At 42.9% G+C, this 144,179-nt stretch overlaps 1 long non-coding RNA gene and 1 other non-coding gene across 2 annotated transcripts; one reads left to right on the top strand and one right to left on the bottom strand.

Moving 5' to 3' along the window:
* The first annotated feature begins 19,657 nt into the window (after positions 1-19,657).
* LOC116470108 (small nucleolar RNA U13) lies at positions 19,658-19,759 on the top strand. The gene has a single exon (XR_004248534.1). It is a non-coding gene; the product is annotated as a small nucleolar RNA U13 (small nucleolar RNA).
* Positions 19,760-70,807: 51,048 nt separating this feature from the next.
* LOC131383605 (uncharacterized) lies at positions 70,808-116,120 on the bottom strand. Its single transcript, XR_009213761.1, has 6 exons — positions 115,848-116,120; positions 98,989-99,593; positions 91,757-91,848; positions 88,011-88,212; positions 72,075-72,210; positions 70,808-70,984 (listed from the first exon to the last, which is right to left on the bottom strand). It is a non-coding gene; the product is annotated as an uncharacterized LOC131383605 (long non-coding RNA).
* Positions 116,121-144,179: the final 28,059 nt, after the last annotated feature.

Below are 144,179 nucleotides of genomic sequence, written 5' to 3'. Positions count from 1 at the left end.
TTACTTTGAGTTCCCTAAAGGGTACTATTTTTTTGGGTGAAAGTAGATAGTTCCAGTGAGTAAAGATGCTCCTTGACAAGATGCACATTAAACTTTTTTTTAATTTTTAAATTATTTTGTAGAGATGGAGGCTCTCACTATGTGGCCCAGGCTGGCCTCAAACTCCTGACCTCAAGTAATCTTCTTGCCTCAGCCTTCCAAAGCATTGGGATTATATGCAGGAGCCAACACGCTCAGCAATTTAATTACCTTCTTTTTTGGAAAAAAATTACCTGCATGAAGGTATGTATACCTTGGATGACTTGAGTTCTCCAACAATAGATAAGAAATTTTGCAAATGACACATCAATTCCAAGTTAATATTCCCGTGGAATATGAGAAATGTAAAATAGAAAACAAGAAAAACCAGTGCAACTAATCAGTAATAGCAGAACCATTAAACTCATGTCCATGAGGTCAAAGTTTCCATGCAAACATTTAGTTAAGATGAACATATGTACATTTAATAGGAACTAAGGGCAAATAATCACTGAACCCTCTTTTCATCAGTTCCGTTTTACTTCTTACTTTTATCATTGCCCAGCCATGTATTTTTCTATGCTACATCGTATATTTTAATGGTGCTTCTTTAAGTAATGCTATTTCATGTTCACAAGCCATTGCATGTCTCATTGCAATCCACTGAGGTGTGACTAAAGAACACAGATTCTGCATCATAAAATTTGGAGTCAAGTATGGGATCTGCTTCTTAACAGCTGCGATCTTTTTAAGCTGGTAACTTAACAGCTCTGGGCTCCCTTTTCCTGAGCAGTAAATATCCAATTTAGAGCTGTGAATGTCAAATCCAGTGTGGATGTAATGTATCTCAAGCCTCGCGAAGTGGTAAGAGGTCTGCGAACTCTCCTGCCTCTCAGAAGCTTGCAAATACATCAAATAGGGCCAGAATAATTTTAGCCCAACAACTGCAGCTAGGCTGCACCAGGGCAGTGTTGCATGTGTTTCCATAGCTGCCACTGCTGCCGAGAGATTCTGGGGACTCGCCTTAGAACAAAGACTCTCCTAGTCCTTCGGAGAGTCCTCATGCAGGGCGGAAGCACGCGCTCTTCTATTCAGGTACAGTCTTAGCCTCCTGCTCGCTGGTGGGCAGCCTCTTTCATCCAGCATGTTGGATAAATTCAGCCAGCCTCTCCAGATCCTCAAAGAGGGGTGCATGCCCTCTAGGGAGGTGGCTGAGATGACAAGTCTTGTTATGGCCTGGCACTCACCACTGCTTATCTTCATCAGATTTGAACCCTTCTTTATCCCTGGACCTGTCTGCCCAGCCTCGGGCACAGCTCAGCCACTCATCCCAAGGAGCTGACATAAGACAATGAACAGACCCCAGAGTCTGAAGCAGCACTGCCCTGATGAGCCCCATTGCTCCTGACCCTGACATTCCATACTCTTTCCGTCCACTTAAAATCCCTCCACTCATCAGCCATCACCTCAGCTGTTAGCGGTGTTTTCCCCATTGACTTAGATGTCTTCTTCAATCTGGGGCAATAAACTTTCTGTTCTACCGCTGGCTCCTAGGGTATACCCTTCTCCTCCCACTCTAGCTAGGGGAGAATTAGAAAAGGTACAGTTTGTGTACCTTAATATTGTTTATTTATTACATAAACATTTCTAACAAGCACATCGTATAAGCTCGGCAATTTTTTAGGACCTTCACCAAGGTTAACTCATTTAATCCTCACAAGACGTTAGAAGATGGGGACTATTATTATTCCTGCTTCTCAGATGAGAAAAACCTAGGCACAAAGAAGTTGAGTTCCTTCCCATGGTCACACAGCAAAGAAGTGAAGGCCACATTCAAAGGCAGGTATCCTGGCTGCCATGTCCATGCCCTTAGCCGCCACACCACACTACCTGGCACTGCCTGGATTCTCCTTCTGGGTGGGTGAGTCCTTCCTACTTTGGGCATTGGAGAGTTAGACATTATCTGAGAGGTTTGGTGCGGGTAGGCACAGCTTCCTTCACAAATAGACACCTCCCCTGATTCAGTTCATTATTTCACTCAGACACACCATCATCTAACCACGTCCTGATTCTTAAACTTTCGTTCTCTCACGACTCTGAAAACTCTAAAATATTACCTTCAGGCAAATAATTTGGGGGACATTTAAGCTGATCTCCATTTTCCTCTATCTTTGCACAAGGCGTTTAATTTTTTTTTTGTAGATTAGCTTTTTGTTGAAGGTATTCGGGATGATGAGCTGTAAGTCTGAGCAGTGAGCTTATGGCACCAGAAATATTGAACCAATTCACATTGCCACATAATATTGAATGGCTTACTCATAATCCCAGTGAAACTGGCTCTTATAATTTCTATTATTTTATTAGGTTTGTAGTGATACTTAGATATGCTTAATTCACATTTCCTTTACTGTAATATTGTTAGTATGCACTTCTATAGGTGACAGTTTTACTTTTTGAATTCATGTCTTTCCATGCTGATTTAAATTGCATGATGGAATTTTAAATATCCAGATCAATCTGAAGGGCACGATGCACTTTATCTTTAAATAGGCCATGCTATCCTGTTCCACAAAACAGAGTTTTGGACTTTAGGCTACAAGAAAGCTGAAATATGAGAGGTAATAATTGGTATTATGTGTATTTTGTGAGCACTTAACATGTGCTTGTTAATCAATTGACTTACAAGGTGTTTTCTAACCTTAGTTCTGTGTGTAACAATTGTTCCTCACACCCTTTGAAAAGGACACGTCTCAACCCTTATGATGGAGGAGGCAGGAGGGAGGACGGAGCACAGGTGGGAATGTTGAAATGGGAATATTCCAGAGCTGCTGGAGTTCAGAGGTGCTTGAGGAGTTCCTCCTTTCCTCTGCATGTTTAAACTTGGAATCCAGTTGACTTCACAAACCATGGACCCCAGGCTCATGAACATCCTGGCTGAAAGTGCTGTGAGTCAAAAGAAAGCCCCCAGCTGGGGTGTTTCTAACGAAAGCCCTTGATGTCAGGACTGCGTGGGGCGCCTCCCCCAACTTGGAGGAGGTTTCCTGTTGCTGGAGGAGGTGAAATTCTGATGATGGGGGCTTTGGGGCTGCTGCTGAGCTGGAGATTCAGCGGGCACGCTCATGGGGAGAGGGAGGAAGCAGCAAGCATGCCTCTCAAACCGGACTCAGGCTGATGGGCACTTCTCGCTTGAATAAGGTCGAGGTAATTATGGGGGTCACTCTTGCTGTGACAGACATTTACACAGGTGCCAGACGTTGGCCAGGACTTCTCGGCTCCTTTGTCGGGATCTCAGCCAGCATTTCCTGGCCACATCAACAGATGGTTCTCTGAAGCTGCCTGGGGAGGAAAGACCTCTTGATAATGAGCTCTCTCTCCCTCTCATGGAGGGAACTTGCATTCCCCACAGTGAAGGATGGAAGCCCTTTGGCCTTGCCCTCCTGCCCAGCTGATGTGATGTGAGGCAGGTAAATGGGTGATATGGGAAGAGGGGGCTATACTCCCAGCACAGAAATAGTCTCATTGCCCAAAGTAGGACTACACATTCTAAGCGCCAGTTTCTGAGGCTCAGGTTTCCAAAAACCAGTTTTGGATTCACAAAGAAAATAACTATCTTGTCAAAGGTTGCTACCCATCCCCAGTTGGTGGCAGATTGGAAGGCAGGCCTTCTCTGTTCACAATGGGGTCTCAGCCCTTAGATCACATGATTTATAAGGGAGGAGGGCGTCCCCTGGATGATGGAAGCCCCTCCCCTGTATGAATCTTTTGATTTAAGGGCTGAAACCCCTTAAAAATCATTTGATCTAAGCCATACTGCTTTGGGAGTTCCATTCTCAGATAGGTTGTTCTGGTTGTTTATATTTTCCCTTTACAGATAGCAATACTCCTAAAGTCTGGCTTTTCCACATAAACCTTCCAGTGCCATTGAAGATATACAACTGAGACTTGGCCTTACTTCTTACATACAATGGAGCGAAATTTCTTATCTTTCACTGATTTAAAAAGTATTGCAAATGCCATTCAATTTAAAGAAACACAGGGTGGCTGCAGCATTCAACTCCATGTCCTAACCCCAGGAGGGCTCACCTTTCCTTCTAGATCCTACTCTTCATCATTAATTACTTCCTCTTCATTTTGATTTCAAACATTCTTCACAGTCAGTTGATAATTGATAATGAATTTGAAGAGCATAATGAATCCACATAAAGGATGAGGTTATTTAATGTTTTCCAGATGCAGGCAGTTGTCAGGAGAGCGAAGGGAAGGGAGATGCTGGGTCCGGAAACCCTGCTGCTCCTGCGACAAGTGCCCCAGGTCCAGGCTGTGATTTCCACAATCTGCATCCAAACCACAGAGTGAAGCCGAAATTGGGTGACTGATCGGGAGTGTTTGTGGAGTTCAACCACGGTGTTATCATGTTTTATTCAAATCTCCTAGTCCGAAAAAGAATACCACGCCCTGTTTCTATCTCAGTAGAGAGTGTTTCATTTTGATCAAAATTACGGTTGCATAATTGACAAATGAGAGTGAGTGTTTGCAGATGTGAAGGCTGGGGTGAAATAACACAGGAACAACACCCACAAGACTGGGTTAATATCAATACAAATTCAGTCCGCTTTCGTTTCCCAATTCATTTTTCCTTAAGAGATGATAAATTGTCTTGAATTCCAAATTCATTTCTGAACCAGAGATGTAGAAAGACCACAAATCCCATGTATAAAGTTTTAGTTCAATTGCAGATTCTAATTTTGCAATATTGTAGAGTTTAACTTTGTTTCCAGGCTTAAAAAGGGCCATTTGAAAATTGATCGTACCTACAAATATAAATCTATTTTAAGATACTTTTGAAGGATGCCAAGTTTTTAAACTGTTTTTTCTAGTCACCACATTTGTGAGCAACAGGAGAAGTTAGGAGATTCTGGGAACCCTGTACAATTTAACAACTAGAGTTAAAACTCGGCACCTTCGATTTTCCTAGTTTGCCACTAGAGTTGGCGATGAGACAAAGTAACAAAAGCCTGCAGCCTTCACAATAGGTGAATCCTCAGTACAATTTTCCTCTCCTCTGCTTGTTTTCGGCATCACCATCTCTCCGCCCTGGGTGTTTAATCCTCTTAGGGTCCCATTCTCTCGGGTTGCCCTGAATCTCTGAGAATAGAGGAAGGAATTGGCTCTGATTGAACCATTTGGCAGGAAGAGCAGACTGGGCTTGTGATCCACTCAGGACTTCTGTGCTCAGCACAGTGGCATGGAGAGAGAATGGTGGGCTTGTAGGCACCAAGCTGGTGGGAGAGAGCTGTAGGCTGGGCCCTCCCTGTCCCTGCAGGGACACATGCCCCGCCCCTGTTGCCTATGTGCCAGGCTGGCCCTAGGGCTGGCGAGTTCAGAGCCTTACCATCAAAGCTGCTTTGAATGTTAGAATAAGATGATATTCTTAAAAGCCTTATCAGAAACTTTCATTGGAGTCAATGGGTTTTAGGCAATAAGGATCTCTCTGCGTATTCCTTTTATTTACTTTACTTCTGATAAGCCAAAGGCTCTTGAGTCCCTCCAGTTTTCAAAAGGCAGGCATTGGGAGCATTTCCAGGACATGCAGCCTTATTATCATGGTGGACAGCAGCTCCCGCCTTCAGACCGTCAGCGAAGGAAACCCCCTCAGTAAATCAGCCACAGACTCAGTGCTGGCGCGGCACAGCTATTCACACCCTGTCACGTGTCACGTGTTTCAGCTGCTCTTTCTCTGCCCGCCATGTAATCTCTGAAAAAAAAAAGAAGCCTTTTTGTGTGCCTGGGGTGGGGGTGGGGACCAGCCTTGCAAATCCTCCTGCATGGATGCAAAGCTGGACCACAGTTGCCAGGGAGTTGTTTCAGCCTCTGCGGAAATTAAGGAGCTCATGGAAGGAGCTTATTCCCCATTTATAGTGAGTTCAAGAGGGACAATGGGTCTGTGTGGCCGAGGATTACCCAGCCAGCCACAAAAGCATCAGGGCCTTTTAATCCGAAAATCAAAATTGTGCATCTAGTGACCCCATCTCAGAGGGAGACAGAATGCCAGAATGAAGGAATTTTTTTTCTACTCTCATGATGGCAAAACTTTCTCAAGATGCAAATATCACTGTTAAGCTTCAGCCAGGCCTTTTCACAATCTATGCTACAGAATAACCTTCCCTCGGGATCCACCAAGGAACGGTGAGGGCTGCCCTCAGTGGTGACTCAGGCCCATGGTGCAGAGGTGACAGAGGGGTGAACTGGGCTTGGAGGCAGGAAGGATGCCCTGCAGAGGGCTCCAGGTGGGGCCAGACAGTCCTTCTTTCTAGGAACACTGGTCCCTTTGAAGATGGTGACAGGGATTAATTTTTCCCACCAGTTCACTTCTGGCCAGTTTTGTTTCTTTCAACTCAAAGGGATTGTACTCTGAGGAAGCCAACATATCAAAGTACAAGTAGAAACAATAATAATAAATTATAGTGTTTCTCAGATGTATTCTAACACCAAGTGTCCATTCTTGCTAACTACTTTGTTGGCTAGCAGCCAGCTGTCCCTAGGTTCCTTTGTATGGGCAAGAGTGCAGTTTCCTATGTCAGGGTGGTGTTAAATCTTACCAATGGCACTTGCACCAGAGAGATATTCAGAAAGTCTTGAACTTATTTGGAGACACATTTGCTTTAATGTGTATGTCCTTTAGTGAGCAGGACACGAGGATGCCCCCTCTATGTGCTTGGCTAAATGTGCTTTGCTACCCTAGAAGTCTCCGAGGCCATCTCCCTGGGGTTGGAGAACTAGCACCAAGAAAACAGAAACACACTTGTGGGCCTGATCATGTGTTTTCAGAAGTTTATTTTTACAGGATATAAAGTGTCTGCTGCCTGCCTTAAGAATAAATGTTTGCTAAAAAAAGATAACAAAAATTTAAAAACACAAGTTTACCTATGTAACAAACCTGCACATGTACCTCTGAACTTAAAAGAAAAGTAAAAGAATAGGTGTCTGCCAAAAAGACCAAGGCTGTGATCTAAGGGCCACCACGGAGGACCCAGAGCAACATGGCAGATGAGTCTTTGTGTGCAAACTCTACTGTAACATCCTTGGGGGAAGAGATTCTTCTTATAAAATGATGGGTGGGCTCTGAGCTCCCCCACACTCGTTTCACTTCAAGAACGACCCCAGGAACTATTATATAATTTGTGCACTAAAGTCATCAGCCTATGCTTCTGCTGTCATCTGGAGGACCCACTAAAAACTGACCATTACCAGGAACAGCTCAAAGATAGGACTACCACCCTCTGGCACCCACGTGGCTCTGACTGCCACATTTTGCGGGACCTCAGAGAGCACCTAGGCTGCTGCTGCCTGGTAGGGAACGGCAGGGACAAGGGCATTATTCCAGCTGACTGTCATGTCCTGTTCTACAGGAACAAAGCCCGCGCATTGTCTTCACTGAATCTGACGACATTCTGAGAGAAAGAGCAAGATAGATATAGCTGACTCCATTTTTCATAAAAGGATATAAAAATGGTCTCAGTGACTTCCAACATGACAGAAGCTCCCCACAGTGGTGGCAGAATTATTCCAACCTTCCTCCTTCAGTTCTGTGGATCTTTTCATTATATTTTGAATGGAATGGATTGAGGCGTACTTGTTTCTCAAATCACAGAACACTACAATTAAGTAGTATCATTGTGTCCCAAGAAATAAGTCATTTTTGTTAAAATAAAAGGAAAAACAGATGGTAATAAACTTACCCTACTTATTCCAAGAGCTGTTTCAGCCTAGAAGCAGCCGGCACCACAAAGGCAAAGCTGAGGTCTCCTTCCTTCCCCTCCCCCTCCCCTTTCTCCTCCCCTCTCCTCTCCTCTGGCTCACCACCCCGCCCCCACCGTGCAGATAATTAATCATGACAACTTCCCAATGAGCCCAGGGGAAGGCTCAGCATTCTCAGCGCAGCACCTTAAGCAGCTAGTCTCAGTGCTTGGAGTTAGCCCAGGAAATGACAAATCCACTTTCATAGTCTAAACATTTTGACCAGGTAACACATTAACAAGGTTACAAATCAGAAAATGTAAAAAATTATGATCAAAATCTTCCTCCTACCACATTCTCCATCTACTCAGATTCCTTCATCTCCAAATTCAAATACAATTAACAAGTCACCATAATTATGGTTTCTTGTATATCCTCTCAGAGATTTTCTTTGTGCTTGTACAAGCAAATACAGATATCTATTTCCCACACTTGATTATTGCCTATACTGTCTCTAGCTAGCATCACGATAAATCTTAGAGATTTCCCCATTGGTACACACAGAAGCCTTGTTTTTTTTGTAGTTGCATTGTGTGACTGCACTATGATATATTCAATCAATCCCTACAAATGGATATGGGTTGTTTACATACTTTTGCAGTTACAATGAAGTCTCATTAGATCATTTTGAGCATATGTTATTTCCCACGTGTACTGCTTGCTATATGTAGGATATTCTTAGAAGTGGAATTTCTAGGTCAAAGGATAGGTGTATTTATAATTTACTAGGTATTTCTAGAGAGTCATCTTCAGTGGTTTTACATATTTACAAACCTTCCGATTCTATATGAAAATGCCCTTTTCCTGACAGCCTGACCACAGTTGTTTCATCCAACTTCTTTTCTTTCCACCAAACTGCTGGATTAGAAATTGTATCTTCGTGAAATTTTTACTTAACATTTTTCTTACTATGAGTGAGACTGTGCACTTCCTCTTATGTTTAAGATGCACTTTTATTTCCTTGTTTCTGTCATCTCCACTTTTGAACTCATAAATAGATGACAGATAATGTGCTGCTAAGGAGAAGTGGGCTGTTTTGAGGTCACACCCCAGCCCTGTCTGAGTTTGATGTTAGAAGGACTTGCATCACTGTGCCAGCACCAGCGCTTAGTACACAGCTGTGGACCCTGAGCTTCAGCCACAGAAGAGAGGAATGAGCTTCTCGGCCAAAGGAGCAGCTCAGCACAGATGCAGAGCTCTGCGTGGCTTATTTGGAAATGGAACATGTCTGTATGACAGGACCCCAGGGCCTGTGACTGGAACATGGCAGTAGGCAGTTAGGATGGAGTCAGATAATAGAGGGTCTTGAGTGCTGCGGTGCAGAGTTTGGGCTTTGCTCTGCAGGTTGTGGATGACAATGTGAGTTACCAAGTAGAAAATTAATACCTCAATTGCCCCTACTGCTAGTGCTGTGTGCACTGCTGTGTGCCCTGGACATAACATTTAAATTCATATTCACAAGCAGTACATATTAAAGAGTCAGTCACTAAAAGTAACATTAGTTGCTAGGGATCCTGGAGAGAGAGACACTAATAGTTGATGGTATTGTGGTACAAAGTCTGGTGTCTGAGTTGTCCCGCCAGGCGCCAGCTTTGGTCCTAGGTCACAGATCCTACTTCACTCCCCAACATAAGCTGAAAGATGCTGCTTGCTAGAATTGAGACTGGAGAGAAGGGAGACAGAATCTGCCGTCATCCCCAACCTGGGTCCGGTTAGACGGCAGAGAGGTTGACTCTAGGGCCCACTTCTTCCCAAAATGGATTCACTAGATTAGTAGAAAAAGGAAAGAAGAGAAAATGAGAGAGAAATTAGGCAAACTGAAGCCTAGAAAAATGAGGGGTTTTCAAATCTCAAGATTTTCTGGTCATTCTTCCTTGAGGTGGTAAGGTCCAAAATTCATCAATATTTCCTGTTTTCATAGATATTTACAGCATGTCACTAAGAAAAGAAATGGGTATCTTTTAACAGACAGTCATGCCTCACTTAACCATGGGGATACGTTTTGAGAAATGCATTATTTGGTGATTTTTGTCATTGTGCAAACATCACAGCATGTACTTACATAAACCTAGGTGGTAGAGCTGACACACCCAGGCTATATTATATGGCCTATTGCTCCTAGGCTACAAACCTGTGCAGTGTGTGACTGTACTGGATACTATAAGCAGTTCTAACACAATGGTAAGTATTTGTGTATCTAAACGTAGAACAGGTACAGTAAAAATATGGCAATATAATCTTATGGGACCACTGTCATATACGTGGTCAGTTATTGACCAAAAACGTCATTATACAGGGTATGATTGTATTTTAAACCTACATATAACTTGCTTTTGAATTAAATAATTTTAAAAATATTTCTATGTTACATGATTCTTGAATAGCCCAAGTTGATAAATGTATTCTGATTTCATTCTATGAACAGGAAGTGGGGGAGGATAGGCGGTTCTTTAATATTTTTGAACCCGTGTATTTGTTTGTTGTGCCTCTGACAAAAGTGGGGAAAATCCTATGGTCTCTGTTTCAGGGGATTTCATGTAGAAATATTTTATAAGCTTGACTTTTTCATGTAAAATACCAGCTTTGCGACATTTAAATCTACTAGTGAAAATGAACAGGTTTCATTTACTAAGAGTCTAAGATCATAGAAGTCGATTTTATTGTTGAAGATTATAAAAAGAAATCATAAGAAGAAATGTGCCAGCAGAGACACACAAGACCATTTGAACAACCACCCACATTTGAACAACCTGATGTGTGTGGACAGATGTGCGTGTGTGTCTGTGTCAAGACCCACAGAGCAGAGAGCTGCTGCTCAGTGACTTCTCTGTCCCAGAGTTTTCCTTCACTTAGCATTCTTTATTACTCTTTCTCGCCCTAAGGAGACAGATGGGCTCCACACTTGTGCTTTGCCAGAGATCATTACATCAATTCTCAGCAATTCTCAGAGCTCCAAGTCCTGTGCCTTTCACAGCTGATGGTGAGGACTCCCTGGGTGGATGAGTTTGTGAGAAGTTGGCCTTCAATATTAAAATAATGAATAGGCTTTAATGTGATTCTTCAGAACCATTCAACCAGGAAATATTGGCTTAGATGCAAGAAGCAGTTTTCAGTGAGTTCTCATTTACATACGACTTTCTAACTGTATTTTCTTAGGAATACGGAAATCCAGCGGCTTGCCCAATCATTGAATTTAAATAGTTGAATGAAAAACTTTTTCCCCTTGTTAATGTTAGGTACTCTGTACCAGGCAAACAAATACCACTCTTCCTGTGCCTTATAATTTTCTTCAAGGCCATAACCTCAAGTTATCAGATGAAAAGGAAATCAATGAACTCAGGGACAGGATTGGGCCATCGCAGTGTATTCCTTAAAGCTTGGCAATCATAGTCAGTATAGTAACCTAAACATGTGTTAGCTTATAGAATGCAGACTGAAAACATGTCACTCCATCCTCATGTAACCCAAAAACTATTGATAATGCTCTTTTTTCAGATGCCAATACAATCTTATTGAGTTTCTCAGGATTCCACAGCAGCCACTAGTGCCTGTTGTAGGAACCACACCACCCCTATTGTAGTGTGTGTTACACACAGTACCAAAGTTTAAGCCAGACAGAAACACTGTCCCCTCATTTTTCTTGCATACGTTTAATTCCCATTCAAGCACAGTACGGTTTTATACACGTACACTGTTTTATTAATGTCCAGAGCAATAAAAGTGCAAAGTTATGCCCATTTTCAGATGAGAATCTACTAAGGTCTTCGTTCCCATGGAGCCTTGCACCTGCTTTCCCCTGGCAGTGAGTCCATTGGTGCCGTCTGCTTTCATTCCAAAGATCTTTCTCCTTTATTTGATTTTTTTAAGCAAAAGCATATGCAAACACGCAAATACAATAAAATACAGAAAAAGTTAACATGTAGTCATTTTTTTGTTCTGAGTTTTATTAAAATGGGATATGTAGAAGACAAAGCTGCATCCTTCTTTGACACCCAAGTGCAAACTTGCTCACCTCTTTAGAGAACCAGTGTCATGAATTTGGTGAGTGTCCTTCTAGTTATTTTTTCACATTGTAATTGCATATGTATCCATAAACTATATGTAGGACAACTCTCTGTGTTTTTGGATTCTATAAAAATAGTATCATCCAGGAAAAACCACTTCATTTCTTAAAACTCAATATTATATTTTCAAAATTGATTTATTTTCATTCATATGATCAGCATGTAGCTGAATTTTTAAAATTTAACCTCTATTTTTTTAACCTGAGCTAAATTATTTTATAGTTAATTTGACTACTGGATATATTTTTACTTATTTCTGCAATTGTGTATCTGTTTTCCACTTATCAGGCTTTTCTTTGAAACAACTTCTTACTTTTATTTATTACATTTGTATGAAGTTAAAGTTCATGAAAAGTATATTCCTGAGCTTGTTTTCATTTCATCCTCGAAGCGACCATTCTAGTCCCATTTTTGTCATTATCCTGAGAACCTAACTCATGTGTGATCCTGGGCAAATTTCTCCTTCCCCGCCTCTCTTTCCTCATCCAGTTGGCCTCGCTCTATGGCCAGGGGTTTAATTCCACATGCCAGTCATCTTTAATAATAACACTAACTACAGCAGTAATGACACATCCATTTACTGAAAGACTGCTATATTTTAGACAGCATTCCTGAAAAATAAGAGGCTGTGGATAAACACTAATTTCTAAACCAACTGCAAAATATACCCAAAAGTCAAATTTTTTTTTTTTTTTTGAGACAGACTCTTGCTCTGTTACCCAGGCTGGAGTGCAGTGGCGCAATCTCGGCTCACTGCAAGCTCCACCTCCAGGGTTCACTCCATTCTCCTGCCTCAGCCTCCCAAGTAGCTGGGACTACAGGTGCCCGCCACCATGCCCAACTAATTTTTGTATTTTTAGTAGAGACAGGCTTTCACCTTGTTAGCCAGGATGGTCTCGATCTCCTGACCTCGTGATCTGCCTGCCTCACCCTCCCAAAGTGCTGGGATTACAGGCATGAGCCACTGTGCCTGGCCAAAAGTCAGATATTTTTTATTGCCCTGTTAGCTGGACTAATACTTTGTTATGGCCAGCATCTTGATTGAGATTTCTCATTCCTTTTTTCCAAGTTTAGATGGGAAGTGAAAAAAAAAAAATCCAACCCTACTGAGAATCTCTGGTCTATGAGCTTGGGAATATCCTTGAAACTGTCATCCCTCAGACAGGATAGAGGTGTTACAATAAAGATGTCTTGCTCTTGATTCATGCTCATTCTGTTACTGTGGTGAGTTCTTGAATTAATCACTTTCAGATTCTTACCATTGGCAAGGTTCAGCTGTGGATATGATACTCTGAGCTGATAACTCATTAAATGTCCAAACAAACCCCCAAATGCACATCAAATCATAATCATTCTTTCCATCTTTGTTTGCTTAGGATCCAGAACATTCTAGTAAAACCAACCTATTGCTTGTTCAGCTTTGATAAAAACAAAGAGAAAAAATTTTTCTAAATTCAAGCAAAGAAATGTTTGAGCAGGTTCATTTGATATAATAATATTTCTTGAATGTGTGGAACTTGAAAGAATTAGAAATTCACAAGCTTGAAATAGTAACTAGTTCTCAGTTTTTGAAGATTTTCCCAGAACTACTGGTAAATTGTTCTCTTCTAACATAAACATTTAGTGCCATAAATTTCCTCCTCAACATTGCTCCAGCTGTGTCCCACAAATTTTATGTTGTATTTTCATTTTCTTTCAGCTCAACGTGTTATTTGAATTTTTTTCCTTGATACTTCCTCTTTAACCCATAGATTATTTAGAAATGTGTTATTTAGTCTCTAAGTGCTTGAAGGTATGTCTGTAATTTTTCTGTCATATATTTCTAGTTTGAGTCCATTGTGGTCAGAGAAGACAGTCTGTATTATTTCAGTTCTATTGCATTTGTTAAAATTTATTTTATGGCTCAGGATATGATCTATCTTGCTGTCTTGGTTCATTTTGTGTTGCTATAACAAAATATGGCAGACTGGGTAATATATAATAAACAGAAATGTATTGGCTAACAGTTCTGGATGCTGGAAAGTTCAAGATTGAGGGGCTGGCATGTGGTAAGAGCCTTCTTGCTGCATCTTAACATGGCAGAAATCATCACATGGCAGAAGGGCAAAGAACCGGTGAGAGAGAGAGAGACACAAAAAGGGGCCAAACTAACCCTTTTATAAGAAACCCGTTCCCATGACAATAGCATTAATCCAGTCACGATAATGGTGTCCTCATAATCCAAGTAACTCCCATTAGGACTCACCCCCAACACTACTGCATTGGAGATTAAGTTTATCACATATGGACTTTGGGGAACACATTCCAATCACAGCACATAGTAAATGCTTTGTGAGCATTCGAAAAGAATGTATATTCTACTGTTACTGAGTGAAGTGTTCTATAAACTACCGAGTTGTTCTACATATTTTCTGATTTTCTGTCTAGATGTTCTAGCAGTTGATGAGAGAGAGGTGTTGAAGCCTCCAACTACAGTAGTAGATTTACCTATTTCTTTTTTTGGTTCTATCAGTTTTTGCTTCACATATTGATACAGAAGGGGGCAGAGAAGTGCTGAGAAGGGAAGGGCATGCTCCCAGGTGAGGGCTCCACCCCCAAACCTGTGCCCATGGACCTAGGTGAGGACAGGCATTTCCGTTTTCCTGCCTAAATGTTGCATTTCCCAAGACCATCCTGGCCTGCCATGCCCTCATCCTGTGCCTATAAAGACCCTAAGACCCTAGCAGGCGGGGACACAAGCAGCTGGAGTTGAGAGGAACATATTGGCAGAAGAATATACAAGTGGCTGGACATCAAGAGGATGTCCAAAGGAGCACGCCGGCAGAAGAGCACACAGACAGACACTGGCAGGCCATCGACTGGCAGAACAACGTGGAGTTTGGCTGGGTGGTTGGAGGAGAGCCGGCCCGACTCCAGGGGAAAACCACCTTCCCACTCCATCTCCCTTCTGGCTCCCCCATCTGCTGAGAGCTACTTCCACTCAATAAAACCTTGCATTCATTCTCCAATTGCACGTGTCCTCTGATTCTTTTGGTACACCAAGGCAAGAAACCCTGGGATACAGAAAGCCATCTGTCCTTGTGATAAGGCAGAGGGTCTAATTGAACTGACTAACACAAGCGGCCTACAGATGGCTAAACTAAAAGAGCACCCTGTAACACATGCCAACTGGGGCTTCAGGAACTGTAAACATTCACCCCTAGGCACTTCTGTGGGGTCAGAGCCTCACAACCTGCCCATCTGCATGCTCCCCTTAGGGGTTTGAGCAGCAGGGCACGGAAGAAGTGAGCCACACCCCCATCACACACCCTGCAAGGGGGGACAAGGGAACTTTTCTCATTTTGGTATGTTGCAGCACTGTTGCTTGATGCATAAATGTTTAGGATTGCTATGTTCTCTTGGTGGATTGACCTTCTGTCATTATATAATGTCCTTTTCTGTACCTAGTGATTTTCTATGCTCTGAAGCGTACTTTCTCTGATTTATAAAAAGAATTACTGAAAAGAATTCCTGTTTTCTTTTAATTAATGTTTCCATGGTACATCTTTTTTCAAACTTTCATTTTTAACCTACTTATATTGCTATTAATAAAAGAGAGTTCAGACAGTAGATAGTTGGGACATAGTTTAAATCCACTCTGCCAATCTCTGTCTTATAATTGGTAAATTCACATCATTTACATTTATGGTAATTACTGATACGCTCAAGTATAAGTCTGCCTTTTAATTTTCTTTGTGTTTTTTCTGTTTTTTATTTCTCTTTTTTTCTTTTTCTTGCTCACCTGTGGGTTACTTAATTTTTTTAGAATTCCATTTTTCTATATTTGTAGTATTTTGTCTATATCTATGTGTGTGGATTTTTAATAATTCTTCTAAGTATGATATTGTACATATATAATTCATCAAAGGCTATTGGTATTGACATTTTACCAATTTGAGTGAACTGTAAAAACCTTACTTCCTTTTAAGTCCCTTTGCCCTCCCCCATTTATAATATAATTTACTAAGTATTTCCTCTGCATACATTTGGAACCATACCAGAAACTCTTTGCGTTGTAATTTTGACTTCAAAGTCAAACATAATTTAGAAAACTTAAAAATAGGAAAAAAATCCATTTACAAGTATTTTTTTGCTTTTTCCATGTTCTTTTATCCTTCCTAATGTTACCAAGATTCTGCTTTTGATTTCCTTTCAGTTTTAAGAACTTCTATTAGCTGTTCTTTCAGGATAGGTCTGCTGGTGACAAATTCTCTTCGTTTTTCTATATCTGAGAGTGAGTTAATTTTTTTTTAATAAGTTCATTTCTAAAGGCTATTTTGGCTGAATATAGGACTTCAGTTTCTTTTCTTTTATCACTGGAAAAATTTGTGTCACGTCCTTCTGGCTTCCATTATTTCTGATGAGAAATCTGTCATTTAAATTATGTTTTTTTTTCTCTTGCTGCTTTAAAGATTTTTTTGTTTGCATTTAGTTTTCACAAGTTTGATTATATTGTGTCTTGGCAACTATTGCTTTGGGTTTTTATTGTTTGGGATTCAGTCAGCTTCTTAAATCTTTAGGTTTATGTCTCTTGCTGAATTTGGAAAATGTTTAGTCATTACTTGTTTGAATACGTTTTCAGCCCCATTCTCTTTCCTCTCTTCTCCCCAGACTTTCATTACATCAATATTAGATCTTTTGTTAGAGTACCACAAATCTCTGAGGCTCTGTTTATTTTGTTTTTTTTTTCAAACAAAAGTTTTTTTCTATGTTTTTAGAATTGGGTAGTTTGAATTGTTTTATCTTTGATTCATCTGGTTCTTTCTTCTATCTTCTCCATTCTTCTGCTGAACTCAGTTATCATATATTTCAATTCTAAAATTTCCACTTGTTTCTTCTTCATTTCTTCGTATTTTTTCTGTTTCTTTGTAGAAACTTTGTATTTTTTATTTGTTTAAAACATGTTCATAATTTTCTGTCAAAGCATTTTTATAATGGCTTCTGTAAAATCCTTGTTAGATAATTTCAACATCTGTGTCATCTCAGGGTCTGTATATTTCAATTGTCTTTTTTCATTCAAGTTGATATTTTCCTGGTTCATGATATGATGAGTGATTTTCATTTGTATCCTGGCTAATACATTTTGGGGTATTACGTTATAAAGTTCTCAATCTTATTTAAATCCTCTGTTATAGCAAGTATGTGTGTGTGTGTGTGTGTGTGTGTGTATACACACACACACACACATATATACATGCAAATAATATTGTATTACTTCATGCTATTACTGTCATTTCTTTTCTATGTATGTTATAAGCCCCACAGCACACTGTTAGTGTGTTTGTTTTGTTATTCGGGTCTCTTTTAAAGATAAGAAAAGGGTCTACTTTATTTAACTGTATTTTTATTTGTTCTAGCACATTTTTTTCTTTGTATACATCTAAATTTCCATCTGCTGTCATTTTTTTTTTTTTGAAACAGAGTCTCCACTGTCACCCAGACTGAGGCGCAACGGCATAATCTCAGTTCACTGAAACCTCCACCTCCTGGGTTCAAGCAATTCTCCTGCCCAGTAGCTGGGACTACAGGTGTGCCCCAGCACTCTTGGCTAATTTTTGTATTTTTAGTAGAGATGGGGTTTCCCCATGTTGGCCAGGCTGGTCTTGAATTCCTGACCTCAAGTGATCCACCCACCTCAGCTTCCCAAAATGCTGGGATTACAGTTGTGAGCCACCTCGCCCAGCCTCCATCTGATATCTTATTCTTTCTTTCTAAAAAAAAACTGTCCTCAATATTTTTGGCAGTAAGTTCTCTCAGCTTTTATTTGTCTAAAATCTCTTCATTCTGCCTTCATTTTTCTAAGACATTTTCACTGGATATAGAATCCTTGGTTGACTGAAGTTTATTTTAGTACTTTAAAGATGTCTCTCCATTTTCTTTAGGCTTAGTTAACTTCTGATGAGAAGTTGTCTATAATTCTTATATATTTTTTCTTTGTGTGTAAGTTGTTCCTTTTCAAACTTTCTGGCTATCTTCAAGATTTTCTCTTTCATTTTTGGTTTTCTATAGTTTCATTATGATGTAACAGGTATATATTTTTTTAATCCAGCTTCAGGTTTCCTGAGCTTCTTCAATCTGTAATTAGTTGACTCTCATTAATTAAAAAATAATTATCAGCCAGTCTTTTTAATATTTCTTCTGCCTATTCTCCTCTCCACCTTCTCCAATTTTATGTATTTTATGTTGTCCCATAGCCTTATATCCTTTGCTCTATTTTTTCTCTTTGTTCTTTCTTTGTGTTTCGCTTTGCTTAATTTCTATTTACCTATCTTTAGGTTCACTGATATTTTATTTTGATATGTCCAGTTTGCTGATAAGCCCATTGAAAGAGTTCTTCATCTCTGATACTATGTTTTTCATTTCTAACATTTTCATTTGACTCTTGTTATAGTTTATATCTCTCCACTGACATCCACCATCTGTTCATGCATCATTGTCTACTTGTTGTACTATAGTCTTTAGCATATTTAACATCTGTACTTACATATTTATTTATTAAAATATTTAACATCCTTATGATAGTTCCAATATCAGATCATTTCTGGGCCAAGCTCTGTTGAATGCTTATCAGCACTGCTACAGCAAAATGTGGTGGTGTAAATGCTGGCCATCATTATCAAGAAAGGAAAATGCAGTGTGAAGGTAGAAATGGAAGAAATAAACCTATCATATTTTAAAACACTACGATCATAGAAAATTCAACTAAACCCAACAGAAATAAAAAGAGTTTTTGGCAAGGTCAAATTTCAAAAAATTAATAGCATGTTTCAAAAATTAATTCATAATTCAAAAATTAATCGCATGAACAACAACCAACTGGAAAATATTCTTAAAAAACAAAATGCCATTCAGAATTGTAACAATATCTGTAAAGCATCAGAAATTAGCAAATAATGAATAAAAGCAATTTGGAAAAATGTTAAAATTTAGTTCAACTTTGTACAACAGATTCTGAATAAATAGAGAGTTAATCATGTTCTTGGATGGAATGACTTTTTGAAAATATCAATTCTCCCAACATTGTTTCATAACTTCAAAACATCAATCAAATGCTAGATATATTTTTAAGGCACTTGTTAAACTTATTCTAAAATGGTTTAGGACGTAATATTCTACTATGTAATAGTCTATGAAGGGTTAAGTCAACTTTAAAAAAGAGCAGCACAGAGTGGGATCTTGCTCTATGAGCCACTAAGATAAGCTTCAAAGACACAGTAATAAAAACAGTATGGCACCAGACAAGAATAGACAGACAAGCCAATGAAATGGCATAAAAGGTCTCAGACAAGATCCCTTGTATATGAGAACTTAATATATGATAAAAGTAGCAGTATAGCTCAATAAAGAAAGGAAGATTCAGTAGACATTTCAATGGTGTAGTGGTAAACCAGTCCCCTAAAGGAAAAAATACTTGATTTATTGATAATTCCCATGGTATAAAAACTCCCAGCACGGCCTATTTCAAACTGCCAACAATTTAGCAACCAGCTTGCAAAATTCCTCAATATTTAACAATTGGCTCTTGCCACGTGGCACAAGCTGCTCCAACACATCCCTGGGTGGCTTTCTTTATGGAGGAAAATAAAACCAGATTCTTACCCAACATCATTTAGAAAGAGGTATTGCAGATGGGCAAAAGACCTAAGAAATGGAGATATTAACTATAAAATAATCAAATAATGTAGAAGAATGCAGTACTGACTTCTGGAGGAGGAAAGGCTTTTTAAACATAACCTTAGATCCTTTTGTGTATCATAAGCACGATGATTGGTTTTTCACACTAAGTGTGAAATGTGCCTCCTTCAAGCCTTATTACAGCATTGGCATATTACCCATTGAAGGTGAAAAAAACAAAACATAACATAACCTTAAAAGCAGAAAACCATAAGGCACAGCAATTATATTAAAATTAAAAATTCATGTCCAATGAAGGACACCATGGACAAGACAAGCAGGTATGAAAATATAAGAGAGGATATTTGCAATCAATACACTAAAAAAAGAGGCTAATATCTCTGCTAGCTAGGGATCTATCAAGAATAAGTAAAAGATGACCCAACCAAGAAAATACATAACAAGTAATTCACAGAAGAAAAGTCCAAAAGGCTGACAAACCTACAAAAAGATATTCAAAGTTATTAGTGATTAGGAAACCATAAACTAGAATGATAACATTTCTTTGCACTTAAATGAGAAATGTCAATTGAAAAAGTGAGAAAGTGAAAATATTGGTGAAAATGTAGGAATATAGGAATCTCATGTGCTGTTGGTGAAAATACGGACAGGGCAGCTGCTTTGGAGATTAATCCAGAAGTACTTAGTCAATCTAAGTATATTTATACCAAATGACCCTGCAACTCCATCAGAAATATATTTTCTAGAATATATACCACTTCTGGGTATGTATTCTAGAAAAATTCTAACACACTCCTATAAAATAACAAGCATTAAAACCTGTTATTTGCATAGGCGTAAGAGGCAAAGTAGGTGTTCATTCCTGGATGAATAGTACAGCAATATGGCTATATGTTAAAAACATAACTGAGTGAAAAAAGTAAAAAAATACCATGAGCACAATCCCTTCATGTAAATTAAAAGTGTATGCACACAAAACAACATAGTTTTTATGAGAAGACGTACAAATAATCAGATACACATAAAGCACCTCATAATTGCGGCATAAGGAGGAGGGAGGAATGGAAGAGTGGCATGAGATCCTGCGCAGGCCAACAATACCATGGAATTCAAAGCTCTACACCTGAAGTCCCAAACAGACAAAAGAACCATCATGCGGATGATGGATTACAATTTTTCTATATGGTTCTGGGAGGACATAACTAGAGCAAGAGGCTAAATATCTAAGGGATCATAGATTTTTGCTTAATAAAAGAAAAGAGGTTTCTTGATGAAGCAATGAGGTCCTCCATATTGGAGATGTACATTAGTTGCTGAATGATCACTTAGTAGATGTTTTGGACCTAAATCTTGTGCACCTTCTCAGAGTCCCATAACTGCCTCCTGCTGTCCAAAAACACTTCCCACTTCCTGGGGCCATTTCTGCCATGATCCCTGAGCAGATTGGTGTCTGAGTTGCACCCTGGGCTCCAAGGCTCATGTGCCCAAAGGCCAAGCCCACGTGTGTCAAACCACCACTCCTCTTCTAGATATGAATCAATGTAATCTCACGTGCCTTGGACTTTCACCGAAGAGCCAGTGTTGCTACTGGGAAGTGTGAGGGAAATATCTTGCCTCGTGGTGAACCTTGACTAGTAAGAACTGGGAGAAGAGAGATAGCTTAGCAGACAAACTTGTTTGCTTTCTTTCATCTGTGAAATACCCCCAAAGAAGTCATTAATATCAGCAACCTCTCGGAAAAATGCTCTGTGCCTTGTGGACACACCTGCCACGCCACTGCTGAGTTTCTTCATGGCCGTCGTGGAGCAGCAGGCGGCACACCCCACCACGTGGCTCCTCTCATTCCCTTGTTTTGTTTCCTTGTACACACCTTTGGATTTTTACCTCCCAAGTTAAGGGCTAGTGCTTTAATCCTTGACTCTGGCTCTGCTTTCTAGAAGACCTTGCTAAGGAGCAAAAATGTCTGGTGGACTCAAGCTGGATGTGGTGATCTGTGAGGTCACTGACACCTCCAGGGGTCTAAGGTTCCACAACTGTGGCCTCATCTTCTGAACAGCAAGATTTCCCACAGGGCTCCTAATGCAATAAATCTTTTGCAAAACTGTGAATATAGACTACCCATCTCCACTTTCCTTACCTCACATCAGATCATCAAGCTCTTCTTTATCCTTTAGGTGTCAGGGACCAAGTGAAGCTTTCAATATTTGCCAAGAGTGATGACCAGTATGTTATTACATGTAGTACTCCAAGTTCCTGCAGCCCTCCTGAAGAATGATGAAATATTTAAGGATCAGTTTTTGACAAGAATACTTAAATGAGAGTCAAGACAGTGGATGGCTTTATATCCATTGATGACTAATATGTGTGTTTTTGGATAAGCTATTGAACTCTTTGTTTTTTCTGCCTTTAAAACTAGATAACGTATTTCTTGCCTGAACATATCATAGAATCATAATGTAGGAGCTAGAAGCCTGCTACCTCTGACAGTTGGGGCAGAGGAGAGGATCGGATAACTTCCAGGAGGGACTAGAGAGATGCAAGGAGTGAGAAGACAGGGAACTGGCAAGTCTGAGCTCAAGGTTTTTATCTAGAAAAGAAGCTGAGTTTGCCTACACACAGAGTGGGTGAGACAATGTGTGTTAAAATACCTACAGGATGCTTGACAGATGGCAGGTGTTCACCAAGGAATAGTTAAATTTGATTCTATGCTTTTATTTTTACAATAAGGAAGAGAGATAACGTGCACATGACCTTGTTCAGTGAGTGTTGGAATAAAGACACAGCCGTGCAGAGCCCTAAGAACTGATCATCAGGCCAAGACTCAGAGGACCTCAGCACAACCTTCTGGGGAAATTGTGTGGGGACAGCCCTCGATGATAAAGATGTTAGAAATTACTTGGAGGGATGCTTATGCCATGGTTCTGCTGATAAGAACAAAAGAGTGCATCTGGACCTTTGATTATTTAGCAATGGAGCAAATTATGACTTGCTTTGAAAGAACTTGCTGGTTGAAAGCTGCTGGCTAGACTTCTTAACCATGCCATGAAATGGGACAATGGTCCTGACCTGATGAGGAACTTGAGAGTAAAACAGTTGCTGGGGACAAGATGATTGAAACTTGGGTTTCAGATTCTTATATTTCAGACAACACTAGATAAAATGTAGAGAAACTAGAGAGATCACACAGGAGGCTAATTATTGGATTCTTCGAGAAAATGGTGATTATGAATTCCCAACACAGGGAAAAAGCCTTTTCTGCAGAATGATGAGTTTTTTAAGGATTGGCTTTTGAAAAGAATATTTAAATGGCAGTCAGGAGACTGGATAGTTTCAGATCCATTGATGACTTATATGTGTGTTTCTAAGTCAGTCACTGAACTCTTTGTTTTTCCGTTTTTAAAACCAGACAACATAGTACTTGCCCAAACATATCAGAGAATCATAACACAGGAAGCTACAAGGGTGCCACCTCTCACAGATGGGACAGAGAAAAGAGAGAACAAATCTAAACAGATGCAACTGTTATAATAGAACCTCCAGGGTGTGGGATGTAGGTCAAGCAAGCAGGGCCTGTGTGTTCTACTATCAACCTCGTCTTCCAAAGACAGTGTTTCTGGGAAAAGTGGCGACCCTGTCCAAGCGGCATTGTAGTCCTGACTTTTTGTTTAGTTGCTTTCCTTACAAGCTCATTCCTCAGGGATCAAGTGCTCCTGGGTTCTGGTTGCCTTTATATCCTTCCTTCCCTTTCCTATTCCCCTGCCACCCACCATGCTTTTAAAAGCTGCTCTGGGAACAGGACCTATTTCCAAGCGATTTTGCATACACTCGACCTCTTCTAACATGTTAGATTGTTTTTGTCAGGCTCAGTTTTTGGGAAGCTTTTCAGAATAAAAGAGTCATCTCTCCTGCGTGGTTCTGCTCTCTTGAGAGCAAAGGGAGGCCTTTGCTCTCTAATTATGAGCAATTCCCATTCCAGAGATTTCAGGCCCAGCAGGAGGGAAATAGGAACCCCCTGCTAGATAGCCTGGGCCTGAAGGGCTGAATGGGGCCTGTTCATATTTGTGTCTCCAGTTACCTGCAGAATGTCTGCAGAAGACCTTCAGTAAGATGAGGGGTGTGCACTTTACTACCCACATTTAGAGAAATATGTAGGAATTCTTTATAGGGCTGTGACTAATAATCTGCCAATCATTAAAGTGGGATTGCATTTATTTAAAGCAAAAATTTTAAAAACACACAATAAATAAGAGAAAAAGGCACAATCACCCTCCTAAATAATAAAATTAGCAATATTTAATTACCTATATTCACACTGGCTATATAAAATGAACAGTATTAACATGTTCATTTAAATTAAGACTGGTTCATTTAATTTATATTTATGAGTATATTTAACGGAAGGCAAGGGATACATGGCTAGCTTTCAAGAGAGGAGCCAGGGAATCCTTTGATGCCTGATGCCCCAGGAAGGAGTATAGCAGATGCCTCCCAAACAATGCAGACAAACATTCCCAGCCTAGTGGTCTTTGTTCCATGTGGCCACAGTTCACCCCCTGCTCAGGACCCTGGGTTCGGGCCAGGAGGTGGCCCAGAGGGTGGTGAGATAGCCTGGGTGGGACTGAGCCCAAGGCCCTCACGACCAGAGGCTGAGGCCTGAGCCTAGGGTCACAGTGAACTTTAGCAGACCCCACGCCCAGGGCTCACTAACGTCAGCAAGGACAAGATCAGAGGTGAGGCTGGGCCCCATACAAGGGTGTAGGGTAGTGGCTGATGGCTGCTGAGTCCCCTGGTAACGACCACAGACACTACTTCAGCACTGCTGGCCATTTTTGGGACAAATTTTTTTTTAAGTATAATTAATTAGGATTCATTGCTCCCTCCCTCCCTTTAGTAATTATATTTTATGCTTTCCCTCCCCGCAAGATTCTGGAAGATCCTGAAGTGGATGCCATGAAAAAGCAAGAACACAAAAAAGATGGTCAGACAAAGGCTCCAGTAGGCAGACCTCAGGTCTTCGTCATGCCCAGGGGGTGAAGGCCATCACAGAGAACCAGCAGACAGTGGGCTCCTAGCACAGGTGAATTCCGACTAATGATAACAACGGCTCACACTGGCTGGGGTCTTCTCTGTGCCGGGCACTACTGCGATGGTCCTATGCACAGTCACTCATTTAATACTCCCATCAAAACTTTGAAGTGAGCATTTTTTGTTGACCCTGTTTTATAGGTAAGGAAGCTGGGGTGGAGAGGGTAAGTGAACACACCCAGGGTTACAATTCTTACAAGAAAGGATGAGCTGCGATGGGAACCCAGATCTGACTTGAGAGCTGGATTGCCGACACCACCCAGCACTCCTTCTTGTGCATGTGATAATGTGATATTGGAGTATTATGCCCTTTGCTTGCTCTGTAACCCAAAGCAAGTCACTTACTCCTCCCGTATCTTCACTTTCTCATCACTGAAAGAAGTGTACAGGACATAAGAGAGTGCGTGGGCTGTGGAAAGGGCATGAGCCTGCTGCAGGGCACCTGCCATTCAATAGCTGGGTGGCCTAGAAATTGTCTATACCTCTCTGTGCCATATCTCAGTTAATCTACACAGATCCTGGGGAAGGTGCTAGGAGTATCTCTATTTTATTTATGAAAATAGCAAGGCTCAGAGATGGGAGAGAGGTCCAGCAAGATAAGGCCCCTGTAGTTGTCAGAATTATTCCAAACCCCAACATTTAAATATGACCATCATTTGTCCTCTTCTAATATTCTGTGATTCTTACATCTGTTAAACCTACTTCGAAGAATTAGTAGGAGGATTAAATGAGGCAATACTATTGAAAGAGCTTTGAAACTAAAAACCACCATGCAAATAGGAGGTCTAGCTGGGGCAGAGAAGGTGCATCATAGCTCTCCAGCATGTGATGAATTTGCACATGTTCCAGGGCCAGAAGCACTCAGGTCTAGGTGGGAGAAGTAAAGGAAAACAGGTATTCTGCTCAAGTTAGACTCCAAGTGTTGGGGACCTTCCAAAGGAAAAGAATGCAAAATTATGAATACAAAAATGCTAGGACTCTTCTTTGGGCTTTGAAAGGAGCTCATGGAAGTGAGGGATTGTGAAACTGAAGCTCCATCAGCTTCAAGATGTCTATGTTTGTGGATTGAAAGAATCAATGTTGTTAAAACGTCCACACTACCCAAGGCAATATACAGATTAAATGCCACGCCTATCAAAATTCCAACAGTATTTTCACTGAAATAGAAAAAAACATTCTAAAATTTGTATGGAACCAGAAAAGACCCTTAGTTGCCAAAAAATAAAAAATGTTGAGAAAGTAAAACAAAGTTGGAAGCATCACACTGCCCAGTTTCAAATTATATTGTAAAGCAAGAATAAACAAACAGTATGGTACTGGTATAAAAATGGCACACAGACCAATGAAACAGAATAGAGAGCCCAAAAATAAACTCATGCATATATGATTACCTAATTTTCAACAAGGCTACCAAGAAGACACAATGGGGAAGGATAGTCTCTTCAATAAATGGTGTTGGGAAAAATGAATATCCATGTGCAAAAGCATGAAGGTGCCTTATCTAACACCATACACAAAAATCAAAACTTAAGACCATAAAACTCTTAGGAGAAAACACAGGGGGAAAGCCCCTTGCTATTTTCCTTGCAAGCATTTTTTTTTTTTGATATCTCACCCAAAGCACAGGCAACAAAAGCAAAAATAGACAAGTGAAGTTGCATCAGACCAAAAGGTCTCTGCACAGCAAAGGAAATAATCAACAAAATGAAAAGGCAGCCAATGGATTAGAAGGAATTATTTGAAAACCATATATCAGATGAGGGGTTAATATCTAAAAAATAAAAGCAGCTCAAACAACTCGGAAGTATAAACACAAATAATCCTGTTAAAATATGGGAGAAGGACTGGAATGGGCATTTCTCTAAAGAAGATGTACAAATGGCCAGTGGCTATGTGGAAAGGTGCTCAGCATCACTCATTATCAGGGAAATGCACATCAAAACCGCAAGAACATCTTGCCTCATACCTGTTAGGATGGCTTTTACCAAAAAGACAATAGATGAGTATTGGCAAGCATGTGAAGAAAAGGGATCCCTTGTTCATGTTTGGTGGGGATGTAGATTTGTGCAGCCATTGTGGAAAACATATGGAAGTTCTAAGAAAATTAAAAATACAACTACCATATGACCCACCCATTCATCTTCTAGGTATATACTCAAAAGAAATGAAATCACAACCTTGTAAATGAATCTGCACTGCCATGTTCACTGCTGCATTACTCACAACAGCCAAGATATGAAAGCACAACCTACGGGTCCATCAAGGGATGAACGGATAAAGAAATTATTATACATACACACACAAATGGAATATTATTCAGCCTTAAAAAAGAAGGCTGACACCATAGATGAACTTGGAGGATGTTATGCTAAATGAACGAAGCCACGCACAGAAAGACAAACACTGCATGACCTCTCTTACATGTGGAATCTAAAACAAAACAAAACAAAACAAAAAACCTCAAATATGTAGAAGCACAGAGTACAACAGTGGTAACCAAGGGAAGGGGATGGGGAGATGGAAATCAAAGGATACAAACCTGAAGTTATATAGGATAAATAGGTCTAGAAATCTAATGAGTAGCACAGGGAGCATAGTTAGTAACATTCTATAGCAGACTGGAAATTTGCTAAGAGAATAGATTTTAGGTACGTTTACCACAAAAATAAAATGGTAACTATGTGAGATGATGGATATATCAGTTAGCTTGAATATAGTAACCATTTTACTATGCATATGTATATCCAAACATCATATTGTATACCTTAAATATATACCTTTAAAAAAATCCAATCTGCTAAAGAAAAAAAGCTGATTTCAAGGTTTGCAATGACTCATGCCAAGAGCCAGACGTGGAAAGGAAGAGCAGATGGTTTGTCCCAGAGGTGGGGTCGCTGAAAGCGCCATGTAGGGAAAATAGGAGGCCCTGGGCTGAGAATGTTATGTGTGATTCTAAGAGAATAAATTCGATTTTTGAAACCAAAATCACTTTAGGAAGTTTTTTGCTCAGCCCAGCCTTGCTTCCATGGCTCAAAACTTCCTTTGTGGAGAAACTATAGACCCTAAAGTAGGTTCTGTCAAATGCTAAGCCATGGCCAGCCTGTGAATGGTGTTGAAATTTGTGGTATAAAATAAAATCATTTTGAGTTGAACCTAGTGATAAAAGTAGGTGAACAACCTGAGTAATAACACTTTAGGGTAAAAAAAATGAAAGAAATAAGTATGACGTACTAAACAGATTTTCTTTTGTGGTTAATATACTCATTCTGATAATATTTTCCACAAAGGGACAGAGGTCAACTTTCAGAAGATGTCCAGTAGCTCCTAAAATTGCTCTACACATTTGGATGCTGCATCTCTGGTGTGCTTCCTTAAAAGGGAAATAACAGTGTGACATTTAATGAGTAATAAAACTATCCTAATATTCCATTTCCTCATAAAGATGTAGTGTTAATAATACTACCGACTCCTAAGGTTGTCATGAAGATTAAATGACAGAATGTATGTGAAGCACTAAGCACAGTGCCTGGGATATATTAAGTGCTTAATAAATAAATATTAACTAATTAATATGTTGGTGTTCAGCACCTCCCATTTTCAATTCACTCTGCTGGGACCATTTAAAAATTATCTTATTTAACATGCTCATAACCATCCCAAAAGAGATTATAATCTACGTTTTGCAAATGAAAAACCCCAGTCTTCGAGACGTTGAAAATCTTCCCAGTATCAGGAGTAAGTGGTGAGCAGGAATTCAGCCCTACAGAGGCTCCATGTCCAATGCTCTTTCTATTCCTTCTCGTGCATTGTTTTTGAGCTATGTCCAGCGTAGATCCATGCAACTCTGTAGGTGCAGATGGACAAGGTGTTGCTCTCTCACATGACAGAGGAGGGGTTCCCCTCACCTACCAAATGGGGGAACTAAACTTGAACCTACATCTACTGCTTTCCAGTCAAGAGTTCTTTCTAAAGTGATGTGCACACTCTCTTGGAGCTGAGAATGTTATGTGTGATTCTGAGAGAATAAATCAGATTTTTGAAACCAAAATCACTTTAGGAAGTTTTTTGCTCAGCCCAGCCTTGCTTCCATTGCTCAGAACTTCTTTTGCGGAGAAACTGTAGACCCTAAATTTCTGTCAAATGCTAAGCCATGGCCAGTATGGCCAGACCAGGTCAACAAAGTTCATTGCTGGATTTCCAACCTGAAAGTCATAATTTGCAATCCTCACTTATTTCCTGAGATGTAGTTCCAAAACATTCATGCAATAATAGGAGATGAGCCTGGAAATTTTATTTACTGGGAAATCTTTATGATGAGCAGCAAATCATTTGGCAAGATGTCTTATCATCAGGATCCATTGTAAAGCATTTATGGAAAATGAATTTCTCTTTAGAAAAGATCTGCCAGTATCATATGCATGCTCTGGCTGCAACTTTCCACTTCAGATTTCTATTCTTCTATATTTATTTACAGTCTCTTCTGCTCAGAAGGCAATGACCTTTGTTTGATGATGAACTGTGTGAAATCCTCCCCAAGAAGTAGTCTTCGATGGAGTCACTTCTCTGTTAGGAGGCGCTTCACCATGTCTCTATTACTATACTTAGACAATGTTACCTGGGTAACTCCTGGTAACAGGTCATTTGCAACCCACAGATTATGACATCTCTATCGCCCACAAACCATAGTATATGATTCTTCCATTACCATAGAGGTGAAAAATTTAAAGTCACTGCTCATTTTTAAGTCCCTATATAATGATCCCTGTATGTGGATGCTTCTAGTGTTTAGACTGTTGGATAAATGGTTTTCTACTCTATTTACTTTTGGAGACTGGAGTTCATCTGGTGAAAATGGCCCCCATGGCCACCCTTCACCTCCAGTGGCTGATGTGCCTATTGAATTCACAATGACCTAGCCCTATGCGTATTCTTGTGATTCTTAGAGGGACAAGTGTCAAGGTGCGTGTGTACACTATGGGACAGTGCCACTGGGCGTTTTCCATTAAACAGTGGGCTCTATCGTACAGTGCTCTCATGATGCACTGTTACCTTTCCCACCACATCTCTCTCCCTGCTTACCTGGAAGGTACATGACTTTGTTATCATTAGTTTCTATAGTTAAGAATTAAGACAAATGTGGACTTTGGTTTTTTCTTTTAGTTGATTAACGTTTAAAACAACTGGGCTTAAATATTTGAGCTGAGAAAGGAAGTCGGTTTGGTTAGTCAGTGCTTGGGGTGACTGCATTCATTAGTAAGCACATATTTACATAAGTTTCAGTGGAAACACTTTGTTTGTACAAATATGGAACAGAATAGGAATATGTTTACAGTATTCTCACTTGGCAACTCAGAAAAAGACTCATCCTGCAGACACACATACAGATCAACCCTCTTCCTCCCCTCCCCCAGCGTTCAGCATGGAAAGCTGGCCGCCCTGGTTCTTTACGGCTCATTTCTAAACGTCAAATTCGCCTCTTACATGGAACCTTGGAGGTCATCTCGTTGAACTGATCCAAATCAGAAGTGTCTTCCCTGGGATCCCTGACAGGTGAACTTCCTGAGCAAGTTCAAAGATGGCATCCATTGCTTTTCCGAACAACTGTCAGAATGTTCTTTTCATGTCGATGCAAAGTCTGGGTCTTTAGAACCTCCTCCTGTCTGTTCCAATTTTATCCTCTGGCACCAAACAAAGCAAAGCACTTCCCTCTTGCCCACAATAGTGCTTCAAACATTTGCAGGAAGCTCTGTCATCCATCCTTTGTTTTTTGCTTCTGGCGAGCACCTCATTCTTTAAGGAGTCCTTTTAAGACGTGGTTTCTACACCTATCACCTCCCCAGCCCCACTCTGGCAGCCCGGCCTTGACCTGGGACTTGGCCTGGCATAGAGACGAGGACACCTCCTCATCTTGCAATATCTTTTTGGATTTCCTCTGACAGACTGTAAATACTCAGCCAACAATTAAATTCAGAAAGTAATTATTTTTGAATATAAATGTAACTACTAGGAAGTTATGAAAATGCATCTGATCTGCTGGATATGATGAGTCAGTAGGTTGGGGAGAGCTGTGTCTTCTGAAGTTTTATGTACTTTAGTCACTGCTCCTCCTTTTCTGCAGAGGTGAAGTCTATAACCCCAGCTGGCATTCTGCTAAGCCAGGGGTTCTCAGGGAGGAGTGGGAACAAGCCTGAAAATCTCCATCTCCCCAGAGGGGCAGAGTAGAAGTTTGGAAAAGGCTTCCAGATGACTTTGATATGCACTTATCCCTTTTCTAGAATTGAGAACCATGGCCTCAAGGACCTCTCTGTGCTTTGGGGAAAGAGACCTGATTTGGTCCTCCTGGGTTCCTGAAAAGAAGGCCTCTTTACAGCCCCAGGTGAACCCACTTATGCTCATCCTCCACTTTCTCAGAATCTTAAAAAAAGAAAAGAAAAGAAAAAGTTATCCATACATTTTTACAGCTGATTCTAGACTCTGATGTCCACACACGAACTGTTTGTTAGGAATGCACGTCCCATATGGAGCCCAGTACCCCTGCTGTCTATGTTCCCACTCAGCAGGGACTGCTGTGTCCCCTCCCAGGATGCCCTGCCAACCTATCCTTTGATGCTTTCAGGGGACCCAAATGATGTCCAGATCCAAGTCCAGAAGGGATTACAGTCGGAGATCATTTTGAAGTTTAATGTCTTGGAACATTTTTTATTTCAAATTTGTTATTTTAAGTACACATTGTGATTTAATGGCTCTTTTTGGGATTTCAGTTTGTGGTTGAGGTCTGAGAGCTGAAGAATGCATGTTTAATTTTTTTCATCCTATAACCAGTGTTTCATCTTAGACTAAATAGATGCACATTTTAGAAATCCCACAGAATCACTGAAAAAAAACAAAACTGATGTTTATACAAATGCTTGCATGTTTGAGTGAATTTAACTAAAGGAAACAATCAGATCTGGTTGCAAAGACTTTGTGGGACCCTACTAAATCCTTAATTTCTCCCTCAGCATTAATTTCTCCCTTATTTCTGTCTTCACAGGACTTTACGTGGATGTACAGTGCTGGGCTTTATTTGTGGGCACTAGTGTCTCCTCCGTTGACACTGGTCTTTGTGGCTTCAGCTTGTAGCTCAGGGAACATTTTCTCATTGGAGGGAGGCTGAGCTCTGGCTGAGTTTTGACCAACAGGTGGAATTTTCATCCTTGCTTTGGAAGTGGTGAAGAGAACTGGCTAAAGCTGGATGGATAAGGAGACAGAGAGTATGATGACGGAACTTTGAGAATCCAAAACCACACCCTTCCCCAGGAAGAAAGGGCAGGGGGCAGATTGCCTGTTCAGATTCCACAAAGTGTCTACTCAGGCAAGCCTACAGTTTCACTTGAAGAAATGTCTCTGAACACCAGAAAGGTAAAGAACTATTGGCCACACAGGACAGAATTGTCTAAAAGCTTCTCTTTTTTGGCTGTGCTCAGTTTCTGGAGAACAATCCCAAGTATTATTCATCTCTGGATCAACAGTATAGAGCATGCCAACCACTACATGCACAATAAAGTACATTAAATTTTAATGAATGAAAAAGTGAATGATTGAATGCTCAGGGTGGGTTAGAGACACACAAGGGTAGTTCCCGCGGACTTCTCAGTCACACCAGCAAAATATGTATATATGAAACAATATGCACATGAATTCCCAGTCACATGCACAGAATTCCTAGAACCAATGATTTCTATTCCCACTACTGGGCATGAATATGCAAAAAAGTGGCAATATTCCCCATATGGATGTAGAACATATACAGAAAGTGAGACGTTACTGATAAATAAACACATTTCAGCTGGAACCTTGATTCCCAAAGCCACACAGAGACTGTTTTTAAAAGAATTGGTGAATTGAACGTCTGGAGATTTTTCCAAGTTCAGTGAATTCTATGACAATTGGAGGACAAATGTATTTTTTGGCACAATGAGACTGTGGGAATAGGTGGGGGTGAGGGTCATTCCCAGGCCCAGCAGCTGGCAGGGGAGCGCGAGCCAGTTTAATGATAGCGGAGTGGAGAGCTGTCAGGGTTTCCAAGGGATTTTAATAGTCGTGCGGTCAGAGTTCCCTGAGTAAATAGCTTCCATTTCCACTCCTGCTGCCAGCTGGCCAAGTCGGGGACCACCTAAGTCGTATGCCCCCAAAGGAAATGGAAAGGCAGGTTCTCCAATCCGACAGTTCTCCACCCCCAGCTACTGCTTCTCCGCTGCCTGAAATCCCACCAAGAGAGGGATGTGCCTTTACTCAAGATTTGTTCCCGGTTAAAATTTAAATATTACTTAGAGGAATAATATTTCAAACCTCTGTCACTCCTTTCAAGCCTATTCTTACTTATGAATGGGCTTTAGAAACTGTTTTGAAAATAGGTATTGAGTGAGAGAAGAAAGGCTCTGGGGTGAAGGGGCCTTGAGACTGTTTGTGGCCCTGGTGTCGCCCCCAGCCATGGCCCTTCCCATGTGTCTGTGCAGCGTCCCATCAAGAGATGAAGGGTGTTTTCCAGCTCCTTGATGCTGAGCTTGGCATTGTGACTTGCCTGGGCCAGTGGGACAGGTGATATGCAAGCACAGCCTTGACAGGCACTTAGGGCACCAGGCCCGATGGCTCTCACACCTTTGCAATTGTCACAAGCACATGCCTGCACCAGCCTGCCAGAGACCAAAAGACACCTGGCCCAAGCCGAGGGGCAGAGGCTGTCCTAGGGCAGCCAAAAACTAGCCAAGCCCGGCAAAGGGAGTGAATCCACCCAGATGAGTTGAATCCCTCAGGCTCATGAGCTAAGTAAGTGTATATTTTTGTGTATCACTGAGCTTTGGGGATTGTCTTTGTACAACATTACTGTGGTAATAAACAGATGATATACTGGAGGAAAACAGGGCCTAAGGTGGATAAGCCTGAATGCCATCATGACAAAATGTGCCTCCCTCACAATTACAAATACATGATCCTGCCTCCACATTTGGGCTGTGGGAAAAATAGCAGAAGATGTGAACACGAGAGCAATGCTATAGTTGGCCTGTTCTTGACAGCCAGGGGAGACTGGTGTGTCCTCGCCTAAATACAGACATGTAGCTCTGTTCTTTGTGTCTGCTGTTGAGGGGCCTGAGAGGGCCAGAAGGAAGGGATCAAGACTCATGTCATGGTCAGGGTATACCAGTGATTGTCACATGGGTTGCCTTTATGATCTCAGCCAGTAGGCTTGGGAGTCAGGAGCCTTTTTCTCCATTCTACAGATGAGAAGACTGAGACCTACAGAGATGAAGTAACTTAATTGTGTAAATCAGGGGCTGGCAAACCTCTTCTGTTAAGGAGCAGAGAGCAGGTATCTTAAGCCTATGGTAGTCTCTGCCACAGCAACACGGCTGTGCCATTGTGGCATGAAAGGAACTGTAGACCACACCCCAATGAATGAGTTTCCCCTGGTAGAAATCATTTATGAACACTGATGTTGAATTTCATATACTTTTCACATATCACAAAGTAATATTCTTTTGATTTTTTTCCCATCATTTAAAAAAGTACAAGCCATTCTTAGCTCACATGCTATATACAAAAATAGGCAGCAAGCCAAAGCTTGCCAACCCCTGAGGTAGACATCAGGGCTTAGATTCAAACCTATAAAATTTTGCAACTGACTAGGAGGCCAAAAAAAATCTTTGTAGCATTTGGACGTTTCTTAGATTCCGTTGCCTTCATTACTGCTGCCTAATACCCTTCTGTACAAAACATCAAGTAAATACCCACCTCTCCTCTTTTGTAGAATGGTATTTGATGCAGCGTCCTAAAGTGCTGACACAACTCTGGGAATTAACTGGATTCACTCAGCACGGGTATGAGCGTGCATGTGTGAGTGTGTGCTGAGACAGACTTCAGTGAACTCATGGCACGCTGTGAAAGATCGCCTATGTGAGGTAGGTACGCAGTGCTATTATTGCCTCCACATTGCAGATGAGGAAATGGTGGCTTGAAGGGGATAAGCAGCTTGTTCAAACTGACTGCATAAGGGGAGCCGAAATCCAGACGCCTGCTCTCCCAGCTCCAGCACTAGCACGGTCAGCACCACCCCCTCCTGCTCCCAGCAATCCTGAGAACACAATTAGCTGTCCCATGAAGCCCTTGCCTGCCACCAGCGCCATCTGAATCATGCTTCGCCTGAGGCTGTCCCATCCGAACAAAACAGGAACATAAATAGTCATGACAAGATAAAAGGAGCAGGCTAGACTGTTTAAAATCATGCGTGCAGAGCACGCTTTGCAAAGGCCGTTCAGCTCGCGGGCCTCTGTGCCACGCTGATGAAGTTCTGATGCTTGGCGGACCTCATGGCATTCCGTGGTCATCTGATTTCCAAGAGGAAAGCTGATCCCTCACCATTTTTCCACGTGCTGTCGTGTCCTGAAGCTGGAGTTTCGCCCAGAGACAGGCCAGCAGATACTTCTGACCATAGACAATGCATCTGCAGCCTTCTCTTCAGAAAAAAAACACCAGCTTCCCTGACCTAGATTGTCCAAAGGGCTCTTTCTGCACCTTGAAAGAGTCTATGTCTCCTCCAGGCATCTCACCGCCTGCTGTCAAGGCGCCAGCGCCAGAGCCAAGGCACTCTGGTGCAACTAGCCTCCCCGGTGCCCTTTGCTTCCCATTCACAAAGCATAAAACACACATGGAACAGCCCATTCTGTGGGCTCTTCCTTCTTGTATGTAACACAGGTGCGTTGAACATCCATATGTGTTATAAAGCAGGATTTAGAAACCTGAGTCTGTTGCCACAAGCCTCCACTTCTCAGCCTTGTGAATGTGGATGAGATGTTTCCATTGCTGGGACTCAGTTTCCTTCTCCATAAAATGAGCGGTTATAGTCATATCTGTGAGAGCATTTTAAAAACTCTAAAGGCCCCTACATATAGATAAGCAAAAATTATATTAAACCCACAAAGGGTCAGTAGCTCCAATTGCAGCAGCACTCACCAGTCAAGGAGGCTGTAAGCAAACCGAATCCGATTGGGGTAAAGTCCCAGAACCCCTGGGCCAGCCTTCCAGGTCCCTGGAGGAAGCAGCAAGATAGTGGAGTAGGGTCGCTGCTAGGTACCCCATGCTGCAGGCTCTCCTGTAGCGTGCATTGCATCCCTTCTCCAGATGATTTCAATGCTGGTGCACACAATGTTTTTAAAACTGCGGCCACTACCTCTTTGTGACCAGATTCTACAGCATAGCTGACTCTTTCTGACTGAAAACACAAAGTTGAAGGAGTTATAAAGTCTAGGCCGGGCACGGTGGCTCATGCCTGTAATTCCAGCATTTTAGGAGGCCGAGGTGGGCAGATCACCTGAGGTCAGGAGTTTGAATCTAGCCTGGCCAACATGGCGAAACCCTCTCTCTACTAAAAATACAAAAATTAGCAGAGTGTGATGGCGGGCACCTGTAATCCCAGCTACTAGGGAGACTGAGGCAGGAGAATTGCTTGAAACCAGGAGGCAGAGGTTGCAGTGAGCCGAGATCATGCCGCTGCACTCCAACCTGGGTGACAGAACGAGACACCATCTAAAAAAAAAAAAGAAAAAAAGTCCGATATGCAATCAAAGTGTGATGTTTAAGAGGACATGCATGTTTGCTCCCTGTCTATCAAGAGTATTCAGTTAGTCCTTACACGTGTATGATTTTAATGATTCTATCTCAAGAAATGAAGCAGTAATGAAAAGGACATTTATCTTTTCTTTAGAGTCTTCTTTCCTCCCCAGGCTCTGGAAGCCCCACAGTCTACCTGCGTAGTCTACCTGTGCTACACACCCTCTGCAACCCAGCACTGCCATATCAAAAATAAACATTCTGGCTTCTGCAAAACGGCTTTGCCCTGCTGAGCGGACCTGATGGGGCATTTTCAACATGCTTATCAAGGTATCAAGATTGGACGGCTGGGATGAGGCCAGATAATGACAGAACTTCCCCTCAGAAAATGTCTCAAAGGTCATGGAGCAGTTATTGAAGGGCATGATGGGTTGGATTAATATGGACTTGTTTGCACTTGGAAGGATTACTGAGGCAGTGTGTAAATGATGGGTTTAGGGGAATGAAAACATCAGAAAGATCTGTTAGGAAGCTACTTAAATAACCCAGCACAGGAGAGATGACAGTTTAAACCAAGAGAAGTGGGCTGGAGGCCGGGCGCGGTGGCTCACGCTTGTAATCTCAGCACTTTGGGAGGCCGAGGCGGGCGGATCACGAGGTCAGGACATCGAGACCACGTGTGAAATCCCGTCTCTACTAAAAATACAAAAAATTAGCCAGGCGTGGTGGCAGGCGCCTGTAGTCCCAGCTACTCGGAGAGGCTGAGGCAGGAGAATGGCGTGAACCCGGGAGGCGGAGCTTGCAGTGAGCCGAGATAGCGCCACTGCACTCCAGCCTGGGCGACAGAGCGAGACTCCCTCTCCAAAAAAAAAAAACAAAAAAAACGAAGTGGGCTGAAGATGGAAGAGTAGATTTGATGGCTACTTAGGGAAAAGCAATTGATGGGACCTGCAGCTTGGTTAGATGTTGAGGGGAAAGAAGAGAGAAACCTCTGAGGCTTCTGCATTAGGTAAATGGGGGAAGGCGGTGAGGTTATCCATAAGAGGGAAAATGCATGGAAAGCCAGTTTACGGAGCAAGAGGACTTGTTCCGTTTTGACATGCTTGACTGGAAGTGTTTTGGAGATACCCAAGAAGGGGACCCAGTGAGCATTAGGGGAGGGTCTGTCATGCGCAGAAGGGAGTTATTAGCTCTCAGGTGGTAGCAGAAGCCAGGGGGTTGAACCAAATCACACAGGAAGATTGGATGCTATGAGAAAATAAGGCCACAGATGAAGCCATAATGAATCGAACATTTTATGACATGGACCCAGGAACAGAAGACCACAAAGTAGGCTGGGATCTGTGAGCCCAGAAAAGCAACCTTCCACCAAAGTCAAGGGAGGCTGGAATGTGAAACTGGAGGTGTCTAAGAGTGTCATATATTGCGGAAGGTGTTAAAAAGGACCAAAAACTGTCTGCTGAGATTTGCCATCCAGAAGGTAATTAAAACTTGATGACAGTACTTCCAGTTGAGAATTAATTGCCTCCCAGTGTTGTTCACTAAGATTCTGTGAGGCTGGATGGGCGGTGGCCGTTCATAAGGCTCATCTTTTAAGGAAGTTTAACATTGAAATTCTACATATCTCTGTTTCATAGAAATATATATATATGTATAAAATCTCTAGTAACTTCTTTTTCTAGCCAAGTTATGTTTAAGTTCAATATTATTAAGATGTTATTTCTTTCTTACTTCCCTCCAAATTGAAGTGTGGTTAAAATTGGTGTGACACATGTCAAGCTAGTGCCGATCACGTTTAGGAATTAGGCTCAGCTCTAAATGAGTAATGCTAATGTTTGTTGAAATCTTGAAGCCCTGACTTTCTATTCAGAGGAAGAGCAGTGAACTTGATCTCCTCTTTAACTGTGTGGGCCACTGCCAGGGCGCTGCAGCCAGCAATCCCACAGTCTCTCCTGCTAGATTAAGTGGCCGATGCCTGACACAGCCTGGTATTTGGGGTGGGGAGGTAGGAAATAATAAGCAGTGATTTCATTTGTTCCTACAAGTTACAGCTGGTGTGCTGAGTCCTTCCTTGGGGCCTTGTGTCAAGGGCTCAGGACCCTGCTGGACAGGGGAGGCAGCTCCTGCTCAATTGCCAACAGTGATGAGTGTGACATGTGGAATGTACAAGTCCCCTAAATGTTTACATGCCACGATGAGGCATTTTAATAGGTAAAAAATTAAAATCTATGCTTTTTCTCTCTTTAAAGCACAGCTCAAAATGGCCTCTGTAGAATAAATGAAATGAGCTAGGTGTGGAACTCCAGGCACAGCGGTCAATTAAGGGCTGTTCATTAACATTTCAAGCACTGCAGATAGGTGGGTCTTAGCAGCTGGAGTTAAGTAGTGTGTGTGTTCTGATAGATATTCCTATTGTGAATTCTTCATTGGTTACTATAATCTTTACGGAATCCTAAACCACTTCTCAAATAACTTCACCTTATATTGTTCCAAAAAGAAAGAAAAGCTATCTATTTGAAGCTAGTTTAAAGAGCAATTATTTGCCTGTGACCTGCCCTGGGAGTGTGCCTCTATGTTCAGCTCACGTTCATTTGCAGACACACTCCCATAGGCTACCAGGATCTGAAAACCACAAATGGGTCCTTAAGTCATAACTGACGACAAATGTGTAACTAGATTAAAATCTCGTGACTTTTCTTAAACTGCTTTTACTGTAAGCTCTGGAAACATTGGTTTCAAAAATCAGAAGTGTCACTGTCACTCTTGGAATTTGAGAGCCCGGAATCTAAAAACCAGAAAGGTTGTTCGGAGATTGGTCTCCGGCCTCTAGAGCCTTCCCAACATGGGATGGGCACACGCCTCAGGCACAGATGACTTCACTCCCCAAAGACTGAACCAGAGAACTCCAAGGTTCAACTGATCATCTGGCTTATTTTATCCATAGTCTATTTTCATTTGTTAGAAGAGACACAGTTTCTTTTTATCTCTGTCTTCTCCTGACTAATTCTATTAGATCAGCCCTCAAATACAGTATGTGATTTGTACAGGGATATCATTTTTATTCTTTTTTTTTTTTTCGGTGTCCCTTCACGTACCTCTAATCATTTTTATTTTTGAATGGCATAAATCAAACTTTTGAATTTTCTAATAAAATGCCTTTTATTTTTTTAAATTAAAACTTGCCTTTTGACTCCCTATTTACTTATTTTTATTGTTAGATAAAGCAGATAAAATGTATTGACAATTTAAAATTTTGAAAAACACAGTGCAGAAGTTTGGCCTCATGGACATATATTAAACCTGGGCTTTATTTCACATTTTTCAGCACATATGGAACAATTGAAATGATTTGATCTCAAGAAAAATGTTAAGAAATGTTAAATATTTTAATCATAAAGACTAACTTTGGTATTAATCATATTTTTAAATAGTATATTAGGTGATTTTAGATATTAAGAAATTTAAACTGAGCAGTATTTCTAAATGAATATTTAGAGTTTTTTAGACTCAAAGACAGTGACTTTCAGTAATTTAAAAACGAAAGTGAACATGATAAATAACAGCAACGCACACAGCGCTCTCTGGGCTTTACCACCCACTTCGATGTAAACTGAGCAAAGCTTGTCAGAATCATGCTCAGAAAAGTTGGAAGCTTTGAGATTTTAAAAGTTTGAGAAAAAACTGAAAGCGGGTTTTCTCTTTAGTATTCATGCAAACATTTTTCTGAGGCAATTGTGTTTTCAACTGGAGTTGTCAGGACTCTAGGGCAGGATGCAAACTTTAGGGGCTCCCCGGGGCTGATGGAGGGGGCAGTCCGCATCCTCCCTCCCCACAGGGTTCAGCTCCCATCCCAGCATCTGGGGTCCCAAGAGCTATGGCACAGAATCCTTTTCCCTCTGTGGGGATCATGTGGGACGTGGGTGCTAACAGATCCCTCTGTGGGTTAGGAGTGGAGGTTTGTGGCATGAGCCAGCAGTCTCCCCGGTGCTCACTCACATCTAAAGGGGCGTCAGAACTGGAAGCCAGGCCGCTTTTATGTGATGGTCCTCTGAGGCCTGGAATGAGCTCACAGAAGCCCTGGACCTGCAAGAACAGCTTTGGTTCAAAAACCATTTGGCAGAGCCTTCAGGAAAGACGATCACACAATGCACTAAGCTGGAGGGACACAGGCTTGGGATATGAAGGCGAGAGGTGACAAAAATAATCCCTGAGCAGGCTGGGAGCCGACATCACAAAGGATTCTGTGAGGTTTCTGGAATAGCTTATGCCTTACTTCCCATCAAATTTGGATTAGCTGCGGCAAAGGAGGAAAGAGAACAAATAAAGGAAATCCAGAGATAATCCCCAAACCTCCATTTGAGCTAATAGTCTAAATTCCTGCTATGCCAAGCCAAGCTTTCTGTGTTTACCAGAGTTGATAATGAGAGGCAGAGTAAACCAGCCTCACTTTAACCCCCTTCCTGCAGAGCTCCTGCTCAGCCTGTGACTGTAATCGCTGGGGACATCCTGAGTATGGATAAGTCTGTCCCAGTCCCACTTGGGAGCTGGGTGATGTAGGGGATGTGGGAAGAGGACCCACCCCAACAGGCACCACCAGCCACTGGAGGATGCTGAGGGAGACCACTCCAGGCCAGCAGTGCCTGTCCAGGCAATGCATGGGGCAAGTGGAGCATGCCCAGCTAGCCAGGGAGGGCAGACTCTGCAGAGGCTGCCTAGGGGCATTGCTGAGCAAAGGTGACCAAGGCCCAGCCTAGACACAGCTGGAGGAGGGGGGTGTGTGCAGAGAACAAGGGGGAAGAGCTGAGAAACTGAGACACTGGGGAGCCAGGCAGTGATGAGGCAGGGGTCTCTCTCTCCCCCTCTTTCCCTCCCTCTTTTTCTCTTCCTCCCCCCTGCCAGCTCTTTCTTTCTCTCTCCTCCATCTCTCCCTTTCCCGCTCTCCCTCTCCCTCTTCCTCACTCTCCCTCTCCTTCTTCCTCTCTCCATCTCTCCTTTCTTCTCCCCCCTCTCTACCTCCCTCTATCCTTCTCCCTCTCCCTTCCTCCCTCTCTTTCTCCTCTCTCTCTCTCTTTCCCTTCTCCCTCCCTCTCCCTTCCTCTCTCTCTCTCTCCCTTCTCCCTCCCTCTCCCTTCCTCCCTCTCCTTGTCCTCTCTCTCTCCCTCTCTCTCTCCTGCTTTCCTCTCCATTTCTCTCCCCCTCCCTCTCTCTCTCCCTCCCTCCCTCTCTCCCTCCCTCTCTATGTCCCTCCCCTGGCCCTCACTCTCACTGCCTGGTTCCCACTCCTTTTCTCCTCTGGACACCCATTATCTTAAAACCACAGGCTTGGTCATGGCAAAACTGGCCCCTCACTGGAAGTGGACTCAGGTGTCACTTCAGTTTCTATGGTCCAGAAACCCTAGCCCCAAGCTGATACGCAGTGGCTCAGAAAAGTTGGAAGTCTTCCCATGCAGACACAAAGGCTCTCAGAGCCACCTCTGAGATGTCCTCTCCTTGGTGAGCCCCTTGTGAGATGGCTTCATGGACTTTTACTGACCTTCTCAAATCATTTTTTCTGAGTGGAAACAACTGCTCAGGGTCTAGATCTGGGTTGTAATTCAGCAGTACAGCTAAGGAAATTGCTGACCTTGGACAAGTCACGTGGCTGCCTCCTCTGTAAAATAGAAATAAAGTTAGCCCATCTCACCCAGCTCACAGGTTGACTCCAGCCTGAGCAATGCATCCTTCTGGTCTAAGAAACATGCCAGAGAACTGCTCCCAGGGACTCTCCCTCCCTCCTTCCCTCCCTCTCTTCCTTCCTTCCTTCCTTCCTTCCTTCCTTCCTTCCTTCCTTCCCTTTCCTTTTTCCCCTCTCTTTCTTCCCTTTTTCCTTGCTTTTCTCTTTTCCTTTTCATTCCTCATGGAAGTATCTCTGGCCATATGAACACTGAAGCTTCCAGCATCCCCCACCCCATTGATATTCTGATGCTTTTTAATTCTTTTCCATTTGGTAATAATTTTATAAATGTGCTCTGGGAAAAAAAAATTTAAAGATTAAATGATGTAAATACAATGAAACAGTGTACAGAAAATTCAGACACTTAGAATGCACATATAAACTGGCAAGTTATTATTCAGGAACTGGAATCTTCTGGGGGCACATGAGGTAAAAAGGACAGATTGGGCCTCAAATTTCACATAGTTTCAACAGGATTAACTTTCATACAAATTCCTTCTAGAAAGGGGAAGTCCTGGACAGTCCTGGAAGGACATTTCTAACCACCTCGAGTTCTCTTCTTTTTGGTATCTGAAATGCTCAAAAGGAGCCCCAGTCGGTTCCTTACCAGCTGCCAATAATTTCAGGCTCTTAAATCAGTATTCTCTGTCTTTCTTCCGAAAAAATAACAACCTAGCCTATCAGTGAAGGGCTAAGCCCATAAAGAGGTCTAGTTCAAAGGCACAACTCACCCTACTGTGTTATCCCGAGGACAGAAAATGGTCTCAGCCCTTCCCAAATCTTCCAGAGGCCCTCTCTCTCCTCCCCATACTCCTCACCCCCTCACCTATCAGTCCAATAGCCTTTAGACAATTGGCTTTCCTTGTCCCCTTGGGAGAGGGGTGGAGGAGGAAGAAGATAGCTCTGCCCACCCACAAAGCTTTCAGAAGGATGAGCTCCTGGCTGCAGAAAGCAAGGGGCTTCTCCACTGGGCAGCACGTCTCTTGTCTCACGAGTGCAATGGCACTTCCCCTGGTTGGTGTCCTCAACCTCATTACCCGCTCTCTGAGCCCTGGGCTCACACCCACTTACACAAAGGGTCACAGGCCCGAAATCAGAGCACTGAGCTTCTTCCTAAGGGAGCAGGCAATTGTTGCCAGCAGACATCAGTGCATCAGGGCTTCCTGAATGAGCGCTGCTGTCACTAAAACGTAGACGGAGGTGTCCCATCAAACATATCTCCACGGAGGAGTCCTTGGAGGCAGCTCTCCACCAGGAGAGCTCAAAGCAGCTGTTTGGTAAAAGCAAACAGGATGTGACATCTCTTGTCTTCTCTTTCCTTTTTTGTTTTAGGGCATCAGGTGCAGCATATCCACAGAAGTAAAATGAAATTTTCTCTTATCATTATTATTATTCAAGATCTTTTGAAGAAATACAGTGATGACCCCAGCCCTGAGGACCTCACTAATATTTTATTGTTCTTACACGTCACTAGGAGACTCACGCAAGCCATCTTGCAAAAAGCTATTCATAACAATGGAAACCGCCCCCAGTCACTGAGAAAGGATCTCTTGGGTTTTAAAAGATCTTTTCAGTCTTTGAAGTATTCCCTTGGCCTGGCTAGTTTGGTGTCCCTTGAAGGACTTTTTATAAAACATGAAACTTCCTCCACATTAGGCATTTGAAATCCAACCTTTTTTTTTTTAAGTTGCAAAATACATATTTTTTTGCAGACCATCTGTTATTTAGTAACGTGCAAATTACCAATAAATAATTCCAGATTCTTTTTTTGCAAGCATAGCTATAAACAAACTGATCCACATGCAGAAATGGAAGTCATTTTCTCTTTGAAAATTCATTAACTTCTGCACGATTGGAAGAGCTTGGGAGAGAAGCTTCCCGGCAGATGTCCATGAGTGTTATTACTGTACACAAATAATAACATGAGGCCAAACACTGACATTCTTTGCAAATCTTCCTCTTGTTTAGCATTCACTTCAGTGGCCTCATCATACGGGGTTTGTATGTGTGACTATAAAACCCTTTAAGATGGATTTATGTGTAATAATCTCATTTGTTCTTTTATCCAGCTAAACCATTGGAAAACTGTGATTCTTCTCCTATGAAACAATAGAGAATCACAAATAAAAATTGCATTTAACTTTTTTATTCCCAAGAAGTTATTGGGAAACCAAATTTCCTAAGTAGTTCACCAAACGAGCCACTGCCATTTCATAGGCAGGGGCATTTAAATTTGTGTCCTTGCCGGGACGGTTTAAGAGAGTAGAAGGAAAGTAGTATTTACAAAATCTGCCCAAAATGCTACCTCCAAAATTGCAATTGAAAGCCACTGACGAGCTACCAAAAGCAAACAGAAACTATAGGAAACTTGACCTTTGAAAGATGAGAATTAAACTGAGTAAATGTCTTAGTTTCCTATTGCAGCCTAACAAAGTATTGCAAATGTAATGGCTGAAAAAATATGAATTTATTATTGCATAGTATCTGTGAATCAGGAGTCTGGATATGTGTTAGCTGGGTCCTCTGTTCAGGGTCACACCAGATTGAAATAAAAGTGATAGTCAGGGCAGCCATTTCATCTGAGGCTTGGGTCTCCTTCCAGCTCCCTGGCTATTGGCAGAATTCACATGCTTGCAGCTGTAGAACTAAAGCCCTCAGGTCTTATAGGCTGCTCATGAAGCCCTGGCAGATGGCACTCCTCATATGTGGAGGCTGCTTCTTCAAGGACAGTGGGAGTGCTCCTGCTGCTTCTAATTTCTCTGACTTCTGTTCATGTGATTAGCTCAGACCCACCCAAGATAATCTCCCCTTTGACTAACTCAATGTCAACTGATTAGGACCCTTAATTACATTTGAAAATTCCCTCACTGTTCTCACATAAGCAACCTAATTGCACAAGTGAAGTGCTGTCATAATCAAAAGTCTCACCACACTCAAAGGAAAGAGATTAATCAGCACATGTGTGCTGGTGGCAGGAATCTTAAGGACCATCTTAGAACTTTGTCTACCACAGTGAGATTTAAGGGTTCATGCATTTTGCCTGGTGGTACTTTCTAATTTGCACTGCAAGTACAGAAAGTCTTATAAGTTTAAGGAGCCAGAAGCCACAGTTCAAGTCTGACAAGGTAACTAGACAATTAGAAGGAAAATCCCAAAAGAAAGGAAACTTCAGGAGGGAGTGAGTCCATCAATCTGCATGTAAACTCTTCCCAGATAATAAACTCTCTTAACCATTGGACCATGCATATGCAAGTGAGACTTCAAAAGGCCAGGCAAGTAAAGCAGCTGAAATAATTGAGAGATTTCAGCTGCTGGATATCACAGGAGAGACCATTTGACAACCTGCTACAGCAAGACTTGACATGTTTCAGAGGAACATAATTAAAACCAGAGTCTCTACATATATTTACAATATTCAGTATACAATTAAAAAATTAGTAAAAATACAAAGAAAACAAAAAGTTGTAACCCACACTCAAGAAAAAAGTCAATAAATACCAGCTCCAGGATGACCTAGATATGACATGAGCAAGCAGAGACTTTAAACTGCTCTTACAAACTTTCAAGAACTTAAAAGGAATATTGCAGTTCCACTGTCTTTGTGTTTACATTTGTCTGCTCTTTGCTTATCCCTTTATTTTAAATCCTTCTTGGTTATTTAAAATAGAGGAAAACTTGAAGAGACATTTTGACTAGAATATATGTATATATATATCAGCAAAATTGACAGGAATATATATATACGGAATATATATAAATGGAATATATATATACGGAATATATATACGGAATATATATACGGAATATATATACGGAGCATATATACGGAATATATATATACACGGAACATATATATACGGAATATATATACGGAACATATATATACGGAATATATATATACGGAGCATATATATACGGAATATATATATATGGAACATATATATGGAATATATATACGGAACATATATAGGGAACACATATATATGGAACACATATATAGGGAACACATATATATGGAACGCATATATAGGGAACACATATATATGGAACGCATATATAGGGAACACATATATGGAGCGCATATATAGGGAACACATATATGGAGCACATATATAGGGAACACATATATATGGAACACATATATGGAACACATATATATGGAATATATATATGGAATACGTATATGGAATATATATATGGAATACGTATATGGAATATGTGTATGGAATATAGAAATATGGAATATGTGTATGGAATATAGAAATATGGAATATAGATATATGGAATATAGAAATATGGAATATATAAATGGAATATATATATATGGAATATGTATATATGGAATATATATGGAATATGTATATATGGAATATATATGGAATATGTATATATGGAATATATATGGAATATATATATGGAATATGTATATATGGAATATATATGGAATATATATATGGAATATGTATATATGGAATATATATGGAATATATATATGGAATATGTATATATGGAATATATATGGAATATATATGGAATATGTATATATGGAGAATATATATGGAATATATATGGAATATGTATATATGGAGTATATATATGGAATATATATATGGAATATGTATATATGGAGTATATATATGGAATATATATATGGAATATGTATATATGGAGTATATATATGGAATATATATATGGAATATATATATGGAGTATATATATGGAGTATATATATGGAATATATATATGGAATATATATATGGAGTATATATATGGAGTATATATATGGAGTATATATATGGAATATATATATGGAATATATATATGGAGTATATATATGGAGCATATATATGGAGTATATATATGGAGTATATATATGGAGTATATATGGAGTATATATATGGAGTATATATATGGAATATATATATGGAGTATATATATGGAATATATATATGGAGTATATATATGGAGTATATATATGGAATATATATATTAAAATCTTGATGTTAGGGAGAATAAAGAGGAAAGAAAGGAAGTAAACAAAGATGACTGATATGGTTTGGATCTGTGTCCCCATCCAAATCTCATCTCAAATTGTAATTTCCACGTGTTGAGGGAGAGGTGACTGGATCATGGGGTGGTTTCCCTGTGCTGTTCTCATGATAGTGAGTGAATTCTCATGAGAGCTGATGGCATTAAAGTGTGACACTTCTTCATTCAGTCTCTCTCTCTCCTGCTGCTATGTAAGATGTGCCTTGCTTCCCCTTTACCTTCTGCCATGATTGTAAGTTTCCTGAAGCCTCCCCAGCCACGTGGAACTGTTAGTCAATTAAACCTCTTTTGTTTATAAATTATCCAGTCTCAGGTAGTATTTTTATAGCAGTGTGAGAACAGACTAATGCAACAACCAAATGTCTCATGTGGGAATGAGTGAGGAGTTAAAGAGAGAGGTGAGTGGGAATGTGAAAAGATTATAAAGCTCATGAACACCAGAAAAGGGAAAATAGCCATTAACCATAGAGAAAGGGGGCAGAAAAACAAAACTGGATCATATGAACAAACATAAGAAAAAGAAACAAAATAGAAGAAATAATACTAAATTTTACTTTAAGTAAGTTTCTAATTTTTAGCATTTAGTCGGGTTTTGTTGTTTTTATACAATCTGGAGATACCAGGTTTTCAACAGAATTTAGTCTTTTTATGTTTATTGTAATACTAATTTTTAAAATTAATTTTCTATCTTTTAGGGCAACATCTTTTAATAATTTTAATTTTAATTTACTGGGGACTGTTTAATTTAATTGGGATCATAATAGATAGGGACTATTAATTCCTTCAGTGTCAATCAAACACTCAAAGAATTAATAGTCCCCATCTATTAAAAGATGTTTTAAAGCCAAAATTAGGCACCTGTCGAAATTTAATCTGTTTAAGATTGGACAGAGTTTTGATCACCATTTCAAGTAATTTAATGGTTATTTACCCACTTGAAGTTTTTTTTTTCTCTCTTTCATTTTTCTAGAAATATAGTCATTTCATCTAGGTTTTCAGATTTATTGGGGCATAGCCATTATATTAGTTTGTTCTCGCACTGCTATAAAGAACTGCCAGAGACTGGGTAATTTATTTTAAAAAGAGGTTTAATTGACTCACAGTCCCACAGGCTGTACAGAAAGCAAGCCTGGGGAGGCCTCAGGAAACTTACAATCATGGCAGAAGGCAAAGGGGAAGCAGGCAATTCTTACATGGCAGGAGAAGGAGGAAGAGAACAAGGGGGAAGGTGCTACACACTTTTAAACAACCAGATCTCACGAGATCTTACTCACTACCATGAGAACAGCAAGGGACGTCTGTGCCCATGATCCAATTACCTCCCAACAGGCCCTCCTCCAACACTGGAAATTACAATTTGACGTAAGATTTGGGCAGGGACACAAATCCAAACTGTATCAGCCATCTATACTACCCTTTCATAATTTTTTTAAAGTTTATTGTATCTAAGATTATTTTCCCATAGTCGTTCTGAATTTGGTTTCTTTGCATCTTCTCTCTCTTCTACTTGATCACTTTTGCCAGAAATCTTACTCAGTAGCTTTTTAAATATTCAGCTTTTGGTTTTGTTATGTTTCTCTATGAGATTTTGTTCTAAATTTTAAAATTGCTGAGCCAAACATTTACTCCCACAACTAACGCTGTTCAGTCCCCAGGGAAATACTTGTCCGTATCTCTTATCCTATGCCCTGGCATAAAAGGCAACTATTTCAAAATGCCATGAAGGTGTGTGGCTCATGCTGCTGCTGACTTTAGAAACTGACATTGTGTTGTTGTGTTTGGATAATGTTAGCAATGGGAGAACTTAACTAAGATAAAATAAAAATTAATTGCTTTGTCAAATCCTTCGTCTCAGAGAGCACAAAAGCAGTAGATTTTTTTTTTTTTTTTTTTTTTTTTTGAGACAAGGTCTCACTCTGTCGCCCAGGCTGGAGTGCGGTGGTGTGATCTTAGCTCATTCCAACTTCTGCCTCCCGGGTTCAAGCAATTCTTATGTCTCAGCCTCCCAAGTAGCTGGGGTTAGAGGCGTGTGCCAATACGCCTGGCTAATTTTTTTTTCTGTATTCTTAGTAGAGGTGGGGTTCCACCATGTTGGCCATGCTTGTCTCAAACTCCTGGCCTCAAACAATCTGCCCTCCACGATCTCCCAAAGTGTTGGAACTACAGGCATGAGTGACCGTGCCCAGCCAAAGGCAATAGAGTCTGGCATAACACAATATTGTTATGTAATAGTAGAATTGAACATGATTTTTCTGTGGTTTTGTTTTACTTCTCTTGGTTTTCTAAGCTGTGGTTCCAAAGGTCATCACAAGTTAGTATTTATTTGTAAAAGTTGGACACAAAAATTTAAGGAACATTTTGCAATATGGAAAAAAATTTGTATTACTCTCAAATACATAACTATGTTGATTGAAACATAATGTTAGAAACTAGATAAGATTAAATGTTATAATTATAAAAATATTTAAGAAGATTTATTTACATTTCAAAAAATCACATTTTAATTAGAATACTAATATTTATTAATTGTAATTTGTATTTTGCTTTTGAATATTGATGGATAATTTTTAACATTTTAGAAAAAAATAACTTTTTGGAAACTATATAAAAGAATTTCAAATGTTTTATTTTGTCATTTACTTTATGTACATACAAATATTGATGAAAATACATTTATATTTTAAAACAATGGCATATTAATCCTTTAGATTACTAGCAATGAATATAAGTAGTGATTACAATGGAAATAAAAATGCAAATAGACCTGAGAAAGAAAAAATAGGGAAAAAATGAACATCTTCAAAACAGAGGTATTCTTAAATGGTTAAAAACCAGAAAAAATGGTCTGGGCGCGGTGGCTCACGCCTGTAATCCCGACACTTTGGGAGGCCGACGGGGGCAGATCATGGGGTCAGGAGTTCAAGACAGTCCTGGCTAACACAGTGAAGCCCTGTTTCTACTAAAAATACAAAAAATTAGCTGGGTGTGGTGGCACGCACCTGTAATCCCAGCTACTCAGGAGGCTGAGGTAGGAGAATTGCTTGAACCCAGGAGGCAGAGGTTGCGGTGAGCCAAGATCAGGCCACTGCACTTCAGCCTGGGCAACAGAGCAAGACTCTATCTCAAAAAAAAAAAAAAAACTAGAAAAAATAGAAATAAGCTGATATTTTACTGAACATAACTTGCATTAAATATGAACAAAACATTAGGCATTTTTATTTATAAATATTTAATCATTTATTAAAACAAGGAATATGAGCAATAACATTATTCTCATCAAATCCACAAGTTTATAAGATCATGTGAAATCCTCACAATTTCATAATCTTTACTAAATGAAGATTTAACTACTGGTTTTAAATATAACAATTTGGAAAGTCAACCTGAAGGCAATCATCGCAACTCTGACTTGTCAATTAGAGATGAAATAGGCAAACTGAAGTGGAAAAGACGAAACCTGAGAAACTTGGCTCTGTTTATTGAATAATCATCCTGGAAAATGGCCATGGCATCATCAGACAGTATGAGAATGTTTCCAGCAAAATACAATGTGCTCAAATTAATTATGGTTTATTCATTGGTTGAAAGTGGCAGAAAATTTAGGATTTTATTTTATACCAAAATCTTTTAAATGGAGGGAAAAAATGTAGTTTCTATATGCTAGCCTGAAAGAACACATTTTGTGGCTATAGTCAGAATGTTTTACAGCAAATCATCAACATTATCTTTAATGGCTCAGGAGTCTGAGACCAGCTGGCCCACACAGTGAAAGCCCGTCTCTACTAAAAGTACAAAAATTAGCCAGGCACGGTGGCGGGCGCCTGTAGTCCCAGGTACAAGGGAGGCTGAGGCAGGAGAATCGCTTGAACTTGGGAGGCAGAGGTTGCAGTAAGCCGAGATCGCACCACTACACTTCAGCCTGGGTGACAGAGTGAGACCTTGTCTCAGAAAAAAAAAAGAAGTATTAAAACTTAAAGATATTTAAGGAAATGTGTTTAAAATCAAAGGAAATTTCATAAGATGAAATATTGAGCAGGGAATGTTCTGGTATCTATAACTTAATGATGTATCAAAAAACAAGATGAGTTGACAAATGGATAGGAGATGAATTGATAGATAAATATATAAAACACTATAGTAAAATGTTAAAGGTATTAATAGAATCAAAGTGGTGAGTATAAAGGTGTTTACTAAAAATGCTTTCAACTTTGCTGTGTCTCTGGTAATATTCATGATAAAATGTGGAACAAAAATGAAATTGCATGTGAAGCTTACAAAAAGAGCCATATTCCAATAAAATACAAAGAAATTTAAACAAAAAGGAAATGCTACATGACTAAAAATGAACAGATTTACATACAAAGGGCCCCAAAACTTATTTCTATAGAGACTGTGGTCTGGCTATTAAAGGTCAAAGTACAATATACTCTTACTTAGAGAAAGTTAAACAAATTGTGCAATATTAACTGATATTTTCGATGGTCTTCATAAACTCTCCAAATTCAGACATTAGAAGAAAAACTAAAATATAGATGGTAAAAAAATCACATATTAAATGATATATAATAAAATTAAATTATTTCATAATACTTTTTGAGATAAAATAATTTATCACAAAAACCTAATATAGTATATAAATCATAATATGTCACATTAATGATTCATTTCTGAATCTAAGAATTTCTTTAAATTTTTTATTGAAAATTCCAGTTGCTGCTGCAGAGTAGTTTCTCTAAAGTGGAATTAATTAAAATCAATTTAAATTACAAAGACTCAAGAAAATTGGTTTCATTTGGCATTAGTATCAACAGAAAACAAATTATATATTATAAAATTTTCAATTATGAAAGCACAACTAGTGACTTCACTAGAGTAAAACAAGAAAATAAATTTTATAAAAAATATATATAATTGATGAATAATGTTGGTCTTTATTGTTTTACTCTTTGAAACATTATCTGTCCATTAACAGAACATCTAGACATACGCAATAAACATTACATTCAGTAATCTTTGACACTTTGTCAACTTTTAGTCATATTAAGACATAATTCTATTTTTAAAAAAATTTAGATAAAATTCCTTGAAGAGTACAACTTAACAAAAGCAGATTCTAGAGGTAGATAACCAGCTAATACTGTTTTTAGTAAGTAAAATGTACTGATTAAAATTAAATTAAATTTGTAAATAAACCCATTCCCCCAAACCACAGGTCTAAAAGGATGTACTGGAAAATTCTTCTTATAATCTTACACAAACTTTCCCAGAAAATAGAAAAGGAACTACTTTCCAGCCCATTTTATGAGGCCAGAATAACTTAATAACAAAACCTGGTAAAGGCATTAGAAGGAAAAAAAAATTTAGGCCGTATAACCCTCATTAGCAGATAGTTTAAATTATATACACTTTATGGTCTATAGCTTATAAAGTATATTTTAAAGTATATAGTGAATACTAACAGTATATAAAAAAGGATAATCCATCCAAACAAGTTGGGCTCATTCTAGGAAGCAAGGTGTGACTTATCATTTGAAAAGGAATCAGCGTAACTGATAACACCAACAAAATAAAGTAGAAAAACAAAACTTCTGATTTCAATAAATATATAAAAACATTTAATTTAGTTCAATATCAGTTCAGGAAGATAATAAAAAACTTCTGGCAAATTGGAATTACAAAGATAATGCAGGCATTGTTAGTGCCTCACCATATTCCAACTGTGATTCTCTTTCTAGGGCTTTTTTGTTTGTTTGTTTTTCTATCCTAGAAGAAATGCAAGCCAGAAATGCTGAAAAGTTGGTTTTAAGAAGTAACCGTCAGCCACTGCTGGTCTCATTTTTCTGATGTGGGTAACTCTGAGGTCTGCCCAGGAGATTGAGCTCCAGTTGCCACAGTGGTAGCTGGAGCAATTGCATACCTTCCTCTCGTCTCTTCTGTACAGCTCTCTCCTCTCCTAGATTCTGCTCCATTGACTCCAGTCACCCTGACCTCACCAGGCTCCATGGAGCTCTGTCTGTTCCACTTCAGGAGACTGACGGGCATCACTTTAGCACCCTTCCTGTGCTGTGGCATGGAAACTCCTTGCAGGCAATGGACTGGGGTATTCATGGGGCTCACCTCATTGTTCCCCTAGGTGGAAATAAATGCAAGCAACCCAAAGGCGAACAGGCAAATGCCCCGGTTGGAGGCTGTTGACTTGGGGAAGCTGTGAGTGGGCTACAGAAGTGGGATAGCCTGGATGATTGGTTAGAGGTGAATACTTGGATTTCTATGGTTGGTCCTAAATTGAGGGTAGGGGTAAAAATTAGGTAAGTTTTCAGTTATTAATCAAGTCATGATCATTTTGGACAAATTGTTGTAGAGGTTTGTATTAGTCCATTCTCACATTGCTATAAAGAAATACCTAAGACTGGGTAATTTATAAAGAAAAGAGGTTTAATTGGCTCCCCTCTGCAGGCTGTACAGGAAGCATAGTGGCTTGTGATTCTGGGGAGGCCTCAGGAAGCTTCTAATCATGGCAGATGGTGAAGGGGAAGGAAGCAGGCATGTCTTACATGACCAGAGCAGGAGCAAGAGAGGTGGGGGAGTGCCACACACTTTTAACCAACCAGATCTTGTGAGAACTCACTCACTACTGTGACACAGTACCAAGGGGAAAATCCACCCTCATAATCCAATCACCTCCCACCAGGCCCCACCTCCAACACTGGGGATTACAATTTGACATGAGATTTGGGTGGGGAAACAGATCCAAACCACACCAAGGTTATTGGCTGGCTTCCTGGAATGGTGGCTAGGGACCATAGCCTGACTTCCTGGGCTTGTTGCTATAGATGGTGGGTTGGCTTCCTGGGCCAGTTACTGTAGATCATAGTTTGGCTTCCTGCACTGGTTACTGTAGATGGTAGTGTGACTTCCTGGGCTGGTTACTGTTGACAGTGGGTGGCTTTCTGCATTGGTTGCTGCGGAGGGTGGATTGGCTTCCCGAACTGGTGACTTTAGACAGTGGGTGGCTTTCTGCATTGGTTATTGTAGATTGTGAGTTGGCTTCCTAAACTGGTTACTGTGGACTGTGGGTTGGCTTTCTGCATTGGTTACTGCAGTGGGTGGATTGGCTTCCTGAACTGGTTACTGTAAACGGTGGGTGGCTTTCTGCATTGGTTACTATAGACAGTGGGTTGGCTTCCTGGGCTCCTCACTGCAGATGGTAGCCTGAATTCCTGGGCTGGCTTTGCCAGTTGTGTGTCAGAGTTCGATTTTTCCACACAGTCTGGCCATAGTCCGTTTGTATATGCCATTTCTCATGTCTCAGGGATTACCCATTGCTGCCTCTTGTGCAATGCCTGAAAACTGTTGTTTCAAATGCTTTTCTCAGTATTTTGATTGTTTTAGGTGGGAGCATAAATTCAAGCCCTGCCCGTGTATCTGGGCCCCTCTGTCAATGGGATGCCTTGACATCCCAGAGTGAGTTTCAGGTTAATTATTTTTCTGTAATCTACCTGGGCTTTACCTCCTTGGTCCTCTCCCATTTAGTTTCCTCTTTACTTAGCCTTTTCTTAACCCCTTTGCTCTCTTTTGTTAACTGGTCCTGTGCAGCTAATACTCCTTTTTTCGTTGCAGTCTCCAGCTGGGACCCTGTCATAAACAGAAAGACCTCCCACAAACACATCAGCACCTGTTCAGCCACCTGGGAACTTGTTACCTCTCCATGGCCTTTGGCCTCAATTTTGAGGTTCTAATACTTTCCTAAACCATGGCAGGATCCCAGATGCTTTGCTTGGACTCACCTGGTTATTCTGGCCAGGCTGGCCTCAGCACCAGATACATTGCTGTCCAATCGCTTCTCTTGAGGAGCAGAAATCTGCCTAGCACCAGACACTCACTCCCTATTGTGTATTCCTGCAGTCCTAGAATGCCTTACTTTCAGATGCACTCCTCTTAAAACAGTTCAATTGACTACAATCTCTTAAGCACCTTATAATTTTATCTAGGAAATTCTCACCTTTATGTATTTTTTTTACGTTCATGCCTGTTATGAATTGTCATTTTAGCTGCACATGAAGCTCTTTATCTTATTCATATTTTCCTTTCTGTGTGTTTATCATGCCCTACCCTAGATGGTGGGTTTTTTAGGGGAATGAATTTTTGAGACTGGGAAAATGGCCGCTTCTCTTGTATACACTAGATTTCTGGATTTAAGAAGTATCTTTACCTTTTTAAATAAGATTATATATAATCTTCACTCATATAGAGACAAGTATATTGAATTAAGTGTATGGTTTTTTAATTTTCCCAAATAGAACACACCTGTGTAGCCAACACCCGGACTGAGAATCAGAACACTGAAATTGCATTTTATTTCTACTTTCCTGGGCTATCTCTGCTATTAAGCTGACTGTAAGCTTTCTGAGGACAGGAACTGCGTATTGGTTGCTCACTTTTGTGTCTCAAGGGTTGTAGCATAGTGTCTGGCCCATATTGAGGGCCTAATTTATTGAATGAATTTTTTGATGGTATTAGGGAGATGGAGCCATGCTCTTACTGGAAATAAATTGAACCCCATCTGTAAAAAAATGCAATTCCTTTCTCCTTGGCTGTTACTGACACATTTATCCTATGTGTGTAATACACAACAAAGCTCAGTAAAATTGCCATTATTGAAAATATATTTAAATGACAATTGCAAAAACAAAGCAAACTTTTTCTCTATTGTACCTGTGAAGAAAACAGACACAGCCTCTCCCATTCTGACAAATGTTGGCAATTGAAACTGCTTAGAGTTAGGGTGATGTGGATAGCTGTATGTGTTCATGAGAGCAAATGTGTTTGGGGTAGAAAATGGATTGAAGTTGGAAAAATCCATTATGGTCTGGCAATCCAAGTGACAATAAGAATCTGCTCCTTTTGGATAAGAAGTTGGGTTTGCTACTCAAGGAAGGAGCAGGGGGCAGTTTGAGCCAAGTTCCACAAGTTGAGTCCAAATCTTATCTGTGATGAATAGCACTCATCCTCACCAAGCCCAGTACCTATCATCTTGTATTTATCTTTGAGAGACAAAAGCAGTGGAGAAATTTGTGGCCTAGATTTGCTCATCTGCAAACTTTGAAAAATGTGTTGGGTGACTACATTATTCCAAAGTCATGGGCACTCACTAAAATAGTCATGGCTGGAAGTAAGTGAATATCCTGCTTACTCCAGGGAAGAGGGATTGGAAATGGCCCTGTAGGGGGGTACTGAACACTCTCACAGAAGAACACTCACAGGGAAGTCACCCAGCATTCTCATCACCACTGGGTCATGGGGACGCTGCTACAATTTCCTCTGTTATGAAGGCTATCTTTGTTCATGCTCTCAGAAGGAAGAACAAAGGGAGAACCTTGTTTGTCTTGTGAAGGAAATGCAGAAAGCCTGGTATAGGTGAGAAAAAGTGACTTCCCTTTACAAACTAAAGAAATACAGGGGTCGCCCCACTAGATGTGGGGTGTGGGTGGAGGTGGGGCTGAGTGTCTGAGAGAAAATGCTTTATGGTGTGGGCTGGAGTTTGCTATGAGTGAATTGTTCCAGAGCCTTCCAGCTTCCTGCTAGGGCATTGAAATCCTTTGGCTCACTGTGGGATTTGGATGTGAGACAATTTGCTCTAAAGGGACTTTGGCACAGATAAGTCATTATTATTAATAAACACTTGGTGAATGCCAACCATGTGCCTAATGCTGAAATAAAGCTTTCTTTTTCTTTTTCTTTTCAATGTTAAGTCACCAAGTAAAGGAGAAGGCTGCTCAGCCCCTTGTTATACCAGAAGAGGCAATTTTATAGTCTCCCTGTCCCCATGTCCTTGTCTTTGAATCCTCAAGTGCATTTTCGAAGGGTCTTTTCTCTTCCTTTAAGAGAACATTCCAGGACATCATAAATGGTGACTCTAAACCCTTCACCCCTTTCATTACCAAAAGAGTAGATTTCAGAGAGGAATGTAAGTGTCTTCTGACATAGCCTGCAGTCCAACCTGCTCTTACAGGGTGACTCATTTCATAGCAGCTGGATTTTAATGCCATGTGGTATCAAGCAGGGCTGCTTCTAAATGACTGAGCTTGAATTACATGGATGAAGCTTTAAAAATACATGGTAGAAAGAGCCGTGTTTATTTTTAGTGGGTTTCTCCTCCTGATTTTCTCCCCACAATGTCTATCTGCATATTTCTCTGTCTGTACATTTGATCGCATAGGGAAGCAAGGAAAAGTGGGGTTTCTCTAAGGGAGACATGCAAAAGATGTTCAGAAAAGCTCCTTTCCTTTATTGCTCAGCAGTGACTCGTGTTTAGGAGAATTGGCTCCAAAACAGCATAGTTTAACTCTTTCTATTTTTAAGCAATAAATGGTTCTTTTAAATGACAGTGATCCCCATTAGAGAAGATTGGGTCAGAGTTGGATAAAGAATCAGAAGACATTAAACAAAGAGGAGAAGACAACAGCTTCCAGCATTTTCATGATGACTTTCATTTCAGAATTTCTAAGCCCCTTATAAACAGATGTTGAAAGGAGACTTAACCAATAATTTGCAAAATAGAGAAACTAGAGAAAAGCAGAAAATAATGAAAAGAAAAGCTTTTTTTTTGGTAGAGTTTTGGGGGCTCTGGCCTTAAGATAGTCCCTTTCTCTTACTGCCTCTGGCACCCCAGGTCCTTCTCTGATCAAAGGCTGCATAAATTGCCCCTTCTTGGTATAATTTGAGAAGGCATACTTAGAGTCCCTCCAGATTCCTTCCATCATAGCCCACCAAGGTGTTTAAAAGCTTACCACTGAAGAGTCGTTTATTTATCCATTCATTTGTTCAACAAATTCTTATTCTGTGCCTACTAAGTGCAAGAGTAGCATGACGGCCTTGGCGCGAGTCAGAATACTTCCCGTCTCCCAAGACCATGGCCAACATCTCTAGTAGATGTTTCTTGAAGGACTGAGATGCAGGCAGCCATCCCAAGACACTCTCCTTTTGTTTATGGTACTCACCTACTTAGAATCCTTCAATGGCTGCCCTCCTACTTAAGATAAAGACTTGAGTACTGAGTGGGGCCCTGAAGCCTGGGTGCTCTGGCCCTGCTCCCTCCACTGTCTCCCTGGAGGCCAGCTTCATCCTTGCTTTGTCTTCCAGCTGCATTCTCTCCTTGGACCTCCACAGAAGGCAGGTCGGTATTCTTCCCTGCTTTAGGACCTTCAAGCTTTTTGTCTTTATGCCTAGAATAGTCCGTGATTCCCCCCAACCCCTGCCACGCACACACATCTCTTTACCTAGTTAACTCCTATTTACCTGGGGATCTAAGTTCAAGCGTTACCTCCCCAGGAAGTTTTCCTCAATTGTCTCTGCACCTGGTTGAGGTCGGGCCTCCTCCTCCTCACCTCCCGAGGGCCGGGTCCTGTTCCTGCCAGCACTAATTGCGGTGTATAATGAGATTTGTCTCCTATCATCTGTCTCCCCTGACAGAACTTCATAGCATGTTGCCTGGCTACATCATCCTGGAGCAGAGCTTGATCCCTGGCACTCAGCAGGCATTCAGTTAAAATTCACTGAATCAATAAGTATGAGCACACACATGGAATAAGTATATCTCATTGCTTTCCAGGCTGAGCCTCAGGGGTTAAAGATGAGGTGCACTTGAAAAAGCATACAATTCGAAGTCAGACAGGGACAGGGACAACAACAGCCCTCACCCACGGCCCGTAGGACCCTGGGTGAGGTGCCTGGTGACAGGGAGTGCTGTGTGCCAGAAACCAGGCTGAATATTTCATATATACTCTCATTTAATCCTCACAACTGCACCCTAGTTTGATATTATTATTTCTATTTTAAAGATGACCAAGTTGAGAGATTTAGAGGTCACACAGCTAACTAAATAAGTGGCAGAGATAGGAGTGAAACTCATGTCTGTCTGGTGCCAACACTGACACCCTTGAACACCACCTAGCTTGTTACCATGTGTGAGCTTGCGCTTTTCAAGAATTCGGTGAGCAGCCACCTCAAGAGCTTGTGTCTTACAATCTTCTCTTCTTTAAGTCTCTCCACCCATTTTGTCACTATCAGATAAATTCCTAAGTTCAGCTGGCTGCTAAGAATAAATACTCCCTACGGTTATGTAGGGTGGAATTATAAATTTGTTGAATTCACAATTTTTCCATTAGTTTCAGTTAGCTTTTGCTACACACCAAACCACCCCCAAAACATACTGGCTTCAAACAACAGCAGTTTACTGTTTCTCACAGTTCTGTGACTTGGCTGGGTGACTTTTCGGCCTTGTGTCACCAGGCTCACTCAAGGGCTCCATGCAGCTGGAGAGTGAGATGGGCTGGAGGGTCCCAGGAGACCCCTCTCACATGCCTGACAGCTGTGCTGCCTCTCTGCTCTCCTCTCTGTAGTTGCCCATCCTCCAGGAGGCTTGGCTCCCAGGGCACGACAACAGGGTTTCTTGAGGCCTAGCACTGGAAATCTCATAGCATCACTTCCACTACATTCTGTTATTTAGAGCTAGTTACGAGGCAGCCCAGATTCAAGGGGTGGGAGAATAGACACCCCCCGTTGAAGGGAGGAGTGCCAAAGTCTCATTGCAAAGGAATGAGAAATTGTTGTGAACATCTTTGAGTGTAAAATACCATGGCATATGATGGAGTAGGATGAAGTCACTAAAAATAGTCACAAAGCATTTGCCATCAATATAGGAAAAGCACTGTGAAAAATGGAGGAACAATGACATGTATTATTGTCATAGCAAAGTTTACAGGCAGAGAAACCATGCGTAGACTGAAGTACAAAATGAAGGAATGAAAATGCACAAATGAAAGAGAAAGAGAATGGAATTCCACCTAAAGGCGTTTCCAGGACTTGTAGCAGCAGGTAGTGGCAGAGACAGAGTCCACGCTGACCCCTCCTCTCCAAGAACTGCCCAGTGTGGGGGCACACACCTTCATCCTCTTCCCAGGAGAGCTCGTCCTGAGTTCGGAGGACTGGGCCTGCTAGCCTCACCTCTCCTTCATTTCCTGCCGTGGGATCCTCTCTCTCCCCAGTGTTCTCCATCCTCCCTAAGACAGTAGCCAGCTTCAAAAATTGGTTGGTTGCTGCTCTGGCAGTATTTGCTCCCCTTTCCGATAAAAACACACCAGATCCACATGTCAGCTACCCAGGGAGACTGTCCCCACTGCACAGCTTGAGCTGAGGTGCCAGGGACCCCAGGAATGGGAAGGAATGCAGCCCGCAGTGGAAAAGTCTTATGTCCAGACACCCACAAAGCCTCGCCCAGGCCTCTCTGGGACTGTCAACTCCTGGCGGCTCGGCTCAGGGGAGCTGCAGAGAATCTGCCCTCAGACTGCTGAGAAGACACAGCCTGGAAAGGGCGTCAGAGGCTCCTTTGTCATTCACACTAAATATCCCTTGGATTGAAATCCAGATCTCAGTTTAGATAAAAGGGCTACTCTTGCCTGTAAGTTTCTCTGGGCAATTGTTCATTTGTGAAATGAAGACCTTCTTTAAGGCCTCTGTACAAGTTTTATCCTTTCTTCATGGCGTCTTCAAACTTTATGACTGAGGAGGCCTTGCACCATTGCAGCGCTCCCAAAGCAATCCACTAAGGTGCCCGGGGTGGCCACAGGGCAGGGCGCCCCAGGAGGCTCTGGGCTGAACCCGAAACTTTCACATGTAAGACACTTAGACCACATTTTACATTTCTATCAAATAATGACTTTGCAGGAAGGATATTTGATGTTCTCTGAATTCCTTTGTGCCTTCATGTACCCCTGAGTTTAAACATGTCAGATTGAGAAACACAGAGAGCAGAATCTCTCCCTTCACAGGCGAGACCTCACAGGTGGGACCCAGAGACGCCAGGGACTGGACTCCTCATCTTGAGTCACACATGGAGTGACCTGGGACTCAGCTGAGGCAGCCTCCTGTGCTGACCCCAGTCTCCCCTCACAGACCCCAACCTTAGGGTCTCTGCTCAGGCTCTGAGTGGGTTTTGGTGGGAGAGAAAGGAGACTTGTGGTAATATCTTCCAGATGTCAAAAAGATGACGTTACTTCTGAAGTTTAATTGCTGGCAATAATGAAGGGGCTGAGAAACACAGGGAGTGATTAGAGATTTTGAGTAAAGCAGAGGTTCAGGCTTAGTCCGTTAATGATATTGGCAGGGGCAAGGGACAGGGGCTCCAAAGCCACAACCACCTACTCTTTTTAAAAAGAAATGTGGCTTTGGTGACAGTATTTCATAAACCCACAATACAGCCTGACAAAGGAATCAAAAGCATGCTTTAAAATACCCATCACTTTGGAGTTAGGAATTTATTTTTTATAACCCTGAACAAAGGAATAAAAATAGATCTATATACTTATATGTTTGAAATGGCCTTTTGGAAAAGAATGAAAGTGCGTATAATTGGGACCCTCCCAGAAGGTCTGCCTTATAAATATGCCTCGAGAGACAAAAATGATTTTTTTGCCTTGTTGTATACATAAGTTTGTGGCTTTTAGAAGTTTTCATTTTGCTACATACTCGTTTCCTTGGTCAAATCACTGAACTCCCATGGTTTAATTCCTTTGTTTGTAAAATGGTTGAGTTTTTAAAAACTGCTATGGACCTTAAAAAGTGTGAAACTCTAGGAATCTATGCCTGCCTAATTTATTTTCTTTCAAACAGGCCTTTCATATTTTATTTAACAAATTATTTTACTGGTAAGTAGAAGAAGAAAAGCTGAAGAGACAGGCATGTGTCCCACCAGGGCTGTGACTGTGACCCCCATAATCTCAGTGAAGGCAGCACTTCCATCAGCATCTAGACAGGGCTTGGCAAACGGAAGGCATTCAATCCTGAATGAATGAATGAATGAATGAATGAATGAACCTGTCCATATCTGTTGTTACTACGTGGGTTAAAATCGAGGAAAAGTCTCCCCCCAGCCCCCAAGGATATACATCATTGTGTTTAAATAGTTTGCAAGGTTTCCAGGTGGAGCAAAGTGATCACCCTTACAAGTTCACAATTTATATAATGAAAGAACATAAATTGATTTTTATTTTATGTTTCAAAGTAATGGAAGAAAATTGCTAAGAAAATATGGAATTTATTTTATGACATCTTGGTATGTAGCTGGCTAAAATATGTTTAACAGCTTTAGCAGAATTGATATGTAATTCACACACCATATAGTTCACCCATTTAAAGTGTATAATTTAATGGTTTTTAGTAAATTCACAGAGTTGCTCAATCATCCCAATAATCTAGTTTTAGAACAATTTATCCTAAACATTTTGGGTGCAGCACACCAACATGGCACATGTATACATACGTAACAAACCTGCATGTTGTGCACACGTGCCCTAAAACTTAAAGTCTAATAATAATAAAATTAAAAATAAATAAATAAATAAATAAAGGAAACTTCTTGCCCCTTGGCAGTCACTCCTCAACCCCTCTCCCCTCCCCACCCCACTCCTCACCCCCAGGCAAACATTAATCTACTTTCTCTGTAAATTTGCTTATTCTGGACACTGCATATAAAGCAGAACTGTAAACAAAGGACCTTATTTCAGCATAACTCCCACTGTGGTCCATCCATCCAGTCTTTATGAATACAGATATGCGTATCCACGTTCAGTTGGCCCTCTGCATTCATGAGCTCCACATTCATGGATTCGACCAAACATGAATCAAAAGTTTTTGGAAGAAAAATATTCCTCAAAGTTCCAAAAAGCAAAACTTCAACTTACCATGTGCCGAGTACCACGTTAAATCCATGAGAGTCAAGCGATGTGTAGGCATTGCATTAGACATTATAAGTAATCTAGAGATGATTTAAAGTGTATGGAAGAAGATTTGCAGGTTATATACAAATACATTTTATATTAGGGATTTGAACATCCACAGATTTTGGTACCCAAGGTGGCTCCAGCAACCAATCACCCACGGATACAAAGGGATGACTATATATATCTATATTGAAGGAAGCACACATAAATATTACAGTTCATGTCTCCAATCATTTATACTTATCTTTATTTTTTCCAGCCTTTTGCACTGATAATATTAGTTCTCTATCAAAAGTTATTTTTTTGAATTTTGAAAGTTTTTAGAACGTTTAGGTAACATTGATGCTATGAAATGATTACAAAGGATACTTAGGGTCCCCATTTTATGAAGTAGTGAAGTATTAGAGTTATGTGACAAATGTTTCTACTTTATGATGAACAGCTTTACTGAAGCTGAGCAGCTTTACCTTAGAGTACATATTTTCCCAATCCCTTTTGTAAACTTTATTTCAGCTCATATACAATATGGTTTATAAAAGGCTTTTAAATTCTTTCTGGAATGAGGCTCAATAGAAACACATAGGCAAATAAAGGACGATATTGATCAATTTAGTACAGACGTATTAGCCAGAGATGAATGGGAGAGGAAAATCATCAGGGATTGAAACCAACGTAGAGCTAAATACATCACTTGCCTTTTCGGATTTGTAACAAGGAGAAAAGTTGAACAATTTAGATTCTACCTACTTTCTTTTCTTGTTTCCTTGAGGAATTCCTTCTAGGTAAGGAAATATCTCAAATTTGAAAACTAGACCAACTATACCAGAATCATGTATCATGTACTGTGTTTATTAAAAATGTGAGACTTGCTGAATCAAAAGCTCTGGAGGCATTGTCTGGGATTTTCTGTTTACACCCCAGGTGCTTCCAGAGTTCAGGGAAGTTCAGGAACCCAAGGATAAAGGCAAATACAGGCTCTGGCCCACAGCCCCTGTGGGCCCCTCCTGTCTGGGGATGTGTAAGTGAACCAGGTGACTGTGTCCGGCAATCATGAGCGTCCAGAAGGCTCACCTTGTCCCTCAGCCCGAACCCCACACCCGAATCCTGCCCTCCTCCCCACCCCACCCCCACCACCCCAAACTCTCAAGGATTTCTGCAGGCCCAGGGTTGGATTTCATCAGCAACATGGATAATCAGTGTTGGTGGGTGAAAAACTAGTGGCTCCGTCACAGGGCTGCATGCCTGCTTCATGGCATTTTTCCTAGGCACAGCCACGTGGAGGCTCGCCCTCTCACCGGGGTTGACCCCTCCAGGATGGCCGTCCCCTGCCACAGCCTGGGCCTCCCAGCGGTCAGTCGTGGGCCTTTCTGCACACGGCCGAGGTCTCACCAGGGGCACAGCATCAAGGGCTGAACTTGTCTCTGGCTTGGCCTTTGAGAGAAACATTTTATTCTCAGGCATGTATGCAGAAAACAAGTAAACACAAGTCGTTTGCCAAAGCAAAAAATGCAAGCAAGGCTTTCCTTAAAAACCTATTTCTGTTTCCATGTAAGTGTCCTTGTCATATTATGGTTAACAAGAAAAATATCTTGAACTGGGATTGATAATTTTGTAATTACCACCGTGCTTTTAGGTTTGTACATGAAGAAAAAAAATGCATTGTTTCTTTATCAAGAGAAAGAAATCTGCAGGCTCTCTTGGACTGGATTGCAAGTTTGTGAGTGAGTTGTGGGATGTGTGTATGTGTGTGCCTCTGTGAGTTTGTGTGTGTGCGCGCAAGTTCATTTTGCGTGTTAGGTGTGTGATTCCCAAGGCTCTTCCTAGCTCCAAGATTTTCCACAACACACCAGCAAGTTTCTTAGGCTATCAAGGAGTTTTCCTTCTTTTGTCCTAGAAAATGGATTTACTTCAAAGCAGATGAAATTTGCTCTTTTTGAGTTCTGGAGAAGAAAGGGCTCTGGGGTGATTCTTTTCTTATGCTGATATCCTTCCATCTTCAGACATCTGAGAGGTCTTTTTCCTCTTCAGACAGGATGTTTTGTTGTGGTGGTCCAAGCGCTTGAGTGTGTGTGAGTTGTGTATGCTTGTGTATAAGCTGTGTGTGGAAGAATGAAGAGTGTGTGTCAATATATGTGTGAGTATGGATGTATATATACAAGTGCGTGCACCTGTATGTATACTAAAGTTAATAATGTCTAGAAAATAATCCTGAAGTTAATAATATCTAGAAAATACAATGGATTCTGAGGCCTTTCACCCGCTGATTGCTGGCTCAAATTGCCGGAATCAGACCTAGGTCCAGTCATGTCCCCAGAATCTGGATTTGGGCTCCCATCTCCAGCTCACCACTGCCGGTGCTAATCACACCTGGTTGCCAGAACCCTGTGGCCCAGGATCCCAGTCCTGCCTCCTCTCTGAATGTCAAGGAGGAGTGGTCAACACGGGTTCACCTTCACATCACTGCCCATCAGGCCCCAGGCCCAGGCTAGATCACACAGATTCCAGGAGCCCAGGACATTCACGCCCTGGACACGCAGGAGAAGTTCTGCACATGCCACACCATCGTGGTGCCCCTACCATGGCTGATAAAACTTAATAGAGGGAGAAGCTGTCAAATTCACAGAAGAAGTTACTAGAGAAAATGTTCTGAAATTAGGTGTTGTAGATATTTTCAAATGTGTTATGACTGCATCTATAACCACATGTAACATAAGACAGTATATAAGCCAAAATGCTACAGCATATTTTTTCAATTCTCAAATACACCCTCCCTCCCAGTGTCTTAACATCTCTGAATTCAGGATGTAACTTCCAATCAATCAGTTTAACTGATAATATATTTGTATTCTCTTGAAAACATAAATTAATGATGTGTCTTCCAATAGATAGCATCTTAGCTTTGATAACACAGTGCCCCACTAATTTATTTAAAGCTCAGTATCTCAGGATTACAGATATGTTCTTTGAAGCAGGCTTCCACCCTTCCCATAGGAGATGTCTCTGTCACTGGTGGGGAGGCCTTGTGATTAAGCAGAGGGCAGGCAGGACAACAGGCAAGCACACCCACTGCAGGGCCACAGGAGGGGTGCCGTCAGCCGCCCCATTCATCCGTCCGTTTTCTCAGATTTGGGGAGGGCAGGGATGGAGCCTGCAGCCTCCTGTTCCACCTGAGTGCTGGAATCCAGCCCCCGGTCTTGCAGCCTTTACCTGTTACTATGATGCCCAACCCAACAAAAGGGAATACTTGATGCCAGGTGCTATGTTCAGCATTTTGCAGAATTCGTCTCATTTGCTCCTCAAAGTGACCCCTTGAGAGGGCACTGTTGGTACTTGCCTTTGCAGATCAGAACACAGAGGCTGCGGGAGCTCGATGGCCTCCTGTTTGCATCCTTCCCTGAGTGATGGAGCAGAGGGAGACCCGGCAGTCCCATGCTGGAGCCCACGCTGCTGCTGTTCCAAGTCTGGTCTGTGGACCACGGGCACCAGGCCCATGGCTCTGGGTGCCTAGCACAGCCTCGAGTACATCTGGAAAGACCCCACCCCACCTCCCAGGCATTCTGCTGTGGCCCAGGGCCCCAGCTCCCCAGCTTGAAAACTGCCCTTTCCTCCTCCTCAAGACTTTAACATTCCCACTGTCTCAGTCAGGCAAGTTCCGAAAAAGAATCTGATTAAGTGAATTCACACTAATTCTGGGGGACAGGAGGGCCTCAGGAGTTTAATGCTCAGTGCTTTGCAGTTGTCCGCGTGGCGCTAACAGAGTAGTGGGGGAGCTGTGAGGAACGAGGGACAGCAGAGGGAAAGGGTGCGCTTGCTGTAGATGGGACAGTGCAGGGCCCCTGGGGCTGATCACAGGGGCAGGCTCTTGATGGCTGGGTCCCTGTCATCCGTGGACTCGGCCATGCTGTCTTTGAACATGCACCTCCTTCCCCGGCCTCACACAGGGCAAGGCTGAGCACCAGTCAGGGACTATGTGCGACGGGCAAACACACCGTTATCACCACTAAGGCACGCGCCCTGCTTGCAAGGGGCAGAAGCTGAGGCTGCGCAGGTTCAGGGCGGTTCTCCTCGCTGCTGCAGACACCTCCAAAGCACCACAGTCTCCCTCTGTGAACTCACCGTTTGAGCCACTTCTTTCTGTTACTGGAAATAATCCCCCCCCTTCAAATTTTCTTTGCCACAGCAGGGCTAGTGGCCAACTTCTTCTCTGAGGCCCCTTGTCCGAGGTTTGCGCAGTTCCTGCAGAGAGTGGGCCACAGGGGCATGCGGACAGTGCCCGATTGAGTGGCTGGCCCGCCCGCTGGGCCCCGGCCAGTGCTCCCAGGGAATCTGCAGCCTGCTGGCCCCTCTGGCAGTGGAGGCCAGGCTGTGGTGAAATCCCTAGTGATGTGGTCACCCCCACAGGCCTGCCACCGAGTGCCCAGGAGGAAGCTGGAAACTCCGAGGTCCAGCCAGGAGTGAGGTCAGGGCAGGGGTGTCGCAGCTCCTGCCAGGGCACCCACAGTTGCTGTCTCCTTCCTTGTTCCTCACTCTTCCCGCCCCCGTCCACAACATTTTATTTTTCTGGGAGCCAGGTTGAATGGGTTCATTTTTCCATTGATGTTTTCTCTGATGCACTGCACAGCTTTGATGCCAAGTGGCCCCTTTTCTGTAACTTGCAGCTCCAGGAACGCCCCCGCCACTCCTTGGTCCTTGTGTGTGCTGTTTCTCTACCTGGACAGTCCCTCGAGGAGTCTCCTTTCCCCCAGTCTTCACTCAGAAGTCACCTTCCAGGCCACCCCATTCCTGCCTCCCCAGGCAGCACCTCAAATCCCTCTTCTCGGCACAGGGTGGACACAAACATTCAGTCTATAGCAGTGTGTTAGTGCTAATGTTCATTTTTATATCCTGTGCTTATTTCTTCAAAGGTTACCAGGCTCACCCATTCATCTACTTTTTTTTTTTTTGAGATGGGGTCTTGCTCTGCCGCCCACCCTGGAGTGCAGTGGTGCAATCTCAGCTCACCGCAACCACCGCCTCCCAGGCTCAAGCGATTCTCCCGCTTCAGCCTTCCAAGTAGCTGGGATTACAGGCATGCGCCACCACTGCCCGGCTAATTTTTGTATTTTTAGTAGAGATGGGGTTTCGCCATGTTGCCCAGTATGGTCTTGAACTCCTGACCTCAAACAATCCAACTGCCTCGGCCTCCCAAAATTCTGGGATTACAGGCATGAGCCACCGTGCCTGGCCCATTCGTCCACTCTTAACATCAACGACATTTATGGAACACACTCAACATGCCACTTATCTGCTCTGCAGGACACAGACCCAGCTCTGAAGATCAGATCACTACAGCCCCAGGTTTTCAGGGTCCAACCCAGAAGGGGCATGCGAGGCCAGTACAGGGTTTAGAGATGGCTTTGCATCAAACATGAAGCATCAAACGTGAAGGCCTCCTGCAGCAGATGTGAAGGTGCAGGAAAACGCGTGCATGCTCAGAGGAGAGCAGGAAGGCCATTCCTGCAGAGCCTGTGGCATAGATCCTATTAAGGATGCAGCTGAGATTGTCCAGGCGGGAGAAGGCGAGGAGAGTGGGAGGGGCTAGAGAGGGGGCCAGCTGCAGAGGCACAGACGGAGTGACACCCATGGGATTTTTGCACTTCTCAGATGTGAGGGAAAGGAGGCCGGGAAGGAAAGACACCAGAAACGACGACTCCACAGACGCTAGTTGGGACGACTGAGTGTGTGACAGTGTTTGAGTCAGAAGATACAGGAGAAGAGGCAGGTTTGGGAGCAAAGATGATCATTCAGGCATGGACATGCTGAATTTGTGATGCCTGTGAGTCTCTAAATGGAGACGTGCAGCAGGCCTTGGGAAATAGAGAGCTACCTCAAGAAAAGGGTTTCAGCTGGAGTCATGAGGTTAGGACTTTGGACTTATGAGTAGCAGCTGACATCCCTTCAAAAGAGCATGTCAAGTGGTGAGAAGGGCAAAGACAGAATTCTGAGTGAAATCCGTATTTACAGGTTATAAGCAGATACCGCTTGTGTACACAGTGCTGGTCATATGTGGGCATGGACTGGAACTTCTTCCCGGCTGGAAGTCCTGAGACGGGAGTTTCCTCTCAGCTGTGCAGGAAAGCCCTGGGCTGTGGGGCCTGCAAGCTGTGAGCCCACCATCTGCAGAGACATGGTGGGCCATCCCAGACAGGTGCTTGCATCCTCTCATTATGATAAAGAGGTCTGAGTACCTATGAGAGGAGGTCCCTTCCAGAAGGGTGTTGCGGGTTTGAGGATGGGTTCATCTTCCCTGGCAGTAGCCTGACACCAGGATCTGAAAACATAACTGTCCGACACCAAACTCTTGTTCTTTCTATGACACTAAAGTCCCATGGCAGGACATGACATGTATGTGAAAAAGCAAAGGGAAGCATGTCATATTTGCAGAAAATTTTTGGTTGAATTTTATGTGATATTTACATACACATTGTATTTACTGTATCACTCAATGTAGTGATCTCACTCTATAAATACTAGAGTAGGGAGAGTTTCTGTCTGATATGAGCCATAACTCTTAGAAAAGGGACACCCTTGCCCTCTGGCCAGTTTGCAGTCCCTTGCAAGGGGGCGTGTGAGCATACTGGAGGGGTGGTCTGGTGGGTTGTGTATTAGCTTGTTTTCATGCTGCTGTTAAAGACATACCTGAGACTGGGCAATTTACAAAAGAAAGAGGTTTAATTGGACTTACAGGTCCAGTGGCTGGGGAAGCCTCAAAATCATGGTGGAAGGCAAAGAGGAGCAAGTCACATCTTACATGGATGGCAGCAGGCAAAGAGAGAGGAAGACATAAACGTGGAAACCCCTGATAAAACCATCAGATCTTGTGAGGTGTATTCACTACCATGAGAACAGTATGGGGGAAACTGTCTCCATGATTCAATTATCTCTCACTGGGTCCCTCCCACAACATGTGGGAATTATGGGAGTAAAATTCAGGATAAGATTTGGGTGGGGACACAGAGCCAGACCATAGCATGGTGGGTGGGTGCCAGCTGGGCCTCGACAAGTTTTAGGAGAAGTGGAATAAACATGTTATTCAGTGCTTTGATTATAGAGACAAAAATGCTCTGTCTGCCTAATAACATCCCCCAGCCCACCCTGCAAGGTGGGCCCTGCTGCTTGCAATGCTGGTGAGACCAGACTTGTCAGGGCATTCTCGTAAGTGCCTCTGTTAAAATGCAGACGGCTGACTGTAGAGTCAGATGTTAACCACCAACACCTGTTATCAAAGGACCATGGATCATTTATCAGATTCATGGTTAGAGGGTAGGAGAGGAAAGAAACAGTGGAAGTTTCCAAAGCAAAGGTCATGAGCGGTGCCTCCTTGGTCTCAGTTCAAGGGAGCTGCAGTGGGCTCTGCAGACACCCTGAGGTCAGAGGGTAAGTGGGAGGTGGCATGGCTGCAGGGGAGGAGCACAGCCTGTGCAGAGCAAGAGTGGAGCTGACAATAAAGGGAACTGGGAGGGACCTGAGCTGTGAATGAGGATGCAGGCCAGGCAGCCACTGGCAATGCAGAGAATAGAGATTTAGGAATGACAGAATGGACAAGAGTATGTGGATGCCCAGGCACCTTTTCTTTTGGCCACGACGCTGTCACTCAGGTCTCCTCTGCAGGCCCTGTCCCAGACCCCTCTGGTTGGGGTAACTCCTCTCCATTTCATGGGTTAGGCTGCTCCGGGATTGCTGTCAGATGCCTCCTGGCCCTCACCACATGTGCAGAGGCATCAGAGCTCCTTGATCACATGAGCTTACCCTTCAGCAAGGTCGGGCCCTGGGGGGGTTGGCAGCCCCCAGAGTATACAGCATGGTCCTTGTCCACAGTGAGGGTCACTCAGCCCAGCCATGATGCAGAGGGAGGTGACACTGAAAAATCCCATGTCATTCCAAATGACTTGAAGAAGCCGAGCTTCTCAACGACCCCACATCTGCATCCCTAGGAGGTTCCGGGAGCCATGCCTGACCCATGGATGGGGTTTTCTGAATACCTGGCACTGTCTCTTGTGGCCTGTGGGCTGAGCAAAGGCCCCGGGCTTCCTGGCTTGCGGGGCTAATTTTCTTGGCATTTTCTTTATTATTTCTTCATCTGGTTCCCATGGAAGACTGGGAACAGCTTCCTTGTGAGAGTGGGCTGGATCACCTCCTGGGATGTCAGGTTACCTGAAAGCCACTGCCTCCTCCAGCACCTGAGCAAGGGAAGGGGGAGAGGGTTCACTCCTGGTCAGTGAACAAGCTGCCTGCTCCCCAGCATACTGGCTGAAAGAAAACCTTTTCCAGGCAGGCCCAGACTGCCTCACATCACAGTTCAATTATCCACGAAACGAAGGGAACTTCTAGAGGCAAGGACATTTCTAGAGGCTTCTCCAGCAGCAGGCTGGCTGGCTCTGCTCCCCAACAGGGTCCTGAGATGTCAACAGGATATTGCTGGGAGTAAGATTCCTCTGGGATGTACCCCAGGGGTGCGGGTCCTTCCTACATAGCTCACTTGGCAGCCGCCTCTCCAGCTGCTTATTTTATCACTTACCTGTTTTCTCAAGAGCTTCTTGAGGAGGCACCAGACAAGGGGAGGCAAAAATAAATTCAGTGAAGAACAACATGCTTTTAAAATAAGGAAGAGGAGTGAAACCATCTCTAGTGCCAAGAGACACTGTGATACCGTACTGGTGTGAGCAGCAGCTCTGGGCTCCACAACCCTGTTACAAATTCCCCATCTGCCATTCCCAGGCTGTGTGACTTAACTCTTTTTGATTGTTGTTTTTAAATTTGAGGTAGACTTCTCATAGGCGCAGCTGGGATTTCAGCCCAGGTTTGCACGTATCCAGGCAGAACCTTTGTGACAAGACCACAAAGCTAGAGCCATCACCAGCCAAAGGTCCCGATGATGACACTCAGGACGGTGGCAGCTTCAACTCTATTTATGAAACTTTCCAGTTTTCACAGCCCAACTTCCCAGACAGTGACTAGGAAAAGTCTAGTTTGACCATGACTGAGGGAGTTCTTGGAATTGGGACTTTGATTTTTCGGTGTTTTTCAATAAATGTGTGTCCTTTTAAAAATAAATTTAACCTCAAAAGTTAGATCTTATTTTTTCTCATTCAATAAATGTGGAAGCTAAAAATCTGAAGTTAAACAACCAGTTCAGTTGTACATATAAAGCCACCTTGTCCTAAGCCTATTTCACGAATCTTTCTTCATTTGTTAGAATCCATCAGTCTAAATAACTATTTGTTTAAAAACATTTGGAGAAGAATGAAAATCACAAGTACAAACCATTACCTTAGTGAATTGCCAAGTATCTACATCTGGGAAAATCTTTCAGGGCATTGTGAGAGCAGCGATGATGACGTCTGCAACGTGCTTGGCCCTTCATATGTGTCCGATCCAGTTTACTTTCGCGGACATCCGTCATCACCTTTGGAATACAGACACACACCGTGAAATGTGAGTATGAGAGCACTTAAATGGGATGACAGGCTGGGTGTGTGGCTCACGCCTGTCAACCTAGCACTTTGGGAGGCTGAGGTGGGTGGATCACTTGAACTCAGGAGTTCAAGACCAGCCTGGGCAACATGGTGAAATCCTGCCTCTATAAAAAAATACAAAAAAATTCGTCAGGTGGCATGTGCCTGTAGTCCCAGCTACTTGTAAGGATTGAGGTGGGAGGATCGCTTGAGCCTAAGAGATTGAGGCTGCAGTGAGCCAAGATCACGCCACTGCACTCCAGCCTAGGTGACAACGTGAGACTCTATTAAAAAAAAAAAAATCCACGTTTAAAAAGAATAAAACAAAGGAAAAAAATGAGATGACAGACACCCAGCCTAACAAGCCCTTTGTACAGGCATCCTGGCTGTTCTTACTCTTCGCCCACCTTCCCTCGTGGCCGCTTCTCACCCCCAGGTGTCTCCTTGTGGGCCCCGCTCTGCCGTGTCCATCTATTTCAGGGTTCACTAATCTGGGGGTCTGGCTCCTGTCCCTGTCAACACTTTCCCTACTTCATCTGGGCACATGAGAAGGGACCCTGCTGTTGCCCACCCCAGTGGACAAGGAGAAGATATTGTGTGCAACGGGAGTGCTTTCTGAACATCCTTTTAATGGCCTACCTGCTTTTAATCATTAAGAAGAAAAAAATTAATCCTGGGAGTAGAAAATGGTGTTTATCAAGTGCCTATTGCCTGCCAGGGCACACACTGGCGTGCCTCACGAGCTAAGTCCTCTCAGCTCTACTTTACAAATGTGGAGACTGGAGACGGGAGAACATATTTTGCAGAAGATGCACAAGATGTTCTCTCCTCTTTCCATCTTCTTCAAACCCAGGTTCACTGAGTTGGTCAGGGGAGATGGGGCAGCTCCTGCTATTCCATTCACCTGGCAGACTCTGTCCCTCATCTGTGATCTGGAGAAAAAGTCTCTAATACAAGTATGTTTTAAAGATTAACGCCCCCAAAAAAGTCGACTTAAAGACATTCTCACTGGACAGACATATTCTGCCACTTCCACCATTCTCCTATCATCCCACTAGCCTTGCACCAAGGGCTTGAATCTGCTCTTTAGTGAAAAGAGCATAGCTCTCCGTACTGGATCCTTCTGTGACCTTTTTCAACTTGGAAACATCAAGAGTTTTTCATGGAACTCTACAGGTTAAACCCGGGGAATTTAGGTAAATGCATTCGTCCCACCAGGGATGTTTTTCTTTTTAACTTTGTGGACTAATAGGCTTTAATTTCCATCACAGCAGCATTTCTTAAAAAGTGATACTCATATCATTATGCAGGTATATGAAATGATTTTAAAGGTTGTGTATATATTTGAACATATTGTAGCAGGTCTATTTTTCAGAATCACATCATCTTGGGTACAAAAACGCAACCTTCTATCTGTCTAATTGAGCTGAACTTTTATCTTGAGCCCCCATTCTGCCTAATACTGGAAAATGTAATCCAGTCAATTCCAGGTTTTAGAGTTGATTAAGAATACAAGGACTCTAGACATAATGTAGTGTTTATTTATGTTAATGTAGTGTTTATGTATGTAAATACTGTAACAAAAATAGGTTTAGGTTAACTCTAGGAATGCAACAGAATGTTTCCCTTCTGAGGGAGTTCTACGTCTTTCACATTTGAGAAGCACAGGGCTAGCAAGCATTAGCAAGCTGGGTAGTGCTAGTAATGGAAACGCCTTGCTGTTAATGTCTCGGGCTATTTTCGTGAAGTATTTTGAGGACACTTAATGACTATGCTCTTAGGATTTGGGGTGGGGAGCCTCCGAAGCCTCTGGCCTCTTGCTCCACACCCACATTCCTGCCCTCCAGGGACATGGAGTGTGCACACGTGCACTGCGTGTTTTGTGTGGCGTGCCTAGCAAGGGACCCCGGGCGGAGACCTTGGCCATGGAGCACAAAACCCAGCACAAGGGAATGACGGGCGGGGCGCACCCCATGGGGACCTTTCGTTAGGTCACAGGAGGGGACACTAAGGACAAACAGTCCCCTCTCTAAGTGGTTCCCACATCACATCTGCTTCTCCTCTTGCCAGCCTGGAAGGGTTGTTTTGCTCAGATTTATGTGTTCTGGGCTTTGGAAAATGTTTCTAATTGTTCAAATTTCTTGTGAAAACCCCTTATCGCCTGTGTGTCCCTCTCTGCCCAGCTGTTCCATCGATGTCTATGTTTACAGGTTGCTGCCATTGTGTCTTTACACACTTTGTGTTGACCTTCTTTCTCTCTCTTTTTAAGGCCATAAATCCCTTAAAGATCAGTTTCCTTCTTTTTCTTTTCTTTCTTTTTTTTTTTTTTTTGAGACAGGGTCTTGCTGTGTTGCCCAGGCCGGAGTGCAGTGGCATGATCATGGCTCACTGCAGCCTTGACTTCCTGGGCTCAGGTGATTCTCCCACCTCAGTCTCCTGAGTAGCTGGGACTACAGGTACAAGCAGGTGTCACCATGTCAGACTTTTTTTTTTTTTTGGATTTTTTTTTTCTTTTTTTTTGTAGAGACAGGGTTTTGTCATTTTACCCAGACTGGTCTTAAACTCCTGGCTCAAGTGATCCTCCCACCTCAGCCTCTCAGTATTGGAATTACAGGATGAGCCACGGTGCCCGGCCCCACATTTTCTATTTTTAGAAAACTGCATACTATAAGAGTTAAGCAACATCTTAACACACTATTAAACAACCTATTTCTTAAGGGAAAACTATCATTATAACCTTCAAAGCATTTAAAATTTGGACATTCAAAAACTCCCTAGAATTAACAAACTCGAACATTCAAACAAATGGTTCAAGGGAGAGGGCGGGTCTGTTTCTATAACAATTACATACTTGGAGTAACCCACCTACTTTTTGGACCTCCTGGCCTGTGGGTGGGGAAGGGGCCCCTGGGTTGGCCATCACCACCATTCTCCCCCAACCCCTAGCCATCCAGCACCACAGCTTCTTTCAGTTCTTCAGTGGAAAGGCACACAGCATAGCCCTTCCTTCCTTCAGTGACATTTTTCACCTTAGAAATATCAATTATTTCTCGTGGAATCCTATAGGTTAAAAATGTGGCTTTTTACAAAAATTTAAGTTCTCCCAGGTTGACATCACACTAAACAGATTAGAACCAGCTTTAATGTGTGATAAGGTAAGAGCAAGGCTTGAGAAGTTCAAGGGAGCCATATTCAGGAAGCGGCATAATTCTTTTAAAAAAAATAGGGACTGAGCTCTTTACTGGATCATTTTTGTACAGGGCATTTCTAAGATGAAATATAACAGGGACCTTTTCTAGATGCTGATAATTTAGGGGAGCTAGAAGAATATAAAAAACAATTTACAAAGCAATAAAGAATGAAATAAGTTCTACAAAGCAAGTCACATTACAGGAAGAGTTACAATGACAAGCCACCTTGCAGGTTGGGGGTCAGGGCTCAAATAAGCTTAGGAAGTAGACAGCTCATTTTATGAAAAAGTCTTATTCACAGATCATTTTTATCTTGAGCAACAAACCAAAGTTAATCATTGTGTGAGAAGGGGGAATTTCATATCGTTCTTGGGTAGCAAAAATCACAAAGATGTTTTAGGAACATGGAAAAGAAGGAAAGAGGGCTCAGGTGACCTGTAAGGGTCTCATATGTGACACTGCAGCTCCATTCAGAGCACAGGTGGGCACAGAAATGCCTGGGGAAGGTTATCACTCAGGAATGTGTCTGGCTGAGGTCCACACCAGGATGGCAGACCATCCAGACGATCATCTTAAAGTATTAAAAAGCAAATATTCCACATTTCTATACAGTGAATGATTTCAGCACCTGTTTAAGTAAAGCACTATGCTGAATACTTCAGGAGAAATCCAAAGAAACCGATAGTAAGGCTTGGATTCCCAGTGTCTTTGACTAAATCTAAAGAGTACTTCCAGACAGGGGATGGTATTACTCAAAAGACTCTCCTTATGGCAGGACCGCAGGCAACTCAAATCATCTAGACTCTGGTCCTCAGCATGGAGGGCCCAGGAGCTAACAGTTAGCAGCACCCTCAGCAAAGGTCAGACTCCTGACACTGGACTCACACTATCCCACCTCGAGAGAGACTGCTCTGCAGCCCAAACTAGCAAAGCATTAAGTAACTATGAAGAAGACTCTTTCTATGAATTGGACTGCCATCCAAGGTGCACCTGCCAAGTAGGAAGGGACTGGGAGAGAGAAGCTGTGGTCAGAAGGTTGCTTAGAAACAGTGGGTTTAAAGAAAGGAGAAGTAGGTTGCTTTGAATATCTTGCAGCCAGGTAGCTGCTGGTCAGAGAGCTCCTGTCCTCCAGCACTGCATCTCCCTTCCTGGAGAGCTGGTCCTCTCCATCTTTCCTATTTTCTCCATCCCATTGGCTTGTCTAATAAGAGAGTTTTTCTTTAGCTTGGTCCATACATTGGTTAATTAAACTAGAACCAGTTGCTAATCACATTGGCCTTGGAGATACTCATTTCCTTGATTTATTATTGATATGATTATTTTCCAGTTCCTGGCAAGGCAGCAGTAGGGGGAAGGGTGCGTGTTGGAGATCTACTAACATCCTTATCATTGTTATCATTTTTTTTTTTTGAGATGGAGTTTCGCTCTTGTTGCCCAGGCTGGAGTGCAGTGGTGCGATCTCAGCTCATGGCAAACTTCGTCTCCCGGGTTCAAGCGATTCTCCTGCCTCAGCTTCTCGAGTAGCTGGGATTACAGGCGCCCACCACCACATCCAGCTAATTTTTTTGTATTTTTAGTAGAGACAGGGTTTCACCATGTTGGCCAGGGTGGTCTCGAACTCCTCACCTCAGGTGATCCACCCGCCTCGGCCTCCCAAAGTGTTGGGATTACAGGCGTGAGCCACTGCGCCCCACCCTCACTAACATTCTTATAATTCATATGCTTCTACAGCCTCACTGGGGAAACAAGGCGTATGCAAGCATCATTTATACTCATATTGTCCTCTCGAGAGTACAAATCACTTGCACACACATTAGCTCATGAATCCTCACAAAAACTTTGTAGACAATGAAGCTGGTTTTTTTTTTTTTTTTTTTTTTTGGCCTGCTATGTATTGCTCTCTCAGTTGCTTTACATTTCTCATCTCATTTAATCCTTCTCCGATGCTGCCAGGCCAATATCACTTTCCTAGTTTACATTTGGGAAAATGGAAGCAGTGGGGCTTGCCGTGTCTTCACTAACATCAGACAGGTGGTAAAAAGCCTACGTTAAAGATGGATGGAATGCTCTCGACACTAAGTCCAGGGATTTTTCAACTACTCTCACGAAAACAGGTCTAATAAGTAACAATACAGGAACAATCATAAGACAATAAAGGAACAGGCCAAAAAGTGTGGGTCTTTACAGGAAGGAGCAGGAACGCTCGGGACAGGGAAGGCAGGGGAGTCAAACTCTCAAAGTCAGCAAACAAATGCTGATGACAAAAAAGTTACAAACGTGATGTCTGAGATTTTAATTTCCTATTACATCCTTTTTCCAAATAAGCATCTAGGAGGAGTTGAGATGCAAATGGTCATTTTGGATGTTGTATGAATTTGCCTGTTTCCTGTCGTTAGACAGTGAAATTGTCTTAATTACTGCTCTTTTTCCCCAAACCCAGGGCTTATCTTTACTTAAGTTAGACAAAAACCAAATTGTACTTAGCAGGAAATGGCCCTTCTGTGTTTCTTTGTGCCCAGATTAATTTTGTCATTGGCCTGTGGTCCAAAGTCCCGGAGGCCAGAGAGGCAACCTTTCTGCTTTCATCATCCCAGAGCATCGCAGAGGAGAGGGGCTGGTTTTGCTGGCAGGCGGGGCAGTGTCCAGGTGAGCAGTGCACAGGTCTCATCTTTCCCTGAGTGCAGCAGACCCCTGCAGGTGGGGCCTTTCTCCAGAGTGCCACTTGGCAGGTGTCCCCTAGTCCACCAGCACCTAATAAGAATCCGGAGACTATGGGAAGCTTTTTGGCTCTGTCCAGGGTTTGCAAGGACTGCTGATAGGACGGGTGAGTGACCCAGCAGACAGTTCAAGAGATGAAAGGAAGCCTTTCGGATTAAATAAGATTTAGGAAATAAAAGGATTAGCAGGGCACAAAAGCTAGATTTACGGGTTTATTTAGCCAGTGCAGCATGGCATGCTGGGACCGGGGGCATCCAGAAAGAGATAAAAGGAACTAAGGAGGTCGTAGGGCAGCAGAGACAGCAGAGTCCCCCACCTCCGAGCCAGCTAAATCTTCTGATAATTGAAAACAGGCCAGAAAGGGATATTCCCCACTATTAATTCTGACTCCTCCACCAAGCAATAAGAAGAGATACAATGACAAGCCACCTCACAGGTTGGGGGTCAGGGCTCAAATAAGCTTAGGAAGTAGACAGCTCATTTTATGACAAAGTCTTATTCACAGATTGTTTTTATCTTGAGCAACAAACCGAAGTTTATCATTGTGTGGGGTGGGGGAATTTAATAATTTAGTATCATTCTTGGGTAGCAAAAATCACAAAGCTATCCTTCCGTATTGATTATCTTTGCTCAGTATTTCTCTTTTCCCAAACTGTGGAACCAGAAACCCCAAGGCTTGAAGAAGGGCTGTTAGAGCACATCTGGTCTAACGGGCCCTGTGAAGTGGGTACCCTTGCCAAGGTTCTCCGACATGGGCCGGGACCCTCATGGTCAGGGGCAGGAGAGTGTGCTCCAGAGGCAAGCTACTCCACTGTAAGACAGAGGAAAGTTACTCCACTGTAAGACAGAGGAAAGTTTCAGCACTTCCTCCTGAAATTACACCGACATCTCCATCACACTGGTCCTTACTCTGCAACATGCAAAAGCTTTGGGCAAATATAGTCTCTCACTGACATGATTGCTATTGGAAAATCTGAAAATAGCTGATATGATGTCCTTAAATATTCCCTTTCCCTGGTTGAGCTTCTCACTGTCCCCAGTAATTCCCACGATCTGATGTCTCATTTCCTTTCTGGGACACTAAAAGGAGGGCATGTGTAGTTTTCGGCCTCCTTCGGCGTGGCTGTCCGTGCCTGGAATCACTTGTGAGGTTTCTCGTCCTAAGCAGGTGTCTTAAGACCCCTGCATTACCATGTTTGATAAACACCCAATCTATCTACAGTCATCAAAGTCTCCTTCCCTTAGTATGAGACTACAAAAGCTGACACTAGAAACCTACTATGAGAGCTATAATGAATGCACATTTCCACAACTCTGCATTCAGTATTGATCAGACATTCCTGAGCACCTGATAAATATCTAGTGTCTGCTCAGTGCAAGGAATAGGTGATTCTGATGTGGTCCCAGCCCTGGAGGAACTCAGAGTTTAGGAGAGGAAATACATACTTAAATAACCGTAATTACATGTGATATAAATTATAAAGAGGTAGGCTCCGGAGATCACAGTATGGGATATCTGAATGTTCAATGGGTAAACGGTGAAGAAGTAACTTCCTCAGCAAGAGGGAATACGCATACAGAGAGCTATGAAGGCAGATAGGAATTTGACATGTTCAGGAAACCACAAAGTTGAGTCTTTCATTCCAGAGTGAACTGCTATGGTGAGAGATGATAGATAGATAGAGTGATCGATAGATAAAGAAAATGACCTCCTGCCCTACCTGGGTGATTTGATGGAGATGACAAGTTTAACTGAAACTAGAACTCAACGCAGGATGAAGAAAGGGTTTAGAATGGGTGGCAGGTGGGGCAGGTGGGAGAGAATTTGTACATGTACGTGTTGCTGTTAAAGATCAAAGTTAACAAAGACCCTACATTTCACTACTTCATTACTCTTATTTAGCCATATATTGAACTCATTTCCCTCTGGTCAGAGTTTTGAAGTTATAAAAGATATATATACGCTTCCAAAGCAGGAGTGGACTGAGTCAAAGTCTGTCCAAGCTGAAAGAAACTTTGGCAATTATTGAGTGAAGCCATTTTCAAAGCATGTGGCAGAAGCAACTTCTTTTTGGAAGTGGAAGTTCAATGCCTTTGGCAGGGGCAGGGGCAGCTTTGCTAGGGGCAGGGGCAGCTTTGCTAGGGGCAGGGGCAGCTTTGCTAGGGGCAGGGGAAGGCGAGTGTAGACTCTACCTGTTCACCCTCCCTTCTTTCTCCCAGCCCCTCACCTTTCCCAACCCTCCCATTGTCAGGAACAAAGCCTAAAGCTGACTTCACAGATAAGGAAACTGAACTGAAGGGCAGAAAACAAGTGAAGACGATCCTGGCAGGCCCATCAGCGGCACAGGCAGGGCCAGAAACACAGACTCAGCCTTGCAGAACTACATTCAGATGCAGGTGACTTCATTTTCTTTTAGGGTTAAGTTCGTTTATCGCCTGTGAGGAGTTTGCCTAGTGAAAGAGCAACAGATGGGTGAACAGTACAGAGGCCAGGTTACTCTGTGTCTTTTGTTTTTTTTTTGTTTTGTTTTTTTGAGGCGGTATCTCGCTCTGTCGCCCAGGCTGGAGTGCAGTGGCGCGATCTCGGCTCACTGCAAGCTCCGCCTCTTGGGTTCACCCCATTCTCCTGCCTCAGCCTCTCCGAGTAGCTGGGACTACAGGCGCCCACCACCACGCCCGGCTAATTTTTTGTGTGTTTTTAGTAGAGACGGGGTTTCACCGTGGTCTCGATCTCCTCACCTCGTGATCCGCCCGCCTCGGCCTCCCAAAGTGCTGGGATTACGAGCGTGAGCCACCGTGCCCGGCCTACTCTGTGTCTTTTGTAATTGATGACAAATCTAAACTGCTACACGGGGCGACAAGAGCAAAACCAGAGGCGTCCCAATGAGGAAACGCAGAAATGATAGGTTTCACTTTTTGCTGAAAACCATTTAGTTTAAAAATGTTATTTTTTAAACTAAAATCCAGGTTTTTAACAAGCATTTATCCTACACTTTTTGCTGTAGTGCTCTACTAGATACTAGGCATGCTTTGGAGAATCAAACAGACATGGCCTCCATATGCAGAGGTGCATAATTCAGTGGGAAGACAGACAAGAAATAGAGCTAACAACTTAGACTTTTTTTTTTTTTTTTTTTGAGACAGAGTCTCTGTCGCCAGGCTGGAGTGCATTGGCGTGATCTCAGCTCACTGCAACCTCCGCCTCCGGGGTTCAAGCAATTCTCCTGCCTCAGCCTCCCGAGTAGCTGGGACTACAGGCAAGCGCCACCATGCCCAGCTAATTTTTGTACTTTTAGTAGAGACGGGGTTTCACCATATTGGCCAGAATGGTCTCTATCTCTTGACCTCGTGATCCGCCCGCCTCGGCCTCCCAAAGTGCTGGATTACAGGCATGAGCCACCGCTCCCGGCCACAACTTAGACTTTTTAATGTGCTGTGTACGAGTTAATTTAACCCTCACAACAACTCTACGAAGATGTTCCTCTCATTTTCTGGGGGATGGGTCTGGCTGCAGAGCCCAGGCAGCCTGCTACAGGGTAATTGCTTGAGCACAATGAGGGCGGCCCCACAATTATGACAGTGCCACCAAGGCCAGGGCAGGAAGCAAGGCACTCACTCGTTGTCTCTGCGCCTCAAATACCAATATTTTTATTTTTGCCTATTTGTGTTAGTTGTCTCCACACATGCCCTTCTGATGTTTACATAGTAGCAAAAATTGTATACACATAATGGACTGTATTATCCATAGCCTGTTCACCGAAGTCTCACTGGATATCTGTGACAGGCCCTACTAATCCCCACAAACTAATCCTAAAATAGCCAAAGCCTTGTTAGTATGGCCTTCCAAGAGTACTCCCTGGATGGATGACTCACCCCAGCTTCAGACTCAGCCCTCAGTATCATAAGATGAACAGTCTTCTCTCTCCTGAACTTGAGGTTTGGTCTCTGAAGACCCCTGGGGCCAGATGAACTGGAGGCTTATGGGATGGGGTCGGGGGGCAGGGAGAGTACATCTCAGTGGTTGAAAATGAGTAATGTCAGTTTAAATTACTTTTACCAACTCTGCTGTCCATTGGAAACATCGGCAGTTCTCTTGCTGGTCCCTCTTTCCCCTGAGCTGGAGGGTGGAGGCCTCTGCAGAGTCTGGTTTCTCCATCAGTTCAACTTCTGTCTTGAAACTGCCTCTCAAAAATTCTACCAGTAGTACCATACTCACTCATTGTGCTTTTTTGCTATGGATTTATTCTGCTCTTATAAACCTCACCTATCGCCATGGAATTGCCACTGCTTCCTTCCATCACATCTTTTTTTTTTTTTTGAGACAGAGTGTCTCGCACTGTCTCCCAGGCTTGAGTGCAATGGCGCAATCTTGGCTCACTGCAACCTCCGCCCCCCAGGTTCAAGTAATTCTCCTACCTCAGCATCCCAAGTAGCTGGGATTATAGGTGCCCGCCACCATGCCCAGCTAATTTTTTGTATTTTTAATAGAGATGGGATTTCACCATGTTGGCCAGGCTGGTCTCGAACTCCTGACCTCAGGTGATCTGCCCACCTTGGCTTCCCAAAGTGCTGGGATTACAGACATGAGCCACCGCGGCCTGCTGCATCTCATCTTATATTTCAGCCTTTATCACTGTCTTCATGAAGTTCATGTTTCACTGAGATTTATTGAGAACATAATCTAATGTTTTTGAAAACTTTCTTGCATTTCTTGTGGTAAGGTGCTTCTTGTATTTTTATTTATTTATTTATTTATTTTGAGTCAGGATCTTGCCATGTTAACCAGGCTGGTCTCGAACTCCTGGACTCAAGCTATCCTCTAACCTCGGCCTCTTGAAGTGCTGGGATTACAGGTGTGAGCCACCCCACCCAGCTGATGCTTCTTCTGAATAGGACTTTTCTTTTTCTGTGGCTAGAAGTGTTCAGTTGGCTTTGTTTTTTTCCCATCTTGATTGAGGCAAGATCGATCCAGATGCTCACAGATGGGACAGGTGACATCTTCGCATGCTAATGAATAGCCTAGTTTCCAGTGCTATTAGGGGTTTGCTTTTCTTTGTAAAATTTTATAAGTAATTTGTTAGGCAGTTGGGAGAGTAAATGAGATACATGCTTAAACACAGAATGATCAACACAGATGACTAGACTCTCAAATGTCCTCAGTGAATCTTCTGCTGTGAAAGTCACAATCTTTAGAACTGATTTGGGGTTTTAATTTTGCATTCTGTTCTTTATTTCTGGCCCCACTGGCTTGCCCCTTAGGCATCTATTGTAGGTTTACTTGCCCCTTTTTTCTCGACAAAATGTTAAAATATTCTTGAGAGTCTACTTAAGATGATATGGTTTCCATGAGAGTTTATTTCTAGGAAGATTGTGAACGTGGCTCACAAACCTTGCTTCCAGCTAAAAGACAGGGGTTTTTAAGGTGAAAATAATCAATATTCCCAACTCTTAAGACACACCAAAAATTCTTGGAGGAAAAATAGAGAATAATTTAAACCAGAGTGAATGAAGCTAATACTGATTAAATCCAGAAAATAGGAATTCCAGCATTTTCTGTGGTCATGGTAAAATGCATTTTAACAGTCTGAATCCAGCCTTGATTTTCATCTAAGGACAATGTAAGTAGTATTTCCAGCTCTGATCCACTGTATAGAAATGCAGATGACAAATGCATGTTGGAATTGGATGGTGTTGTGGTCCTTATGGAAAACATAGCTTGATTCACACGATCATTCGAATTCAACAGTTTTTCACAAAATCACAGAACTTTATTCTCTCATTTTACAGATAAACAGACTGAGGCCAACAAAGGTGAACATACTTGCCTAAATAACACAGCTTATTTGCAGAAGAGCTAACAAGTGTTGGGTCAATACTATTTTAGCTATATTGTGTGACTTTTTGTACCAGAGAACTTGCAAAAATCATCAGGGCCAAATGGCCTAGAAGATAATGGGTCATTAGGACATAAAAATTGGGTAAAATCAAGGTAAGCAGAAATTTTCATCAAATTAACTTTTAATCAAAAATTAAAGGACTTTTAAGGTTGAGGAGAAATAAATATTCTCAACAGATTTTCAGAAAAATACAAGCTAAAAATGTTGATTTAAGTAAATATTAAGTATTTGATGCTTTAAATTTTTCTGAAAAGAGATCAGGCTTTTATGGCCTAAATTCTTTGTTCAGAACAAATTAATCCGTGTAGTTGGGCTAAACACTTTACCTCTTGGGTATCAGCTTGATCTTTTGTAAAATGAGTGCTGAAGAGATGAGTAGTTTTCCATAGCCATGTTTTGCCATTCTAAAAAACTTTATTGTTGACCATTGTTACGGGTTGAAATGGGTTCCCCTCCCCTCAAAATTCATACATTTCATTCTGAGTCAGTAGCTCAGAATGAAAGAGGTAATTATGTTAAAATGAGGTCATTAGAGTGGATCATAATTTATATCACTGGTGTCCTTATAAGGGGAGGGATTAAGTATCAGAAAATGCAAAAAAGAAAGACCACATGAGGGTAAGCAAGAAGACAGCTATCTAAAGCCAAGGAAAGAGGCCTCAGAAGAAACCAACCCTGCTGGAACCTTGATCTTGAACTTCTGGCTTCTAGAATGGTAGGAAAACAAAAATCTGTTGTTTAAGCACCTGGTGTGCAGCACATTGTTATGGCAGTCCTAGGAAACCAAAACAACTATAAACTGAAAACAGCTATCGTTTATTGCATGCTGACTAGGATAAGACTGTACACATATTTCATTTAATCCTCTCACCATCTTCATGAAGTAGGTGCCATTACACACTCACTTCTCATATTAGGAGAAGGAGGTTTATCAGAACTCATCACAACTCGGCTCGGCTTGGTGGCTCACGCCTGTAATCCCAGCACTTTGAGAGGCCAAGGCGGGCAGAACACCTGAGTTTGAGACCAGCCTGGCCAACATGGTGAAACCCCGTCTCTACTAAAAATACAAAAAAAGTACCCAGGTGTGGTGGCAGGCAGAGGTTGCAGAGAGCGAGATCGTGCCATTGCATTCCAGCCTGAGCAACAAGAACAAAACTCCATCTCAAAAAAAAAAAAAGAATGAAAACCACCACTATTCACGCTATTCCATATTGATTCAAAAACACTAAACATTCTAAAATATAAAAATGATTAGTCTGGTAGATGATAAGCTAATTGGTATCTTAAGCATAGCCCTTACATTCTGTTGTTGGTTTGTTGATTATAATATGAAAGTAGAATTAATATGAGGCTATTCAATCACTTCTCAGATACCTGGTTTCACATATTTAATCTATAATTACATACATTTATTATCAAAATATCTGTATAGAAAATGTATTGAACTGTTTCTGGGTGGGCTGGTGAATATAACTGGCAGATGATCTAGTATAAGAAATAAAATTAAACAAATTGGCAAGGCCAGATTGACATGCACACATTAGTTTGGTCATTACCAACACTGTGCAGCATCCATCCCTCACAAATGCTTTCACGCTTAACTAAAGTTATTGTACAATCTGTACAAGTGTATATTTTATTAAGGGCAATACATGACATAAAAATGTAACACTTCTCTTTAAAAAGAGAATAAGAATGCATTTATTACTTAATGTTGAATAAAGTTTGTTTACTTGGAAAGAAGATTTTTCAAAAGATTATTAGTTTATGGTCTTAAATGGACAATTCTTTAACATTTGGCTAAATATTCTTGGAAGAATGAATTGCAAAACTCACATGGATGTGTCTTTTACTTAAGCTGACTCTTCAAGGAATGATGACTTGTCTTCAATTTTGGAGTTAAACTCACACATTTAAGAAAGTTAAAATGTTTTGAAATGCATAAAAAAAGGTTCACTATGAGACGTCTCTTTGATTTTTCAAATTGCCGATATCACTGCACTTCAATAAAACTACTTTTTCTATGCCTGTAATCCCAGCACTCTGGGAGGCCGAAGCGGGTGAATCACTTGAGGTCAGGAGTTCGAGACCAGCCTAGACAATATAGTGAAACCCTGTCTCTACTAAAAATACAAAAATTAGCCAGGTGTGGTGGTGCATGCCTGTAGTCCCAGCTATTCAGAAGGCTGAGGTGGAAGGATTGCTTGAACCTGGGAGGTGGAGGTTTGCAGTGAGCTGAGATCACGCCATTGCACTCCAGCCTGGGCAACACAGCGAGACTCCATCACACACACACACAAAAAAGTAGCACAAATATTTTTCTGAATGCTTCAAAGTAATTTTTAAATTACTATGTCTTAAGAAGGGCTCTGATTTGAAAATATGAAAATTATGAATCCATTCACAGATCATAAAACAATAATTGGAAAAGCATTGAAGAAAAATAATTTAAGAATTATCGCTAGAGGTAGTATTACAGTTAATTAATTTAATTACAGTAATGCAGTTTTTCTTGAAAGTCAAATCCAAGAAATTCGTTATTACCTAACTAGGCAGTACATGCTATAGTCACATACTTAGCTAGAAAAATGTATGAGAAAGAATGGACATTTATCATTTATTACATTCTCCTAACGATGTTCACTATTAAACATTTTTGTGACTTTAAATATACGTTACAAATGTGTATTTACTTTTATTTTGCTGATGAAATAAAATGTTTTCACTTTCTTCTATTTTTGAAATTGTTTTTTATATATATAACTGTATATAAAAGTGTTTATTTTCTTCTCTTTTTGAAGCTTATTATGACAATCCAATATGTGAAAGTCTACAGCAGAGAATTTAGAAATTTTAACTGTTTGTAACTGAATTTGTGCTAAGAGACACCATGCTAAAACTAAGGGTTTTTCACCACTAATATTTTATAACAGGTCCAAGAGTCAAATACAGCTAAATGTAAATTTTGTGCACTTGAGTTAGGCTAAGACACAGCAGAAACTAATCAGCTGGAAGTAATTTTTAGTATGACATAAATCAATTTTTATACAGCACTATTAAAAATTTCATTTTAAAATACTGATAATAGGAAAACCTCAATGTGATTACTGAAAAGTTGAGTAAACATTTTAAAAAGCATATCACTGGATATTGTTCAAATCAACTTTATGTGCTTTACTCTTACAGATTTACAACCAGTAAAACAATGTCTTCTCTTGTCTTAACAATTACTGATTAACAGAGTTAGAAATTATGTTATCACACTTATTTCTTCAAAGAAAGAGATTAGACAAAATCAACAGCAAAATGATACTACACAGTTTCCTACAGTGAGGTGGGGAGGAAACTACCTTCTGGAACACAGCGGTTAAAGATGTTAACATCCTCCTACTTTTTTTTTTTTTTTTTTTTGACACATATGATTCAAGCTTATGTAAAGTGGGCCGACTTCTCCTCATTTCCTTATCTACAGAATGTCGGTGCTTACCCAGCATGAGGATCATACGAATTGGTGGTTGGAAAAGCATTGAAATGTCACTGACTTTGACTGTGAGATGCGTGCGGTCAGGCAGGCATGTGTTTCTTGGATGCTCATTGTAGCTGTTGCTTATCCATCTTTATTATGTGATCCAGGTGGGTACGTAATGCTACAGGTAATGAACCCAGTGAACTCAAGATCTGCCTCCTCCAAGTGTGGTCAAATTCAATAATTTAGGATTAAAACAATTATTTCTGATTAAAATCCCAAAGTAAATATTTACTAAGCACCTCCTAAATTCAGAACTGACACCTGTTGTTCAGGTGGCCAATCAGGGTCTTCGAAGCAATTCACACACCACATTCCATGTTCTTCAGTGACTCACAAGGAAGGTGGCATTATCGTGTGTCGAACAGCGGCAGAGCTTACTAACATTCTCAGCTACAAAGCAAAAAATAACGAACCAGAGACTTCAGCTCAGTTCTTGTGACTGGAGTCGTGTTCCCTCCAGAGCGATGAGCATGGTATAAGACTCCTCATCCTGCACCCCATCACGGCTCTCCCCAGACAGCCCCAACAGAGGGTAGGTACAACAAACACACGCTGCTCAGTCGCTGCCATCACCTCTCCAAGCTTCTGTTCCATTCTCCGCTCTCACATTATCCACTGTCATGAAACAAAAGGAGAGAAAAACTAAGTTCAACATTTTTATTGTTACCATGATCATTACTGTGGTTATTATTATACCGGTTTATTTTAGAAGGAAAATAATTTGGGTTTAGAGGTGCTTAGAGATGGATTGTGGGAATTTGTAGTGTAGTCGTGAGATTATAAGGATGAAGGAACCATTGATCTTAAAAAATTAGAAACTTGGTTGGTTCGTTACAGTATTCATTGACATGAAAATATCCAGAAACTTACAGTCAACAAGTCTGTATGCGACTCACAACTCACATAATACTTATGTGAGTTGTCGTCAGAGACTAGCATCCCACGGGCCCCGGAACCAGCCACACCTGGGTTTGATTCCTGACCGCGGCTTATCACTATCTGCTCTTTGGCAGATGGCTTAACAAAGCTAACCTCTATTTTTCAGATCTGTGGAATGGGAATAATAATAGGACCTATCTGACAGGGTGGTTGGGATCATTGACTGAAATAACACACGAAAGAGTTTAGCACAGTGCCTAGCAGGCAGTAAGTACTCAGGAAATGTCAGCTGCTGCCAAACTTTCTAGGAACAGAAAAGCAGGGCTGTATCTAATATACCTTAAACTTGTGTGCTCTGCAGGATGGGGAGGAGTCTCATTTTGTGTCAAGAGCTTTCCATGGGTCATCTTATTTCACCCTGCACGATGCTGTGTGGTCTCGTCACCACTGAACACACAAGACCCTGAGACTCTGAGAGGTAGACGCTGCACTCTAGAGCTGCGATTCACACCTGAATCTGCTGGCTCAAGGTCTACACTCTTTCCACTGCACCACAGTAACCCACATGAATCAGCAATGAAAAAGGCAAGACAGAGTAAGGTGAGGCCAATGGCAATGGTGAGTGCAATGGGATTTCGAGAAGGGGGCCCGTGTGAGCTGGGGCAGTCAGGAAGGGGGCCTGGCCCTCAGCTGAGTGGAAAAGAGCAAAAGGATTTGTTTAGACTAAGGGGAAGGGTGGACATTCTGGAAAGGTCAATTCTAGCCCCTCAACCATAGTCAGGAGAGGATTTTATGCTCACCAGAGGCCAAGTCCTTCTTTGTCAGTTGATGTACCAACAGTCCTGGCTATGGGCTTGCTGCACAGTTCTCATCAGGACCAGAAAGGGGGCCTGGGTCAGCCTGTCCCTCTGGGGCCATCCATCACAGCTGCTTCTTATCCAGGCTGGGGAAGCCCAGGACAACCTCTGAGTCCTGGCACCTGCAGCCGGGCTGTGACAGCATTTATCAGAGGGCTAGGGGCAGCCTGGTCCCTGCAGCTCTGGTATGCCTGCTGGGGAGGGCAGGACTGGCGGTAGAGAAGATGGGATCCAGCTGGGGTCTATTGGCCTCAAAATGGTCTCAAGTAGTGAATGCAGGGGCTCCCACAGGACTAGAGCTTTGCGTTTCTGGTTCTTCATCCAGTTCTGAAGCTTAGACATTGTGGATATAAAAATAATCTGGGGAGCTTGCTCACAATGCAGGTATTCCTGGCCTCACCCCAACTATTTTAATTTCATGTAATTGGGGTGGGGTTCAGGAATCTTCATTTAAGAAAAATACCTCTGGTGACAGACAGATGGCCATCAATCACACTTTGAGAAAAAAAAAGCTTCAAGTTCATGCTGTTGAGCTCAACCTTTGGGAAAAAATTCTTCTATCCTGTGTGAAAGAAAATGGTGTTTTTCTAAGTTCCAAGAAAACATCCTAAAGGGATGCAAGGAAGGATTGAATGGGCATTCCTTCCAAGGCATGACAGGAGAGCAGATGGCTGTGTCTTGTACTCAGCCGCCCTCCACAGAGCCTGTGGCAGACCCGGGAATGTCCATGTGTCTCAGAGCTGAAGTGAAGTGCATAGGCCAAGTTCAAACCAGTTCCCCTCCTTGCAGGGTGGTCAGAAAACACATGGACATTTGTCAAGAACTCTGGAGTAGCCCATGTCTGTGGTTACATAATGAAACATTCTTCCCCAGCAGCAACCCCCAGAAGGCTTCCAATATTTTGCGCCCACACACTGAACATGAAATAGTGATTCACGGTAAGAGGATGTGCATAGAAAAAGCTTAGAAGTGACCCCTTCTTATTTTGCAACTAACTAAAGGAAACACTCCTTTAGATCCTGTGTAATTCAGAAGCCGATTGGGTGGCATGTGGGCTTTCAGAGAGAATGAAGAGAGATATCTGGCAAGGACTTTTCTTGGTCATAATGTCTTGCTTCTCATTCTGCTTCCAATGGCCTCCAAGAGGATGCAGTTATGGGGAGAAATGGGATGCAGGAGATCTGGGGTCAGAAGAATGTGGATCACAGGGGTATGTCCAGATCCCCGGACCTGCCACGTTTGTGATCTCAGAAACATGATTCCATCTCTCCAGGTTTGCATTTCTCCATGTATAAGATTAATGGTGCCTCTACTGACAAGCGGGCGTGATGATCATAAGATGATCAAAAAATGGTTACTCAGGCCAAAACTCTCAGCATAGTCGTGGACGCTCACACTGCACATCTGATCCATCACAATACCTGCAGCTCTACCTGCATTCTTGCATCTCACCATTCCTCACCCTTGCCCCACTGCCACCCTGGCCAGAGGCTATCATTTCCCACCTGGGCTGTTAAAATGGCTTCCGAACTGGTCTCAAAGCTCCTCCCCTTGCACTTCAACCCAGATTCTTCCTCATCCAGTCAGAGCATGGCGCTCCTCTGCTGTCGCTCTGCTCCGACTTGCTTCTGCACTCGGACTTGGTAGAATCTGCCTTACCTACAGAGCTATAAGGTCTTGCAAGTTTGCTCTGCCTACATCCTCACCCATAGACAACTGCCCTCCTCTCCTCCCACTTCCGCTCTTGCTTGCTTCTCTCAGCTCCCTGGCCTCTCTGCTAACCTTGAAGGGACCAGACAAAGTTCTAGCTCAGCCCATTTGCACTTCCTGTCCCTTCTGCCTATGTCACTTTTTCTTTCTGATATTAGCATAGCTTATTCTCTCACCTTCTCAGTAAGCAATTTCCTGCCACCCTATTTAAAATTGTATACCACCCTTTACTCCCTACCCTCTTTCCTGCATTTTTCTTTTGAACATAGCAGTTATCACCGTCTATCATACTGTAAATATTACATGCACATCTTGTTAGTTGCCTGTTTCCTACCACATGATGAAAAACCTGGAACATATTTATTGAAGGAACAAATAAACTATAGTAATCAATTCAACTTCAAGTTGGCTAACTCATCAACAAACATCTGTGGAATCCCTTGAGTGAGAAGGATTTTGGAGAAGTGATTATTGTAAGTTGTTATGTTTTAGCTATGTTAGGACTATCACTACTTTCTTATTCTTTCCTCATTTACTAGCAGAGCCAGGTAGGTGCAATTGCTACAAAGTGATTTGATGACAGCCTTTCTTACTTTTTTTAACCTGTTGCCATTAGACCTTCTATATTATTCAGCAGAGACTAGATTATGCTGCAATAATAAATGCACTTTGAAATTCCCAAAACATAACACTTAGATTTATTTCTCACTCACGCTACATATCCAACTTGGGGCAAGGAGTTTTCTGCTCCACATGGGCACTCTGGGATCCAGGCTGACAGAGACTCCATCAAGAACGTCTTTGACTGAAGAAAGGAAAGAGAGTGCAGACTTAGGTGGAGCCAAGGTGTCCAGATTTGACCAATTAAACGGCAGCACAAGAGACCTGTGTCACTTCTAGGCTGAGGAAGAAAGTAAAACCCAGTGCAAGGACCCTGTAAATTGCAGTTTCCCACATGCCCAGAAAAAGAAAAGGAGAAGCAACACTGCTAAGCCCTAGTATTACCCAGCATACTTCGGGTGTAGAAATTGTTTAGTGCTGCAGCTAAAATTCAGATGAAATAACACTGTCTGATCCATTCATGGCACCAAAGTCAAATATTATGGGAAAAGAATATTAAAAAGAAATTGAGCAAAGATTAAAAATTATCATGGACAAAACTCCAATATCCTTATTGAGTCTAAAACGGTATTTTTCATGTATTCCTTTGTGGTCACTATAAACCAAACTTAGAATATTTTAAGATGTTTTTGTTCTTCATCATTTATTTAGCTTTACTGAGTGTTCTTCTGCTTCTGTCAAATGCCAGCTTCAAGATTGGTCCCCACTTATGTAGGAAATGGGCAAGGGCAGGGGAACTGTGTTAGAATGCTCCAGGCCCTGTGGGAGGGTTAAGGGATGAGAAACACTCGCATGCTGTGTACAATTCAAGCTGCACTGTGACTCTGAGGAGGTGATGTCTCTCCTTGCTCAATGGCCCCAAACAAGAAGGTCGTGCCAGGATTAAAAATTGGGTCTTGAAACTGGAAATCATCATTCTCAGTAAACTATCGCAAAGACAAAAAACAAACACCGCATGTTCTCACTCATAGGTGGGAATTGAACAATGAGAACACATGGACACAGGAAGGGGAACATCACACTCCAGGGACTGTTGTGGGGTTGGGGGAGGGGGGAGGGATAGCATTAGGAGATACACCTAATGCTAAATGACGAGTTAATGGGTGCAGCACACCAACATGGCACATGGATACATATGTAACAAACCTGCACATTATGCACATATACCCTAAAACTTAAAGTATAATAATAATAATAAATAAATAAATAAATAAATAATAAGGTATAGAATTCCCAGTTGACAATTATTCTTTTTCAGCACCTTGGTAATATAAATTTATTTTTTCTCATTTTCATTGTTATGAGAAGTAAATTGTCAATCTAATTATTATTCCTGAGTAAGTAAAAAAAAAAAACAAAAATTGGGTCTTGAACTCCGAGAGCCCTGTGCCTTCCAGCATAACCCACTAGTACAGAACGCTGACTTTCAAAACCTGGTAAGGCTCAGCCACTCCAGGGAATCAGAGCTCTAACATCAGAGTGGCCGAGCTGGGAGATACCTAAAAAGAACCATCTCAGTCAAATCCTTGTTTTATAGATAGTATTATTAATAATGTTTTCAAGTGCAGATCAGAGCTGGATATTTTTATACATTATATATATTTATAAATATTTAATAAATTTAATAAATATATATTTATAAATATTTAATAAATTTTATATATATTTATTAAATTTATTAAATAAATATATAAATAAATTTATATATACATTATATATTAATAAATATATATAAATTTATATATACATTATATGTTTATAAATATATATATTTATATACATTATATGTTTATAAATATATATATTTATATACATTAGCAGGGGTGCTTCCAGGTTATAGGTAGATTTAAAATTGTTCTGACTGGCAACTGGTTGAAAGAGTTATTATCAATAGAAAGGAATGTCTGAGCTGCCATAAGAGATTTCAGAAACCAAAGTTTTATCATGCAGATGAAGCCTCCAGGTAGCAGGCTTCAGAGAGAATAGACTGTAAATGCTTCTTATCAGAGTTAAGATCTGTGTTGATATTAATGCTGGTCAGCTTGTCTTGAAATCAAAAAGGGAGGAGGGCATAATGAGGCTTGTCTAACGCCCCCTTCCTGTCATGACCTGAGCCAGTTTCTCAGGTTAATGTTGGAATGCCCTGGCCAAGAGGAAGAATCCATTCAGAGGATTTGGCAGAAGAACTCAGAATTTTATTTTTGGTTTACAAGGTGCTAGGAGGAAGGGTGAGACTATGTGAGCCGAAGAAGTCATGGTATTTTCAGTAGTCCCTTCGTTGAATAACTCAGAAATGGCGGAAATGCTGACACCTGCAAGACAAACCTGAAATTCTGAGGGTGGGCTGGAATCATGTGCACAAGAGAAGGTGGCAGAATCTTACACCTGGAATTCTTTAAGGGACAACTCACTTCTATTTTGATATTTGCTGTGGCTTAGAACTTCTATCCTCCCCCCTCCTTTCAGCCCAAGTTCCAGCACCAAGCCGGTTGAAGTGGTGTATGCAGCTTACGCGACTCATGACAAAAAAAACAGATGGAGAGACTATGAAATTGAGACCTCAGTCTTCTTACAAGGACAATCTTTGAAAGAAGACAAAGATCTGGAGGAATTTTTTGAGAATCACCCAGGCATTGCTGCTTAAGTGCACCTCCAGGGGGAGAGAAGGAAATCAGCGTGTGTGTCCCTTGGCCAGATAGTAAGTAAAGGAGATGGATTGGTGGGCGGGGGCTCTGGCTTAGAGTCCCCACCGGGGTCATGGTGGGGTAGGAGTCTGGAGTGGCCCTTCATGGAGTAAGAACAGGGACCCTGACAGCAGGACTGCATGTGTAGGTTGCCTGCTCTGCTCCTGAGGGGCTTTCATGCTGGAGCAGGGTCTGAGGTCTGCAGGCAGAAGGAGAGGGCACAGGCATGGGCCTTGTATCCACCTGGTTACCTGGGACCTCGCACATGGCTTTGTTTCTGCCATGCTGCTCTGTGGGTGATGCTTTGTCTTGTTGTGTTAAAGTGTGTGTGCTTGGGTGTTGCTTGAGACTATGTGTGTATTGGGAACATCCAGAAGGGGGTTGTAAGCAGGACAGAGTCAGTGAGGAAATGCCTCATGTGAGGCCCTGAACCCCAGCCATCCTTACACACACCTTTAAAACAAACTTGCTGTGAATGTAGTTTAGAGTTACAGAAAAGGTGCAAAAGCCAGCCAAAGAGTGTGCTTGTAACATCCTACCTAACCATAGCAGAATTATTGAGAGCAGGATCTTTGCTATGACACAATTTGCTGTGACACGTTGCCTCAACTACAGACCTCATGGGAATTCAGCCGTCCCCATGGGTGTCCTCTGTCTCAGAACCTACTCTGCCTTTAGCTGTTTTTTCTCCTAAGTCCTCTCCAGCCTTCAACATTTCAGTCTCTTCCTGTCTTTTTTGATCTTGAAGGATTGTTATCTTTTAGATAAGAGATAACTTCTCTCTTAGCAATTTAACCCTTAGAAATAAATTATCTCCCAATGAACTAGGACAGAATTCTCTGTTACCATTTAAATTATTTTCTGCTTCTGGACATAACATTTCTTTCTCAGTAGGCAGATACTGTTGCCATACACTTCTCTGTTTCCCTGCCTCCTGTGGAGGAGTCACATTTTGTTTCAATGCTCGATTTACAAAAGAGAGATACCAGTTCTAGGTCTGGGTTACTCTTTTTTTTTTTTCTCACTGTCCCCCAGGCTGGAGTGCAATGGCATGATCTTGGCTCACTGCAACATCCACCTCCCAGGTTCAAGCAATTCTCCTGCCTCAGCCTCCCAAGCAGCTGGGATGATAACAGGCGTCCACCACCACGCCCAGCGAATTTTTGTATTTTTAGTAGAGAGGGCGTTTTGCCATGTTGGCCAGGCTGGTCCCGAACTCCTGACCTCGTGATCCGCCCACCTCAGCCTCCTAAATTGCTGAGATTACAGGCATGAGCCACTGTGCCTGACCTCTTGGTTACTCTTGACCTTTAAGTGGTGTTGCCTAGTGATTTCTTCTGCAGAATGACAATTTCCTTTTCCACTCTTGAGTGAGGCTGTACTCTACTTGATCATTCGTTCTCCCTACTGGCATTTTCTCTGCTGCTTTTCTCTCTTTATGGAGGTCCCAGTGATACTGTTGCTCCTTTGAAAGCCCTCTTTTTTTTTTTTCTCTGCAAGCTTCTAAGATTTTGTCTTTGGCCACCAGCAGGTTTCCTGCTATGGTTCTGGTCATAGTTCTCCTTTTTGTTTGCTCATATTTTTTTGTGAAGCCCACAGGAACTAAGATGTGCTAAGTGCATTTGACCATTATTACCTGAAATTTCAATCATAGGGGACAAGTGTCTTCTCCATGACTTGTCTCAATGGGAATGAGGAAACCCGTTGCTGTGAATTTCACAGGGATGTGAGAATGACTGCTCTCCCATCCCCCTCAGAGTGGAGATGGAGGAAGGGGTTGATAGGCACAAGCTGGCTTCAAAGGCAGCAGGAGAGGCCCCGGTTCTCTGACTCCTGACTGCACTCCCTGCCCTCTCTGGGCTCCTGTTCTTCTGACAAAAAGAGCAGAGTGTCAGACTGGACTCATCCACCTGCATGCATATCTTAGTGTGTACTGAGGTTCCAGGCTCAAACTCTTTCCCAGGTGACTGCATGGGAGAGAAGGAGGCTGAAGTCACAGACTGGGAGTTTACTCCTGGTGTGTAGGGAGCAGACTGCGCACAGCTGAAAAGAAGTCATGAGTGCAGGCAGGGCCCAGGAGTGGGGAACAGAATGTATTTTCCTGTCACTCTACTTCACCAGAGCCAAGGAGGGAAAATAAAAAACGAGGAGGAGGTGAGGGAAGATGCGCAGCCACGTGTTTCAAGGAGGCGGGAGAACTGACCCCTCAGTGCACACAGAGGATGTCTGACCCTCACAGAGGTCACCTGCACTAGAGCTTGGGTGGCAACAGTCAGGGAGGACCACCTTTAGGACTCTGAGAGCAGGAGGACACCAAAAAAAAAAAAAAAGAAAGCAAAACATTTTATTTGAAAATCTGGTGTTTATTACCGAAGAACACTGAAAAATCATGTCCTGGGACACATTAGAATTCTACTTTATTTCCTCCTGGCTTGGTCTTGTTTTTATTTTGACCTGGGGCAATAGGAGAGGGGAGCCATAAGCTTTTCAGAACCAGGGCCTCTGGAAAGCCTTCCCCCAGTTCCGGGGACAGCTGCTGCCAACAGCAAGTGCTGCTTTGAGTCCGCATTTCCAAAGTCCCTCTCGGCTGTCCCCATGGTTGGCATTTGCAGGAACACAAGTGCCCCGCCCAGCTCCTCAGCAGAATCAACCCCAGCTCACCCACAACACAGCCAGGAGGAGACACAGGGCCTAAAGGCCTCCACAGCCACACGGAGGTGCATCTTGGCCCTTAGCACTGGGATATGCAAAGCGGGGTCCGCAAGGGGTGTGCCTATGGGGGCCCAGAAAGATCCACCCGCAGGCTTGTTTCACAGGAGAGGGGTGTCTCATAAAAACTACACACCCATCCTAATTGCAACCAATTCTGTTCATTGAAAGTCAGTAAAAGGAGGATATCATAAAAAAGGACACATGTGTACCGTAAATATGTATTTTACCAAAAACACATGTTTGTGCGTTCACTCGCCAGGATTTTGATGGAGTACTGAGGCCTTCTTTTGGCTGTGAGTTGCTCACTGAAGTTTTGTATCTCCTTGCATAAATGGTTCCTATGAATCTTTGTGATTTCCATTTTGATTTCTTTAAAGTGAAGTGTGAAAATAAAGCCATTTGAGAAATAATCAAAATTCCAAAAGTTCTGGAGTTTTATGATATGGTTGTCTCACCTACACTTAATTCAACAGCAATATGCTGAAAGACTTGCCTGTTTGCAGTCTTTTCAAAGCATTCGACTTACTTTTGTTTGTTTGTTTTGTTTTGTTTTTTGTTTGTTTCTTTGGCATTTATTTATTTATTTATTTATTTATTTATTTATTTATTTATTTTAATGGAGTTTCACTCTTGTTGCCCAGGCTGGAGTAAAGGGGTGCGATCTCGGCTCGCTGCAACCTCCACCCACCAGGTTCAAATGATTCTCCTGCCTCAGCCGCCAAAGTAGCTGGGATTACAGGCACACGCCACGATGCCTGGCTAATTTTGTATTCTTAGAAGAGACCAGGTTTCACCATGTTGGCCAGGCTGGTCTTGAACTCCTGCCCTCAGGTGATCCACCCGCCTTGACCTCCCAAAGTGCTGGGATTACAGGCATGAGCCACCATGCCTGGCCCAGACTTAGTTTTAAGAGAAACAATAAATATCCTTCTTTTTGTACTCATACTTCATTGGTTTCACACTATTTAATTAGATTATGTAATTGCAGTGACATGTGCAACTGGAATAAACAGGTTGGGAAAAAACATGTGCAATTTGTGGCAAGCATACATCTCTTTCCTGGGGGACACAGAAGAATGTGTGTACCCCAGAGAGCTGCTGCAAAGCTGATGATGTTCAGCTTGTGAGCATTCGTGACTGTGTTCCATGTAGGTACTGTTGCTCGTAAACACAACACATGCATTTCTGTCGCACTGTCGGCTTTCATCAGTTTATGCTGCAGTGACCTAGAGCTCCAAAGCCTCATTGGCTTACAAGAACAAAGATTTGCTTCTCCTTCACATCAGGCACCCTTCCCATTTGGCTGGAGCTCCATGTCTCCCTCTCGTTGTTTCAGAATCCAGGTGAAAGGATCTGTCCCTATCTGGGGCATGCCAGTATCATGGTACAGGAAAAGGGATGTGGAACCATGCAATGGCCCTTACCACTTCCATGTGGACCTGGCACATGCCTTACCCTCACCTTGTACTAACCAGAGCAAGTCACATGGTTGAGCCTTTCATCAGGGAGGGGACAATATAATCTCCTGGGGCTGGACGGGGAGGTGGGGTGTGTGGTGGGGCACTGCAACTCTTGGACAAGCTTGATCTCAAAGGGAGAGGCCATGCAATCCTCTCCCAAAGGAGGTAGTGACTATCTGGAGCAGAGATATGCTCTACAACATACGCTAAGTAGAGACCAGTGAACAGAGACTCTATTGTATATGGTATGGCTTAAAATGAGTCAATGAACTCAATGGTGTGTTACAGAATGGCTCTTGTTTAAAGGAGATGGCCCTCTGAAATTTCTATAGTTCAGCCTCTCAGAGCCATTGGAAACCTGAAATCTGAAGCTCCATCTACCACAGACTCTTCAAGAGCCGAGCCTAGGAACAGTACATACCATGTGTTCACTAAAAGCTTGTTAAATGAGTGAATGAGTTTGCCCACCTTCATTTTAGAGACAGTCCCAGCACTGGATGGAAGCCACAGAGTTCTTCTTGGAATGAGAGAGAGGACTCTAGGGGACACGTCAGTAAAATGTTGTGGCTCAGGTCACATTCTTGGGAAGAGCATCATCACAGGGCTGAGTTCTGGATGCCAGAGGATATTGGTAGCCCACACTGGACCGGATCCTAGAAGAAGCCAGACCTTGGGAAGAGCTGGAGAGACAGGGAGGGCTCCAGGGGAAATCTATGATGAATGATTGATGGTCAGCATGGCTTCCCATGGTCTGGGACCAAGCCCCTGAGCCCACAAACAGAGCTTGGGGATAAAGGAGACAGACGAAGGCAGCAGGTCAAGAATCCTCACCATCCGGTTAATCTTGTCTTATTATTTGAACTGGAAACAAAGAACTGATCAAATATTCTGGGAACTCCTTCTGCAGGCTTGACTTTCTTAGCCATCGGGCACACTCAGGGTCCACAGCAAAACTCCAGCTGCTTCCTCAGGAGTAAATAATCTGATGTATAGAAAGTGCTTGACAAATATGTGTTCCTCATCTTTCGTTGCAGCTTCAAGCACTGATGACCATCTGCTTTAGCCCAAGTTGCCTATAAAACAGAGCATTATGCAGAAGCTGAAGTACTAATGCCTTATTAGAGGATGCAAGCCCCGGGAAGCAAGAGTGAGAGGTAAAGAAAGAGATAAAGGAGGAAGAACCAATGGAAAGGGGCACATTACCAAGATGGCCACTACTTCATTACAAAAGAGCTGATAGATCCATCCTGTGGCGTGGCTCAGAGAGGCCACAGGAAACATGGCATGTCAGAGCATCATTTAGGAAAGGAAGGGTGACCAGATTGTCTGTGGAATTCCTCCTGGCTCCTGGTATTATTTTGGACCCTGGCAGCATCCAGGAAATCCAACACCTCCACATGGTTGGCCACTGGGGAAGGTCTGGTTATGGTCAGCAGATCTGGGTTGGAGCATAAACTGAGCATGGTATTTATCCATAGCAAAATCCCTGTTTAGTGGATCCCTTTATAGTATGCAGGATGGTACCTAGATCAAGTGGTTTTTGTGAGGATTAAGTGAAATCATGAACACAACATCCTTAGCAAAGACCCAAGGACATGGTGAGTGTTCAGTACATGCAGCTGCATTGAACCCCAAGGCACAAGAGCTATCATCACCGTGTGTGTGTGTGTGTGTGTGTGTGTGTGTGTGTTGGCCTGTTTGTGCACATGTAGAGGATGACAATGATGAGAAAGAAAGTAGTCAGCATCTCTTACTCAAAGTCTGACACAGTCCACTAAATTGATCATTCACCTAATTTTCAATATTTTCTGTGTTCTAAGGAAAGTCGTCTAATTGATTGTCTTTACAGTTTTTGAAGTGTAACATTGTATCCTTTCAGGCTGGACATAAAACCATCCCCATCCTAATTCTCTAGTCTTGATTCTAGGGCTATGGACTTGAGGAAACCTTTCTAAGTACATGTGTTGAGACTGCCTGAGACCTGGTGAACTTCTTAAAGGAAATCCAATTTGCAAGGAAACCATTGTCCAACTGAAGTGAGACCGAACAAACATGATTTGATATTTCCATGAAAAAATTCATTAACGCTGCTTTTCATGATATGACCTTGCTGTGAACACCAAAATGAAGTTTGGTGAAAAGCTCTCTGGCAGGGAGCATGAGGCTTCTCCTTAGAGAGCCTGGAGCAGGTATCACCCTGGTGAGGCCTGGTACAGCCAGCAAGTGTGGAGCTGGCCCCTCGTCAGTCACTCTTGAGAATCACCCAATTCTGTGGGTAGGGAAGGGAGCTTTCCCTGTCCACTCATGATGGGAGAATTCACAGGCCCCCAGGTCATGAAGGAGGAAAGCCCGCGGGAACTTCCCTGAGTCCTCAGCCCATCTTAGTCAGTTCCCTTTTGTCTCCAACCTCCAAAATGTACATTGCATTCATCCTCTCAACTCTTTATTTAAATAGTTCTACAAGGTTATAAATTGAAGAGTTCTTTAGAAACACAGCAGTGCACGCAGACAGCATTCCGTTCCTAGGATTTGGTGTGGGAACTGTCCATTCCAACCCCTGTAGCGCTTTCAGGCAGGAATGAGCCTTGGGGCCACATCCTCTAGAGGTTCACCCTTCCCTGGGTTGATTCCCCATAGATGAGAATCCTGCCTTTGCAAGTCCATTAGGGGACACAATTCCATACAAAGCAGTGCAGTCTAGAAGGCAGTGAGCACAGCATGCGTCCTCACCCTCTTTAGACACCTGCATCCTAATGAACCCCTCTGGGCCTCAGTCTCATGCAACTGTTAAAAAATTGAGATAATGATAACCATAGTACCTCATGGGGTTGGGTATTAAATGAGCTAAAATTGATGAGCTCCTTATCAGTGTTTGTTACTAATCAGTCTTATGGCCCAGGACTGTCTGAATGCAAGGAAAGAGCTTATTGACATTAATTGTACCTGTCTTCTACAAGGAGAAGTAGATACCATTTCTATATCTACTTACATACAACAAAGTATAAAGGCTACATAGTAGATTCATGTGTTAATCTCCAACTCCTCACTGAGAAACTGTTGATCACCCTTAGCAATCATGGCTAAGAGAATCATTCCAGATCCCATCTTTGTCTTCCAGGTCCTGGGGACTTTTTCTTCTTATGTCTGTACCTCATCAGTTAATTCTGGCTCCATACAGAATGCGAAAATATCTACTTGCTGCTCTAGGATCCCCTACTGTTAATCATAGAAAGCCAATCGCCAGGTATGAACTTGCAGAAACCACAATCTTTAGGAACTGAGTACTCCTTAATGCCTTTTCACAGAAGGAATTGTTTCCCTCCAATTGTCCCTGTGGCTTGTTTGCCATGGTGTCCTCACCTAAGCATTTGAGGAGTAAACAAATAAGTGAACGAAAATGGTGGTTGTCTGATTGTTGTCATGGTTGCACGATACTGCAGCTTCCTAACTCTAGCCAGAGCGTTCTGTGTCCATTTTCTTGGTCTAATACGCATTCTACCACAATTTGCGTACTCTGTGTGCTATTAGAATGCAAAGGTCTCTTGAGGCTCTAGCAGTCAAGGAACTGTCCCTCCTCCCCTCAATTACACAGCATGAGACCCTTCCTTTGTAATATTATAAAATCGATTCCCCCTTTAGTACATGTACGTAAGAGATTTTCTAATCGGTCCATTCATGTCCAATATCCACTTCAATGCTGTCCCTACACCAAAGGCTATATTGAAATATTTGTATTTTTCACAAAGCTCATTGTTTAAAAAAAAAGCATTAAGAAGAAAATAAGAGGGGACGTGATCTTGGAGCCACATCATTACTGTTATTAAATTATCTTCATCCTCTAGCCAGCAAATCAACAACAGAGCCCAAGTCTATGCCTCTCGTGCCAATGACACAGGTCTCTATGCCACAACAGAATATAAATTAGTTTCCAAAGTGGCAATCTGGTTATCTAACTATATCTAAACTCCTTCAAGTCAACAACCCCAGAAAATGATCTAAGCTCTTCAGTACTCTTGATGTTAGTGTGATTGATGCCTTATTTTTTTATATAAACAGAAAAATGTAGCATCTATTAATATAAAACTTATTATGAGTCATCCAGGTTTAGAAGTTAGAGTTCAACCACTTAGAGATATTTTTCAAATGCCATTGCATGGAAGTATTATCTTACCTTTTACTCCATTTTTAAAAGAGATATTCAGCCAAACACTCATACTCATATCCCCATATTCTTATAAGCAACTACCTACTCAAAAGACTATGATTATGATTTTTAATAGTACTGCATTTCTTCCCAAATTTAGATAAAGTAATTTCTTATATGCCCAAGTAATTATTTAAAACATGAATTAAAATATAGAAAATGTTATACACATACCCATCAAAATTTGTTACTGTAGTAGGCGAACTCAAGGGGTCTGATGTCACAATACCTAGGTTAAATCTTGGCTACATCACTGTTATCAACTAGAATTAAGTTTAGCTGCCTGTAAGAGAGAGTCTCTGAAGAATAAAGGCAGAAACAAGGTAGGAGTTTATTTTTCTTTCAGAGAGAAACCCAAAGGAAGGCAGTTTAAGGCTTCACAAAGTCATTAACAAGCCAAACCACTTGCCACTCTCCATGACACTCTCTAAGATATGACCTTCATCCTAAGGGCAGAAGATGGCTGCTAGAGCCCCAGCTACATCCACATTCTAGGCAGCACAAAGGAGGAAACAGCAAAAAAGGCAAACACTTTCCTTTAGAAAGACTGCCTGGAAGTACCACACAATACTTCCTCCTACAGGTCATTGCCCAAATTTTAGTCATGTGGTCACATTTAGCTGTGAGGGAGGCTGGGAATCACATAATTTTAGCAGGAAACAATATAATTTAATACTTTGGGCAGAACAGTAACTCAGTAAGTAAGTAATCTCTACAAGTAAGATTATATGCTTTTAGGAAGATGTCTTTAATTACATGGACTCAACACTTTAAGTACAGATTGATTTGGAAGAGATGATACTAGCTACAATGAACTCTTGGAATCAGTGTATATCCATGAGTGAACTTAATATGGAGCACGTTTTCTGGAAAGCAGTCAGCCTCTTCTGTCTCATCTCTCACTTTATGCTGCAGCCTCACTGGGCTGTTCTGTTGTTTTTCAATGCACAGTAGAGTCTCATGCCTCTCCCTTTCTTCATCCACTTCTTCTTTTGAAGATGCACTTCTCCACTCCTAATCTCAACTCTACCTCCCCAAATTCATCTCTTTTTTTAAGATGCAGTTCAAATACTTCCATTTCCGTGAAGACTTTTTGGGCCATATCAACATAAATAAATCTCTCACTCTTTCACACTCAGATTTCATTATATCTAGTTTCATTTCTCATATCACAGTTTTGTGTACCTGTCTTTCTCTTTTATTAGATTTTATACCCTGCGAGGGCAAATACTATCTTACTCATATTTGTGTCCTCAGGATCTGGTACAAAAGATTAGTACATTGAAGGTGGTCATTAAAAATGCACTGAATGGACTAGCACTACATGAATGACTCAGTTCACTTCATGTTGCTGTGAAACAATACCACAGGCTGGGTAATTTATAATAAAAAGAAATTTGTTTCCTATAGTTTGGAGGCTGAGAACTCCAAGGTAAAGGGATTGCATCTGGTGAGGGCCTTCTTGCTGTGTCATAACATGGCAGAAGTCACCCCAGGGAGAGAAGAAGAGTACATGAAAGAAAGCCAAACTGGCTTTTATAACAGATCCCCTCTCAGGATATCTAACCCATTCCCATGATAACCCATTAATCCATTAACTTATGAATAGAATAATCCATTCAGAAGGGCAAAACCGTCATAACCTAATCACCTCTTAAAGTTTCCACCTTGTCCCAGTTCTTAATACCATCACAATAGCAATTAAATTCCAATGTGAATTTTGGAGGGAACATTCAAACCATAGCAATGAAATAATGAGGAAAGAGTGCATTTATTTACACAGCTAGGAAAATTTTTTAATTTCATAAGATCAACTCTCAGATACTGTATATTGATACAACTCCTTGGCATGTAATTGCTACATTTCTACATATTGAATTTTGGTGCAGTTAGGCATTACTTTCCTGCTTACAGTTAGTTTTAGTTAATGGATTATCTCATGTGAATAAATATGTCAACCAAAGAGGCAGCAGTGAAGCACAGCCTGAACTTCACAATCATATTTCCATCTCACCATCTCATTCACTAAGTTAGGCTTCTAGCTTTCTATGGTGACAGGCCAATGTAATAACTCTACCAGTCGAAGAAGCAGTTACTCTTTTACTTATATTGACCACAGGACTTGGCGAATCACAGACTCAGAAAAAAATGTCCCATTTAAATATAGAAAAGGGCAGTAAAGATTTGAAGCCACAAAGGCTATTCAAATAAGAACAAAGAAATGTGTCCAGGTTTAATTTCTAGCACTAGGTATTCTGAAGGAAAACCTAAGAATCTGAGAAAGAAACCTAAGAAGGCAGACTAAAATAGGAATAAATATAGTAAAACAAATGCAAGATTTGTATACTCATTTGTACAACACTGAAAGAAATTAAAGAAAACCTAAGTAACTGGAAAGACATCTTATGTCCATGGATTGAAACAATATGGTTAAAATGGCAGTATTTATCAAAGGGATCCACAGATTCAACAAATCTCTATCAAAATACCAGCTGCTTTGTTTTCTTTTGCAAAAATTGACAAATTCTAATTTTATAATACTAAAATTAATATGAAAATGTAAAGAAACCTGAATAGTCAAGGTAATTTAATGGGGAAAAGGAGATAACAAACTTAGAAGATACACACTTCTTGATTTCAAAACTTACTCCAAAGCTATAGTAATCAAGACTTGTGATATTGGTATAATGATAGACATATAGATCAATGGAATAGAATCGAGAGTTCAGAAAGATACCCTTACATTTATGGTCAGTTCATTTTTGACAATTCCATTAAATGAGATGATTCAATGAAAAAGAATAGTCTTTATAACAACTGCTGCTGGGACAAGTGGATATTGACATGCAAAAAGATGAAATTGAACCCCCAGTTTACACTATGTATAAAAATTAACTCAAAATGGATTATAGGCCTAAATTTAAAAGCTAAAATATAAAACTCTTAGAAGAAAACATAGGAGTAAATTTTAATGTGCTTCAATTAGTGCCAGATTGGGAATTGAAAAAGCAGTACTGTTGGGGGAGAGGGTTTGTGACAGAAAGGAGTCACCAACCCTCTAGGTGTGTTATATGGGTGTTTTCATGTGTGAAAACTCATCAGGTTGTACATTTATGAATTGGTCACTTTTCTTTGTTATATCTCAAAAAGTTCACTTTAAGAAAACAAAGAAGACATGCTACTACCTCAGATTTTTGCAGGACATTGCTTTCTAGCAAACAAATGGACATGTGAGTTTAATGTACCCAAGCTCAAGAGAAACACCGGGCCACAGCCACTTGGGAAGATAAAGACTTCAAAGTACAAGTGGAGCAGAGGCTGCTGGGCAGGTGATCTTCAGGGACAGGAGACAGGAGGCAGTTCGAGGCCTCAGCACCAGGCTTTGGGGCCTAAGAGCCCTGACCCACCCAACTGGAGGCTGTACATGATCAGAACAAAGGACCAGAATCAGGCTTCCCATAAGTTCTCTGCAAAATTACAAGTGCCAAGAAGGCAGGACCTGAGTTTTGTTCACCATTGCGTCTGTGGTGCCTGTTCACAGTGGCTGCATCATAAATAAATTTTTGTTCAATGTACTCCAAATTCACAACACAGGTTCTTTCTCCTTTCTGGTACTTTCTCATGGAAGAGGGAAGTGTGCTGTTCATGACATATGCTCATTGTATGCCCCATCTGTTCCCCATGGTTCAGGGCAGCATGGAAGCCCTGGAAGGCATTCAGGGTTACTTTTGCCTCCTGTGTGGAAAAGTGACTTTGTGTGCCCAGCCAGATGTTGCTTATGCAACATGCTCACAAGATGTGAAATGGCAAGCCATGTGAAAGACACTAGACACAGAGGACATCAAACATTGCAAAATTAGTGCTTCTCATGTGCTTTGCCAAATTAGTCATGGACCATTTGTTGTAGGAATGAATCATGAGCACCAGCTCATACAAGCGGGACCCCTAATCCTCTTTCCTTAGGTATCTGTGGTTCTGCATGAATTTCAAAGTTTGGGGGCTGGGCTCAGGGGGCCTGGGGGCTCCTTCCTGCTGGTTTTCCTTGGAACTTGCCAGTTGCATGGAGAGCTCCCTGGGGACAGACAGCACAATGTGTGCTGGTCAAGCTGTTATACAAGAGTTGTTACTACAAGTTCACAGCAGCTTAAATGGGTCTTTCCTATGGATTTTAAGACCTTAAGAAACTAGAGCTTTGGGACTTGGACCTCTTTTTATGATTTCTGTCTCATTGTGTGGATTAGTCTTCATTTCCTCCCTGAAGCTATTTGCATTCCTAACTGAGCAACAGAGACTCATGAAAACTGGACTTTCTCATTTCAATTAACTTCCCAAAGGGTCAGTCCAGTGGTCAGAGCAGAGCAGAGGTGGGGGAACACTGAGTTTCAGCCATGACTCTCCTGTTGGTGCATGTGTGAGCTGGGCCAAGTAATTTCCCTTCTCTGTAGCAGGCACCCTCAACCCTAGAAGATGAACAGGCCCCACTCTCCACTCTCCCTGTCAATTCTAGCCCTGTGACCTTGAAGGACCCTGTAACCTGCCAGAATCCAAGCGATCAGACTCCAAACCTAAAGAGATTGAAGTTATGAGCTATGCTCAAATATTTGTAACAAAACATAGAACTATGCTTTATTTGCCTCAGGGGGAAGAACCAGAATGATTTGGTAGAAGCTACTCAGACAAAGATTTGGGCCAAACAAAAAAAAACTTTGCTTGAAAAATAGACCTGCGAATCAGCCAGTTTGACCTAGCAAACAGTGCATTCCTCATTAGAAGATGCATACAAGGAAACCCTCAGGCATACAAAGAGACCTCATCAGAGATGCCGCACTGGGCTTTAGGGGACAGCAGGAGTCTGGAACTGGGTTTGAATCTTGGCTCTGATGCTTACACAAGCATGCGACCCCCGACAAGTCCTTCAACCTCTCCGATACTCAAGTATTTAATATATCAGGTCAAAATGATGATAATCTTTATCTCAGGGGTTGTTGTAGGGGTCAAATTAGATAGAGCATATGGAATGCTTAGTACTTGGTGCAGCAGAGAGAACATAGTGAGAGCTCAGTCAATTCTACTTGCCCACACTACCATTTATATGTGAATTGGAAGTGGAGCCTCTAGCATCCTTTCTGGGGCTGAAAGAACATGTCGCTCTGCCTACATGGCTGGAAGGCTGAGAGTGGGTCTGCAGTGGGTGTAAAAGGATGATGTGAAGTTAGGCAGGGTCAGATCATAAGGGACCACAGGCTTATTAAGGACTCCGGCTTTCCGTAAGAAGCCACAAGGAACCCTAGAAGACTTTAAAGATGAAGATGGGCATGATCAGATGAGTCTTTGGAAAGTCTGCTCTGATTGCCTTGTGGAGACAGAATTAGAAGATGCAAGATAGATGCAGAGAGAGAAAAAAAGACACTCACTTCAGTGGTTTAGGTAGGGAAAGATCAGTGGGGCTGCAGAAGCAGAGAGAAATGGGCAGATCTTAGAGACACTTAGAAGGAAAGTGGAGACTTTCTGGCATGTGCAATTGGATGTTGATGATGTCATTCAATAGCAAACACTGGAAGAGGTCTAGGCTGGCCATAGGGGAGAGCGGAGAGAATGGTGAATTTTGGTTGTATCGAGTTGCAGGTGGCTACAGTGTTGATGTCAGATGGGATCCATGCATCTCAAATGCAAGTGAGAGGCCAGGTGGAGGTCTGAGTCATGGAAGAGGGGCATAAACTGTTGGTCTCAGGGAGATAACATAGACTAAGATATTCTTCAAGAGGAAGTTAGTTAATGCTTGAGAGGAAGGGAAGAGTCAGCAGAGGAGACTAAGGCACAGCCAGAGAGATGAGAAGAACTGAGGGAGGGTGGAATCCAGAAGACCAGAGAAGAGCAAGTCAACTATTAGTCAATAGTTGTGTCAATTCCTGCCGAGAGGTCAAATAAAATAATGGCCTGTGGAATTTAGTGCTCTTGGCTTTCACCAAGGCACTTTCAGCAGAATGATGGGGTGACAGGTGGACTGGAGGGGGCTGGGAGAAGGGGAGGTGAGAAAAGGCAGACAGTGGGCAGATGCACAACTCCTTCAAGAAACTGGCTCTGATCTGTGGGAGTTGCACTTTCCGCTTGGAGGGGAAAGTGTAATCAACGAGTTTGGTTGGTTGGTTGGTTGGTTGGTTGGTTGGTTGGTTGGTTGGTTGGTTGGTTGGTTTTAAGAAGGGAAGGCTTAAACCTTTGCTAATCTAATGGGAAGAACTTGGTCATCAGGGAGCTATTCTGAGGGGAAGGAGCCAGGTGGTTTTGTTCAGGGCTAGTGGAGTCCCCCCAGCCCTCCACCTTGGCTCTGCCTGGCACCCCTTCTCCAACCACCACCGCCCATCACGGGTGTCTGCCCTCAAGCATGTTTGCAGTTGAGATGGGAGTTGCACAATGGACTGAGTACTGGGGCTTCTGAGTATCTTTGTGTTTTTATTCAACAAAAGCCATGTTGTTTTTCCATGAAACATCATTTGTTTGTGAGAAAGAATATGTCAGTTGCAAGCCCACTTTGTTTGATATTGACAGAAACATGGTGTAAGATTCAAAAACCAAGAAAGATCAAACTACAAGTAAACTAAGCATCCCCTGGCCCAGCCACCTCATCCCCAAGGAGAGAGCAGGACTTGTGGTCCAAAAAACTCAGCTGAGTCCTGACTCATCACTCACTGGCTGGATGGTCTTGGCCAAAGGGTGCATTAGGTTTTATTCCTTCATTTATTAAATAACCATAGCAGGTGCCTGCATTAGAACATGGAATACTCAGCTCAGGGATACTGAGATGAGTAAAACCAGCAGCTCTCACAGCTTCCACTCCTCTTCTCCAAATGAGCTCCATGGTCCTTGTACCATCTGCCCTTAGTGAGGACCAAACAAGAGCAGGAGTGCTTTAGCTCATAAGGCACTGTACACGTGGCAGCTAGCCCCATCTTTACGGGGTCACTTAGAAGATCTTACCCTGCTTTCAATAAGTACACGGTCAGACTGGAAGATGAGATGTGTACACATTAAAACAAACAAACAAAACAAAACAACTAACAAATAGGCAATGCACAGCAAATGCAAAATGAGTAGAAACTTTCCAGGTACAAAAAGTCCAACACAGTGAAGGGAGATCACTGTGTTTTGGAGAAAATGGAGAATTCCGAGGTCTCATAGAATGTGGTGAAAAGAAGGAGAGGCAAAAACTCAGAGAGGGAGAATGGTGAAGGCAAGACCATGGATACAAAAGGGCAATATTTCTAGTATCCAAAATTAGCAGAGTCACATTCAAATCCTTGCCCGTTTCCATCTATGAAGAGTCCCTTGAAGCCACCTGGGCTGTTGCTAACTAGCTCAGTGGCTTTTTATTTCACTTTCCTGAACCCAAGATGCTGTTCACTGTGGCCACCTCATTCCCAGGTTTCAGGACCTGGAGAACAACAAGAACCTGTTGCACTTACAGTTTCCAGTGTTTTGTCTTAGACTTAGATGTTTTCCTGTTGCAAACACACACAACGTTTCAGAATCACAACATCCTAGAAGGGACTTAGGAGTAAGAAGATCTTGGTTCCAGTCAATGATCTGCCTCTTAACAGCATGCTGCCTGGGCAAGCCACTCAAGCCTCGGAGCCCCTCTCCTCACCGGGACATGGAGATACTGATGCTGGCCCCACCACCCACTTCCCAGGGTCCCCGTGAACATGAACCGATCTGCACAAGAAATGAACGCAACATAGATATTATTATTAGCTAGTTCACTGATTCTCAGACTCTCCTGATCCCTGGGGTGCCATGTGGGCCACCTCAGGGGTGAAGGAGTCAAACGGTTGAGCTGTCCTACAGCCCACAACTCCAGAAGCTGAGCTTTGATCTGCTATCCGTAAGGGTTCTCTATTTATATGTTGAATGAGGTTTAGCCTAAAGCTGCCTCCTTACGTATTTTAAGTTCAGCCCAAAGGTTTCTCTGTGCACAGTGAAAAGCAACCTAACTGGAAAGGTAAATAGATGTAACCTACTCTGTGCCAATCATCGAGTTTCAGCCAATCAGACGTGGCCAACTGTGCAAACTGTGTTCAAATCAGGCAAATGCGGAGCTGTAACCAATATGGCTGTTTCTGCGCCTCCCTCTGTTTTCTGCGCGTCCCTCTGTTTTCTGCACCTCACTTTCTTTTCTCTGGCATAAATCCTCTTCAACCACATGGCAGTGCTGGAGTTGTTCTGAACCTATTCCAACTGGGGGAGCTGCCTAATTTACAAATCATTCATTGTCCAATTAAGCTTTGTTAAATTTATTTATCTAAATTTAATTTCCTTTTTTTTTCTTTTTTTTTTTTGTGTGTGTGACAGGTTCAGTGAGAACCTGTTGCCCAGGCTGGAGTGCAGTGACAGGATCATAGCTCACTGCAGCCTGTACCTCCTGGGCTCAGGTGATCCTCCCACCTCACACCTCAGTCTCCTGAGAAACCGCAGGTTCCTATCACCATGACTGGCTAATTTTTATACTTTTTGTAGTGATGGGGTTTTGTCACGTTGCCCAGGCTGGTCTTGAACTCCTGGGTTCAAGTGATCCTCCTGCCTTGGCCTCCCAAAGTGCTGGGATGACAGGTGTGAAATTTTTTCTTTGTACATATGAAACATGTTTTCTTTTAACATATGAAACACTTAACATTTATAATTCATTTTAAAGAATCTCTTTCACTTAAAGGAGTGTTTTTAAAAATCACCGATATTATTTCACCTTCTCATTTTACAGACAGGAAATCTGAGTCCCAGAAAGGTTAAGCCATCTGCCCCATGGACACACAATGGCAGAGCTGTGGAGGCTATTTCTGATATTCTTGCTTCAGTGCCCTGTCCACTCCTTTGTTGTTGGTCAGGCAGATGCTGGAATGTTCCATGAATATAAACAAGAGAAAACAACTCTTTTTTTTTTTACTATACTTTAAGTTTTAGGGTACATGTGCACAATGTGCAGGTTTGTTACATATGTATCCATGTGCCATTTGGTGTGCTGCACCCATTAACTCCTCATTTAGCATTAGGTATATCTCCTAATACTGTCCCTCCCCCCTCCCCCCACCCCACAACAGTCCCCGGAGTGTGATGTTCCCCTTCCTGTGTCCATGTGTTCTCATTGTTCAATTCCCACCTATGAGTGAGAACATGCAGTGTTTGGTTTTTTGTTCTTGCGATAGTTTACTGAGAATGATGGTTTCCAGTTTCATCCATGTCCCTACAAAGGACATGAGCTCATCATTTTTTATGGCTGCATAGTATTCCATGGTGTATATGTGCCATATTTTCTTAATCCAGTCTATCGTTGTTGGACATTTGGGTTGGTTCCAAGTCTTTGCTATTGTGAATAGTGCCACAATAAACATATGTGTGCATGTGTCTTTATAGCAGCATGATTTATAGTCCTTTGGGTATATACCCAGTAATGGGATGGCTGGGTCAAATGGTATTTCTAGTTCTAGATCCCTGAGGAATCGCCACACTGACTTCCACGATGGTTGAACTAGTTTAAAGTCCCTCCAACAGTGTAAAAGTGTTCCTATTTCTCCACATCCTCTCCAGCACCTGTTGTTTCCTGACTTTTTAATGATGGCCATTCTAACTGGTGTGAGATGGTATCTCATTGTGGTTTTGATTTGCATTTCTTTGATGGCCAGTGATGATGAGCATTTTTTCATGTGTTTTTTGGCTGTATAAATGTCTTCTTTTGAGAAGTGTCTGTTCATGTCCTTTGCCCACTTTTTGATGGGGTTGTTTGTTTTTTTCTTATAAATTTGTTTGAGTTCATTGTGGATTCTGGATATTAGCCCTTTGTCAGATGAGTAGGTTGCGAAAATTTTCTCCCATTCTGTAGGTTGCCTGTTCACTCTGATGGTAGTTTCTTTTGCTATGCAGAAGCTCTTCAGTTTAATTAGATCCCATTTGTCAATTTTGGCATCTCTTGCCATTGCTTTTGGTGTTTTAGACACGAAGTCCTTGCCCATGCCTGTGTCCTGAATGGTATTGCCTAGGTTTTCTTCTAGGGTTTTTATGGGTTTAGGTCTAACATGTAAGTCTTTAATCCATCTTGAATTAATTTTTGTATAAGGTGTAAGGAGGGGATCCAGGTTCAGCTTTCTACATATGGCTAGCCAGTTTTCCCAGCACCATTTATTAAATAGGGAATCCTTTCCCCATTTCTTGTTTTTGTCAGGTTTGTCAAAGATCAGATAGTTGTAGATATGCAGCATTATTTCTGAGGGCTCTGTTCTGTTCCATTCATCTATGTCTCTGTTGTGGTACCAGTACCATGCTGTTTTGGTTACTATAGCCTTGTAGTATAGTTTGAAGTCAGGTAGCGTGATGCCTCCAGCTTTGTTCTTTGGGCTTAGGATTGACTTGGCGATGCGGGCTCTTTTTTGGTTCCATATGAACTTTAAAGTAGTTTTTTTCCAATTCTGTGAAGAAAGTCATTGGTAGCTTGATGGGGATGTCATTGAATCTATAAATTACCTTGGGCAGTATGGCCATTTTCACGATACTGATTCTTCCAACCCATGAGCATGGAATGTTCTTCCATTTGTTTGTATCCTCTTTTATGTCATTGAGCAGTGGTTTGTAGTTCTCTTTGAAGAGGTCCTTCACATCCCTTGTAAGTTGGATTCCTAGGTATTTTATTCTCTTTGAAGCAATTGTGAATGGGAGTTCTCTTAAGTTCCTACCCTGCAGTGTAGATACGCCCCTTGCAAAGGAAGAGCAATGTGGTTTGTAAAGCACAGTTTACCCCCAGGACTGTGGAGTGAGTCTGGAAGGCATGGGGGTGCTGCTGCAGGGCTCACATGGTGGCCATGTGGGGAAGCCTGGACAGACACATGTTTGGACACGCTGTCCATCATGCCAGCTCCCATCTCCGTGGCACACACACCAACTGCCTCGCAAACAAACTGCACAAATAACCCCCTCCCCACACCATCTCTTGCATACTTCAGGCCTTGATTCAAGCAGATGTGTTTCCTCTTTTAAAAATAAAAGAGGCATTAATTTTCACCAGCCTTCTCCCTCCCCTCCTCCATCCCCCAAGGACTCAAATTCCTCCTTCCGGCAAACTCGGCTCCCCTCGGTTCAAAACTACAGTTCAAACTCCAGATTATCATTTGGTAGAACATTTGGAAAATCACCTCATTCAGAAACAATTAAGGTTTTATAAGATAATGTGTGTTGTTGAAAACATCCCATTATTTTTAAGTAGGGAAAATTCCAGAAATTCTATTTATTCATCTCTCCTATCTGATAATTCTTGTTTTCTATGTGAGGAAAAGTCTTCTTCTTGGAATATTTAAGAGAAAATATGCATGAGAAATATGTCAAGTCATTGCATGGATATCTACCAATGTCTGAGAAATGGCCCTTGACCTAGAGTTGCTTCCAAGTTTGTTGGTGAGGTATGGTACAGTACAAAGCTGGGTATTTCTCTAAGTCTTTCATGCATGTACATTATACATATGTGTATGTGTCTGTGCATTTGGTGTGTGCATGTGCATATGTATATGTGAGCATACTTGCATATACGTGTATATGTATGTATACGTGTGTGTGTGTGCATGTGTGTGTGTGAACGTGTGTGTGTGTGTACCATGTGTATACCATAAGTTCTGATTGCTGCTAAGGACCAGAGGCCGTCACTGGCTAGAACAGAAGGAAGAGTGTGGCCTGGGGAGACAATGGCACCTGGGGGTAGATGGGGAAGTACAGAAAAGGATGTCCCTTGACAAGGAAATAAGTGAACTGAGGCACAAAGGCAGGAGGACCAAGAGGCTGCAGGATCCAGGGGAGACCACATGTGAATTAATCTACAACAGATTCCTGCATCCAAACTGGAACTAGGGCTTTGGCTAACGTCAGCCATAGGCTGAATAGTAAAGAAACATTGAGAATCATGCTACACACAGGGGATTGGCATTACCAGAGAGCCTGTCTTCACTGCCCAGTAACATGCACATGATTTACCACCTATGCGGATGAGGCAGGGCCCACTGCTGCCACCTCCAAAGTTCCCAAAAAGAGCCCCTCTCCCTCCAGTCATGTGAAGTGGGACTGCACCAGCTGAATAGGCATAGGCTGATCCCATTTAAATAATGATATGATTGTACCTCCTATTCTGCAGAGGAGGAAGCGAGGCTTGGAGAGGGGAAATAACTTGAGCCCAAGGTCATTCAGCTATACTGAAGCAAGCCCCTGCAGCCCGTGCTGAGGGCATCTGTTCTGTGTTTTCCCTCTGCCCTGGGTCAGTGCCCATCCAGCCCTCAGCACAGCCTGGAACACCAGTGTCAGCTGTTAGTAGTGTCTCTTGGCTAAAGCGAACCCCAGAGGTGCACCACAGGTAGCTCATTTTTATAAGCTCTGTAAATACCCTCTCCATTGTCTGAATATATATGGGTTTGAAAGATCTTAATTCCATGAGTACATTTTGCATTCTCTGCAACATTTCTTCACAGCATGATATGCTGGAGCTCCAGAGAAAGGGCAGGGACCAGGCCTCAGGGCCTCTGTTTCCTCCTCCTCTAGTGAGTGGTGTGCTAAGGAGGCAAACAGAGATGGAGGGAGTAGAGTGGGGAGAGTGGATGGTGTGGAGGATCACCCACCGAAAGAACCGAGGTTCAGGCAGGGCCAGGAACTCTGCATACCAGTGCCGTGCTGTCCAGTGCACCCTGATGGTCACTGCGGAAACACACAGCAGGGCGCCCTGGGGAGTGAGGCCAGGTCTTTCTCAGGAAACAGCAAGCCCCAGAGCCACAGGTTGTTTCCTGGGAACCTGCCCCTAAGTGGACGGCCCTTTGCTCCTGCCAGGCCTGGCTCCCTGACAAGTGGATTGCTGTAAAGAAACATTTATTAGAAATGATGGTGAAAATCCACTAAGGAGCATCAGGGCTGCTTCCCCCTCACAGGTCTCCAGCACGCACAGAAAGTAAAGGTCTGATGCTTGGCCACTGCCAAAGGTGATCAGGTGGGACCAGGTGTCCAGAGGCCTCCTAGAACAGCTTCTGGAGTGGGAGAAGGAGGAAGGAGGGATGGGGCAGCCCCTGCCCAGCAGGGCATCTCAGCCCAACCGCAAGGACTTGCCTCTTCTTACCTTTTAATCTTAAAGATCCTTGAAAGAGATTTTCAATTTTCCTTCCTCAATCCAATAGACATGGACTGACAGGCTGAAGCTGCTTGAATTTAAAAAAAAAAAAAAGACATGGGAGGTGGGGTGGGGGCAGGGAGGTGCCAGGCACAGCCAGCTGCCTCAGTAGCTCCTTTGTTCTGCAAGGAGCCTCAGGGGTTGCAAAGGGCCCCACATCACTGAGGGCCCAGGCTGAGACAGAGACGGAGCCCCCACACACCACAGCACTGGCTGTGCACAGCCGCCCTCCTTTGATCACAGGTGTGTGCTCCGACTGTCATTCCACTTCAGTGACCACACAGAGCCCCTCTAGAAAGGGGACTCCACCCAGGGACTGTGACAAAGGACTGAGTGTCAGAGCCAGCTTTGTGGTCCAACACCGAAGGGATCCTCTTTCTCACTGGGAGGATTGCTTTCCTTTGCCATTCATGAGGACGATGAAGACGTGCGTGGTTGAAAGGACGCATGTGGAGCTCTGAGATGGGACTCACTGTGGGGGCCCGCTGGCTGGTGCTAGGAGGGCGCTGGGAGCTCCAGTGCATTTGGATGCTCTTCAGCTGGGCACATCATTACTTTTTTTTTTTTTTTTTTGAGCTGGAGTCTCACTCTTGCCGCCCAGGCTGGTGTGCAGTGGCGCAATCTCAGCTCACTGCAATCTCCGCCTCCCGTGTTCAAGCGATTCTCCTGCCTCAGCATCCTGAATAGCTGGGATTACAGATGTGCGCCACCATGCCCAGCTAATTTCTTTGTGTATGACCATGTTGATCACGCTGGTCTCAAACTCCTGACCTCAGGTAATCCACCCGCCTTGGCCTCCTAAAGTGCTGGGATTACAGGCATGGGTCACCACACCCGGCCACATCATGACTTCTGAAACTGTTCCAGAAGAGAAGGCGGCCTAAGTGGTCTGTTCATTACTCAGAATTATGTCTGGAGCAAATAACAGAACCCCCTTCCCCCACCCCCAAGTAACTGTGACTTAAAATGGGGAGAGGTGGACATCTTTGATGTTTACAACCCAGTGTTCTGTGAGACTTGGGGCCCCTGGCTCCCTTCAGCTCACACTTCCCCATCCCTGGGGCACAGTGGTCACCCTGAGCTCAGGATGGTGTCAGCAGCAGGAGAAAGGAGTGCATGGAGGTGGGGCACAGGCAGGCGCTGGTTGTCTCCTAAGGAAAACACCCCTCAACTTCCTGCAACTCTTCTGCTTAAATATATTGTTGGCTGGAACTCAGTTTCAGGACTTCAACTACCTTCAAAGAGAGGCTACAATAAAACACAGCCATAATTTTATTTTGAGACCCATGGTTCTGGCGAAAATATCTAGCACCCTGGAAGAAATGGAGAAATACCAGCAAGCTCCATCACAGCCTCCTTCACCAGAAGTTTATGCTTGTCACAAATCCTGTCCACAAATAGAGCATCCTGCACGGCTGCTGAGTTTCTTATCTCTATCAGAATTGTCTTCCTAAAGCAATTGACTCATGTTCCTCCATGCTTTGAACCCTTCTGTGACTCTCCACTTTGGGAAGGAAGAATTGCAAGTTCCTATCCTGCCTCACAATGGCACAGAAGATGCAGACTGTGTGTTGAAGCTGCCCCACTTCCCCAAGCCACACTTACCCATTTCCTTCTAAGCGAGGCTCCAGCATTTTGCACCTACTACCACCATGGCTCTCATGAGATTATACCACGTTGTTAAATTCCAGGAGCAAGTGGCTAGTTGAACAAAATACAGACTCACAAGTAAGAAAGACACTGGCTGCCTTGGCTATAAGACTACTGCATCCTGGAGCTAGACTGTCATAGCTGACCCTGGACCAAGAATGTCCCCCTCCCCTCTTCCCAGCATCCTACTGCCGTTGCGTTACCTTGCTCTCTGGAAGGCAAAGTGGGTGAATTACACAGGCAGCAGGTGGCTAAGTCCTGTGTGCACAGTGTTAATGGTTCTGGCAGGTTGATACAGCAGATGCCTGCACAGCCTGGGAACCAGGAAAAAGGAGTTTGCACCCTGACAGTTAGGAAACCATGGTCATCCTGATGAGACAAAAGAGGAGTGTGCATGTTTTCAGAAAAGGGGCATTTCTGACAATTGTGTAGCTTTGCTTCTGCATGAATAAGTGTTTTAAAAGCAGATTTGTCCTTCAGATGCAAAAGAACACGGAAGAAAGGACCTCATATTATAGACCAGAGAGTTGAGACAGGGCATTGCTTCCATAAGCACAGCAGATCAGTCATGGTCCTTTCTCTTCTGATGACAAGGTGAGCGTGTCACCTAGTGCCCCACGTTGTTCCCAGAACATGTTCCTTCCATGAGGCTGACTTGGGTTGTCGCGGGTTCTGCAGCATGTGTTCACACTGCTTCTGCGGGGTCCTGCCTCTAAAGCAAGTCAAGCTGGACTTAACTGGACTGGCTTGGGCTCAAAACACAACGTTGCCAAACGGAAAGCTCTAAACCTCACGGCTATTAGCTCTCCCTCCACCCCAGAGCCAGCCCTGCCCAGAGCCATTTCCTGAGATTCTTAACGCGAGTCACAGTCCTGTTCTGGTCTCTGCTCAGCAAGTGTCTGGGGACAGCCTTCTTCCCATCAGAGGCCTGCCTAGGCTCTGAGGATACAGTGGTGAACCGAATATGAGGACTTCTCACATGGGGCTCCTCAGGGAGGAGCCATCATCCATGTCTCTGCAGATGACGGGCCCAAAACTGAGCCTCCAGTAAATTCTAGAGACAGAAAGTGGACTCAGGTCTGCCTGGACTTGGGAGCTGAGTGTGAGTGTGAGGACAGACGGTGTGGCTGCTAATGGGGATGGGATTTTCCTTTAGGGATACACAAATGTTTTAAAATTGGATCATGGCAGTGGTCACACAACTCTATGAATTTACTAAAAAGCACTTCAAATGGGTGAATTACGTGGTATGTGAGTTGTATTTCAACTAAACTTTTTTTTTTAAGAAAGCCTAGCCTAGTTTCTTGACTACTACGTCTTCATTCACACGCCCTTCAATCATCCACACTTTTGTGTACGTGGGACATTGTCAGAACCCCAAACTGCTGGACCTCACATCCTGACACTGCAATCTTGACAGGTGACATCCCATCTGCTCATGACAACAGCTCATCCAGACTTCAGGGTAGGCCCTGGCTCAGTCCTCCATCCAACCCTTGCTCCCTCACCCAGACTGAAAGCCCAAGCAGATCTTCCCAGCCAGCAGCGGCAACCTGGTCCCCTCTGCCAGCGGCCCTGGACACCCCAGCAGCCTCTCTACCTCCACTTCTCCTTCACTTCTTCACTTCTTCTCCCCTCCCTCCATGTCCCTCTTAGAGCGTGTGGTTTGCAGGATGCTATTGATCTGCGGTTTCTTGCAAGGGCCACACTGTTTCACTGTTTCCTGTCTCTGTCCTGACTCACCAGGGTACCTCTGCCGGGATAGCCTTCTCCCACACCACCTTGTCTGAATTGTTCACCACTTCTTCAAAGACTTCCCCTCTCTCACAAGTGCAGCCTCTCCTGACAAAAAGCGCCGAGCCCTGGAGCCCTGGGAATCCGTAGCCTCTTAGAGCCCGGGATCTCTCTAAAGTCTCTGTCTGCAGGAACACCAGCTCCAGGGGGAGGAGAGCTGATGACTTCTGTCCCCTGGTGGGAGGGGCAGGAAGTGGGGAAGGTTGGGGTCTTCCACTCCAGATTGTAGTTTGTTTTCTTCCAAAATGTTGAGAATCAAGCACATCTTTTACCTCAAAAATTAATTTTCTTCTGAAAACCCCCATCTAATCTGAATAAGACATTCTTAGTCCTCCTATATAACTAACTTTGACTTTACTTCTTATGAGCTAATCATCCTGGTCCCAACAGGCTCCCCGCCTGGATTCTATTTCAAAGCTCTTCCACATTAACCAACAATGATGTTTTCCCCAATCATCTCTCCCTAATCTCTAGGATTCTGCCCTGGCCATAGTGTGGGATATAATGGGCTTTCTCTTCAAATAATCTGATCATCTTTTATTCTTTAATTCATAGTACCCCCCCTTTTCTTCTTTTTCTCCTTTTTCCTTTTTGCCTTTGTTAGATGCCTAGGCATGCCTCAGTACCAAGCGTTATCAGTACCAACTTACATTCCTTTCCTTACTAAAAAAAAACTAACTTTCTGGCTCATTACGGACACCCCCTTCCCCTTTCTTATCACTTTCTTTTACGTACCCACCTTATTTAAAAAAATCAAATGTTTAGCCAACTGAGATTAGTTTAGATTGTACGACCCAACCCCAGCCAATGAAAAAAGGGTACCGGGGCAGAACTTGTGTCAAAAATAAAGGCTCTCGTGCCCTTTGTTCAAGTGTACTCTCATGGCAACTGGCCAAAGAGACACTCCTCTGCGTAAAAGTAAAATTGCTTTACTAAAAATCTTTTGTTCAAGTGTTCAGTTTCCTTAAGATTTTAAGCATTATTCCTAACAATAGGAAAGGATGGTGGTAGTGCCAATATCTTCATATACAAGGAGGGAAGGAAGGAAGATACGAAGGAAGGGCAGGAGAGAGGTAGAGAGGGTGGAGATTTCATCTCTATGATGTTCATACTTGCTCCTCAAGCCTGTACTTTGGGGTGTTCTTAGTTGTAAAAACTCACATGCTCATTCCTCCATTCTATGGGTGAACAGACAGCGTGAAATCTCAGCTTAGGCTCAATGATAATTGCACTTTGAACTTTTCCTTCTAGATAAAATTTGCATTTCAACAAAGGCCTGCAATGACTCAACTAGAAGACATGACTAATTAACATTCTGTAATGATAACGGGACCACTGGAGAGGGGGTAGATAGATCTTTCACAGAAAGATCCTTCTCAAATTACAGCATTTGAGGTAACCTATGAGAGCATTGGCCATAATGCCTGGCACATAGATGTTCTCAAGAAAGCATTGTTTTCTGCGTTTTATAGTATCTGCCTTATTAATCGAGTGTTTCCTAGTAAGCACATCTGCAGTTACATAGTTTATCCAATTAATGAAATTGGAAGTAGGTCTTGGAGAGTACTGAGGGGTTGGGAGAGTGGAGGGAAGGCCCTCTCCTGTGCCAAGGTGCTCACAGATCGTCCATGGGTCTCGAGGCCCCTGTTTTAGATGGTGGTAAGATCTGTATACAATCTGCAGAGGGAGTTTCACCCTGGGGAGTTCCCAAAAACATTTGAAAAACTCCATGGGCTGGTGTTTTTCTTTACAAATGCCGCTGTAGGAAAATAATAATAATAGTTAAAATGGAGGCCTCATATAGCACATGCCAGGTGCTATACTAAGAGATTCATTTTGATTATGTCGCTTGGGTAAGTACGTTATTATCCCTATTTTACAGATGAGGAAATTGAAACTTAGAAAAATAAAATACATTTCCCAAAGTCCCCAGCCCTGGTGAGCAGTAGAGGACCGTCTGGTCTTTCCCTCCACTCCCCACAGAGCAGGATGTGGGGAGCAGAGTGAGGGGCTCCCGGGGTGCACCGCAGATGGGACAGTGGGAAGCAGCGGGATAAACACACGAGGGAAATGGTTTGGGGTTATAGGACGTATCTATAACTCTATGAGAGAATTCCCATAAAAATCACATGAGAATCTGGCTGGGGGTTGTGTGGAGGCTACGTTTAAACGAAGCAAGCTGTGCAGTCCCTGAGCCGAGCCGCTCTGGTTTGTCTGCTCTCCCCAGCAGGGTGGGGCTCAGAAACAGGCCCAAGAGCTCAGAAATCACAGAGCACAATACACATTGAGTCAGGCTCTTCTTAGCCTTAATGCTTCAATGTACGATTTCTTTTCCAGGCAAAGTTGAGCTGTGTCTGGGCTGATTCATTTGTGAAGTCAGAAGGGCATTGTGCTTGGAGCTGGCAAAGGACTCTGTCTTGTATCTCTGAAGGCTGGCTTCCTCCAGTGGCCGGGAGGCGTCCCTTTCCCAACAGTGGGTGGGATCCAGGGTCAGCTCCTACCCAGCAGAATGAGGCCAGGTAGCTGGGCCCACGAGGGTCTGCTCTCGAGACTTTCTGCGAGAACCTGGGCCTGGTGTCACCAAGAGGACAGCAGCCCCTTGATGGACGGTCCACTGTGGTCCATGTTAATGGCATCATCCCCAGCTTTAACTTACGTCCAACAAGCATCTTAAATACTGAGATTGCACAGGACACTAGGAATTTATGATAAAAATAAAAATCTTTTACAGTATCTCTAAATATTGCCTAAAGATGTTTCCCACCTGGGATGGCGGTATTCAAAAAGTGGCTCCGACCCCAAAGAGGATATGAAGTGTTCATGAACGTAGCTTCCTGCTTCAGTATGGAAACCTTCAGGCTGACGTGAAGATTGGGGGGATGATTCAGGCCCCAGTTTCCAAATCTCCAGCTGAGGTGAGGAGCAGCTTCCAGGCTCAGGGAAGCGCATCTGTCAGTGTCGTCCTGCCTGGGCGGCTCACCTGGACGGCAGTGCAGGCACCGCACGGGCCAGTCAGCCGGCCACTGCTCCCTCTGAGCTCATGGCTTCCCAATGAAAGCCACACCACACTGAGGGCCCTGACTCATGGCTGGAAGAGGAACCCCATCCACGATCCTTTTAGGCATACAGGGCTGTTCTTTTGCATTCTGGGAGCTTCATGGGGCATTACGATGTGATTTAGCACTTTATTTCAAAAATGACCAATTATTTCCTTTTAAGTTCCATGTAAGGAGGCCAGTGACATGTTCTTGGAAATGTGAATTCATTGGTTTGTGAAGTTAACTTATGAGAAACCACCAGGTTAACCCACTGCGTCATGCCCACCAACGAAGATGTCCCTTTATGGCTATGCGACCTGGCCTGAATATGGGCCTGGCTCAGGACTGTCCTCTGGAAAGCCCTGCACTGAAGCACTTGGCCACTGGATGCCCCCAGACAGAGGCCTGAGCTTCTGAGAGCCAGCAGGCAAGGAGGAAGACGTACTGCTGCCCCTGATATCCAAGGAGGGCTGGGTGTCCCATGCTCGCAATCTGCTAGAGTGGAGGGAAGAGAGAGGCCTTGAGCCTGCCCAGGGTTTCCTCCCTCCCCCTGTTCTTCCACTTCTGCACGTTCATCCTTCTCAGCATCTGCCTTGTAGAAGTGTCAGGGGCTTGCCCAGGGTGATTTCCTACTGACCAGTGCTCATTTCCTTAGGAGGAATGACTTGCATTCTCTTGTTTCATTAGATGAGTAATTAATCCAACAAACATTTGCAAACAGCCTGCTCTGTACCAAACACTATAGCAAGTTCCGGGGCCACTGAGCACCCTGCTCCCAGCTAGGGGTGCTGGAGTGAAGCTGCAAGGAGAATGCATTCTGAAAACATCTCTGTGTCATTTGAGAGGCATAAGCTGGTGAGTGGAAACACCGTCAGGAGAAAACTGGGCAAACTGTCCAGCTCTGTGTTTCTTTTGCACCAGCCCTGCATTGTGGCTTGAGGCCCTGCCCCAGGAGGGAGGCTGAGGAGAACAGGGAGATGCATTTCCAGCCTGCCCCTGGACTCCAGACCCACCCCGCAGGGCAGGACAGACTGGGCAAATCGGTGAGTCCTGTGAATTTGAACCAAATGCACCAAGCAAATGGGTGAGTCCTGTGAATTTGAACCAAATGCACCAAGCAAATGGGATTCTAGCAGCCAGAGTCCTTTGTATCCTCTTTGTTGGTTCAATTCAGTAAACATTGTCTTGGCCCCTAAAATGAGGCAAGTTCTGAGGATATCAAAAATAAGTAAGACCCATTTCTTGCCCTTAAGGAGTTTACAGAAGAAACAGACATAAGTATATTTAATTTCACAGCAAGCGAAATCTCTGTTCATATTTTAGATGTACAAGAAATATTATTTCTTACTTTTTTCTATAACTAAATTTAAGTAATATTGTAAGTGCCCATTTTTGCAGAGTGGTAGCACACCAATCCCAATACATTTGTTCTTTTCCCTGTTACTCCTGGGGTTGGGGATAAGTGCTGGGGGCTTTGTATGGTGCCAAGAAATTGAGCAAGGAGACATCCATGCCTCATCTCTCTCCACTCACGTCTTCTGAGCCAACCATCATTCTTGCCAGGTCTTCACAACTGGCCCAGCTGTGTCACCACCACTTTTGCCTTGTCCCATTCATGAAGTCCCTTAGGGGCCAGCACATTGCTTCATTCCTTCTCTGCCTCTCTCGGACACTTGGGTGTCATTGCTGTTCTCATCCCACAATGGGTGTGGGAAATTCCAAGAAATTATCTAAGGCTCTGTCTACTTATGTTTTTAACTGAAACTGCTGGCATCTCTCCACCAATCACAACACTGCCTATGGTGGCAATGGGCATATCAAGTTGACATTTCAGAAAACATCCTGAATCTTCCCAGAGGGAAAAATAAAACACTCCTCACATAAAAGCTTGGAGAACAGAATGTCATACAGCTTCTCAATTGCTACACCATGAAGCAATGCTTTCAGAATCAAGGCAAAATGACTTCCAGCCTAGAATTCTATACCTAGCTAACCTGTCAATGAAGCGTGAGCATGGAGTTGTGGGTCTTCACGTGTGGAAGCCTTGGGATGCTTCTTCCTAGGCATTCTTCCTCAGGAAGGCCTCAGGAGACATGCAGTTGAGTGCAATCATAAGCCAGAGGAGTGGAGGACAAGAAATGGGAGCACATGGAATCAGGATGGGAGAAGGAGGACATGAATTCAGAATGACGGAGGCCTCAGGTGAGAGCTGAGCCACAGGCCTTTGGAACAGCCCAGCCCAGGTGGCAGCAGGGCAGCCAAGGAACCACAAGAGTAACAGCACTGATGACAATAACAGCAACAGGCTACATACAACTGACCAAGCATAGAATGTGCACGGACTTCTTCCAAGGAAATGTTCATTTCTGTGGAAGATTTTGGGAAGGAATTCATGATAGGTATTTAGAAAGCTAAGCAAACAAGAAGAAAGGGGCAATTATTGATTCAAAGAAGGAAAACTTGTACAAAAGGAAAAGCAATCATATTATACTATAACTCAACTACGAATAAAAGTAATACAGTTCAAATAACGTAAATGAGGAATACTGACTCCACCCAAAATGGCAACATCATGGTGTCGAACTGAGAGGAAGAGGCGTAGAGGTAAGGAGGAAGGGGTGGGAGGAGTTAGGAGAAAGGGAACTCCCCATCAATGATCCCAGCTCACATGGAAAACCAAGACGTGGCCTGGGTCATCTGTAGACTCAAATGCAGGGAGATGCAGGCAAGGCAGCTGAGAGTCACTACCAAGGCAGGTGAGAGACGCTACCAAGGCAAGTGAGAGACACTGCCAAGGCAGGTGAGAGACGCTACCAAGGCAAGTGAGAGATGCTGCCAAGGCAGGTGAGAGACGCTGCCACCAGACAGCAGGAATCAGCAGTGGGGCTGTGAGGCGGGGAGCCACTGTTCTTTTCATTGGATGCCTGGGAGGGCTATTGACGTCTTACGCTCTGAATATGCATATCTTTGACTTTCTAAAAAGAAAAGCCACATTGTGCCAAAGGGAGAGGCAAGATTTGGTGAGAGTATTATGTTGAGAGGGGATTTCTATGCCAGGTTCAGGGCAGGAGAGATCACACACCCATCACTCACATCAGGATCAGTGTCTCTGTCTCCTCTCCCGCCCAGGGGGTGGCATTTCTGTAGCTTTTCCCTGCTGAAGCAGGGTCTGCAGACAAACGCCTGCTGGGCTGTCGGAGCCAGGAAGTCAGGTCCTTCCGTCCTCCACATGGACCCACCTGAGACATTCTGGGCCTCTCCTGCTCTCACATGGTGCCTCAAATATCCACAATAAAGATCCATGCCTTTGAAGCAGGATCCCTCCCAAAATACAGAGGTGACCTCCTTCAAAGTGGGCACAGACAAATGCTTAGGATATCAATTTTGTTCACCCCACACACACTTACATGCACACATGCACATATACCGTCGTGCTTGCCAACCACAAGAAGATGGGGCAAACTTTGCTGCAGACTTCCACATTATACAATTACAAATCCAGATGTGGCTCCCCACTCCCTGTCCATTCCAGGGGAGGAGGAGCTGATGCCACCCTGAGCATGGGGCACAACAGTCCCATAGCCTGAGGGTCCGACAGTTCACCCTGAGATGAATGTGTAGCGGGGTGTGCACATCTGTTATGACGCTGTCTCTGAAGGTTTTCCCTGACAGGCTGCTCCGGCAGGCCCAGCACAAATGCCACCTACCACTGGGCTGTGATGTTCGACTCCACAGCTCATGTTCTTTCCAGGACTCCAAGCTCCCCTCAAAATGATTTTTCCAACAATTTGGAGCCAGCTCCCACCTTAATCCAAAGTTCTGTGAAACCCCACCTCAGTCTAGCGTAATGTGGAGGAGAAACACTTACTCCCCACCAGCCTGTTCAGGGAAAGCCATCAGGGTGCTCGCTGGAGTAGCGGTGACTGCAGCAGTATCTCCTGTCAAAGGAAAAACAAACCCCATTTTAGAATGGGGTCTGGTACCTGCTGGGGAACCCCTTGGCCATAATGCAGAGTGACAGCAGGAAAGCTCCATGGATACGTGTATGACATCTCCTGGGTGAGTCCTAAACTATTCAGGAAGAACACAATCTTGCCACAGGGGAATTCCTTGAGAGGAAGTAGGGGCTTAGTGTGAGAGAGAGTTGCGTGTTTAGGCTAATAACAAAAGCACGTAGATACTTATTGACTGGAGAAATCCTAGGACAGCTGGTTCTAGAATTTGAGAGTAAGGCCATACAGAGGCCTTAGAATAAAACCTCATTTTGGGCTATTTTTGGCCAGAGTGCAGAGGGGAGCATCAGCACAGGTACCCAGGATGCTTCAGGAAGACGCCTCGCCCAGTACCTTTGGGACAAAACCACAGGGATGGAACTGAAAGCAGATGCCAGAGCTTCTCCCTTCCCAGAGAAGCTTCTGAGAAACGCCACCCCACCCAGACCCACTGAACTCGCATTTGCATTTTTACAAGATCCAGGCGACTCTTTTGAGAAGTGGGCACATCAGCTGCCGGGTAAAGTCATGGCAGGGATAGATGGGAGCGCCCAAGGGGCTTAGGGCTCCAGTAACTCGGACCCTTTTAAACTCCAAGACTTTCTGCCCCAGGCCTCTCCTAAGCAGTCTGCGCTGAACCAGGTAATTCTCATTCTCATAACTGAAGCCATTGAGAAAGGAAAATATCTTGAGCCCCCAAAATCACTAAGCTAAAGGGAAAAGTCAAGCTGGGAACTGCTTAGGGCAAACCTGCCTCCCATTCTATTCAAAGTCACCCCTCTGCTCACTGAGATAAATGCATATCTGATTGCCTTTTTTGGAGCGCGAATCAGAAACTCAACAGAATGCAAAAGTTTGTCTCATATCTATCTATGGACCAAGAAGCTCCCTCCCAGACCTGCCTTTCTAGACCGAACCAATGTTCGTTTTCCATATGTTGATTGATGTCTCATGTCTCCCTAAAATGTATAAAACCAAACTGTGCTCTGACCACCTTGGGCACACGTTGTTAGGATATCCTGAGGCTGTGTCAAGCGTGTGTCCTCAACCTTGGCAAAATAAACTTTCTAAATTAACTGAGACCTGTCTCAGATTTTCTGGGTTCACACCATGGAGCCCAGTATTGTCCCTCAGGTGTTGTGGTGGGTTTTGTTGTTGTGGCTGCATGATGAATGTTAATCATTGAACACTTTACACAACAGCTCCTCTGTTTGTAATTTAAAAGCCCCGGTGCCATTTTCTTCTTTCTGCCTTCTGGATAAGGACCACAGCAACTGATACCCCACAGTTGCAGTGAAGAAAAACAAGGGGGGCTCTGTTGAAATAATCCCAATGCAAAATTTACATTTGAGGGAACACTGCTAATAAATGTACATTTGGAGAGCGTTTATAGGAAACTGTACATTTCAAATCAGAGTGGATCTGTGCTACAAACCCAGTTCGCAAGCATTTGGGAATGTCAACCCAGCGATGTTCCTTGGAAATGGCTCATTGTCATAAATTCTTCAAACAGGTTAACACAAAGCTGGGAGGACAATAAAAGCGAGGCTAAATTTTATTTTTAGAAAGTGCCATAACTGAATTGATTTTTAAGAGAATATATAAAAGAAAGAATCTAGATCTTGGGAACTGGTAGAACCAAGTTATTTACCATTTTTACTGTTCAATTTCCGCTGGTAGAAACAGGAAGGAAGCCGTAAAGGGCCTGTCCATTGAAAAGAGACCAAAGTAGGAACGCAAATAAATACTGGAACCCAGTGGTTATGGTAACTGACAACCTCAAAGATTTTTCACATCCTCTCTGCAGTCCCCTGTGGTCTCTGGGCTTGTTTTCTGTGTCCTGCATGAATCAGGAGTTGTATGTCCAAGGGACACCGGCAGAAAACCCCGTGAAAGGAAAGGCTCCTTGCTGCTCCCCAACTGTCCCTCAGGCACAGGGACAGTGCATGGGACAGGTCTGTCATGTCAGGCCGAACGCGCACCGCACCAATCACGACAGCTGTTCCTGTTTGGCTTTTTCAACTTCAAAGCTTCCTGCTTTCCTGAACATGCATTCCGAGTTTTATTTTCCAGCACTACAAACCATGCAGTTCCCCAAGTGCGCTAAAGGTCAAGCTTTCATCCCAGGCCTAAAGGAATACACTTGGACCCTTTCCTTTTTTGTTTTCCTTTGGGGAAGTCATAAAAACAGCTTTGATAATTAGTAAACAGCCAACATTTCCCCAACCCTCATAAAACATAAAGGCGATGGGAAAACCCAGATTTGCTTTCAAGTCTCGTAGAGGCTTGTGTTCCAGGGGCCCACATTCCTCTTCTGAGTGCAAGCAAATTTTTCAAACTGCCTTGCCGAGTCTGTCTGTATTACCTGGTCCACCCTGAAAGGAATATGACCAGGTTCAAGTTTCTGTCCTGGCCATGGCATGTGAATTCACTAAAGGTAATGGGAAACTGGCCTGATTCATGACAGATTAGAGACTACAGTTGAACTTTGGAGACTGAAAAAATTATTTGAATTTTTCATTACATATAAGAGCCCCATATTTTTTGTGTATTTCTCCATCTTCTGGGTAAAGCCAGTAAACTCACAACAAGTATACAGAAGAGTTTTAATCTGTTTTGAATTACTTTAAAATTCTCACCCCAGCCTCTTAGTTAACTCAAGGACACGAAAGATATTGGCAGCTGAATTTGAGTCCATAATATGTGGTTGCCTGATGTCACATCGCAAGGGTTGGCAGAGTGATCACCTGGGTACCCGCACAGCTTAATGGCTCTGCAAAGAACAGGCAGGATGCAAATCCACCTTGGCCACTTTGGAGTGGCACTCCTGTCTTAGCTGGAGCCTTGGCTGGTGCTGAAAAGCATAAAAGACAAGAAAGAGGAGGGGGCAGGTTGCCTCTAGCCTCCTCCAGGAGGGAAAGTTGAGCTTAGTGGGTGACAAGTGTAGGTGATCTCAAAACATGAGCAATTTCTGGTAGCATTTCATTCAAATAGAAGACAAGTACACCAAGGAAGTAGAAAATATGTTGGCTCAAGTGTTTGCAAAAGAGGCAGCATCTTCAATTAATTCATGGACTACATGGGAAGTGTGCAGAGGAAAAAGAGGAAAGATGTAAAATTAAATATTTTAATTAAATAAGACAATGCCCAGTCAGACTTATTCGTTGTAAGAACAGAAATCAACTGACTTATTTGAGCAGCAGATGAATTTATTTAAACCTCAAATCCCACCCAGGCCTGGCCGGGGAGGACACGTGGCCCTCATTGCTAGGCACTCGAGCTGGGACTTGCCCACTGCCCACCCTGGCATGGGGCCACATTGTCATTTCTAGCCTGCTGACACTGCTGCCCTCTGTGGAGGGGCCTCTGCCCTCTGTTTCCAGGAAGGCTGGGACATGAGGGTCTGCCATGTTCAGCTTCTGAGTGGGAGGTGCTTCTGCTTACCATGGAAGTTCATAAACTGGGGATTTCTCTGAGCATTAGAGTTAGAAGCAAAAAGGAAAAAAGAGATGTCTGCAGTTTTTCACCCCTTCTCCCTTAGCAACATCTTAGAAATGAAGAGGAGTCCTCCCTTCCAAAGGGCAGAATGGACCCAAACTTACATGGTGCTCTGAATTGACTCTGCAAAGGCATGGCTCTTCCTGCCACAGCCCAGGCATGAGTGTTGCTGCCTCTCCACTGACTGGTCATTCGCTGCTTTCCTCACCCAGCTGCTGGGCCTTGGCCGTTCTCTTGCTTCCTCCATGTGCACCTGGCTCATTAATTATGCTTTTCCAGGGAAACATGTGCATGAACTAACACTTAGTGCTTTAAAGCCTCCTTCAATTTTGAAACATGTACAACTGAAAATTGTAGGCAAGATGAAATATAGATCTTCATCTGCCAGGTCCTTAAGCACTTTTCCTTCAAGCTCTCTTTTTAAAGAGAATGTTTAACCTGTGTATTTCATTTAAAACCTTTTTACAGTCAATAAATGTTCATTGAGAATCTATGCCTAGCTCTAGGTGTGTGGACATAGACAGTTATCTCCATAGAACCCTGTAAGTAGTTATACCATCCCCATTTTGCAGATGAGGAAATGCAAGCATCATCTGGCAGAATGACAAGGCTAGCTAATAAAAAGTCACTTCCCAAATACAGGCCTTTCTCCCCTCCAAGGAGCTGTTTCCCTGGAAGATGCCCTCACCTAGGGCGGCTTCATTCTAGGGGGAGTCTCTTGCCCCTGTGAGCCCATGCTCCAGACGTCCACAGTGGGCCTTCATACCTTGGCTATAGAGGTTAAATCAGGTTATCGATGGACACGTGTCTGACAGAGTTCATGTTCGGAGTGTTGGGGAACATTGCTGGAGTTGTAAGCTGGTTCTAATCATCAGAAAAAGTGTTGGAAAGCTGGGCCTTTATCCTTCTGTCCTCTCAGGGAGCTGGTGGCTCATAGAGACTGAGAATCACGTATCACATACCACCCCAAAGAGATGCCATCAAGTACAGAGTTGTAATGATTCTAATTAAAACACCAAAAACCAAAGTTAAATCCCTGAACAACAGAGAGTGAACATTACAGCTGCTAAGACTTTAGCAGCAGAAGGGAGCCCTACACAAAAACAAAGGAAACGTATTCTCTTGATGAAATGACTTTCTAGCCATTTCTGTCTGGGAAAAGCAATGCATTTCAAGAAGAAGGGAGAACAGAAGTATGGAAAAGTTCAATGCCTACATCAAAAAAATCACATTCCACTAGGTTCACATGTGACCTTCAAAAAAGTTCAAACCATTCATTTCAACAGCATTTTTGTGCTTCAAATGGTACTTGACTGTAATTGAGTTTCTATGGTAAGATCCAGGGATAACAAACAGATTCTCATCAGTTGTCAAATGTGATCTTTCAAAAGTAAAGGGTGGTCAGGTACGGTGGCTCATGCCCATAATCCCAGCACTTTTGGAGGCTAAGGCAGGAGGATGGCTTGAGTCCAGGAGTTCAAGACCAGCTTGGGCAATATAGTGAGAAACCATCTCTATGAAGAATACAAAAATTAACCAAGTATGGCGGTGTGCACCTGTAGTCCCAGCTATTAGGGAGGCTGAGTCAGGAGGATGGCTTGAGCCCCATCAAGGCTGCAGTGATTCATGATCATGCCACTGCACTCCAGTCTGGCAACAGAGTGAGACCTTGTCTCAAAAGAAAAAAAAAGTCAAGGGCTCTGGCACAGTAGTATGTGCCTGTAGTCCCAGCTACTCAGGAGGCTGAGGCATGAGGATCACTTAAACCCAGGGGCTCAAATCCAGCCTGGGAAACACAGCAAAACCCTATCTCTAAGAAAATAAAATCAAATAATAAAATTAAATTTACAAAAATCAAGGGCACTACAAAATGCCAACTGCTAATTGATGCAAACTCTCCACTAAGGAAACATTGGTCATATGCCAATAGCATATGGAATGACAGAATTACATCTTCAGACCTGGTGATTTAATATTTATTTGGCTATGACAGAGAGGCAGAGCTGTAGGTTTTGCTGGACAGGGCTCCAGGACCTGAAATGGGCCCCCTGGAAGCCTCCCCTTAAGACCCTGTCATGTAAAGAGGCTCCCAGGCATCCGGAGGGCCCAGATTATTTTCATCCAGTTGGAAACAGATACAGCTTCAGAATTTTTACCTAAGCATTTTGTAGGGGAGGAAAAAAAATCCTAGTTTCATTATCATTAGTCCCATGAGGATTCTAAAACCCCTGATGAAAAATAGGGCATATCAGGCAAATCGCCTTGCCCTGAAAGAAGGGGAAACCAGAGGCGCTCTGAGGGCGCTGCACTCTGTGTTTTTCCCAGGGTGTTTTATGCACCGGGTGTAGCAGATGAAAACACCAAACCTCCTGGCTTATGGAGGGATCCAACCATTGCACATCCTACAGTGCAGGACACTCTTTAAAGTGCATTTGACGGCCGGGTGCGGTGGCTCACGCCTGTAATCCCAGCACTTTGGGAGGCCGAGGCAGGCGGATCACGAGGTCAGGAGATCAAGACCATCCTGGCTTTAAAAATACAAAAAATCAGCCGAGCGTGGTGGCGGGTGCCTGTGGTTCCAGCTACTCGGGAGGCAGAGGTTGCAGTGAGCTGAGATCGCACCACTGCACTCCACCCTGGGGGACAGAGCAAGACCCTGTCTCAAAAAAAAAAAAAAAAAAAAAAGAAGAAAAGAAAAAAACATAAAGTGCGTTTAATAAATTCAGATGCTCTCTATGTGTTTCTGAGCACACTTTCTCTCACATAGTGTTTGGAGTAAAGAACTCAACGAACTTAAAATCCCACACAGAATGGTGGGAAAGGCATTCTTCACAAGTTCCATCTGTGTTTATCAGTGTCCGTACCACCCAAATGTCCTTCTGGGACTGGTGTTAAGACCTCAAGATTAAGCCTCTGTCCAAGCGGAATTTATGAGCAAATGTAGATTGTCACGGAAGTCTGCTGTTACACTGAGACAGAATAGTCTAGAAATGTTAAATTTACATTATGCTCACCCTGTAATTCATTTTAGACTCTCTTGTTAAGGGCAGGACTGATTGTCACAGACTGATTTGGGGTGTTAATTAATGCCTCTTCTCTCTTCCTCAAGAGACACCCGGAGTTTTCAAAGGCCTCTGCTTGCCATGCTCAATGCAACCTGCAGGCTCCACTCTCCAGCCCTGACACAGATTTAGCCCAAATTAGACATGATGGAGAAGAAAGGGAGGGAGGCTGAAGGAGCCCTGCGGGTCCTGGGCTTTGTGAATGCGTTTGAGCAAGAGTGTTGCTAGAGTGCTTCTGATCTCAGAAAATGCCAGGTAGGGAAATCACTAGAGATGAAAAAAACAAACAAAACAAAACAAAAAACCTTTTTTAAGGTAAAACTATAGAAAGAGTGAAGCAGATAGAATTACAGCTTTCTTCAGGCAGTTTAAATCTTCAGTGTTTCGAAAACCTTAGGTTTTATCAGAGGTGGTTGAAAACCCACTAACTGAGTCCAGCCTCCGCATAGCACAAAAGAAGCAACCGAAGTCCCCAGGGGAGCCCAGTGTCTTCCAAGGCCACAGGTAAGTGGAGGGCAGAGCTCTGAGCGTGGTGGAGAAGCTCCACCTTCCAGCCTCTCCTTGGCCCACATGGCCTCCCTTTCTCTCTCTGCAGACTCTTTGCTTTGAAGTAGCCATATCCTAGAGTATTTTGACAAAATCGCATCTCTATTGCTGTCAGCTCCTGGAAGCTGGAAACCAAGGCATTACTAAACCTTCATTAAGTTCCAGTATGTAGGAAAACCAGGGAAGCAAAAAGACTTCAAGGACCATCGCTGTATCTTTATGTCATCCTCCGTAGCACATCGTATGTGAATAAAAAACACTGGTTAAATTGAGAAAAATCAGAGCGGGCCTGGACCTCAGTGTTTCCATTTTTGTGTTTTATTTTGTCACTTGTGTTGGACATCAGGCATAAAGATTGTGTTAAACATACTCTTCCGATTCTTAGCACTTTATCACTGTAGGTCTATGCAAGGCATTCAAATTATATTTATTTCTCTATTAATTCATTTACTGACCCATTCTTTGGGAACTAGAGAAGCCCTCTTTACTTCTTATTAGTAGTAAAATAACAATCCTCTGGCCATTATGAATATTGTAGAATTGTACAGGCATGCCTCGTTTTACTACACTTTGCTTGATTGCACTTCGCAGAGATTGCATTTTTTTTCCAAATGGAAGATTTGCGGCAACCCTGTGTGGAGCAAGTCTATCGGTGCCATGCCGCCAACAGTGCATGCTCACTTCATGTCTCTGTGTCACATTTTGGTAATTCTCATGATATTTCAAATTTTTTCACTATTATTATATGTTATGATGATGTGTGATCAGTGATCTTTGATGTTACTACTGTAATTGTTTGAGGGAGTCACAAAGTGTGCCTCTATATAATACAGTGAATGTAATCAGTAAACATTGTATGTGTTCTGACTGCTCCACCAACCAATTGTTCCTCTACCTCTCCCCTGTCCTCAGGCCTCCATATTCCCTAAGACACAACAATACTGAAATTAGCCAACTGATAACCCCTCAATGGCCTCTAAGTGTTCAAGAGAAAGGGTCATATGTCTCTCATTTGCAATTAAAATCTAGAAATTAGCCAGACATAGTAGCACACATATGTAGTCGCAACTGCTCAGGAGGCTGAGATGGGAGGATGGCCTTTGCCCAGGAGTTGGAGTCCAGCTAGGGGAAAGGGAGGAAAGAAGGAAGGAAGGAAAGAAAGAGGAAGGAAGGAAGGAAGGAAGGAAGGAAGGAAGGAAGGAAGGAAGGAAGGAAAGAAGGAAGGAAGGGAAGAAGGAAAGAAGGAAGGAAGGAAGGAAGTAGAAAGGGAGGGAGGGAGGGAAGAAAGGAGACACAGAGAGAAAGAAAGGAAGGAAGAAGGGAGAAGAAAGAAAGAGGAACCAAGGAAGAAAAGAGAAGGAAGGAAGGAAGAAGGAAGAAAGGAAAGAAAAAACTAGAAATGACTAAGCCAGTGAGTGAAGAAGGCTTGTTAAAAGCTGAGATAGGCCAAAAGCTAGGCCTTTAGCACCAGTCAGCCAAGTTGAAAGTGCAAAGAAAAGATTCTTGAAGGAAATTAAAAGTGCCACTTCAGTGAACACATGAATGATAACAAAGTAAAACACTCTTTATTGCTGGTATGGAGAGTTTGAGTGGTCTGGATAGAAGACACAACCAGCCTCAACATTCTCTTAAGCCAAAGCCTAACTCAGATCAAGCTCCTAACTCTTTTCAATTCTATGAAGGCTGAGCAGAGAAAGCTGCAGAAGAAAACTTGGAAGCCAGCAGAGGTTGGTTTATGAGGTTTAAAAAAAGAAGCCATCTCTGTAACATAAAAGTATAAGGTGAAGCAGAAAGTGCTGATGGAGAAGCTGCAGCAAGTTATCCAGAAGATCTGGCTAAGGTCACTGATGAAGGTGGCTACACCAAACAGCAGATTTTCAGTGTAGATGGAACAGCCTTCTATTGGAAGAAGATACCATCTAGGACTTTTTGTAGCTGGAGAGGAGGAGTCAATGCCTGGCTTCAAGGCTTCAAGGGACAGGCTGACTGTCTTTTAAGGGCTAATGAAGCTGGTGGCTTTAAGTTGAAGTTGATGCTTATTTGCCATTCTAAAAATTCTAGGGCCCTAAAGAATGATACTAAATCTATTCTGCATGTGCTCTATAAATGGAACAAAGCCTGGATAACAGCATATCTGTTTATATTATGGTTTACTGAATATTTTAAGCTCACTGTTGATATCTACTGCTCAGACAAAAATATTCCTTTCAAAATACTGCTCATTGACAATGCACCTGGTCTAAGGTGCATCAGAGCTCTGATGGAGATGTGCAAGGAGATTAATGTTTCATGTCTGCTAACACAACATCTACTCTGCAGCCCATGGATCATGGAGTAATTCTGACTTTCAAGTCTTACTATTTAAGAAATCCATTTTGTAAGGGTATAGCTTCTATGGATAGTGATTCCTCTGCTGGATATGGGCAAAGTAAATTGAAAACCTTCTGGACAGGATTCGCTATTCTAAATGTCATTATGAACATTTGCAATTCACGGGAGGGGATCAAAAGATCAGCATTAGCAGGAGTTTGGAAGACGTTGATTCCAACCTTCATAAATGACTTTGAGGGGCTCAAGACTTGAGTGGAGGAAGGAGCTCCAGATGTGGGGGAAATAGCAAGAGAACTGGAATTAGAAGTGGAGTCTGAAGATGTGACCGTATTGCTACAATCTCACGATCAAACATGAACTGATGAGGAGCTGTTTCTTATGATGGGCAAAGAAAGTGGTTTCTTGGGATGAAAACCACTCCCATTGTAGATGCTGTGAACATTGCTGAAATGATAACAAAGGATTTAGAATATTACATCAAGTTAGCTGATATATCAGGGTGTGAGACTACTGACTCCAGTTTTAAAAGTTCTAGTATGGGTAAAACGCTATCAAACAGCATCCTATGCTACTGAAAAATCTTTTGTGAAAAAAAGAGTCAATCAGGGCAGCCAATTTCATTGTTGTTTTATTTTAGGAAATTGCCATAACCAACACCCTGATCAGTCAGCAACTATCAACATCAAGACAAGACCCTCCACCAGCAAAAAGAGTGAAACTCACTGAAGGCTCTGATGATCGTTAGCATTTTTTAACAAAACGTATTTTTAAATTAAGTTATATAAATTATTTTAGACATGATGCTATTGCACAGTTAATAGACTACAGTATTGTCAACATAACTTTATATGCACTGGGACACCAACAGATTCATGTGACACTGCTTTACTGTGGTGATCTGGAACTGAGCCCACGACATCTCTGAAGTCTGCCTGTATTTGATACCCTGCTTCATGGCTCAGAGATCCTGGTTATTTTCTATAAATCTAACTTGCTTATTTTGATAGTAAATAAGGTAAATAAAGCGAAACTATACCTCACCCACATATTCTAAGCAGTTAAAGACATTTGAAGCCTCCAATTTGCAGACTCATAACTCTGATGATTGAGAGGCATAGCTGAGTGACTGGTGGAGAGAGTGATGTGGTTCTCAGGATGGCTGGGTGCTTTCTCTCTGCTTGATGCTCCTCCAGAAGATGCTTCATTACTTGCAGGATAGAGAACTGATTAAAAAAAATACTAATAAGGAAGTACAGTATCTTGAAAGTTTGGCCTGAAGAATTCAGTATGCAGGATATTATGTCATGCTCAAGTATTTGTTAATCTCAAATGATTCATAAATCAATCCTTAAATACACCTAGTCATTTTGCCAAATTTCGCATGTGTTTGTATAACCCAGTACGGACAATGATTTATAATGTGGTAAAGTGGGTACAAAAACATTTCGCTGATGGCAGTGTACATCGATACAACTTTTGGAGAGCGCTATGGCAACCATATTTCAAGAACAGTAAGAAGGTTCACAATATTCGATTCAATAATCTTACTCCTGAGAGTTTATTCAGGAAAAGAGCCCACAGGAATAATTCAAAGAAGAAAGGTTACTTACATAATAATGTTCATTATGGTAGCTATGTTCTAGTGAGGCAAACATAAACATAAGTAAAGAATGAAAGATATCTATAGATGGTGAAAAATGACATGATACGAATACGCGTGGTGATGTGATATGATGTAATAGAGAAGAATGGGAGGGGGTTCTGTTCATAGGATGCTCAGGGAAATTCCCTCTGAGGGGAATGACCTTTGAGCCAAGATCTGAAAGTGAGAATGAACCAGTCATGTAAAGAGCTCAGTGAAAACCATCCCAGAGAACATCAGCTACAAACATCTTGAGATAGGAAAGAGCTTGATAGGTCAGGAAGGGGATTATCAATGTGATCAGAAGGGGGTGAGCCAAAGGAGAGAAGCATAGGTAGAGGTGGGGTGGGAGACGGTAGACAGTGTGATGTATGAAAATGCTAGAATCAAAGATGCATGCGATGAGCCCCTCTACGTGAAGATTTTGCATGCATATGAAGACAAACTGCAGGAAAACATAGAAAAATAAAAAAGAATAGTGTATTTTTAAAAAAATTGCTGTAAACATTTTTACAATATTATATGCCAAAAATTAAGATTCACTTGGTTGAATATGCAAAATACAGTCTTGATATTGCACCACTATGAAATGAAACCCTTTCTCCTTCACTCCTATGCCCATTCCCACTTCATTCCTGCCCTTTCCTGCATGGCAGATGTAATCTTTCTTAAAGACCTTCTTCTCCGCCATAGCATGCTCCACGATGCCAACCACAACGACAGATTCACCTTAAACCCAAGAAATTGAATTTACCTTGAGAATTCAGTTCACTTTGAAAACCCCTAGAAACATAATTCTGTAGTTTTTAACCCTGTACTCAAGTTGCTCACAGCCTCAGGGCAGAGTTCTTATAATACAAAAATCTGTCCTTGATAACAGACTGAACTATCGAGCCCCGAGGAATCAGAGGAGCAAGGTTACCTGCAAAATGTAGAAAATGGACAATGCCTAAATCCATTCACATTTTTCAGGTGAAGCAAAGAAAAAATTAATAGTCAATATTTTAATAATCAATCATCAATGGGCATATACCATCAGTGCTCACCGATACCAATGTGCTCATGGACATTTTCAGGTCTCCTCCGCAGTTAGATGGGGTGGGCCATTTGCCAAATATGGTCTATGGAATGTGAACGGCAGTGAAATGTTCCTGCCAGCCTGGGTGACTCGGCCTCTGGTATGATTTCCCTATGGTTTCTTTTCCTGTCCACATGGCTGGGAGTGAAGGGATCCAAGAATGCAGAGCACATGTAGAAGGAGGGCAGATCTCTTGAGTCACTACACGAAGGAGAGCTGCCCAGAAGAGCTGCTGGACCCCATCAGGCTCCATGTGAGTGAGAACTAAACTTGGATTGTTTTAAGCCTCTGAGAGTTCAGGAGCCATTTGTGACAACAGCTAGCACATATTACCTTTCCAAATTATGACATGCTCTACGAGATGGATTTGCAGAGTCTTCTCACTTCCTCTGTTTTTTTAGAACTCTTATTTTCATAAAATATTGAACCATATGTCTCTTTGGAAGACACCAATTATATTTCTCAGTCTCAATTATTATGTCTACAGTAGAAACAGAAACCGTAAGATTCTCCAACACGGAGAATACAAAACATGGACTAATAGACTTGTGCTGCCAGCTTGATGCTGCCTGTAAAAATCCAAAGAGCGCAATGGGATTCCAAAGGATTTCTTCATTTGGGGTTTTGCTTTTTCCTGTGTTGCTCCTTCTGCCTGAGGTGCCTTTCCCCTCTTCTCTGCCTGTGGTGCCTTTCCCCTCTTCTCTGCCTGTCACCATCTCACCGATGTTGAATGGTCCAACTCATATGTCAGCTCTCTTTCAAAACTTTTCTCTATCCAGCCCCAGGCAGAATTAATCACTTCTTTTTTGTTTTTGAAAAGATCATCGACGACCTACTAGATGACAGACCCAATGTCTTCTTTTCAATCTATATCCTACTTGATCTCTTTTGCATTTGTTAATATTAAAAAAGTCCTCTTTATTTTTTTAATATCCTTGTTTGTATTTGAGATTTTGCTCACTATACATTCTGTGCTTACCTTTCTCACCACTCGTCTCACCCCGTCTTCTGGCCCCTTCTGCACTTTCTCCTTAGATATTGATGTCTCCCTGTTACATCCTTGACTCTCCTCTTCACAAACTCACCAAAGAATTTCATCCTCTCCCTTGGTTTCTATAACTAACAGTTAGCCAACGACACCAAAAGGGATGTCTCCAACTGAACTCTCTCCTGGACTCCAGACTCATATTTCCAACTATTCACTAGAAATCTCTACCTGGATGACTTCCAAGCACTGCACAAAATGGACTAGTTTCCTTCCTCCCCAAGTGTGTTCTGCCTCCTGTATCCCTTCTCTCAGTTAGCATCATCACCAATTCACAGCTGCCCAAGCTAGTAACCTCAAGAGTTCTTCTCTCTCCTTCTTTCTTCCTCATCTCCCATATACAAATATTGCCAATTCTTATTTTATAAGTCCTTATGTAAAGAAAAGAATATTATCAAGTACAGTGGCTCACACCTGTAATCCCAGCACTTTGGGAGGCCAAGGCAGGAGTATTACTTGAACCCAGGAGTTCAAGACCATCCAAGGCAACACAGCAAGACACAGTCTGTACAAAAATTTTAAAAATTGGCCAGGTGTGGTGGCACATACCTGTAGTCCCAGCTACTTGGGAGGCTGAGACAGGACGATCTCTTAAGCCCAGAAGGTTGAGGCTGCAGTGAGCCATGATCACGCCACTGTGCTCCAGGCTGGGCAACAGAGCAAGAACTTGCCTCTAAGAAAAAAAAAAGAATATGGATGGCCATGGTGTCAGAGACTTAAGTTCAAATTTGACTCAATCACTTCCTAATCTTATTACCTGGATCAAGTTACTTAATCTCTCAGAGCTTCTAATTTCTTATCTGTAAAATGGGGATAATAATTAAATATGTAGGTCTCAGGGGTGTTGTAAACATTAAATGAGCAAACACATGGAAAATGACTAGTGTAGACAGATCAGATACTCATAAACTTTAGCCTCTTTTTTTTTTCCGTAAATACCCAAGTTACACTTCCCCTGTTCAAGACTTCATCACCTCTCACCTGGATTAACGTGATGGCTGTAGAATGACTCTGCCTCCCTTCTCTTCCCCGTTCCCACTCCCAGATGGGTCTTTTTCCTTCAAATCTCTGGTGCTATGCTCTTCTCACACTCAGGTTCTATCATACCTGGCCTAAAACTTTTGTGAACTCCCAAAGATAAAGCTACTCATCACTACCCTCTGTCATCACGGCTTTCTCTGACCACAACATGTCTGCTCTAGTTGGAGCCCTTTTAATTGCAAGGTACAACTTAAAGACTGGTAGCTTTCACCCAAGGATGCCAGAGCTCTGGGAAAGACAATAGCATTGTGCCAAGCTCAGGCCTTAGCTGAATACAGAGCCTACTACACCTGTCCTGGTCCCAAAACGTGGAATGGCTGTGGAATGTAGTCAGATAACATTTTGGTCTCCATACATATTTGAAACTAGGAGAGAAATCCCTCATGTGCCAGCTCACATTCAGAACAGTTGGTAAAAGATGAAGCCCAATGGGAATTCAGACCAAGTGGGTCTGATGGCAGGGGGTCGAAGCTCTACTGCCTGAGGAGGAGACTGAGATCAGCAGGAGCAGACCACACCTGAGGGACTCAAGAACCTCTCTCCCTGCTTAAAATCCTGAAGGACTGAGAAAAGAACTGCATACATTCTATCTGTTGGCCAGGGTAAGCTCTAAAGAAGCTTGCCGTTCACCAAGGCTGTGGTTGGAAAAGGAATTATCTGGTAGAAATGAGATCCCTAGGATGATGCATGCATGTGTATAGAGCCTGAACTTTGACTTTTCATGTGATGCAAGGAGCCCAAAAAGAAAGGCTAAACAGCAAAACTCACCGGGCCAGGGAGAGGCAAACACAAAGGCTTGCTATGGGGCCAGTTCCCTCCTCATCCCTGTGCTTCTCTGCTCTCCATGGTTTACACTCCAGCACAACTCTGCACACCCACGGTTCAGCCCCCATGATTTGCCTCAGCCTCTCCTTTCATGCAAAGTCACGCCAGTTCCTCCAGACAACTGGCAACAGTCTCCTTGTTTCCCAATGTGAAAATCCTGAGCCATGACTGGCTTGGCTAGCTCATCTCTGCAATCCAGGCCAGAAGTCATGGAGCCCTGAACAAGCTATAAGCTGGCTTCTTTGAAACCACATGTCTGCCCCCTGGTCCCCTTAGGCATGAACCAGAGATGGGCTCATGTGGCCAGCTTTGGGGAGCAGCAACTACAGATGAGTAGGGAGATGACGGCCACTTTCCAAGAACAACGCACTGTGCTCAGGCTGTTCCTTTAACTGGAACACACTCTTCAGGGGCCTCCCGCAGCCTTTTCTCTGCCTGGCAAAGATAAAATATCTCTAGAAGGCCACTTCGGGCCTGCAGGCAGCAGCAGCAGCCCCTCTCTAGGCTCCTACAAGCACGTTGTACACACCTACACATAGTATACCACTTACATGTTGAATCACAATTATTTGTTTACTCGTGTGTTGTTTACTAGACTGTGAGTTTTTCAAGGGCAAAGACTGTCTCTTAGCTGTCCTTGTATTCCCAGTGTCCAGCACCATTCCTGCTACCACCCAGGAGGCACTCCATGAGTGTTCATCATTTGATACATGAGCCAAGTCACCTGCACATTCTGTCCCATCTACTCAGCACCTTACAGAATCCCCCCTAATAGCACAGGATGATGGATCAAGAGTCCAGCTTCCTTGGGTTACAGACAAAGAAACATGGCCCCTAGCAGGTGAGGGAGCTTGACAAATCACATGCATGGTGAGCAGAGGCCCTGAGATGGGAAGGATGTCTCTCTCCTTGGGCCTCCTCGGTCAGGCAAGGGGTCTGCTCACAGCACAGATGTCTCCAAAGAGCGAGTGTGGATGCGACCCTAACAACCACCTCCAGCTCCAGTAGGCTGCGGGGGGACAGCATCCCATGAGTTTTATCAGGCTCAGAGTAGCTTTAGAAGTACGAGCGTTTCTACAACCTCTGCTGCTCAACAGGAATCACTCCTCTTGTTCTTTATTGAGCCACCCTCAATGCAAACCGGGTCCTTCCTGAGAAAGGTCCAATCATCCCTAGCTTTTGAAGTTAACATCTGAGGCCCTCTCTGTGGATCAATGACACAGGCAGACAAAGGACAGATCTGTCTCAGTGGCCCCAGCATAAGCGATTCAAGTCTAGGACTCTCTGATCTACCCTGCAGGTTTATTCCATTGTCTTGGAGCGAGGCCACGCTTACACAGGAAGCCCTGTGTATCACGCTGCACTGTGGGCAGAAACATTGCAAAGTCCTTCCTATGACTGATAAACAGTGTTTGGTTTGGATCAAGAGGAAAAATAAGGCGCTCGGGATAATAGAGGCGGATGGGGAAAACACACGGGACTCCAAAATGAGAGCAAAAGAAGATGATTGCTTTGAACCATTAATGTAGTAACAAACTCTAGGAACAATGAGCATTGGCCAGAACAAGCTTCCTGCCATCCAGCTGCAGTCAAAGCTGAGAGTTCACGGAGGCCAGAGAACTGGCAGGAGCTGTGTTATGACTAGGGGAGAACAAACAGGCCAGGTCAAGAAAGGCAGGCCCCCTTCAAAGGACAACATCTCAGGGCGTAGATGACTTCAGCTACAGTCACTAACAAAGAAAGGTGTCCCCTCCTGCAGAATGATAACGTGAGACAATCTGAAAGGAAGAAAAAGGCAGATGGCCAGGCTGTGGCCGAAAACAGTTAACGTTCCTCTCTAACAATAGGGTGATAGTACTATTTGTTTTTGTTAAACAGCTTTAGGAGGTGATGGGTGGTGGCTGACCCCACTTCACCAGGGACCCGTGTGAGGAAACATCATGACTGTCTCACTAACTCCAAGACCTTTTGTTTTGCTGAGTGAGGGATACAAGCCGAGGGGGAAAGCCAAGTTGCTCAGGATGTTGGAAGGAATTCTTAGAAGCTGTGCAAGGTGTAAGTAAGAGGAGAGAAGACACTACTGGCAAGGGAGAAAAACGTGGGGAGCAGGAGTAGGGAGTAGAATTTAAAAAATGTTTGATGAGAAATTTAATTTACTAAGAGATGTGAGCTGGGACCTTTCATTTCTGTTTCTTCATTTGCTGAAGATTTCTGTAAAATAAGTACTTCTTCCTAAACACACCATGGAATGCGTTCATTTTATGGGATGCTGATTTCGGACCCAGGTGGATGAGGGGTGAGAGCTGAGTTCCCCGCCCCAGCTAAGTTATACTTTTGAATAAACTGTTTCTGTGGAACTTCTCATGCCAGGATCTCAGGCCTTTGACCAAAGTGCCAACTTGGCATGAATAAAGGAAAATAATTTTTTCCCTTATCTCCACTCCCAGAGCTCTGCAATTGCAGTTAAAGCTAGAAGATTTATTAATAATTTAGTACAGTACTTATTCAGAAATTTTGTGCTTTGTTTTTCACTGTGGCAGACTAATTAGGGAAGAATAGAGTTGAAAAAAAAAGGGAAGTTGCGATGGGAGCCAAGATGGCCAAATAGGAACAGCTCCGGTCTACAGCTCCCAGCCTGAGCGACACAGAAGACAGGTGATTTCTGCATTTCTGTTTGAGGTACCGGTTTCATCTCATGAGGGAGTGCCAAACAGTGGGCGCAGGACAGTCAGTGAAGGG

Source organism: Hylobates moloch, unplaced genomic scaffold (assembly GCF_009828535.3).
Source record: "Hylobates moloch isolate HMO894 unplaced genomic scaffold, HMol_V3 SCAFFOLD_5, whole genome shotgun sequence".
Lineage (NCBI taxonomy): Eukaryota > Metazoa > Chordata > Mammalia > Primates > Hylobatidae > Hylobates > Hylobates moloch.
The sequence above is the reverse complement of the archived record's forward strand: the minus strand, read 5'-3'. Positions and strand labels throughout refer to the sequence as shown.